Raw genomic sequence first — 104,343 nt, 5'->3', positions numbered from 1 at the left:
ATGTAGGTCAGCAGGAGATCCCTAAGAAACTTCATCACCCATAATGCCATCAGTGTCGTTCCAACGGACTGTGGTTTCCTCCACTCCGCCCCGCGTGCTGATCTGCACTGACGTGAATGGGGTGTGTTGGTAAAAAGCCTTCGTTCATCAACCATCCATGTGTTTGGTAGATCTGCGACAGAGGAAGCACTTGTCGGTACGTACGCTGACTGCACCCCCGGTGTATTTGGATGCAAAGTCAGCCTAGCAGACTGACAGCTCGCCGCTGTGGCTCGAAATGTCACTGCTTTTTGTGGAGATAAAGCCCTTTTGAAAACGACGGACCTCCGGACAGAAGGCTGAGCGGCACGGACTGAGACTCCCGGGGGCTTTTATTTTCAACTGTGGGCAAACTGGGTTACTGACCTGGATGGTCCCTGTTCTTACTCGGATGAAACCACACGCCCAAGCAAGAGACTATGTCGGTGGATGTTGCTGCCTTCAGTGTCCAGGTTAGGTTACAGTAAACGTCAAATACGTAGGCTATTTAAATAAAGTCGGAGACGGAAGACGCTAGCAGGGACTGGAAACCTACAACGTTGAACGCTCAGAATAAATAGGGTCTACTAAATTATTATTATTATTATTAATAATAATAATTATTATTGTTATTATTATTATTATTATAAAAAGGGCAGGTTTTATGATAAAGGAACCATGGAGCCAGTGTGGATCTCTTCATCGCCTTATTTTGGCTCGCGCCCTCGGATCAGAGCCACTGTAAAGCTGCATCGCCTTCATGCAAACCTTCGCTGACAACATTTTCCACCTTGTTGCCGCCGTGTGTTGGTGTGTGCCTCTCTTAAAGAAGTCGTGGATATTAAAGGAAGAAAATAAAACCTCTCTACAAGAGTATCGTTGAACCACGCGTGCTCTCGAGGCTGTAGGATAATGAGAAATGCTGGCATCTCTTTAATGTCTCCAGAGAAGAAGAGTTTCTTTTGTAATCGAGCTGGGCTCGTCATCATCTCAAATGTAGCCCAGCAGAGGCGACTGAAGCAGGCCGCTGCACATAAACGGGGGCGGGTTTGTTGTGCTGGAAGACTCGGCTGCTGGATGCTGAACATGGTGCCACTTTCCTGCTCTGTGTTGAATACCTGCCGCCCAGTCGTCGGCTCCTGTCTTTGATTCCCTCATCTGTCTTATTAAAATGGACAGGGCTTTTTTTGTGCACGGCTATTCATGGACGATCAACCGGCTCACGAGTGGCCATGCATGTAGGATTTAGCCTGGACCGGCTTGTGGGGATGTAGGGCGAATATCCAGTGGATATTTGCAAACACGCTCAGCACTACAGAGGAATCAGCCCGTGTTCAAGGAGATGGCAGGCGGGGGAGGTGCATCAACACTGGGCTGGAAGAGAAATAACGAGGACCCCTGCTCAGAGGATTTCAAACACAGACTGCGGTTTTATTGGCAGCTTAACTAGTCCATATTTCTGTCAAAATAATCCATCCTGGCTTTTATAATATCACATCATAGTGTTTCTGTATTTCTCAGAGTAAAGGCATTATTTCTGAATGGGCTGATCTATATTTATTGAGTCCAAAGATTCAAAAATATACAGTAGTCAACAATAAGCCCTGATGTAGGTTTTCTTAAATTAAGGTAATCTGCTCTTAATTGCAACACCGATGTAGGAAATCTTTTATTTCGTTACTCAGTATTTTTATTATCTGAGAGAAAAATGTCAACCAGGAACTTTTCACTCTGAAGGCATCTTTCTAAATGTGTCATCAGACCTGCTGCTTGTGAAACAATCATGCTATAGAATCGGGGCCAGCTTTCTAAAAACACAACTGTGGAAACAGTCAATTTTTATTGGGAGGGAGGCTACACTCATGGATCCATTTGACATGCTGAGCATTGTCCCTGAGTGAACCTGCCTTTGGGAATACATGTTACTTACACACTCTGTATCAATAGAACAGCAGCAACTGGTGACAGGATTTGGCACAGTCTCAAACGCGGTATGTGGTGATGGGGGGGAGCGGTCACAGCCTCCTCTGATCCCCTCTCCCCCCCTCTGCCGGTGGTCGAGGACACCTTGTCTCTGTAGATGGGCCCTGTATGGATTTTGTGCTTGAGTTGACAGAGGGCAGGCCAACAGAGTCAAACAGCAGTCAGGCTGCCATGAACCCATACGGCAGAGCAAGCAGCACAACAGCCCCCCTGTCCTGCACCAGCTGTGGGGGCTGCTGCTCCCCACCTCCTCCTTGTCTAATCCCCCTGGGGCCCCCTTCTTCTACCTCCTCCTCCATGCCCCCGAATATGACCCCTCCGCCACCGATGTTTCCGGCCCCCATCGTGCAGGTGGAGAATGGAAGCAGCTGGAACTCCACCATGTCCTCTTCAGACTCCCCAGACTCCCATCCAGGTCACCGCTGTGGGGGTAACAACCCAAATCCCTACTGGACGGCGGTGTTTGACTACGAGGCCACAGCAGATGAGGAGTTAACCCTGCGGCGCGGGGACCTTCTTGAGGTTCTCTCCAAAGACTCCAAAGTGTCTGGGGATGAGGGCTGGTGGACGGGGAAGATCCAGGACAAGGTGGGTATCTTTCCAAGCAACTATGTCACAAGAGGCGACTCTGCCAACTACCAACAGCTGACTGCAGGAGGGCTGGTGGTAGGTGGGGTGGGGGAGTGCCCCTTGGAGATAGACTTCTCAGAACTGCTCCTGGAGGAGGTGATTGGAGCTGGGGGGTTTGGGAAGGTGTACAAAGGAGTATGGCGGGGACAAGAAGTAGCGGTAAAGGCCGCCAGGCAAGACCCGGATGAAGATATTAGTGTTACAGCGGAGAGTGTTCGACAGGAGGCCCGGCTCTTCTGGATGCTCCGGCACCCCAACATAATTGCTCTACGGGGGGTCTGCCTCCAGGAGCCCAACCTGTGCTTGGTGATGGAGTACGCCAGAGGGGGGGCGCTGAACAGAGCGCTTGCTGGAAAGAAAGTTCCTCCACGTGTTCTGGTGAATTGGGCGGTGCAGATCGCCACAGGAATGGATTACCTGCACAACAAGGCCTTCGTACCCATCATCCACAGAGACCTCAAGTCCAGCAATAGTAAGTAGTGTGAATAAGTGTGACTTATCCTTAATGTAAATAATGAAGGGAATATCCTATCGCTGCCATATAGTATACCCCTGATGGTAACACTAAAGAGCTGAACTCAAGCAGAGAACTGTTAGGGGGTTAATTTAGTTTGGTCATAGTGGTTTTGACCATCAAACTAACACTCATTTTATAAAACACTTGACCTTAACTTGTTTGTTAGCTTTGGACAGAATCAGACAATGGTTGAGTAAAACAGTGTGTAATATAATGAGATTATTGGCTCAATAACAACAACAACAACAAAAAAACAGTGTCCACATGACTTTAGTTTATCTCAAAAATGGTAACGTCATCTTTGCTGTTCCCTGACTGTTTCTCTTTTCATGTGTCTGCATTTATTGCTTGTTTAGTGACCATCAGATGTACTCGTCACGCAAGTAGAACGAGATATAAAATAGTGGGTGAATTTGGACATGGACTCTATTCACAGCCTTTGTACTATGCTAAGCTAACAGTGTCAAGAATATACCATCATTTTTTGTTGCAAAAAAACCACACATACTGAAAGTTTGATGAGCTTTCTGCTATAAATTACATTTTTGATAAGTAGCACACAGATAATTCACAATGAGGGTCAATCCCATTTCTACCCCTTAGCCCTTCACCTTCGTCTACCCCTTCCCCTTGTCCCTCGAAACAGAGTGGTAAGGGGTAGGGCTGAAAATCTTCCCTTCAGAATGAGACGCTGCTTGATTGCTGTTCATCATCACACTTTGCTGATAAATAGCTGTGTCATCAGAGGTTGCAATAAAGCTTCAACCATCTAGTTCATACTATGGATCTCAGTGTTGATCTTCATGTATTTATACAGTTAATAGCCCTGGTTTACACGTGGACATACCGAAAATACAATCAACTCTCATCCCCAGTAGCTAAAGATTGAATATATGAGAAAAAACAACTGTTGTATTTTTTCTAATCATTTATAAATGCTAAAGTATTTACATGTATGCGCCTCCTTAGTAGTCCGTAGTGCCATTTCCCAAGTGAATGCAGTGCATGGTGGGAAATGTATCATTCCCCTTGATTTCAAGTATGGTCCTTAAAAATCTTAATTTCAAGGGCTATGTAGCCCTTAGCCCCCTAGCCATCGATTCAAAAGAGAATTGGGACACACTTGTTTTCCCACAATCAAAGCCCTACCCCACATTTAAGTTCTAGTTCTCACCTTTAATTGGAAATATTCCATTTTTAAGGAGACATAAAGCACTCATAGCAAAATAGAGTCTTTATCTGAGCAGCAAGAATGCTAATCAGCTAACCAGCCCTCAGTTGAGACGACAGCAGGTTACCTCACATGGTTGAAACAGCAGTCTGACACAGAAAAGTCTACATAATTTACCAATAAACAATAAAGAAGATTGCTGTTGGCAGTAGCACCCTGGCAGAGCAACGCCACCAGAAGTAAAAAAATAAAAAACAAAAAGCTACAAATATTGCTGTTTGTTAACTTATGTTTACATTAAGGGTGGGACGAAAAATCGATACACTGAAATATCGCGATACTTCCTGGCGCGATATTGTATCGATATTTTAAAATGCAGTATCGATATTTAATTAATTTGTTAATTATTCACTTTGTTGGTGCGGTAGTTTGTGGTGTAATTTCACCCCTTGACCGCTAGTTGGCGGCAGGCATCGCCAGCTGGCAGTTGACTCTTGCCTCTTCTCTCTTGAGACAACGAGATCACACGAGACTTCTGGTCTGCGTGAGCCGGTTGCTTTTACCTACCCAGCAGAGCGACTTCTGCCGCATTCATAGTGGATGTGTAGACTCACTTTGGCTTCCAAAACATTAAAGACAGCACAAACTTAGACAGGAGTTCGACAGTCGTTTGCAAGATATGCCACGCCAGAGTAAAATACTCAGACAACACGACGAATCTACAAGTTAGGCATCATCGCGTTAGCGCTACAGCTAACGGTTAACGTCAACAAACAAGCCTGTTGAAGCTACCGCTGGTCTCTACTCATGCAACCATAATCACAGTCGTATTATTTGTAAGGACCTGTCCCGTGTAGTGTCGTTAAGAATGACGGCTTTGGTAATACAAGAAAGAAATACTGGCCTGTTACGTCATGCCCTCCGCAAAACACAGTCCATCAGTCTTAAAGCTGGACGTGACGATCAGCTCGTCTCTCATAATCTCCCTCCGCAAACACATTATGTGATGACATAAAAAACTGATAAAATATGAAATATAAAGGATTGGAGTACATTCACTCTATAATAATTTATTCCCCTTTTCTTAAAAAAAATAACGGTAGCATTTTAATTCCGTGCAACAAATGGGGAAAATCCTCATCTTCAGATTGAGCAAAGATAGGTAAAATGCGAGATGATGCAGGACTATATATTTTTTAAATAGCTTGATTCTACATTGTTAAATTCGATATTAACTTAAAATTACATAATAAGTTATACATATATATACTACACACATATGTATAGACTTTATGCACTTCATATTCAGTATTTAGCTCAGTCTGTGTCAAATTCTGTGAAATTGATACTAAATTGTTGTGAATAAACTGAGAAATCCTGCACTTGACCATTTTATAACTGTTTTGTATTCTCTAGTTAGACACATTTTGTGATGTATCGTTATACACATGTGATGTGTATTTTTCCTGATATAGTCTGTAGGCATCATTATCATTCATCTTTTTCACTGGTGTTTAAAAAGCTAACAAAAGATTGCAAAAATCGGCAATATCGTAGAATCGTGATTTAAATCGAATCGGCACCTAAAAAATCGTAAAAAATCGAATCGGGAGAAAAGTGAATCGTCCCAGCCCTAGTTTACATGCTGTTGTTGACTTACATTGTGTTGGACTTGGGATGAGTATTGAAATCTGGTACTGACGTGCCAGTACCAACACTTTTGATATCCATGGGTCCAAATTACAACACAGTTATTGAATCTTCATTTCAATACCCTGCCACCCCAAAAGAAAGGCAAGAAATACATTCTGGAATTTGTGTGGTTTATTTTTTGTTACACCAGTTTCCCTTTCTTATCCCATGTTTGACTGGCATCTCATAAAGATATTTCTGCGAGTCTATTACAGTACTGTTGTAAATGGCACCGTAAAGGCACAGCATTGTATAAAAAGTATCAATTTAGTACTGGTATCAGAAAAAAAAACACATACCCAACCCTAGTTGGACTGGAAACTACTTCTAAGAAGTTATCAAACCCTTGCTTATTGATGAGAAATTCTACAGTTTTATTGAGCAAATAGCTTTAGTTCCTGCTGTCAACTGTGTCAAGCGTTGCCATTTCTTTGAGATCACCTGATCTCACGCAAGCCCTTATCAGGTGACTGCCAGCTGATTCACTCTAAGCTTCCTATTGGCTAAATGCACTCATGTCGCCTTATTTAAGCTGCCACAGCATGCCATCTCTTTGCAGCTCCCTCTGCAAGCTGCTTTTGCAACCCTCCTCCACCCCAGTTACTTCTTTATTCTGCATCTGACTCAGTCAATATCATGCTGTTGTCATTGATGACTGCCCTGCCCTGTTTTCTGCTGCTTCTTTACCTGCCTCAGGCTTTCCTTGTATGCACAGGAAACGTGTGCTTGTTTCTTTTGTTTAAAGGCCCCTGGAAGGGCAGGGTGATCCCAGAACAGCCTTACCGGCAAATATAAAGAACCTGGACCATTCTTGTGATCATGACTTCTCAAGAATGCCTTTAGATATTTTTATTAAACTTTACACAAAAGTCTACTCTGACTCAAGGATGAACTGATCAGATTTGAGAGGTCAAAGGTCAAGGTCATTGAGCCCCATGTTCTTCCCTTGCTTGTTATTTTATGCATAGTTTTACCCCCAAGCCCTTTACTAGTTCTGTAGTCCAAAGTTTGCTCTTATAACATTAAAGAGGTAAGATTTCTACCAATGACAAGGCCACAGAAAGTACCCTAGCCTATCTTTTTGACCCACCAGTCTATTTTCACTGTCCAGGGTTTGGATGCCTTTGCAGAGGTATTTTATCACCACCACGCAGTAGTTCCAGTTTTGTCAAAAATTCAGAGACTATACCGAAACATTGCAAAAAAATATCTCTTTTTTGTAAGTTAGGCAGTGTGCAGGAGTTTCCTTTGAGTTGTTTGTTGGATACCTTTGCCTCCAACGCACCTCTCGTAAGAAATAGATGTGCGAAGCAATACTTTCATTAGGACTTTAATATCAGACTGCAATAGTTGAAGAAAGGTAAATGGAGTAAAATGACAGGAGAGTATGACTAGGGAGAATGTATTTATTGTTTTTTAATTATTGTACTTTGTTGGTGACCGATGTTGACACAAGGTGGGAGTAAATAGGAATAGGTTTATCCTTTTCGTACTCTCCTTTTAAAAAAGACTGAAACATGCCATTGTGAACAGTTCTGGAAAATAAGCTTGATCTTTTTGCTACTCAGCCAGATAAAAATATATTGATTTACTGCACTACTGTATGATGCTATAGTCCAGAGCTCAGTAGCTTAGCAAGAACTTTGGATATCAGTCAAACACTGGATGGAGCCTGAGTGATGTCAGCCATTTGGTTAATAAAGAGAGATTTTAAAACCAGTCCACAGTGGCTACCATGTTGAAAACACTGTCTCAAACTAACCTAAGGTCAGCCTGGAAACAGACAGAGACACAGGAGCTAGGCCGGACATTAGGCCTTTTGACTAATACTATACTATGCAGTCTTCTAGTCATATCAGCCATGCTCCTGCAGAACTCAATATTCCCACTTAGACCAAAATAGATGAGTTATTGAAAAAAAAAATCACCCATCATACGGTGTGTGCCTATAAAGACATGAACATTTCTCAAAGGATATATATACTATATGGACAAAAGTATACAGTCACCTAAATATTACACCAACAGGGACTGTAATGCATGTACTTTAATGTGGAGTTAGCCCAGGATTTTGGTGTGTTTCTGTGAGAATTTGTGCCCATTCATTCTGTATAGCATTTTTGAGGCCAGGCAATGATGTTGGACAAGAAGGCCTGACTCACAATCTCTGTTTCAGCTCACCCCAAAGGTGCTCAGTAGGGTTGAGGTCAGGGCTCTGTGCAGACCAGTCAAGTTCTTTCACACCAAACTAATCAAACCATGTCTTTGTAGTCCTTGCTTTGTGCACTGGAGCACAGTGATGTTGGAACAGAAAAGGGCCTTCCCTAAATTGTTGCCACAAAGTTGGAAGTATAGCATTGCCCAAAATGTCTGGAGATCACTGGAGATAAGGGGCCAACTTCACAGTTGGCACAATGCAGTCAGGCAGGTAACTTTCTCCTGATATCCACCAAACCCAAATTTTTCCAGCTGACTGCCAAACAGAGAAGCATAATCGCTCCACAGAACATTTTCCACTGCTCCACAGTCCAGTTTCAGTTTGCTTTCACTATTCCATTTGACGCTTGGCACTGGATGTCGCGAATAAAGTCAAAATCTCAAGATTAAGATAGAAATATAATTTTGAGAAAAAAAAGTCCAAATTTTGAGAATGAAGTCAAACCTTATTGGATTATAACAAATAGCAAATCTTGACTGTCTCAGCAAAATGCCTTTATCGAAAACTGGATTCAACCACGAAGAGATTCTTTTCCTTTTACTTCATGAACACAGCGTGGTAGTCAGTGTTACCATGTTAAGGCTCTTGAAGCTCCTGATGCTGTCAGTCATGCCCATGACTGTTGGGCTGACTTTAGCCTCAACATTTCAACTTTAAGGCCAAAATTGTGTTTCGACAATTTTCTCATTGTTTCATCATCATTCACTGAATTATATTTCTCATCATTTCGATTTTGTACTCAAAGTGCACAGCACCTTACCAGTAATGACAGAACTGTTAGGTACCTTCCAGTTAGCCTGTTGTTGTGATATGCTGCTGCATTGATTAATTGTCCCACTTCTGATATTGACCTGTCTGCTGTCCAGATATTATGTATGCGGTCAAATGTATTACTCACTCAGACTGACCTTTGTGAAATGTACTGGCACAGATAAGTGGATAGTTTTAGATCATTATAACTATTTCACAACATTACAGGAATATGATGATAAGGATTATTACTGGATACACATAATGCAGGTTTTCCAGGAGCTGACACAGAATATGAATCTGAAATTGAACCCAGCATGGTCTCTGAGTCCTGTAGAGCTGGTCTCCTTTTTCCATCTTTTCCCTGTCATTCCTCTCTGCACCTCCTCCTGCTCTCCATCCTCCTCCTCCTCCTCTTTCCTCCCCTCCTTGAGGAGAGCAGTTCTGCTCTGCAACTCACTGTGCTATTTTTGGTCCTTTGTGCTACTTGCTGTTTAAAGACGCAGTTGCAGTTGTTAGTGCATCAAAGAAATAACACACAGCGCACATCTAAGTGCATTTTTTGTTAGAGTGTATGTGTGCATGCACTGTATACGTGCAGGTCAGACCGAGTGTGTTTATCCTAAGTGACATGAGTGATGGGGGAGGGAGTGCACAAATATGGGTGGAGTGTGCAGGATGCTGACTAAAGGCCTTTTAGTCTGGCTCTAGCACAGTCGCTGCTGATCTTCCAACATGTTTCTTAATCTTCAATCCCTCTCTTCTTCATAGCTTTCTCACTTCATCCCATCATGTCTCTCTCTTTAACATGTGCACCCACTTTCTCTCCCTCCTTCCTTGTGCGATTTCAAAGAGACGCTGAGGGATCAGACGTGTATTGGACAGCAGTGCCCTGGCAACAACGCCATGACGCCGCCTTTCCATGGTGACACGGGCTCTGCTTCTGTGTCACTGAGTCATACAGCTGCTAGCCGCTGTCAACTGCTGAGCAAAATGTCAGTCCCCCAATTTAGAGTATTGTCTGTTTGAAAAAAGCTACATAAGGCACGCAAGAATGTCATTGTTTTCTCCCTGGTTAACCAATCTTGCTGAAAATGTGTGGGTGCTAATAGTTAAGTACACGATTAGACTGTGACTCACACGCTTAGTGAGGGATGTTTGCATTAGCCTGGTGATGTCTAGAAGGAAAGAAGGCCACAAGGCAGAGGTAGTGACATAAGATTTTGGGAGAATAAGATTAAAGAAGTATTCTGATCTTTTATACAAAGATGCATCACAACAGTTTAACAATAATGCGTAAGTCCTGCAATTCAAATTTAACTGAAATCAAAGTATTCTTTGTGAAAGAACACATTTAGTGTTGTCACACTACCAGATTTTTATGCTTGGATATGATTTCAGTAACCTTGCAGAGCAGATGGATTGGCCAGACTTCGTCTGTCATCAGGCAAATCTAACTTGTGAAGCTCCAATCTACTACTTTTGTGCCAAACCTGAAAATTTTTCGGACCAATCAGCATCATTGAAAGAGAGCAAGACAGTCACTACGGGTGGGGATAAGTTTTCCTAGAAGTCAATAGCAATGGCTGCCACTGATGTAGCAGTTAGCTCAATGTAGCTATTTTATAGCAGCAGTTTTATCAGAAGTCAACCACATTCCTTAATGTAATGAGGATTTCAAAGAATCGTGATCAAATGTGACTTCATAATGGAAAAAAACCCATGGACTGACATGCGTTACAGTTGCAAAAGAAATGATAAAACAAGGAAAAGAATATAGATGAATTCTGCCTGGGATGAAGGTACAGTCTGCTCACTCTCATTGGTCGTTGTGGGTATTCTGTTGGATGCAATTACGACCTAGAAGCTTAAATGTTGAAATTTATGATTCAGTGTTTGGGAGGCTATGATACCATTTAGAACAGTAAAATAATTGTGTTGACACACTTGAAGATTATTTAGACAATAATTTGCAGCGTGCCTTCACTTTGCATACACCCTGTTTTTGCACTTCTCTCGATAGGGCTTGGCAAGGAATTTAGCCACCGACAAGCTCCACTGTTTATACGCTATGCCAGCACTAGCCTGTACTGCTCAGGTGCAATTGATATATGAATCAGCCTCTCTAGCATGTAAGGTTACAATTACAGTAAAATCTTAACAGTTTTAATTCCTTTTTATTTGCCATAGCTAGACAAAAAGCCCTGGACACCATTTCTTTGAAACTTTCTTGTTTTCAATCACCAAAAATTCAGGCAAAGTTCTACACAGTGTCTAAACTGCACAGATATGTTTGCAACATTGTGGAATTGACTAATGTTTTTTTTTCAATCACATCAGCTTTTGGCAAAATATGAATAAAGAACTACCGGTTATTTATACATTCTGTACTTTTCTATTAGTTTGAAACACATGCTATTGAAAAGCAGCAAAGCAATTTTGGCAACCTTACAAACAATACCATCAATAAACTTAACACCAAAATTGGTTTCAACTGTACAAACCCTTCAGGAGATGTAATAAGATGTAATAAAATCCCTGACCCACAGCATGTAAGCAATCTTTGGTGTCAAGATTAAGAGGATTGGAGTCTGATCTGTCCTGTACTTTTATCTAAAAAGCTCAGTCCCTCCAGGACCGGCACTAAAAAGGTGTTGCACCCCACACACCTACTGTATAGTCTTATTTATAGACCGTCTTTAGTTGGTGTTTTATCATTGTTTTAGTTAATATATGCAAATGTTATTTTGATGCAATTGCAGACAGAGCGCTTGAGTCAGCAGTTCTAGGGATATGCACAAACACCAACCAATCACATTTCTTTTCTCATAGTTTGATTATAAGACTGAATTAAAGTCAAGATGGCATTAAAGGGTCCATCACTATATTTTAGAAAATGGGGGCTGATTTTGATGTCTCTTTTTTGTTTGTGTTGACTTTGGTGCCCTTTTGGACTAAATGACTCTTTCCTAATCTCTTCCTGTACATGCATCAGTCATGTTTTCTTTCACAAAATTTCCTGATTTCTGCTAATAGTTGAATGTATTACTAATAGTGAACCTTCTGCTGAAATATTGTAAACAAAAACTGTTTTGGTGATATGCAGGTAGAGCCTTGCCCGCAGCTGCTAAAGCAAATTAGGACTATTGGTATAATAAATTTTAATTTTTTCTTGTTTTCTTTTGTATGTCATAAAAATGCATCAGTATTAGTCTAACCTGTCTAATAATTAGCCAGAAACTCCTAAGAGAAGATTAAAATGCTGCTAAGTAGTTTAATTTATAACGATATTTAATATTTCCTAAATTTTGTTCCATATATTTCCACCTAATAATGCTAAAAATGCTACAGAATTAAAAATAATTGTTTTCTACTTCTGGGAAATTAAAGCATGCAGTAGATCACAGAGAGAGGAGATACATGAAGCCAGTGAGAAGACTGATGGGAAACAGTGAGACAGGGCGAGCGTGGGGGATAAACAGCGGTTCATCTTAGTTTAGGGTTACACCTCAGCTCATTGTCCAGGTGCGCTGGTCTCAGGTGTCCTCTTCAAACCGCCGACCGCTTGGCATCAGTGTGGTTACAGAGCAGCTCAGGCCCCGGAGCCTCTGCTCTGTGTCCCATCAGCCAGCTTCTCCTGCACTCAGGAAACATATCTTCACTCTCCCACAGAGACGCTCATCAAGACAAAACGTGACACTGCTGTTAAGAGTGTGTGTGTTTGAAGCTTACTAATCTTTAACAACACTGGGTGTTTATTTTTGGATCACTCTGATGCTTTTGTCTAATTTTATCTCTGCCAAGTTAAACTTTGAAAGCGTGTGCATGTGTGAGAGTCTATTTTGTGTGCTGCTCTCCGTCAGACTCACAGTAGAGTGTTAGTTTGTGTAAAGGGGATAATCTGATTACCATGACCTCCTTAGAGTGATGTCACAGCGTGTTTGTGGGTTGGCAGGTCATTGCCCCCTGTGGTGATGCCTTACCTGTCACTCTGATCCTGGATCAGCCTCTTGTGTCCCATAGGGCACAAGTCCTTCTCTATTGGCTCGACTGGCATGCAAGATTAACGCAGAAACAATGAAAAGACTCAGAGCTCTAAATAACTATGAACCATACAGTGAAGAGTAAAACCCAGGCATGATTGAATGTGACAAGGAAAAATCAATTATGCTTGTAGAGTCATTAGTTGTTTTTGATTTAAGGTGAAATTTTGAATTTATGCACTGAAATGTCTAAGTTAATGTGAAAAATGTCAACAGCTCTGTATTTTAGTTGAGTACACGCATTATCTCAACTATTTCCAACAGAACTAGAGAAATCCTCACTTTTAAGGGTTATAACAGTCCAGTCCACGTAAACAGTACAACAGTCCATGCAGCATTTCATGTAACAGATCATGTAACAGATCAGTCAATGGAACAGTCCAAACAGTTTATGTACCAGTCCAACAGTCCATCTAACAGTCATGGAACAGACCAACAGGCCATGTAACAGTCCATGTAATAGTTCATGCAACAGACAGACGGTCCATGGAGCAGTCCAACAGTTCATGTAACAGAGCAAAAGTCAATGGAACAGTCCAAATAGTTCATGTAACAGTCCAACAATCCATCTAACAGTCCATGGAACAGTCCAGCAGTCTATGTAACCATCCATACAACAGACCAACGGTCCATGGAACAGTCCCAACAGTTCATGTAACAGAGCAAAAGTCAATGGAACAGTTCCAAGCGGTTCATGTTACAGTCCCAGTCCAGGTAACAGACAAACAGACCATGTAACAGTTAATGCAACAGACCAACCATCCATGGAACAGTCCAACAGTTCATGTAACAGTCCATAAGTTAATCCAACAGACCATGCAAAAGTCTAACAGTCCTTGGGACAGTCTAATAGTACACATTAAAGTCCAACAGACCATGTAACAGTCCAACAGCCCATGCACCAGTTCATGTAACAGACCATGCAATAGTCCAACAGTCCATGTAACAGCTGAATAATCAATGAAACAGTCTAACTGTCTGTAAAGGCGCTCTCCATGTATGCGAGCGGCCCAGGTTCGAATCTGGCCTGAGGCCCTTTACCGCATGTCTCTCCCCACTATTGACCATGTTTCCAACTCTCTCCACTGTCCTCCTCTATCTAATAAAGGCACAAAAATGCCCAAAAATAAATCTTAAAAAATAGTCTAACAGTTCATGTAACAGTCCAACTGGCCACGTAACAGTCCAACTGGCCATGTTTCAGTCCATGTAACAGACCATGGAATAGACCGTGCAATAGTCCAACAGTCCATATAACAGCTGAATAATCTATGCAACAGTCCAACTGTCCACTTAATAGTCTTACAGTCCATGTAACAGTCCAACAGTTCATGTAGTAGTCCAACTGGCCATGTAACAGTCCAACTTGCCATGTTTCAGTCCATGTAACAGACCATGCAATAGTCCAACAGTCCATGTAAGAGCTGAATAATCTATATAATAGTCCAACTGTCCACCTAATAGTCTAACAGTCCATGTTACAGTCCAGCAGTTCATGTAACAGACCAACAGTCCAACTGGCCATGTTTCAGTCCATGTAACAGTCCAGCAATCCATGTTTCAGTCCATGTAACAGTCCAACAATCCATGTAACAGTCTGGCAGTCCATGTAACAGCCCAGCAGTCCATGTTTCAGTCCATGTAACAGTCCAACAATCCATGTTACAGTCTGGCAGTCCATGTAACAGTCCAACAATCCATGTTACAGTCTGGCAGCCCATGTAACAGTCCAACAATCCATGTAACAGTCTGGCAGTCCATGTAACAGTCCAGCAGTCCATGTTTCAGTCCATGTAACAGTCCAACAATCCATGTTACAGTCTGGCAGCCCATGTAACAGTCCAACAATCCATGTTACAGTCTGGCAGCCCATGTAACAGTCCAACAATCCATGTAACAGTCTGGCAGTCCATGTAACAGTCCAGCAGTCCATGTTTCAGTCCATGTAACAGTCCAACAGCCCATACAACTGTCCAACAGTCTATGGAACAGTCCAACTCTCCACATAACAGTCAAACAATCCATTTAACAGTCCATGTTTTAGTCCATGTTACAGTCCAACTCTCCGTATTACAGTCCTACAGTCATGTAACAGTCAGTGTTAGCTAGTTCAACATTGTGATGTTTGCTGTGTGATATGATAAAGCTCCAAAAAAGATGAGTAATTGGGCACTGAGCTTTTGTGATCTGCATTGTTTCATTAGCGCTACCAGGATATGACAGTGAGTCACAGTATCTTTAAAAGGTAGATGTTTGTCACCAAGAATCATTGACACTTTACATAGAGCTCTATAGAAGCAGTGAATCAGCTGCTGGTAAGACAATAGAGGTGATCCGATCACCTGACACTACCTGCAGCAGGACACAGGTCGGGTCTTATCTGTACATGAAGTCCACTCCTACATAAATGTCATATAGGCTGACTATATCAACATGGATATTTGTGTATACAGCTCTTATTTGACTTCCTTTTGAATATTTGTTTTCAGATAAGTCCACCTCAATTCTACTCACTAATAAAACCTATATATATACGTATATGGAAATTGTACTTCAAGGCGATGTTCAAATGTGAATGCAGAAGCTATTAGCTACACACAATAAAGACAGAGATCGGTTGACATTACCTGCTGTTGGATGCGTTGCTTACACAGAAAACAATCATGTTAATGGTGTATCTAGGCAGGCCTTCAGAGTATACTGTTTGCTCTTAGAGTACTTACATTAGAAAAGCAAGAAAAAAGCAAAATAATGGATTTCATTCTTTTGGCTGTTTCTTTAGATTTTTGTTAATTTGCAAATAAAATAAGCATGAATTCAGCACTGAACGTAAATTTAATACCTAGTTAAAAGATTAGAAAGGCTTGATATGGTGGCTGTTGTTTTGAAGCATGCATCTGGCTGTGATGTGTGTGTGAAAGAGAGAGAATAAGAGTGAGTCTGTTGAGGAAAGGATTAGAGTGGTGGTCGGTGTCGGCTGCTAATCCTGCAGAGACTGAGCTGTGGAGGCCAACGCTGTGACTAACTGGACTGTGAGCTAACAAGACTGCTGGCACTGGAGAGAAAAGGCTACTATCGGGGGGTCGAGATGTTAAAGTTTCACATTGACTTGGATTTAATGAATGATATGTATGTGTGGTTCAAGTTTCAATTTTGGAATACTTTTTTCAGATGTGTACATTGCAGAAAGTTGACCGAGGTATATGAAACTGCTGTACACAGACTTAAAACTCTGCTCAAGTCAAACTAGTTTGATTTGAGACCTGGAGCCTGCAACTGTTCAACAAAATCAAACTAAGCCGCATTATTTTGTATTAACACAAAGAAATGGCATAAACGGTTGTACAATACATCTGCCAGTTGTGACTGTTTCATATGGTCCACTTTCTTCAAAGATACACTATATGGACAAAAGTTGTTAGGCACCTGACCATTACATCAACGGGAACTGAAATGGCATTGCATTCAAATACATGTACTTAAATATGGAGCTCCTGAACATTTCCTGCTGCTTTCTCACATCAGCTATGCCAGTGGAAGAGTACAATTCTGTTAATTTTATTGTAAAATATTGGCATTTTCCAAATTGGACTTCTCTTAGAAGTTCAGTTGGTGGACAGAATGATGAGACAACAAGCTCTGTTGACATTTCTTTTTCTCAGGCCACGTTTAAACGCATCTGAATATATAGGCCTGTGCACATGGAGGTCGGACAGCAGGGCATGCTCGGGCTGTGGCAGAGAACTCACCCTCCTACTATCACACACGTACACTCTGCAACAGGGCAACAATGACCCCATTCTCACACAGCAGCCCAAGACAGAGGAGCAGGAGCAGGACTCACAATGGCAGGAGTCAGTGCAGGGAGGAGGGAGGGGGGAGCGAAGGATGGGAGATAGAGGCATCGAGGGGCGACTATAGGCTGTGAATGACAGAGCGTTCAGATGGATAGAGGCAAGGCAGGATGGGAAGCGGAGTGGAGCAGGAAAGCAGCGGTAGTTGCTGTAGAGAAACCCCTGGAGGCTCGGCTGGGAAAGGGAATGGAGAGATGGATGGGGGGAGGGAGAGATGGAGAAGTAGAAGGGCAGTTTGTGAGGAGGTCAAACCATTCTTCTTTCTCTCTGTGAGCCAGATTCAGATTAAGGCTAGCAGCCTTGATGGACTGTACGCTGCAGTTACCCATCCTATCTGTGTCCTGCTGTACAATATACAGGCCATTTAACTGATATATCTAAAGGTCAAATACAACAGCAATTTAAATCTAAGGCGACCAATAGCGGGTAATTTGTTGTCTTTAATTGTCAAAACCTGCCCCACCTCCAACATCTATACATTGTCTAAATTGCACACTTTTTGGGGACTTACAAGAAACTTAAGTATTAACAATTTTTGACAACCTTACCTGTAATGATAACATTAAATTAAATTAGCTAAAACTAACATATTCAGTGCTTATCTATTATATTATGAATTATCCCCTTAAATTACTTACAGTCTACATTAGCATTCTTTTCAACCATTCTGTCAGCTACAAGTCATCCATTAAACATCTCTCTGGTTCAATCTGAAATTACTAAATGACTATCAGTCAATGATAAATCATTTGATCTTTGGTGATTCTCTGTGTGGGCTGCACGATGGTGCAGGGGTTAGCACTGTTGCCACACAGCAAGAAGGTCCCTGGTTCGCTTCCTGGCCAGGGCCTTTCTGTGTGGAGTGTGCATGTTCTCCCCGTGCACGCATGGGTTCTCTCCGGGTACTCCGGCTTCCTCCCACCACCACCAAAAACATGCTCATTAGGTTAACTGGTGACTATAAAATTGGCTGTAGGTGTGAATGTGAGCATGTCTGGTTGTCTGTCTCTATATGTTAGCCCTGTGATTGACTGGCGACCAGTCCAGGGTGTACCCCGCCTCTCACCCAATGACAGCTGGGATAGGCTTCAGCCCCCCCATGACCCCCAACAGGATAAGCGGAAAATGGATGGATAGATTCTCTGCACTTGCTTCAAGGGATAGGTATCAGTAATTGAATACCTTATACTTAAATGATCATTAATGTGACCGTCATTAATTGTGTAATGTTTCATTACTTTCTGGCTTGTCTGACTGAATATACTTGGTGAGAAATAATTAGTAGTAAGAAAATGATATGTATAACCTCGATAGACATGATCTGGCTGTATGACAGCTAAGGTAACACTCGAGAGAATCATTACTAAAAGGGCAAACAGTCCCATTAGCTCACGTCATGTTACAGAGCAGAAAGATGAGCTTGGTAATCCAACAAAATGGATTATTGGTGATATGCTCACATTACATTTTTGGAAAGGGAGGGCTTTAGAGAGTTAATGGTGTTTGTCTAGTCAGTGTAAAAGCCATTATCCGGGATAGGGCTGGGTATTTCCCACAGCCGCGCGATACAATACAGAGGCCATGTATCAGGATACACATTTATTTGATGTAATAAGCATGTCCTACGCTGAATTCACTCCAGCAGCTTGTCTTTATTGTAGAGGATAACAAAAGGTATGGTTTAAAGGTTTTTACACTTTAAACTTAAATTCAGATTTTTAGAGATCGAAGTAGATTCAAATTGTCCGTATATAATCACCTAGCTATTAATAAATGCAAATACAATATTTAACTTTTAAATAACTCTCTTGCTGTTTTTTCATACTTTTCATATAATAATGTGGATTAAAATAAATCGCTTACTACAGGCTTGAGTTTACATCATCATTCAATGCTAGTAGACATGACACAGAATAGCCCTGTGACCCTAGCTGTTGCTGCTAAATGCTAATTAGTCTGGTGTTGTGTATGGATGAAGACCAGTGTTGCTGCAGGGTTTTACCTTCTTTATTGCACAGCTTGCATGACTCATGTCCAACCTCTGAATTTTTGTTGTTTGAAGACAGAGCCGTTCTTGCTTTAAGTGGACTATGCCCCACAAGTCAATAGGGGACCCCAAAGCTGAATGTTCAGCCTCTTCTGAGAAGAATTAAAGTTACCTGTCTTTTACCCTTATATCAGTGACACTCATCTTGCGGCTCTCGAGCCGCATGTGGCTCTTTAGTGTCCAGTTGCGGCTCTTTTAAGGCTTGGTAGGCCACTGGCAGGCCCGACTGTGACCAATCTGTTTTTTAATGGTAAAATATTGACTACTCATTCATAAGGTGGTGTGACAACTTGAGTACTGAACTGACTATGAAATCCCACACTTGCTTTTAGCTCCGCTGGCATTGACAGCTGTGGTTTTAAGAGTTCAGTCTCAGCAGGAATTAGAAGGACTGTATTGATAATTGGCACACAAACCCTCATCCCCTGTAGAATGGACTTTAATAAATTTATCAGTGCCATAACTTCAACTAACAATCAGCATGTTAACATTTTAACCTGTTTAGTACTTCTTTTTGTGACCAGATATCTACAAAAGCAATAACAAAGTCCATCAGTCTTTGCGCTACCTTGTTTTTCATGCTAATGAGCAAATATTTGCTTGTTATTATCCTCAACTAAGATGGTAAACATGATAAACCTGCTAAACATCAACTTGTTAGCACAGCCATTTTGACCATAGCATGATTGCACTGGCTTAAAGCACAGCAAATGTGACTGCAGACTCCCTAAAACACTGTGTAGACTCAGAAATGCTGTGTTTGAAAAAGCAAGCCTTGGACAAAAATGCTTTGTAATATTTCCTGCTTTTATTTGTGTGATTTGTTGTATTATTTTCTTACACTGCCATAATACAACAGCTCCAGTGTTGTTCATTATTCAATAATCTCAGACTTTAAGTGTGGGTGAAAATGTGTGTCAGCTCTGTCTCACGATGAAGGACCTAATTTTAGACACATAATGTTATTCTGACAGCTGCAACAGCAGGGAGAAAAGCACACAGAAATTAAGTGCTACACTGACAGTAACTACATGATGCACACTGAGAACCACATGATTTCAGTTTTTCTTTGCATTAGTTATCTGAAGATGCAGAATGGGTTAAACTACAGGCATCTAAAGAACCTAAAACACTCAGAACATGTAGGAGTACAAGAGTGAGGATTGTTCCAAAGACTTTGGACTAGTTTCAGGTCTCTGGCACTGTGTGAACTCGGCCACACTGCTAACAGATGTTGACAGAGACAGAGAGAGAGAGACAGTCACACAACAGAGCCAAATGGTGACACCGGTCAATGGCTGCATGATTACAAATGAATTCACACGCATGCATCCACACACACAGACGTGGGAATTGTTTTCTCCACTGGTCGATAGAAAGCTGATTTAAAACCAGTTATCAGGGATGACTTGCTGCTCTCTTTTTACTGCATTGCAGCTCATAGCTCTCTGTGGACCCGTAAACATACTGACACACATTTACACATCGTAGTGTTGAACATTTTGAACTGCTGAACAACAGCTTTAGATGTGAACCAGATTTAGATCTGCAGCACAAGCAGATGATTTGATTTACTGCTTATGATCTCTAGGTGCAGAAATGACAACATAACTCAGCATACTATACTAAACAATCCACTAAGATCCTATGAGCTTTGATACAGTACAGAAAAATATATGACACAAGATTTTATTAAAATACGAAGAAATACAATGAAGTACAATATCATACTAGGTATGATCTGGTACACTATACAACAGAATATGATACACTACAACACAATGGCATCATACAGTACAGGACAATACAATATGTTGTGATATGAAATTAGTCAGTATGGTATTATGCAGATATATACAATATAAAACAATACAGTATGATACAATATGATGTGGCCTGATACAATACCGTTGTTCCGAGACGTCTGATACTGCTTAAAATGCAGGTATTGATATCAGCGAGTACACAAGTTTATGCACTGATCTGACACTGTTTGGTTTAGCTTTATATTTTGCTTCGTTTAGCCGTGCTAAATGTTAGCGCTATAAACCAGAAATCAATTCTTCTTTGCTGCCAGAAAGCACTGCATGCACAGGCTACTGTTTTTAGAGCAGCGAAGAAGAACCGACAGTTGAAATGTCTTCCAGTGCTGTCATACACAACAAGAAGTGACACAGTTTATCAAATGTTGAATAACTTTTGAACCATAAATCGTTGCCTCTTACTTGTTTTTCCCTCATGAAGCTAGCTGTTGTGCCTCCCCATTGATGCCTTTGAATCCGTTTTCAGCGTGCCTGGAACATGTGTGACTTTTTGGGAATTTAATGATTAAATCCACGCCAGTAAACCTGATGTTTAACGTCTTTTTATCCATTTTAATCAACTTACCGCTTGCTCTAAAGCTAACTCGAATGCTAACCGCCATATTTTTTGCCCTTTGTGAGGGTCTGTTGGCCGGTTGCAGGCTGTTCTGCATTCATGTCCAGAAGGAGAGAGAGATAGAGAGAGTCTCTGATGCAGCCCACTGTATTAATGTTGTTTTAATATTTAGGAGTAAAACTCAATGATCAGCAGGAAAACAACTTTAGGGTCACAGAGATGCTCTACATTATGATTCTATTTGCAGAGCCATGTTCTGAGTCAAATATAGGTCCAAAATAATTTGCTAGTCTGCACAGTCACAGTTCACGCTGGTATCAGCCGATACCCAACACCTTGGTATTGGAATCGTATCAGAAAGGAAAAATAGTATGCGAGTCCTACTGGCAGGGAAATGTGTGAGGAAAAGTTTTTTTGTTTGTTTGGTTTTTTTGTTTTGTTTTGCTTTGTTTTTACTGAATATCCATATTTGGCACAAAAGATTTATATATCATGAGTTAGAATGACTTCTCAATTAGTTTCCCTCATAAGTGATCGCTGTTAAAATGTTCATGAAGATGCCACATTTGGTCCCTGAAACTGCTTCCAGACACACATTTATGAGCAAACAACTGTGCACCAGTAAGTTATGTAACTGCAATGTATTTGCATTTACCAACAAAAGGCTGATCCTATAGCTTCTAGTGTGACATCCCTGTCTGCAGGCCTGAAGAGTATTTAATTTGCTCAGAGTCAGGAGACAAACAGTACAAACAGTCCTGTAGCAAACAGTAGTGTAGTAAACACTACCTTTTAATCCCACAGGCGGTTTCCTTTCCTTATCATCGCTTTAAATTCACCTCCGCTCCTCGGTCAGTTGGAGTGTCTCTGGAGCAGCGTCATGAGAGGTGGTTTTGATATGGAATGGAGATGACAAAGAAGAAACTCAACTGGAGTAACAGAAACAGTACACTTGTAGTCTTTTTAATTGTACTTTAGCTAGAAATAAGTTCTAGTTCTTTTGTCAAAGTTTCCTGTGGAGTAAAGACACTGTATGGCTCTGTGTGTCCCGGGTCAAGCTGTACATTAGTGATAACAGTAATGTCACACAATCCCACTTACATTGACACCTCTTAGGCTGCTGTACGTTCAGTGACTCGGCTGTTAGAGGGTCATTGTTGCTGCATAGCAGCCTGGCACGGGGAGCAGGGAGTCAGGCCAAGTAGAGAGGGCGCTGGGTGTCCCCTGAGCAGGAAAGTCCTTCACCCACTTTCAGAGTGGAGTCAACAAGAGGACACTTCAGTCTGACAACAGGCAGTTTAATGCACGTTAGGAGTCTAACAACCCAGGGAGTCAATATGCTAATGTTTTATTCAACATTTACGTTCACTCACACAGGAAAGATTACATGAGTTAACATGTTGTCATTTTGTCCTCTTGACTGGTTTCTTGAACTACCTGCTGAGAGCTCAGGTCCATCCATAACTCATGAATAATCATTTATTAAAAAAGAAAACACCGCTCAGTTTTATGGTAAATTGTGGCTCTAATCAGTTACACCCTGTGTGATTACGTTCTTTAAAAATGTAGATACTTAAGCCCCTTTTACACAGCCAGTGGAAGATGGGGCTTTATGGAAGTGAAATATCTCCATCACTGAGTTGGCTGAGGAGGTTTTAAGAGAGGCCTAACAGAGGCAAAACAGCATCTTCATATTCACTAGAGCCTGCATGACAGAACAAAACCATGTGTGTCTGTCTGAAGCCCCTTCCGCTCATGCACTCCTTTAACTGCCCTGAAAATTTTATGAAAGCCTGCATCTGAAATTGTCCCAATTTGCTCTTTTACACATGTTCCTTAAAGGAGATTGTCCCGGTCAGCCACTGTGTAAATGCCACATGTATATCTATCCACGGTATCAGTGAGTAAGTGAAAAAGAACAAACAGGCTTTCCACAAGATCTTAGAGTGTTTTTGTGGGAATCTGTGACCATTCATTCTGTAGAGCATTTATGAAGACAGGCAGTAACGTTGAACAAGAAGGCCTGGCTCAGGGTCTCTATTCCAGTTCATCCCAAACGTGCTCAGTGGGGTTTTGCTCAGTGCTCTGTGAGCACCAGTCATGTTCTTCTACACCAAACTCATCAAACCATGTCTTTATAGTCCTTGCTTTGTGCACTGAAGTGCAGTGATGTTGGGATAGAAAAGGACTTTCCCCAAACTGTTGCCACAAAGTTGTTAGCATAGCATTGTCTAAAATGTCTTGGTATGCTAGAGCATTAAGAGTGACCTTCACTGGAGATAAGGGGCCTAGCCCAAACCCTGAAAAACAGCCCCATACCATTATCCCTCCTCCACCAACCTTCACAGTTAGCATCATACAGTCAGGCACGTAACGTTCTCTGAACATCTGCCAAACCCAGATGCATCCATCCCACTGCCAAACAGAGGAGTGTGATTTGTCACTCCACAGAACATGTTTCCACTGCTGCACAGTCTGATGTGTTTTATGTTACCTTAATGTAGGCAGCATGCTGATTGTTTGCCAGGATGAGTTAAGGGGACGGGGCTTAATGATAGGTCAATGGGTGAAACTTCAAGAAGCAATCAAAGTTCAAGTCCTCCATCAGCCTCTCACCAAAATAGCTCATACTTTATCCCAAATTCTAACACTGTACCTTAAGTTTCCTCTTTTTCATATCCCACACTCACACATCCTAAAAAAGAGCTAAAGGAGAAAGCCGCCTCATTTAATACCTCCATCTTCAGAGAGAAAGTCTGCCTGGTCACACGAATCTGGCAGCTGCATTTGTGTGCAGACAAAGTGAATGGCTGCAGGGTGAAACTGTGCCACGGCTCGGCTCAGGATTAGAGCCCCGATGGCCTGTGGTGGTACACATGGAGTCGAGCCAGGGTATCAGTGACATGGGAGCAGATTCACTACAACCTTCATGGACAAGAATTGGAGATGCAGTTATGTGCTGCACATCTTGCCATCATATGCATCAGTTTTTAGCTTTAATGATAATACTATGTATGGAGATGCTCTTATTGAACCTCATATGTAACCAAACTGCTATATTTTTGCAGCTCTTAGATTCCTGAACTGAGAAATTTTGATGCAGGAACAGATTTGTCAAGCTGTAAACTCAATCCATGCAGCTGTGTTTGAATTTTTCATGCTTTCTTTGAACTAAATGCACTCAGATTTTAAGAAATGGGAGGATTTGAAGTTTATTTCTGTGTGAGTGTGTGTTTGAAGAGATGTTTTATATCTCCCAGTGCTTGAAATCTCTTGAGAGAAAAGATGTGTGAAAGCCAGGGGAAAATGGAGAGACCTATTGAGATACAAAGACATCTGGTATGTGCTGCCAGGAAAAAATGACAAAAGCTCTCCCTCCAGTCATCTCTCTTTACCTCTAGTAGCCTGCATCTTTTCATCCTCTCATTATTACCCCCTCTCTCGTACTGCTTGTTCCTTTTCTACCCTGTCTCACTCTCTTTTTTCTCCTGCGTTGACTCTTCTCTCCTTTTCAGCTGCTTCTTCCCAATATTTCACTCTCTGCTCTTGGCCTAATTTCTGCAGCTCTCCCTCTCGTGTCATTTTTAACGTCCTCTTCTTGCCTCTTTCCTTCTCATTCTCCAGCTCCCCTCCCCCATTCTTCGTCTTCAGACCTGCTTTGCCCCCACATCTTTTACCCCCACCTCTTCTTACATTATGTACACACAATCCACCTCTCAGTCACTTTGTGTTTTTTTGTGTCCGTCCACTCTTTTTGCTTTCTCTTCTCTCGTTTCTTCTCCCTGGTGTGTTGTGATCACAGCCAGGCTGGCGACAGCTGAAACAGCAGACAGTGGAGCAGTGGGCACCATCACAGAGGGAGGAACATAGACGGATGACTGATGGAGGGGGGTAACAGAGATGAAGAGACAGTCATAAGGCGGCGGGGTTAGAGGGGGAGGTTGCCTTTTTTTGTATGCAAGGTTTTGATCTTTGCAGAAACAGAGATGGAGACATCAGGGCCTGCAGGGCAGAGATGCAGGCTGCTCAGCATCCCATGGGCCTAAATCACATCTGTGTTTTTGAACCGTCGCCTCGATGCCATGTCAATCAGGCCACTGACTTTGGTGGTGTTGGGCAGAAGCTCTTGGCAGATAGATATAAGAAAGTGTGAAGGTGTTGTTCAGATGTTTTGAGGTGTGGAGAGTTACGTTAAGGTGTCAAAGGAGCAGGTGTTTGTAAGAAAGTTGAACACGTTTTGCTGACTATGCACCACAGCTGTGCCACTCTTCTGGCTACATCTTTTTTTTGCACCCTGTAGAGTAGGTTGCAAAAGAGTCTGTTGAAGGGAAAGGGAGGAGGAGCAGGGTCTGAAACAGGATAGGACAGTGGTTCCCAGACTTTATCTGTGAGACCTCCTTTGGCAGAAAAACACTTCCAAGCCACGACATAGACTTATCACAATACACACATATGCAGTATATTGATAAATGCTACAGATATAGTCATGCCTTTTGCTAACAAATTTTTGTCATACATACTCTGCTGATTATGGCTATTCACTCTCTTAAGCACTAAGCAAATCAGTTTCTGCCTCAACCTCATCTTACCAATAATCATGCACCTGTCATATTTTAAATCTGTTATTTTCTCTTTCACAGTCAGCCTGTCATTTCAGTGTGGACGCTGCAACCCTCCTCCACTCCAGAAACCTCCATTCAATTTTGCTTTCTATTTTTTGGATTGTTTCAAAAGTTGTCTACTAAATGTACAGTGACTGCAGTTCTAATCTTCTGAGTTGAGAGTGCCACTCTTGTCTCAGTTTCAATGTCCAATTTTTTCATGGATGAGGCAACAGCAAAAAAAAAAAAAAAACCTCAGACTGATTGGATGTGGCAATAGGAAGGATCTAGTTCTCTGAAGAAGATTGTATTTTCTTGCCTTTGTCATAGGTGTTAAGATGTCTTGATCACTGTTATCTCTATTTCCTTGGAAGGCTCTCTTATAAAATGTGCCACATTTTGGTAGCAGTTCTAAATGTTCTGCATGGACTTTATTTTGCCTTGCCGCATACCCCCTGCCATAACTTTGAGCCCCTGGGAATCCCAGGGAATCACTCGGATAGGGAAATATCAGGAACACGGGAGAAAAGACAGACATGGGAAAGAGAGTGGGGGTGGCATGCCGTGAGGATTGGACTCAAACGTCTGACAGACACAAGGACTTTAGCCACTGCACAAGCGTGGGCTTAATCTAGCCTCTTAACTAATCCAAGGCGTCAGTGAAGGCCTGTTATTGGGGCAGTATGGCTCTGTAGGTAGAGTTGGTTGCTTCTCATCCCCTGGCCTTTCAGTTGAGAGGTACAAATCTAGTCACATGTCGATGTGTCCTTGGGCAAGACACTCCCTCAAATTGCTTCCACTGCAGTGTCAGTGCCATGTGAATATGTATAGATGCATTTGGATGGAATTCGCTAATATTGATAGCCACTCTACATAGCAGCCTTCACATCAGTGTGAAAACGTGTTTATGCGTATGAGAGAAAGACGAGGCAGGCTTATTTACCACTGCTGATCTGTGTACATAACATGCACAAGCATGTGGATATCAGGGAATGTGTACTAGCCTATCAATGTCGTAAGGCATTGATTGTGAAGCAGCCAAAAATAAAGTACTTTTGGGTAGGGTCAGGCTCTTGTATTTGCAGGTCTGAGCGGATCCAGGTATTAAATGATGATGATTAGGGCACAAGTTTAGGCCCTGATCTCTGCAGGTTTGAGTGGATGCAAGTTTGCAAAAGTTTCCAAGTTGGAATTCCTACGTTAGGGGTCTCTGGGGACGACGTATCTGACTGGCATCTCAAAATTACTAAACTCCAAGATCAACTGGAATGCACCATTTGACCCAAAAGTCCACAGTATTAATGCTAAGTGTAGCAGGAGTCATCTGCCTTTTAGATGTTACCAAAAGGTACTATAGGGACAGTGAGACTCACATTCAAAACCAAAAGAAAATTGGAAAGTGGACATGAAATGTTTATCTACTTAATAACTTAATTCAATGTAATTCAACAACTTTAGAAATCCCTCAAGGGGCAATTGGTTTGAAGCAGCTTTTTTGAAACAGATAAAATACGGTGACACAGACAGCCACAATATGTGTAAGCTGAAATACCAAACAAGACCTAAAAACAAATGCTGGTATAAGTTGGGCTGAAAAAATTAATAAATAGACTAAAAAACAATAGCAATTACTGAAAGGATAAAATTGCTCTGTTTGGGTAAAAAGATAAAAACAAAAACTGTAAGAAATAAAAAATCATAAAACCCAAGTGGTAGTCTGATTGCAAAAGGAATGAACAATTATAAATGGGGGGTAGCTTTACAGACAGGTTAAACATAACAGAGAAAATTCACTCAGATGCATTTGACAGCATGGTCAACAGGGTTAGCATGGTTAACAAAAAGAGGAGTCAGATCACCGGCTATTGTAGCGGAGGCAGACATCTTTTCATCAATAAATCAGTGTACATGCAACCTGGGACAAAGAGAGTACATCCTTATCAAATTATAACTGTAGCTCATCTTAACTTTTCAGTAAAACATACTGAGTGATGGCACACCCATAGGTGTTAAAAAGCCCAATATTGGTCTTTGTTATATATCAAACACTACTTTAACCTAACCGCCAATTAAAACAGGCAAACTCTTCTTAGAATCATAACAGATGAGTATAAAGAAAAATCCCCCCTATAAAGTGTGAGCTGTAAGAACAGAGCTGTTGTTAGCAAAGTTGTTTGTATCAAGGCTGTAAATATATTCAGTCTGTCAAAATGCACATCTAACAAGTCTGGGACTTTTTAAGACAAGGCTAAACATGTGCTCATGTACTCCTTAACATTTTAATTAAGCCAGAGGAGAAAAGGAAAACAAAGCATACATAGGGGCATGAGGGTTTTCTTCTCCTCCCTCTCAGCATCATACTCTCACTCTGTGAACTCTGCCCTTGTTACCATGACAACACATTAATGACACAGCAGACTGAGCTGCTCCTGAGCCAGAATAAAACAAAACAACCGAGGAGAAGAAGCTTTCAGCCGCTACTACAACTACTGCTATTATTAGTTCATTCACCAGTTTCTGTGGAACAACATGAAATGTTTATGGCTCATTAAAATGTATCTGTGGATGTAGATTGATTAAATACAGTTATGATTTTGGCTTCCTGTGATCATCAAAACAAGATAGAAAAAGAAATGGTGGCATGTCTGTGCAGTTTCGACTGTGGACTAATATGAGCTTTAAACCAGTATCAGCTTCTCCCGTTCAAAACTGGTAAGACATCCTGGCACGCAAAAAAGCAAAGAGGAAAAATGAAAACTGACAGGTTGCACCTCCTGCAGCATCCTGATCAGCTGATCAGTCTGACTTAATGTCTCAGCTGATTGCTTGGATGGCCACGCCCAGCGCTGAATCAGCTGATTGGTCGCTTTCCAACTCTCAGTTTATTTAAGGCGAGGCTGCAGAGAGACAACAAGTACGGCTTGACTTTTCAGCGTTCAGATCCAGTCAGGGTAGTTTTTTAATTCAGTGTCTCATCAAAAATGTCATATATGTTGTTATTTATCACAGATTGTTTTTTCTGTAAACTTGATTGATATCTGTTGGATTTCTACAGTATGTCTACAAGTTACATTTACAAAATAGCTTATTAGAATTGTAAAAAAAAAAACCCTCACAATTAAATTAAAAATGGATACAAATGTAGACAATACAATCCATTTGAGAAACAAACATTTAGCTTTTTAACCAGTAGAGGCAGAAACTTTTTTCAAATTTTATTAGTGTCACTTTTTGATTGCAGTATTATTTACTGAAATGTAAATATATTTGTTTTTGAATGATTTCAATCCCGTGTCTTTATTGGTTTTAGTAAAGCTGTAGTAAACAAAAGAAAAGATTGATTGAAATTACACCCACACATCAGTCAATCAATAGTAGTGCGTGCAGAAAGAGTTTTTACTGGTGGTGGAGCTTTGATGTGTTTCTGTTCTGTTCAAACATACGTTTGGTCTTGGTTAGATTCACTGTCAGAGCTCTGGTATTGGAAAAACTCTGCAGAAGATCCAGGTGCTGCAGTCCTTCAACACCCGACACCATTCAGTGTATTGCAGTCACATTAAACTTTCACTATTTGTCGTCATTCTGTTTTTATCCTGATAATCTTTTCTTTAAGAGCTGACCTAATAGCTTGTTTGAGCTGCAGCTTTTCTTTGAGAGACTTGCGGGAAGTTCCCAGATTAGAGCCACCACATGCCAAACATGCTGCGTGGCTCATTGAAGGTGTTGTAAACCTGAATGTTATTGACTCTAAGTAGAAATACGGTCACTCAGAAGACCTTTGATTGCATTCCTGTGTGCTGACATATCTGATTGAGCTGTTTGCTAATTTGCCACTTACACTGACTAACCAGTCTGTGGATCATTAAAGCCTGGCTGGTCACTCCTCTATCTGTGTTTAAACACTGACTCAGTGGCATTTCTCAACACTCAGCGAGGGTCAGAGTCCAAGGATACTGAAAGATCTAGAGCAGTTTAAAGGTTGAATCAACATTTGATCCCACAGGGACTCAAAGAAAGCTGCCGCTCTCTGTGGGCTGAAAGTTTGACTCTCTGGTCAATTAGCAGGTGTTTTTGACGACACAGCAATGGTACTTGGCTGTAATGAGAGTTTCTGGATGGTGGTCTAATGGCTCCCCACAGTCCTCCAAGTCTGCACTCCATGACAAACCAGGATACACTCAGAGCATCAGTCATCATGACTCCACCTTCACAAGAAAATTCAACAGACTAGCTTTTTTCAAACACTATCCAGACATCTTTGTGGGTAGAATTCATTGAGTATAATTTGTAGAGTTTTTGTCCTGAAGTGTCTCAGTAATTCAAAAATAACCACTCAACTGTACTACTTTTTAGATCAATAAAAATTTACCCTAAATATTTCTAACAGTTCTCCTAAGCTGGTTTCTTATCATGGTATGGTGATCTTATTTCTTTGGTAATTACCCAGAGTTCATGACTATAGGTGAGGGTTTGGACGAAGATTAACCAGTAAATTGAGAGCTTTGCCTTCCAGCTCCTTCTTTACCATGACAGTACAGTACAACATCTGCAATTCTGCAGATTCTGCACCAATCAGCCTGTAGATCCCGTGGTCCCTTCTACCCTGACTCATGAACAAGACCCCGAGATACTTGAACTCCTTCACTTGGGCAAAAGAAGAGCCCTGAAAGAAGCTCTTCAAAAAAGACCACTTGGACAAGAATCAATATGATGATGGGTGACTATAACAACAAAATCTTGCTTTGACAAAAATCATTTGATGTTTATTTCAACTTTTTAGTTTGACCTATGACCTATCTGTTAATATGGAGGATATGGCTTATTCCCTACACTCTATCCAGTCAGCACTGGGAACAGGTAAATTACTTTGGCTAAACTCCCAGCCAACTGTTTGCTTTGTTCATCTGTATAAAGACAAATCCTGCAGCTGATTTGTGAAAGCTGCCATCTTGATTGACGACACAACTGCAGTGGGGCATGCAGTCTCTACTGCTGACTGTGACAGCAGTAGAGATTTTTGGATTAAAAATGTAAGACAGCCACTGATTAATTTTAACTTTATGATTTTAACTTAATTTAGATTTTACATACCACAAATCATGTCTATATGGAAGCCCATTTCTGCAAATAAAAAGAATGTGAAAGTAGGACAGTTCTTGAAAAAGAAAAAATCTTATGTCATAATTATGAGACAAAAAGTTAAAATTATGAGATAAATTTAACTTTTTATCTCATAATTATGACTTTTCATCTCGTAATTTGACTTTGTATCTCATAATTATGACTTGCATCTTAGAATTATGACTTTTTTCTCATAATTATGACTTTTTAATCACATAATTATGACTTTCATCTCATGATTTTGAGTTTCGAGTTGTAACTTCAGGGTTTTATCCAAAAATTATGACTTTTCATCTCGTTATTTGACTTTTTGTTTACAATTTCAACTTTTTATCTCATAATTTTGACTTTTTATCTCATTATTATGACTTAAGTTTCTTTTTCCTTTTTTTTAGATTGCCTAATTGCCACATTTTTCTTTTTTAAGTGGTGGAAATGGGATTCCAATATCTATTTCAGAAATTGAGAAAAGAGCATGACCTTCCGCTAGTTAGCTTAATAATTCAGATGATGAATTTAATCATGACAGTCAAGTAGTGCTGGGAAATGAATGCTAATTACATGTGTATTCTCCTTTTCTTGCTAAATCAGCTGGTCTACAATGATTACACATAGGCTCACTCTATTATGCTCACTAGAAGACTGCTAGATTCAGATTGCTTTATGAACCACCTAAGAATGAACCATAAAATACCACCCACCAATCATGCAGAGAGCCAAATAATCAATGACTTATTATCCACTTCTGAACAATTTCTCAGTCCCCTGTGTGAATCTGTATAAAATGTCCTCTCTTCACGTCTCACATCTAATGATATTACCCATGGTTCATGTGGTTAATTTGTAGTAACCACAGAAATCATCAGCTGTATTTTTCTCCTCATAATAGCATTCCTGACATTTCATTGTGTAAAAACCACATAATCTCTGAGGACTTCTTCCTCACTTTGATCGAAATGAGCTGTGATGTGTCTGACGCTCTCTGGTGTTGTTTGTGTGTGTGTGCTTCCAGCTGTACACAGACGTGTGTTTCTTTATGTTTCTTGTATGGATGAAACACTGGCTAATGAATGAAACATGCGTAGGTGGTGCCAAGAAGCTGAGAAGGATGCTCTCGAGGTGTGAAGGATGAACCCGTTAATGATTCTATAATTAAAGCAGAGAGGAGCAGGTGGACGTGTTGCTACGCTCACACGTACATGCCTCCATTCACTGTCTGTGTTTTCCTCTCGCTTTGTCGTCATTTTCTTCTTTTTCTGCCCTCTCTGTCTCCACCCCTTCTCCACCCAGCGGGCCTGATGCCCTTTTTTCCCAGTGTAGATGTTCTTCATATTCATCACATAAAGACTAAACAGGACACACCCATATTAGCATGAACACACATTTCATCCTGCCGGTCTGTATGCGTCAGACTAATCTTTGGTTTTTCAGAGACAAAGAGAGAGTTAGCCTTGAGGAGACAGCTGTCCCTTACAGAGCTGACAGAGTGACGACAGAAAGGACAACTGGAGACTGTTTTTTCCGTGTTATGTTTTTTTAAGGTGCTTTTGTGATTGTGTGGTCACTCCCTTCTGCAGGTCTCTAATAGAAGAGCTTTTAGGGCACTCACTGAAATACTTGGAAATTTTAGAACATTATTGATACCAATACCTTTTTACACTTCACTTTAATATGTCTTTCCCATTATTATGGTGAAACTCAAGGTCAATGCAGTAACCATATATGCTTCCTTGCCCGTTTATGGTTAAAAAAAATCCATAAAGTCTATACATATTAAAATGCTAATAATGGGAGCTTAAACTCATATAAAATCAAATGAGTGTTTATGTAGACTATAAACATTTATTTGAAAACAAGATATTTATACACAAGTATTTTTGAGGTGCAAGACCACCCATAAGGGGGCAAAAGGGTGAGAGCTTCCTGGGGCCCAGCCAAACTGGGGGCCAATGGAGGTCAGGAAAATCATGATTCATTGTAAAGTTAAGCTGTAAAACCATACTTTATATTTAACCTGAATAACCACTTTTTTCAAAGCAACAAAAATATTTTTATTTACGCTGTAGTACAATGAGACTTTTTCAGAATTTAAACCCCTTTCTTAGAACAGAATTACTTTTCAATTGTTATGTTAACAATGTGGATGGAAACACTTAACTAAGCCACTAGGAAAGTAATACCAGACTTGATAGTATGGCCATGATGTGCACAAACATCAAAAAATAAAGTAGAAGAAACCGAGAAAACTTTACTGGAAAAGAACTGAAAAGTTGTGAAAAGAGACAAAACAAATAGGTGAAGAGTGGCATAAATGGGTTAAGATCGGCTAAAATGAGCAAAAAGGTGGCTACAAAAAGTGTCAAAATTGGTTAAAAGTGAGAAAATTTGGGCGCTAAGTGGCCAAAATAGTGGCTACATGGGCGGTAAATACAACAAAAATGGGTTAAAATGTAAGTATAGGGAAACTGTTATACAGTCAAACTGTCTAAAATAACATATATTCATACCATTTATTTTTCATTATAATTCTTTCATAAAACCTGAAAAGTAAGATGTTTTGAATGTATAATGAATTAAGGCAGAAATTAGACTCACTGAATTAAAAATCTGGCAGAATCCACATACTGTAAGTATAATAAAACTGTTATATGGTTGTTAGACTATTTGAAATTTTTTTCCTTTGAAATTGGAAAATCAAACACCTGATCACTTTGAAACCACCACAATAGACTGGTTTCCAGACCATTTTCCCACCAATTACACTGCATTTTAACATCAAACCCAGTGATGCCAGCCCCAGGAATATAAAGCCAAAATATTGCAATCGCCCTCTAGTGGCAGCTACAGTTTAGGCAATTGGCACTGATCTCACTGCCAAAGGCAAAAATTTATTTACATTTTTGAAGGGAAAAAAAAAAGAATTATATGTTAATTGGGCCAAAATAGTTAAATTTAGTGTTTGGGCCCCTTCAGTGTCTTTCAAGTTAAAACTGTCAGCCAAAGTGACCATATATGGCCATTGCCCCATAAAGGGTTTTTTGATATATCATAGGTCAATCTTCACAGCATTTGTACTGGCTGTAAATAATGGCACAAATGTTCATATCTGCTCATACTGATATCATACTAACAATACTGTGCTCCCCTTATAAAATATAGTTAATGGTGTTTAACTTTAAATGGACTATGTTTTTGCTGACTTTGATGGGCCCCTCATAAAGGTGGGCCCCAGAGAGTTCTCCCCTTTATCCCCTCTTATGGGTGGCTTTGGCCGTGTGTGTTCATGAAGATCCTGGTCAATGATCTAATCATCATTGTCACCACTACCTGAGCGGCGTCTTCTACTGACGTCTGCTCTGGGTTTGTTTTATGTTCAGCCGTGGAGACGTGGGAGTGAAACTGGTCTGAACAGAGCAGAAAACAGAGAGGCACACCTGGATCACGTGAAAGGCTGAGTGTGTGTAAACAAAGACGCTGCTGTGTGTGCGCAGCCTCTCTCCCTCCACCTCTCTTTGCATACGCCTGTAGATAAGTGAGAGAGAGCAGCCTCCACCCACCTGTGAACTGTGTACACTCCAAACATTTCCATAAAGCAGCTCGCACACGGAAGCGAATGAGGAAGTTGAACAGAGAAACAGAGTTAAATGCTTACATTTACAAAGAATACTTTAAAAATGAGACTATAAAAATGTCTGACTGAACTGAACATAGACGCACAGAGCTTAACAAATTTATTAGACCGCCCTAACCCTAACCAAAGTAAGGTTTATGCCACAGCTGCCCTAAATTAACAGCATTGGTAATTACCAAAATCATTTTTTATGTTTCTGCAATGGTTAATACACCAATATGTAGAAGCTCTTTAACCCGAATGATATTTTTAATACTAAAATAGAATTATTATTGTTATCCATGAATTTTCAAATTTACTGATTTACAAAAAAATGAAAAAAATAGTAAAGCACATTAATATTTCTTGATTAATATGTCAAATTATAGTTATTTACTTTCATTCCTGAACAGAAAAATGAGTTTTAGTGGTTGAATGTTATGCTTGATTAATTTCTGACTTCTCAGAGAAGCCCCATGAGTCAGCTCAAATTTGGGTGAATTCAGTTTGAAATCCCTCATTCCTGTTCAAAATGGTAAAACGTGGAGAGCTCACTGAAAATGAAAGAGTCTGCATTAAAGCACTTCATGATGCTGGATGGTCTCTGAGACAAATATGGCAGCACTATGACAATATGACGGTTAAGCACTGTACATCAAACAGATGTTTCTGCTCTATAGAAAACCTGAGGAGAACACTGCTGTGGCCACACCTGTAATGTACACATGGCTGTGCTTTTGAAAATGAACACCTTTAACATTTATATCTCATGTGGAATTGTACTTTTGCATTTTTAGAGTATTTACTGTATACGCTGGACCAAAGATTAAGTTTTCACATCAGTGTATATTTATATTACGGCTGTCAATAGATTAAAATTTTCAATCACAATTAATCTCACAAATTTCATAGTTAACTCGAGATCAATTGCAAAGTAATCACACTTTATCAGTTCTAAATGTACCATACAGGATTATTTCTCAAAATTTAAATACCCTTATCAACACAAGTGGACAAAAATGCTTTCTTTATGCAAATGTTCATTCATTTCAACAACCCAAAACAACAGATAACGTCCAAAAAAATCTCTAGACTGAGCTCAAAGATGCTGAATGCTCCAAAAATCTGCTGAGAGCATAACATGGAAAACTCATGACCAACAAGGACAACAGATGGAGATACCAACCTTAATGTACCATTACTGAATAACACCACAATGTAGAGTCCAACTTTAGACTTCTAGAGCTGAACTCCTCTGTTCTCAGCAGCTGAACACAGAACAATCTAATCATCACACATGTACATAAAGAGCATGGTCAGTTAAGTTTAAATCACTCAAAGATCATTCCTGGATCCTTCACACTAAAGCAGAGAATTTCAGTCTCACATGGAGGAAATAAAGGCTCACAACAGGATGACACAAATACAGTTAAAGAATTACACTACAGATTACTGGGAGAGGGAGAGCTCAGCAGTAAGGCACAGACACATCTAATGGTGTTTAACTGTTCTGATGTGGTCAGAGGTGAGTAAGGTAGACACAGCTTCCCTACTCGTTTTTTTTTACTTTGCAGAGAAAGAAACCTCCATATGCATAAATACAAAGGTCTCAAGGGGGCCGCAAGGCTTTGTCTGCTCTGAAGCTGCCAAAATTAGGTTTGAAAATATTGACAGAAACCATGATAAAGCAGTTAAGTGGTTTATACAAACAGTTATAATCTATGTTGATATTTTGCGGCAGTTTGTCATTTTTTCTTCTCTCTTGGGTCTTGGGGGGGGGGGGTACCACTTTCCCTACGTACATGTATTGGGGAGCTCCACAGAAAAATGGTTGGTAAAACCTGCCCTAGGCTATACTTACTTGCTGCACCTATCCCTTACTCAGCCCCTAAAGGTGTGGACTTTGTATTTTTTCAACTGATTATTTTCCCATGCTCCTGGTATTATGCAAGGACATCCAGAGCACAACCAGGGTTGTGGCAATCCTCCTGCCCCCTGGATAGTGTCCCACAGGCTTACTTGCCATAGCACACCTTACTTTAGCTTCATTTTTTTGCCTGAACATGCTTAGAAGTTTTTAGTTTTAGTACAAAAAACCTACAAAAAAAGCTCATCACAGTCACCTATGCACCAAGATGAAGTTTGAAACTGCCCATATTCAATAGACTTAAGGTTCACAACCCCCAAAATATTCCATTTTGTATCATTAATGATCGAAAAACACTGAGAAGCTTTACTTGTGGGGTTACAACTATCAGAACATTTTCTATATTTAGCAGGTTTTCGAACTGTTCCTTATTTGTTACTCTCTCTTTGTGAAGTATTAGAGCATTAAAAAAATCTGAAGGATACACAAAACTTGTTTTTAAGTTGTTTCAGAATATTCTGTTTGTCACTTTGTTATACTTACTTTTACTTTTACTTACACTTTTGTTATACTTAATAATGTTCTTCTCTTTTCTTTGTGCTTCTTTTTCGTCCCTTCCTCCTCCTCTTCAGTCCTGATTCTGGAGCCAGTGGAGAGGGACGACCTGAGCGGTAAAATCCTGAAGATCACAGACTTTGGTTTGGCCAGAGAATGGCATCAGACGACCAAGATGAGTGCGGCGGGAACGTACGCCTGGATGGCTCCGGAGGTCATCAAGCTCTCCCTCTTCTCCAAGAGCAGTGATGTGTGGAGGTACGGCACCTATCTCTGAGTTTCACTTTGATCCACCTGAATTAACCATAAATAAACATCTCAGATCTGTTACTCTGTTATGGAAAGATATGAAACAGTTTGGGGAATATGATTGGATGGATTTATGTGTCAAAAAAATTATACTTTTAGTTAATATGTGTACTGTTTTTCTTTACAAGTTAATGTAAAATAGAAGAGAGGAGAAAAGATTTGAGAAACAGAGAGTCACTGATCACTTTATTAGGTACACTTTATGAGGTACTACTTATTAAAACAAATATCTAATCAGCCAATCACATGGCAGCCACCAACGCTTTTAGACATGCAGACATCGTCTAGACAAAGTGCTAAATCTGATTCTAGTGACTCATGGCCTTCAGCTGCTAGAGTAGAGCTCCTTTCAGCATTTACCTGCACTCACTGATAACAGTCACCGTCTTCATCTTAAAGTACATAAAAACATAATTTCCCTCATCTTTTGCCTCTCTCTTTCACAGTTTTGGTGTGTTGCTTTGGGAGCTGCTGACCGGTGAGGTTCCCTACAGAGAAATAGACGCTTTAGCGGTGGCTTACGGAGTCGCCATGAACAAGCTCACCCTCCCTGTCCCATCAACGTGCCCCGAACCTTTCGCTCAGCTGCTAGGAGGTAAGAGACAGAGGAATCAGAATTACTTAGAGTAAAAGTGAAGTTCTTCTCATTTTTGCTTGATGTCTTGATGTTTCTTAAAGGGACATTTACGTATTTTTAATTGGGTTGTATAAGGTATTTGGCAATAGTAGTGGTATTAGCCTCCAGAGAATTCAACTTCTGTGGCTTCAGGTTTGTCAGAAGAAACTCTTACTTATCTAAAACTACTTATTTCAGCTCAGTTTCAGGAAACAACCAACTTCAAAAATACCAAAATATCTCTTTAAGTTGCTCAATTGTGCAGAATTTCATAGTCGCATTTTGTGCTTCATAATGCACTGTACATTTTCAGTGGAAGACTGGTCGCAACTGTACTACTCAGTGTAGTACCTACTTTCTTTACTGTGAAGCCATGCTGTTGTGACTCGTGCAGAATGTAGGTTTACATTGTCTTGATGAAATAAGCAGGGATATCACTGAAAAGAGGCCGTCTGGATGAAAGTATATGTTGCTCCACAACCTGTATGTACTGTACCTCTCAGTATAAATGGTGCCTTCAAAGATTTGCAAGTTACCCATGCTTGGACACTAATACACCCCCACATTAGATAAATAGACAGATAGACAGACGGATGGACAGACAGACGGACGATAGATAGATACTTTTTTAATCCTGATGGAAATTCACAGTTGCTGGCCTTTGAACTTTGCCTTGTTAGCAATCCAGATGGTCTTTTGGCCAACGAACTTGACAACCATTATAACCTAAAACAATTTTTAATGTAGACTCATAGGAAGCAGCACTTCTAGATGTTGTTTATAAATGGCTTTGCTTTGCATTTTAACGTCTTACCTTACATTTGTAGATGCAGTGATGTACTGTGTTAACTGATGGTTTTCCATAGTATTCTATAGCACACATTGTAATAACTCTGACAGTTGTTTTTAACACAGTACCGTCTGACAAATCAAGGGTCAGGAGAATACATTGTTGGCTTTTGGCCTTGCCACTTACATGCAGGGATTTCTCCAGGTTCTCTGAATCTTTTGACACCATTATGGGCTGTGCATGGTGAAATCTAAATTCTTCACAGTTGCATGTTGAGGGGCATGGCTCATAAACTGTTGGACTATTTGCCCACGCATTCTTTTTGAGAAGCTTGTTCCATATTTGATTTTATGTCTTGCCTTTCACGAGTGCTCCTTTTACACCCCATCATGGAATTACCGCCTTTTACCAATTAACCTGCCTACCTGTGGAGTGTTCCAGGTGTTTTTCAGCATTCCACCACTTTACCAGTCTTTTCCTGCGCTGTACCAACTTTAATGGAACATGGTGCATGCATAGTATTCAGAATGTGTGAAGTTTAAACATTAGATATCCCATCTTTGTGCTGTAACCATTAGAGCTTCATAAAGCTTACACATATGTCTATTTATTTATTTAAGTTTATTAACCCATAAAACCTCAATGAGATCAATAATCTCATTTACAAGACTGTCCTGGCAAAGACAGGCACATGTACATGTACATGTACACAACGTCCTAACATTTTTGTAATTGGGGTTACATTTACTGATGACTGAAAAGTTCAGCTTTATGTGTTTTTGTGCTCTTTCTTTTGGTTTTCTGCCACATATACACCATCAAATCTGACCTATAACATGGTAGAAAAAGGCCTCTACTTGTTTATCTCCTCTGACTACAAATCAACCTGATGCTGTTTTGTTTTTCATGTTTTAGGGATACATTTTTAGACAGTTTTTTGCACATGGCAGATGGATACCTAGAATTAAAGAAGGATAGGTTCTGTGTGAACGTCTTCATTAAGTTGCTTTTTATACATCTTGGTGCAGCTTTGCTCTTTAGCTCTCCAGGGCCAGATCCTCCTTTTCACCTTGCAAATAATCCGGCAGCTCAGTGCTAACAGTGATCGAGTATTAAAGAGCTCTTGTTCCACAGTTCAGCCTGTCTCTGTTGAAACACACACCAGCCTTGTATAAAAACTTCTCCTTCCTGTGATGATGAGATGCTCAGGGTCTGCTTGAAAAAAAAAACGAAGCTGTTTCTTAACTGTCAGGCATACTGCAGTCTCCTCCCTCCTTTTCTGCTCTAAAGCTTTTCCCTCTCCTCATCCTCTTCTCTGCTCCTCTTCATCTTATCCATGTTCATCCACTAATCTCTCCCTCACCACCCTCTCTCTCTCCACACTCTGTTTACTCCTGTCATCATCTCACTTTCATCTCCACCCGCTCTAACTTCATCCACTCATTCTTTATGCTAATTTAGGGTTACCTAATAAATAAATCTTACCTGCTGTAGAGTATGAAGCAGCTCTCTGGTGGCTCTTTTACTTTCTCGTTCATGTCTCCAGAGATGTTTAGTGTATTTAGTTCAGTGTTGTAAAGGCAGCAGTGATCTGAGTGTGGCTCAGCAGATTACTGTAGGTGTTCTCCATGTTTCTGCAACACTGTCACTCAGGGTTTGGCTCATGATGGTGGCCATATGCTGGGCCAGCCTGCACGCTTCCATATCTCATTTTGGTGTCTTTACTGCCAGGAATAATTAAAAACCCTGGGTTTATGCAAACAATTTTTAATCTGCAGACTCACATTTTAAGGATATTTTTTATAGATTACTTAAATTTCAGTGTATGTCACACCTAAAGACTTTGGTTTGTTTGAATTGATCTCATTTTATGCATTTATATTATATTGATAATATTTGAAACCCCCTTACATTTTTCTTTATAAGGCATCTTGTTATCCCCTTTGTTGTCTTGCTCCCCAGGGAGTCCCATCATCACTTCAGCTGAGGTTAAATCTGGTGACATGAAAATGACATTATTATTTATACCATATAGAAAAATTGCTTATTAAAGAAAATATGGCATTGGTATTTATGGTATTTATGTTAGCTTGTAGCCTGAAAATGAACAAAATCACTTCAAATAATTTCCAGATGGTATGCTATGTAGTTAGTCTGCTGAGGTGAATGGGGGAAAACCGTCGACATCGTGGAGATGTAAAACATGTTAGAGAGGAGGAGACATTCCTGTGCCCCCTCACTCTCGCCTGCCTGCGTCACTAACTGTCAGAGTTCAGGTCAGAGATACAGACAGATATGCAGGTCTAAAGAGCACCTAAGCCATAGGCTAATCAATCCATAAGATGACAACACATCTGCATTATGAATCACATCACCCAGACTGTAGGAGTAGCATGCACTCACTGGCTTTAGCTGCTCTTCATCTGCTCAGAATGTCCAGTCAGTTAAAAATATGTGTCCAGAGTTGAAATCAGCGTTAATATTGGCAATAGATGTAGCTATAATATGATGCTTCAAGGACAGTAGGGTTATGCGAATGTAGCAGAATGTGTATAAAATGTCATGATGTGATTTAAGTTTCAATCACAATTTATCAAAGTATTTCTGTAGTAAATTGCAATTAATCACACCCTTTGAATTGCATTTTAAAATTGTGTTTGTGTGATTTTGCATTTTTCTGTCTTAAATTCAATGTAAATAACTTCCTGTTTGGATACAGACTGGCTTTTAGAGGTAGATCTAGGATTATAACATGACCTTAACCACAGAAAAACAAAGTTGTTATGGGCTGAAAGTGAACTAAGAGATGACATTTGACTTGCAGTTGTGGGTTTACTTTACATCACTGTAGCTGCAGGGAGACATGTGACTTAACCAGAATGTGTTGATAGGGGCATAAAAGCATGCGATTAATCATGATTAAAAAAAAGGGTCAACTAATCCTGATTAACTTGATTAATCTTGACAGCCCTAGTTCACATGTAACATCAAGGAAATGAAAATTCAGTTTTTGGGAGGAAAATGGAATAAATCCAGTTGTAAGACACGAAGTGTGTTTGCTTTTCTGTAATATGAAATAGAATTAAGAGATGGAATCATGACCTTTTTAACTTTTCAACTCAAAACCTACTCTTCTCACACACTTCTGTTAAAACTTCTGTGTGGTTTGTCTTTCCACCAAACAACAGAAAGTATCAATAGGGGTATTGATCAGGACTGATAAGGACCTTTGTATTGAAGTACGACTTGTATGTATGTTTTTCTTTCCAACTTTGGTACATTTCTGTCCTTTCAAACATAAAATAATGGATTATATGTTGTTTAAAGCATAATCATGATTGTTTACAGCTTATTTGAAACACTGCAGCTTATCTTTTAACTGGTTGATGTAAGCATGACCACATTTCCCCCATTTTAGCCTCTCTTCACTGGCTTCCTGTGCGTTTTAGGATTTATTTTAACATTTTGTTATTAACTTAAAAGTCTCTTAACGGGCTGGCTCCTCCCTATCTTTCTGACCTTTTAAAACCCCATATTTTATCTCGGACTCTCAGATCCTCTGACCACTGTCTTCTGACTGTCTGAGGTCAAGGCTGAAGCTCAGGGGTGACTGAGCCTTTTCAGTAGCTGCACCAAAGCTCTGGAGTGCTCTTCCTCTTCATCCTCTTTTTCCTCATTCCTCTTTTACTCACTGGCTTTCAGCTCTGCTTGAAAATTTGGCTTTTAATCCTGTCTGCTTTTATTGATCCATTTATGTCCTCCAGTTTTTACTTTAGTCCTGCATCTGTGTTTTATTTGTTTTATTGTTCTTTTAATTATTACTGTACAGCACTTTAGTCTGCATTTTGTTGTTTTTAAATGTGCTTTATAAATAAATTTTGATTGCATTTGGATTGGATATGGTATGAAAAAGTATCAAAAACTGTCTAATTTTGACATTATTGAAAAAGTGGCTTTGCTAATGCACATTTAATAAGAGTTTCATGTTTACTTTAATGTTTATACAAACTAAAAGTATTTAATCCCAGTGCTGTTTATTTATTTTACAGTGTTTTTTTTATATCAAAATTCATGAACTTATTTCAGATGATGAAAAAGTACTTTTATAGATTTTCTGCCAATTAAAACATTGATATTTTAGGTCATGGTTATCATAACATCAAATTTTAATATCACTGGATCTCTAGGTACAACAGTGTGTCTGTTTTGATATTTTCATCCTCAGTGTTAAAGATGATAAGAGTGTTAAAAACACACCAGTGAGTCACACTCACTGTCTGCTATCACAGTTACATTAAAGAGTTTTTGTAGTAACTTTTGTCAAAAAAAGACAACTTTGAGCATGATTGATATATAAAATCATTAAATGAGTAAAAATTCCAAGAGGTGATTATTTAATATAGGCAACTGTACACACATGCGTATAAGACATTTACATGGCGGTGTTTTAAAGTCTGATGGCAGTTGGAAGGAAAGATCTGCAGTAGCACCTTCTTGCAGGGTGGGTCTGATAGTGTTTGGCTCAAATTAGAATAGATTGGCTCAGCACTGAGTGGGCCAAAAAGAGGATGCTTTGGTATTTCTAAGGACTGTTGTTGACAGTGAAGAAACAGAGAAAAACAACCCTTTGATGTGCAGGAGCATCAGCTGCAACACTTAAAAAAGATTTTTGTGGGGGCTTTTTGTCTTTATGTGAGAGGACAGCTTAAGAGAGAGGGAGTATGGGGGACAGAGAGGGGGAAGGCATGCACCAAACAGTGCCAGGGCTGGCTTCGATCCTACGAACAGTACATTTAGGACTATAGCCTCTGTATTTGTGTGCCTGCTTGACCATCTGAGCTGAAGTCAACATCTGAATGGCATCTGATCAAGGCCTAAAAACATGACACTAGCAGCAGGTTAAACTTTTCTCTGTCCCTCTTGTGCCTTACCTTGCAGAGTGCTGGAGCTCAATCCCTCACAGCAGACCGTCGTTCACCAGCATCCTGAGGAGACTGCAGGCCATCGAGCAGTCGTCCATGTTTCAGATGCCTCTGGAGTCGTTTCACTCGCTGCAGGAGGACTGGAGGATGGAGATCCAGCAGATGTTCGATGAGCTGCGGGCCAAAGAGAAGGTGACCAATCAGACGAAAACACTGACACTTTATTTCTAAATTCCGGTTGCAAATGAGTTTTTGATGCGATTAGCAGAAAGGATTCATGCTGAGGGGATGAGGAATCTCAACACTTTTCTGAGGTGTTTGTGCAAACCAGATTTACCGTAGCAACACTACCTTAGCAACAGGCATGCTATCAGAGGAGGTGTGAGAGGAGGTGCTGCTGTGCTAATGCCAGCTTTCTCTCCTTCATCTCCTCCTCATCCTCTTCTCTCCTCACCTTCCTTTGCTGCTTTTTTGACCTCACCCCGCTCCTCTCCTTCTTCATCTCCTCACCTCATATCCTCTACTTTCCAACACGCCCTTATTTTCCTTCCTCTCCTCTTTATTCTCTCTACAGGAGCTTAGATCATGGGAGGAGGCGTTGGCTCGGGCGGCCGAGGAGCAGAGGGAGCAGGAGGAGCAGCTAAGGAGGCGAGAGCAGGAGCTGGCGGAGAGAGAGATCGACATTGTGGAGCGAGAGCTGAACATCATCATCCACCAGGTGTACCAGGAGAAACCCAGCGTGAAGAAGAGGAAGGGTCACTTCAAGAAGAGCCGCCTGCTGAAGCTCGGCAGAGACAGCAACTGCATTAGCCTGCCCTCTGGTGGGTGAAACAGGAATTACACCATGGTTGTTTCATCTGGAAAAAGTAGAGGTTATAGGTTAATGACACATTATATGACATCAGTTTAAAATTACATAAGTTCAAGTTAAATGACAGATAAATTAATTATCTAATTATCAAGCTGACTGAATAATTTATTAAGTCATGTTCTTTAAAGTGATTAGATCTGGAGTAATGTGAGCTTCCAAATTAGCAGCAAATAAATGTTTCAAACCACATAAATTTCACATTTTCAAATACAAGTCCCACATATTTTACAGGGTTTTGAACGTGATTAAGTTGAATTTCAATTTACCAGAAACATAAGTAGGAATACAGTAAAAATTATGTTTTTTTAACACAGCTTTTCCAAACATCCTTTTTTCATTTTGGATGTTTAATTTTTCTACATTGCACACAGAAAGAAAATCATTTCACAAAACGGAAAAATATGGAGGCAGATTTATTACATTATTACATTTTCTCACGATCTTGACAAGAGAAAACCAGTGCTTTAATCAAAAGGTAACAAGATAAATAAGATTTTCTGAAAACAACTCAAACTTACTCTTCATCACAAGACACTGGAGTAGAATTTAATAAAGGATGTACCTGTATATGTTTAGGGCTTCAGTAGAATGACCAAAAAACTAGTGCCATTTTTCTTTATGTTTATTTTTGGGTTAATGGTATGTCTTCATTTTAAAGAAATAGTAAAGCACTTACTGGAAAACAAGAGATTTAAAGCTAATAGTCTTTGCCTCAATAAATGAATGTCCTTAAAGTTAGAGGGACGCCCCATTAACGCCACCTCTTCTCTTCACCTGCAGGCTTTGAGCACAAGATCACAGTCCAGGCATCTCCTAGCGTGGACAAGAGGAAGACTCAAGGCAGCGAGAGCACCACCCCTCCTGCCAGCCCGGGTGTCATACCCCGACTCAGAGCCATCAGACGTAAGTGAAAACTTCCAAAGACTTTAACTGAGCATCCTATGTGGGAGGCATTGAGGAATCTGATGTGAGGTTTTCTCTCCGTCCTTCAGTGACCCCGAGCGATGGCAGTAAGACGTGGGGTCGCAGCGCAGTGTGTAAGAAGGAGGACCTGACGGCCAACAAGAAGAAGGGGCGCACCTGGGGGCCGAGCTCCACACATCAGAAAGAGAGAGTTGGCGGGGAGGAAAAGTATGGCTTTAGCATTTTTTACACACATTCATACAGTTTACATTTTTTCTAATAATACACAGAGATGGAGAGAGCATCTTCACAGGATAACTGTTTTATCCTTAGCATTATACTAGAGAGGGAGTGTCCACAAATAGTCAAAAATCAGTTTGTGACAGGAAGGAGCATCTTTGAACTGCCAAACTCAAAGTCTGACCTGGTTAGGAATAAGAATCAGTTAATTCCCACATTATGAGTATGTTAAATGTCTTATTTTACATTACCTTTTTTCTCCAAATAAAGTTAATTGAAATCTAGATTAAACTGCAGTATGGCCTACTGCAATTTTCAAATTGCAAAACGTGCAATATTTCTTTTACCTAAAAAAATACCAGTTTAAGAAATTTTTTTGAGGCAGTGATGTTATGCGCTACATATGCAAACATTTAAACTGTCATTTTTTCCCAGAATAGTTTGCAAAAACTCCTACTTTCCTATTTTTTCAAATGTTTGTTTTTTTTAAAATGAGAGACACAGAACCATCATTCCCTTCAATACAACATTTCATATCCAATTTGCAATGAGTCAAATTAATCACAATTAAAAATCCTGAAATAATACTAAACATATTTAAAAAGTAATTGCATATTAAATCACAATCACAAAATTAGAGAGAATGAAATTGCAGTTAGATTATTTTCCCAAATCGACCTGTCCATGAGATAACAATGTAAGAAAGTGTAGGTGTAAAGCACTTTGAGTTACATGTTATGTATGAAAAGCGCTTTATAAATAAAGTTTGATTGATTGATTGTTTGAACAATGTAAGAATAAGAAATCAAAATGATAAGAAAGGATAAAAAGAATCAAAAGAAGGTTGATGCTTTAAAATTAGACCAAAAAGATTTAAAAAGATGAGAACAATAACATGTAAATAACAATAAAGGTGTTTCTGAAAGGTTTTTTTGGTGTTTCTCTTCAAATTAAAGTACCTTAGACTGGATCATGAGGTTTGTCAGTGTGGGTCATCACAGTGATCACAGGCCAGAGGAAAACAACCTGTTCTCTTTTATTTCTGGACAGATTATTGCTCCTATCGCAAAAAGAAAAAAAAAACTTTCATCTATTTTTTCATTAGAGGCTGTGGACCTGTTGGAAACTGTGTTATCTGTTGTTGAAAGTGTTGACGTCTGTCCTCCTGCGACATTATCACTCTTATTTCTCTGAGTTTCATAACACTGACGCACTGTGTTGCTTAGTTTTACGTTGGTGTTTGTGTTTGCAGACTGAAGTCACTGGGTGAAGGGTGCAAAGTGTGGTCATCCAGCGCACCAAATCTGGGAAAGTCCCCAAAACATGCCCCCATGACCGCCGGCTTCTCCAGCCTCAATGAAATGGGTGCGTTTCAACTTTTCCATTCTGAATTTAAGTAATTACAACAACTCCTTCTAAACCCAAATCTCCTTGCTCTAACAGAGGAGTGCTGTGAGTTTGAGGAGTCCCCGGGGTCCCTGCAGCCCTCAGAGACCAGCAGTAATGGAGCCATGGATGACTCGGGGTCCCTGTGGAGCAGCCTGGGCACCAACACCTTACCTGCCATCAGTGGCTCCTATCAGAGCAGCATAGGGACTGGGGCGAGTTACCAGGACTCACTCCGACGCAGCAGCCAGAGGAAGAAGAGCGACATGTTGCTGCTGGGATGTGCCTCTCTACTAGCGTCTGTCGGCCTTGGGCAAGACCTGCTGCAACTTGGAAAACTACAGGTGAAAGCGAAAAAGGAGACAGACAATGGAGGGATTTGGTTTTTAATTGAGCTTTTGGATACAAAAAACAACTGCAAAACCCAACAGGTCTTTAGCTCTGAGTCAGTGCCACTTTTGGGTATTTGGTAGATATTTCATAGTACATAGATTAACTGGGAAATAAAAGCACAGTTCTAGAGCTTATTTTCTACTGACTTATCAAGCATACACTTCTGAAAAGGGATAAAATGAAAGGAAGGTACTGATAAGCATTACAGCTGATGTAAGCCTGAGATTTAACCTTACAAACATAAGAGGTCCTACTGAAACGGGCAAACAGGTGGAGTTAAGGTGGGCCTTAAGGCGCCTTCAAACAGCTACATACACCTACTAGTCAGTCAGATCAGCCATGCCCCTCATTATGCCCATCATAGCTCCTGGCCCTGGAAAAGCTGGAACAGATGAGTTTGAAAAATAAAACATGTAAAATTCTCATGAATAGACATGGATACTTTTTTCAATTTTTATTGACTATTATTATTATCACTGTATACAACTACAAACTTGCAAACTGAGAAGGTGGAATAACCTAATATGTGAATTTATATTATGTAAATATGTAATGTAAAATTGAAAAATTGAAATTAAGAAAAGAAAAACTTTATTTAACCAGGCTGTAAACATTGTTTTGTTTACTGGAAAAGGACAGATATACTTTATTAATCCTTTCAGAATTACTCAGTAAACATGCTACTGGCTACTGGACCAATTTCCAGACTTGGTCTGACCAGCTCTGCTTCTTAACCTTGATTTAACCCACTGGGTTAGTCTCACTGAGATCAGAGATCTGTTTTATAAGGGGGGCTGGACCAAGAACGGCAGCAATACACTGATTCAAAATCAAACACACTCAGACTCGCACAGTTCACGATAAACATAAATAAAGTGATTATAAACCATTAGCTAAAACAGTGGCATACAGACAGTTTGGTTTCAAGAGTTTCACTAAAGATTTAAAATACTTAGAGTCACCAGGTTTTGCTGTTTAAAATCAGCCTGCAGATTGTTCCAAGCAAAAGGTGCAGAGAACCTAAAAGCTTTCTTTCCCAACTCAGTTCAGAGAGGAAAGGTAGTTTGACTCAGTTTGACAAGGAGTGATTTATAGATGATGACCAGTGTCCAGGACAATGTGTACCTAAAGCAGTCCAGCTGACTTTAGAATATAAAGTACAATGGTGAATAAGAAATTCCCAATTAGTGAAAAATCTCAGCGCTCCATTAAACCCACTGTCCAACAAAATGACACCATAATCAAGGACAGGTCAAAAAGTAGACTCAACTTGTCTCCTTTTGACCATAAAGGAGAAACAGAACTTGTTTCTGTTGTAAAAACCAAGTGAAACTTTCAGCTTTTTGTAACATACTGTATGTGCTCCTTTAAAGACAAGCAACATTTCTTGACTGTCCTTTGTAACAGTTTTTCTCAGTGTTCTTTTTGCTCTTTCCTGAGGATGTAAAGAACCAGTGACCCTCTGGTTCCCTACCTGAATCCTAGTCCAAAATTTTAGATTGGTTGTTTTAACATTAGATCTTTGGCTTTTGCAGCATTCCTTAAGAAGATACTTGAAGTGCTAGTGCTAGTGTTTTTTATTTAATTTTATTTTTCAATTGACATTTTAGCCTTATTTTTTCAACACCAGAGGTTTTGGTGGCTTGATGAAAATAAGTAAAGGATACTTTGAGTGACACCAGGACTTTCTTGGTTGTGCATGCATCAATAATTATCATCTTAGTTGGCTTTCCATTAAATAATTTCTGTGTTTGAAGGTATTTATATCAAATTTAATGCTATAGAGCATCAGAAGTCTAGCACAGCTGGAAGCATGTTGTTTTTCTGGAGCCAGAAAGTTGCAAAGAGAATTTCCCTTTCCATTACAGATAAGACAAACCCTTATTGACCCCCACTGGGGGAAATTAGGTTATTAAACAGCTCAGCGGTGGAGGAAAAAGTAATCATTAGTGCAAAGAGTAAGGAATAAACAGAGTACAATTCTTAAATACAAATAACACAAAACAGCAGAATTAATGACAGTGTTCACATATTCATGTGTGTATACCTTTTCTTGTGGAAGGACCAAAACCAGTTTAGAAAAAACACACACAGTGTGTGTGGTATTGATGTGGTGAGGGACTTAATTTCCAGGTAACATCTGACAAATGATAGTAATGGCATTAATAGTTTCATGTTAAAGAGCAAAGAGCACATTTTACAAAGGTGGCTGTAACATCTTTGGGACTGTTGGAGTATGTAAGTGTTCATATACAGCTTCGTATCAGCATATACACATATCTATGTACCCTCATGTATATGAAGTGTAGGGAAATTTCACCTGATGGTGTTAAAAACTCTGGTGCTGTTGAAGGGAATGATCTGCAGTAGTGCTCCTTGCGGGTGGATGTAAAAGTCTGCCGCTGAAGGAGCTGCTCACCCCAGTGAGCCTCACAGTGTCATGCAGAGGATGAGAAGGGTTGTCCATTATGGATGTCGGCTTGGATAACATTCTCCTTTCACCCACTTCCTCCACAGAGTCCAGGGGGCAGTCAAGCACAGAACAGGCCCTCCTGAGTCTCTTTCTGCCCCTCTCTGTGCTCCACTCCTGCCCAACAGACCACTCACAAGATTTATTTCCAGGCTTTTTTACCTTTGTTTAATAGATGTAAGACATGCGATTGAGTAGAAAATAGGAGAAGGAGAGTGGGGAACGGCATGTAGGAAAAGACCCGCATGTCGGATTTGATTTCAGGCTGCTTGCTTGAAGGATTGTAGCCTTCATACATGGGCTACGACATAAAAGCAAGGCCATCTGTGCCCCTCAAACAAATTCAAACAAACTAAATCATAATTATAATGTTTATATCATACGAGATAAAACTCAGAACTGAGGGAGATATACAAAAAAGAAATAAAGGACACCGTGTAACACCATGGCACTGATCAGATGTAACATTTAAAGAGCACAGCTGTTTCTTCAGGAGACATATATAGACATGTTAAGTGGAAATACATAAGAAAATATAGGTTATACTTGTTGCATGATTTTAGTTCAGTTTAGTTAACCCTGTCAAACTACAAGTAGTGATTGTTTACAAGGTATTTACTTCATTATTAGTCTTTATTTGGACTATTTCCAGGCTTCCCAGCAACTCAAACCCCCTTTTTATTGAATTGAGTTTAACCCTGCACAAATTTTGACCACAAAGCACCGTCGTCTTGTGACGTGACTCTGATCACCTGCTCAGTGTCCAGATCTCAGACTGATGGATCACCTTCAGGATTAGATGAAACAGGATGAACAAGCTGCCAAATTATCAGCAGGAAAAGAGCGCTGCTGTCGAGTCAGCATGGTCCGAGGTCTGCATGGATGCTTTCCAGAACCTCATTAAGTCTGTGTATCAAGGGCTTCTGTCTGGTGTCAAAGCAAAGGAGGTTTATAAAAAAGGCAGATAGGATCAATGAAAGCATTGATTTGGATGTAATAATTTTCTTTATAAGGAGGGAAGAAGTGATCATCAGGGAAATGAGATAGCATTATTAAAAAGAAACTTGTTTTTAACTCATGTTGATGTTGCTTTCAGGTGCTTCAGGATGAGCAGGACCTCAAAGAGGAACAGCGGAAGAAGAAGGAGGGTATCTTCCAGCGGACAGGCCGATTCCGCCGCAGCACCTCCCCGCCCAGCAGAAACCTCTCCCTCTCTCTCTCCAGACATCACGACTCCACCCTCCCCTGCATGGACCCCTCCCCATCGGTCACACTCCTCTCCCTGTCCTCTCTGTCTGACTGCAACTCCACTAAGTCCCTGCTCCCCTCAGACCCAGACGAGTACCCCCTGACCCCCATGGCAGGGATCAAAACTCCAGTTGCTACACCAGCTCCAGCCCTTAACCCGCTCCTGGACCTGCGGGCAGAGAGTTTCAAGAAGGAACCCAACCAGTCCCTCACACCTACCCACGTGTCTGCAGCCATGGCCATGAACAGAGGGCACAGACGGACCCCTTCAGACGGAGCAATACGACCCCGAGCTCAGACTCTGGGGCACCACAGGACGCCATCAGATGGGAGCATGCCGATGCCTCCTCCACCTGGACTACACAATAGGTCCTCTAACAAAGGTACAACAAGAAACATAAACATAAACCCTTGGTCAAGCTGCTCTGATATTGACCTGGATAGTTTGCTGCTGCTCTGTTTCTTTTATTTTCTTTAGTTTGTGGTGGCTGCAAAATTTGTGCAACATTGCAGTCCAATGCAGATTAATCCAAGAGGACAATAACTTGAGTATGGTCTCCTGTCACACCTTATAGTATTGTATTTGATCAATCTTTGTTTGTATAGCACAAATTCCTAAGTTATCTCAAGACGCTCGACAAAGAGGGCAGGTCTAGACTGTACTCTCTGTTGTGGCCTATTATAATAGAGACCAGCGTTATTCACCACAAGCACAGCTCTAGCAGCATTTAGCCACATTCCAGTGATGACAAAAACCTTCCCTTGAAAGGGCAGGAGTGTTGAGCAGACTACTCATGTTGACATCCCTCTCCTGAAGCTGAGCTGGGGTTGGAAAGGGCTAGAGGTTGGGTAGGGGTGGAGAAAAGCAGGAAGAGGAGATGGACAAGAGAAACAACAAAACAACAAATGAAAAAAAAGTTGTAAAAGTTGTATCGCATTGAATCCCATAGTATCATATCACATGGTAACTATCGTACCACAGTTTGTATCGCATCATATCAGATTGTGTTGTCTTGTATCATATTACATTGCATCACATCATATCATATAGTATTGAATCATATTGTAACGTATCACATCGTGATTTATCACATTGTATCTATGGTATATAATGTTTCATATCCTAGCGTAACAGATTGTACCATGTTCTATCGTATTATCATATTGAATCAGTTTGTGTGAAATCATATTGAATCACATCGTTTGCACCATATCATATTGTAACGTATCATATCAGATGGTATCAAATCATATCCTATTGTATTGCATTGCATCTTATTACATAGTATCGTATCAGATAGTATTATCTTATATTGCATCAGATTGCGTCATAACATGTATTGTATCCTATGGTATCTTAACAGATTTTCTCATATCTCATCAAATTATAATGTATTGCTTAGTATCCTATGTCATGGCTTGATAGCATACCTTATCATGCCTACTGTATTGTATCGTAACACATCGTATTGCTATTGTATGGTACCCATATCCATTTGTTTCATATCAGATGGCATCAAGTCGTGTTTCTTGGTATCAAGTCTTGTTGTATTATACTGTATTGATTCGTATCACATCATATAGTAAAACATAGTGAGTTAATTTTTAATATCTGAACAAAGTTTAACATTATTTCATTATTTTTTACTTTTACTGACACGGTTTTCTCTCCTTTCAATCTCAGCTACACCGGACAGCATTGACTTTCCTCGTCTCCCTGACCCCTCCACCATCTTTCCGATCCCTCATCGACGTAAAGCCCCGCCTCCACCCATCCTTGACCCACATCCTCTCTGCCTCATCAGCCCTCTGGAGAGACCCAAGACTCTTGAATTTGCCCCCAGACCTAGGCCCACTCCGGCCAGGATAAGAGCCGACCCCTGGAAGCTGGGCTCTCTCTCCCGGACCCTCAGCTCGTCCCCTGGCAGCAGTTGTGACAGCCCTCTGGGTTCTGGAGACAGCAGCAGCGCTGGCACCACACGACCCAATCTGATGGACATGGACGTGGAGGGTCAGAGCTCGGACCATACTGTTCCTCTGTGTGAGCAGCGGCATCCTGCCACTCTGTGTGGACAACAGTACTCATAGTGAAATACAGCTAGTGGACATTTTTAAGTTTTTGCAGTGAAACCTGATGAGGACATACAAGTTTGGGCTGAAAAGGAAGTGTAGTATTCACACAGCAGCTTTTATCCTCTGACTTTGAGAACAGAGTAGGAAGTTCAAAAGCTCTTTTAATGTTAATTTTATTCCAGTTTGTTAGTCATACATAGACCCATGTGTCATAGTGAAAATCCTGAGGGGAAATCTGGCCTTATTTCAAAGTAAAATAGAGAAATTTGGTAACCCATTTGTTAACTTTAGTCAAAAGCTAATGTAAGCCTTCAAGCACCACAGTCACATTTTGCTATTCTATATTAGAAGTGCACTGGCTAGTTTTCAGTTGCAGATACAAATGAATGCCTTTTCTTTATATGGTGATCCAGCAATAAATAGTTTATGTTGCAAACCAGCACTATGTTAGCAACAAAAAAAAAAGACTTTTTGATAAAATAGTTTAAAACTAGCAAAAAGTAATATTAGCTTTAAAGTCACTTTAAGCTAAAGATAATCCGTTTGTAAGTTGCGGAAAGCTAAAAATAGCTTTTGTCACTAATCTTTTTTTTCTTTCAAATATGGTGTTTTAAAATAAAACTTGACATCATGTACATTCAATAGCAAATCCTGAAGAGAAAGTAAAAACCACAAGTCAAATAAAAAAAGCTAATACTAGCATTCAAACTTTTCTAAGTTAACATTTTACTAACAATTTGTTAGCTACAAAGAACATTTGCTAGTTTTATTCTTTCTAAGCAAATTTAAAGTAGGAGAATTATAGCCTTTATTAAAGATAAAACTAAATAAATATATGGCCATATTTAAGAGTATAAAACATTTTGACCACTTATTAGTTACTTTGAGTCAAATAAAAGCTAAAGTATAAAACATTTTGACCACTTATTAGTTACTTTGAGTCAAATAAAAGCTAAAGCTAGCATTCAGGCTCTCCCAAATGAACATTTTACTAACACTTTGTTAGCTACGAAGAACATTAGCTGCTAATGTGCAAGCTGATGTCAAGTCAGACATGATTAAAAGCCTTAATTTAATAACGCTACCTATGATGACATTTTCTACCCAACACTAACACTTTCTAGGAAGTTACTGGATGCTAACATTAGCTTTTGTAGCCTATGTGTATTTGTTGTTGCTAATAGTTCATCAAATATGTTGGTTTATTATTTTTTTGGCCTGTTATCACCTATATTTAAAGTGAGTATGCTGAGGGGGAAATATCGCCATATTTAAAAGAAAAAAACCCTCATATTAGCTACCCTTAGACAGGCCAATACTAGCATTAAAGCACTTGTTAAATCACATAGCTAACACTACATTAGCCAGAAAGAGCATTTGTTCTTTTTTTTTTGTTCCAAACTAACCTAGGAAATAAAAAACTTCTCTGTAATTCTGTAAAGCAACAAATGGATAATGGTGGTATTTTTTGTCATTCCCTTGCTAAGTGGCTAGATGTTTACATTAGCTTTTCCCCAGTTTTACTGAATCCGTTATCAAATAGGATGCTTTACTTTTGGACTTAACATAATTTTCCCTCATTTTTTAAGTGTTTGTTGGCTTCTCAGTTGCTTATAATTTAAAAGTAGTAGATTGATAAAATCTAGGATGCAGCCCAACCTGTCTCTCATATTAAAAGAGCATTTGAGCTGCCAGCCTGAATGTGGCCTCAGAGGAAAATATCTGCTGTGTAAATACGACCAATGCCTACTGACATCTGAGCCGAGCAAAGTGCACTCACTTAAAATCTGCAAAAACCTCCACCCCTTGTGTTTGAGGGTGCTAAACGAAGCTGTTTATCTCATGTGTCCTAATAATAAGGAGGGAAACCTTCCAGCTAGCATCTCCCCTCTAGTGCTCTCTAACCCGCAACACACAGAGGCTCCTCAAGGCCTTTTATAACCTCCTTTACCCAGCACTTCGTTCCCTCCATAGAAGCCATCTTTACCTGCTTGTCAGTGCCCCCATGACCAGGTTGCATTTCCTAAAAGACCTTCAAAAGCCATTCAAGTACTTTAAAAAGCCACTTTGACTTTGCTAACTGTTCATTTCACCTGCTTGTGCTTTTGCCCGTCTGCTTTCTGCTTGCACTTACGAAAAAGTTGCACTTCACCTAAACGTCCATCACTTCAGGGGTGTTTCCTTAAAAGAAGAACTGGTTGTTTGACATTGAGTCTTTGTTTGGTATTTTGCACACTGTTTCTTGAGCTGATGCCCAAACATCTCCCATAAATCCTCTGCCTTCATCCTCGTGTGTCATCTCTCTGCATGAGGGTCATCCTCCTCCTTTCAAGGCTGAGACAGGAAAAAATCTTTTCTAACAGCACTGCTGGGTTGTTTATTTTCTCAAGGCTTGCACCTTCCCTGCGGCAACCTGTTAGCAAAAATGTTTTTCTATTGGTTTGGCAGACAGAGGTGTGTTTCTTTCTGTGTGAGTGTGTATATATTCCTGTACATGTGTGAAAGAACAAAACTGGGCTCTTTTTTTTAATTTGCGTGCTGGTGCTTTTTTAGTGCATGTTGTTTTACGTGTGAATGCTGTTTCAACTCTTTCATCAGTTCGTCCAGACGAAAACATTCCTCACTAGCATTCAGTAGCACTCTGTTTGGATGCCGTTTATGCCACTGAAATGGACACAAAAGGAGGAGACTCAGAGGGGAATTTCATGTAAGACTGCTCGGACACTTCATATTCCCCTCTGACCTGTTGTGTTTGACCTCTGTGGCGCTTTTGAAGCCATGTTGTGCAAGTAAACAGTCTTTCTGTTGACTCTATTCACAGCTGACAAATCAACTTTTTTTCTGCAAAGTTGTTTTTGCACAGTGGACAGTGGTATTTACTTGACTGTGCAAATTTCTTTAGGTGAGTGTGTATGTGAGTAAGAGTCTGAATATGTGTGTTTGTTATTTGTATGGGATGGTGACATCCCATCAGTTAAAGAGTGAGCCCAAACTCATTCTCCTCTTGTGGTTAAGAACACTGAGTATTTATTAAATCTATTGTTATTATTGGAAAGGATTAATTATTACTATTATTATTATTATTATTATTATTACAATGCTCTTCCTGGGATATCTGTATATATTTGTTAATATAACAGGAGAAAAAAAACAAGGAAAACCTACAAAACTGAAACATCCATGTTGTCTCCAGTCTCAACCTGTGACATTTCTGGGTTCAGTGAGGAAAAAGTGTGAAATGTGATGAGTGAGAGACGAATAAAAAAGAAAGAAAGATGATTCCGATGCTTTTTTAGCCCTTATTTGATCAGTTTGAGAGGTGTATGCATTGATCAGTTTAACGTCTAATTCAGCAAGGTTATAATAGTTTTAGATTTTTCATTCATTTTTATTTCTATTTCATTTTCCCTTTCTATGTTCAATTTCAGTTTAGTTTTAATTAGTCCTTACAGCTGGTTTGTTAGTTTAGTTTTTACTTTTTTTCAAATGCTTTGTTTTAGTTTAGTTTTTGTTAGTTTTAGTGTTAGTTTAGGGGTTTTTTTCGGATAGATGTCTGGGCTGAGTAAACATACATTTTTGAAAACATAATCAAACAAGCTTATCTTCACTTATCATTTTATTTACCTAAAGATGATGTTTGAATATATCTCCAGTCATAAAACTATCTCTGTGTAAAATCTTAACCAATCAATTCAGGCCGTTTTACACTCCCCAGACTTGCGTGCCAGTCAGTATGGTTGTGTCAAAGATTAAAACTAAGGATATTTTGTCTTAGTTTATTTTAGTTAACTGTCTTTTTTTCCAGTTCTAGTTATTTAGTTAGTTTTAGTTAACTATAATAGCCTTGTAAGTCTGTGGATCTCAACCTTTTTCCCCTCGAGCCAACCTGAGGTTGTCCAGGACCCATAAGTGTCAAAAAAGTGCCATATTAACTGCAAATGTTTATTTAAACAAAATATCCCCTCTCAAAGGTTATGTTACCTGTTGCCCTTTGCATGAACTATCCGTAAGTGTTTTATCATTATTTTAGTTAGGATGAGTAAAACTTATTTTGACTACCGCAAAGCAGACCGAGCTTCTCACCCTCCTGAAACCTCTGGCTCTCCCCAAGGGGGTCCCCAGGTTGGGAAGCAGTGTTGATTTTGTCGACTAAAACTATGACTAAAAATGTTAATCAACAGCCTTTTTCCATGACAAAAACTAGACCAGGACCAACCAAGAGTAGCTCTGTGATGACTAAAACCAACAAAAAGTAAGTTTATTTTTTGTCAAGATGACTAAAACTAGACTAAAATGTAATTTAGTTTTTGTTGGACATTTAAAATCTGAGATATTTCTCCACTAGAATGTGAGGACTTTTTATGGACTAAAACTAGGCTCAAACTATAAAGGGTAGAAATGACTAAAATGTGACTAAAATTAAAAGACATGAAATCAAAAGATTAAGACTAAAATTAAAAGCTGTCAAAATTAAAACTGTTGGAAATCATTGATCTAAATAATGATTTAAGGAGTAACCTATCTTATTTAAAAGCGCAGTAATAAGAAAGTTCCACCAGGGGGCTCTCAATCAAAACAATAACAAAACATGTACAGCTCCATCTACCTATGCTGCTTTACTCTTATTCTGAAGTTTCTACTCAACAAATGCAGCACTCCATACTTACTAAACATCAACCTGACATTTTTGTTTCATGAATAAATTTCACATAATGAGGGAGAAAAGCTGTTAAAAGTGGACTTCCCGGTGCACACTATGAAAGCATTCCGGGATCACTAACATTGACCACCAGGAAGATCACGTAACAGCTTTTCACCCTCATGACGTGACATGGTGACCAGCATTGTTTGGTTTTCTAGACAGCTAGAAATGTACAACAAGAGGGCCTGCTTTGTTATTGATACAGGAATGAAATAATGTCCCAAGAAAACAAGAAAAATTAACATATTGTGAAAGATAAACCACACTGTTATTCAGAGACGGACAGAAAACAAAGTTGGCACATTGAGGACAAAAATGGAAATGAGCTTTTATCACAGGAAAATGGAGTAAACTAAATGTACGGTTGCATGTCTACTTGGGGCATCCATTGTTCTCAACTCCTAAGATTTATGACTGTATTTCCTTGAGCTTCAAACACTGACATCAAATATTTAATGGACAGACTCCAGACTTTACTGAAAGTTAAAGTCCAGATATGTTGGAGATGACTTTACATAATCTTATTGAATGTTGTTTGTTTAAAAGGTGGAGTTAAATAGAACAATATGTTGCTTAAAAATTAGAGGATTAGAGGCAGAAGAAGAAAAACACAGCACCCTATAAAGTACATCAGCTCTTAATTTAATGCAGCTTTGGTGGTATTTTACATGTTTCCATCAAACAAAGGAGAGTGCAGTGACTGGAAAAATCCTCCAGGTGGCACCGCTGTGCCCTATGATGTCATAACATCTCCTGTTCTGCTGTTTTTCTTCTTGCTATGAATTCCTCCGGTCCGGTCGCTCTCTGACTCTGCAGTGACCATGAAGAACCAGCGCTCATGTTTAAGACATTAAAACACAGATTTGAGGGTTAAACTACAGGATTATACGAGCAGGATTAAACGTGTTTGGAGAAATGTTTAAAATGTGATCTAAAATGTGATATGTCATGATATTAAAGATAAATCCAGATGTGTGTAGATCATACAAAGACACACTGCACTGTTGTGTCTGCCAGTGTGACCGCCAATCAGCAACCCTTTTCCAGACGCCAGCCAGTTACCTAGCAACCTCTCCTCACTTCCATGGTGATGCTATTAAAAGCAACAACAAAGAAAAGGAGAAAAAAAAAGGATGATGGGCCTGAATATGAAGAGAGAGAGAGAGAGGTGTTAAAGAGCCAGCCCGGTGTTTTGTCTGCTATAAGACACTGTGTGCTTTCTCTGTTTTGCTCAATAGCAGCAGTTATCCTCTCACGTTCATCACCTTCTCTGTCTTCTCCTTACATGCTTTTTGCTTTTGTTTACTCGCAGCTTTTATCCTTTCTTTCTCCCTTATTTGTCATATTTCAGAGATGGCAAGATTCAGGTGTCTGTAGAGCTGTTGGCTTTCCAGGAAAAGAGCAGATGTAAGAGGAGAGTTGGATGAAGAGGAGGGATACAAATGTACGTGTTTGGTGTTAAGTTTTGAAGTGAACCAACCAGCTAACCAGATTGCCTGCCAGTTGGTGTGTCCTCAGATCTGCACAAGATATTCATCGTTCTCTTCGCTTAAATCTCTTGGATAAGTTAGAGCTAAAGGTTTTATTTTTTCCTCTGTGCCAGTGATAGCTGAGGCTGAAGGCATTCTGATTTTGAATACTCTTTCTGTCCACTTGTCATCATGATATCTCAAGATCGTAAATGACTGGATTTTTTTAGGTCCAAAGGCAATAGGCCTTGATTTTAAGAGGTCCTCTTCTTTTACCTTCCAGTAATCTTAAACCTTATGGAGACATTTAACCACCAGACAGTAGTTCTAGTTTTTACTGGTGTGAGATAATGAAGTCCAGAAACGTTTTATGGTGCCGCTATGATCAAGCTGATAAGAGGCAGAAAGGACAGGATGTTCTGAGGGAGGATTCCTGGCATACAGGCCCGAACTAAAACAGCTACTGGTTTCATGTTATGATTGGTTGGAGTTTCACCCATGCTAAAGGACACAGTGTCTGAATACAGTCATTTGCACCCCTGGAATTTTTCCAGAAATGCACCATTTCTCCCAGAAATTGTTGAAATTACAAATGTTTGGTATACACATGTTTATTTGCATCACGTGCATTGGAACAACACAAAAAATCTGAAGAAAAAAGACAAAATTGACATAATTTTACACAAAACTCAAAAAGTGGGCTGGACAAAATTATTGGCACCCTTTTAAAACTGTGGGTAAATCATTTTATTTCAAGCATGTGATGCTCATTTAAACTCACCTGTGGCAGTAACAGGTGCTGGCAATATAGAAATCACACCTGAAGTCAGTTAGAATGCATAAAAATTGACTCAGCCTTTGTGTTGTGTGCCTGTGTGTGTCACACCAAGCATGGAGAAGAGAAAGAAGAGCCCAGAATTGTCTGAGGCAGGCAAAATTCTGGAAAAATATGAACAATTTCAAGGTTTTAAGACCATCTCCAGAGATCTTGAAATTCCTTTGTCCATGGTGCGTCCACATCCTCAGTCAACTTCCACACAAATTCAGGCTGTCCTGCAGACTCAGGGTGCAAAAGTGTCGGCTCAGACCATACGTCATCATCTGAATGAGATGAAGCGCTATGGTAGGAGACCGAGGAGAACCCCACTGCTGACAAAGAGACATGTAAAAGCCAGAGTGGAGTTTGCAAAAATGTACCTGATTAAGCCTCAATCCTTCTGGGAGAACATTTTGTGGACAGATGAGACTAAGGTAGAGCTTTTTGGAAAAGCACGTCATTCTACTGTTTACAGAAAACAGAATGAGGCCTACAAAGAAAAGAACACAGTACCTACAGTCAAACATGGTGGAGGTTCAAGGATGTTTAGGGGTTGTTTTGCTGCCTCTGGCACTGAGTGCCTTGACTGTGTGCAAGGAATCATGAAATCTGGAGACTATCAAAAGATTTTGGGCCGCAATGTAGGGCCTAATGTCAGAAAGCTGGGTCTGCATCAGAGGTCATGGGTGTTCCAGCAGGAAGATGACCCCAAACATACCTCAAAAGCACGAAGAAATGGTTGGAGACAAAGCACTGGAGAGTTCTGAAGTGGCCAGCAATGAGTCCGGATCTAAATACCATTGGACACCTATGAAGAGATCTCAAAACTGCTGTTGCAAGAAGCACCCTTCAAATCTGAGAGACCTGGAGCAGTTTGTAAAAGAAGAGTGGTCCAAAATCCCAGTTGAGAGGTATAAGAAGCTTGTTGATGGTTATAGGAAGCAATTGTTTTCAGTTATTTGTGTGCAACCAAATATTAAGTTGAGGGTGCCAATAATTTTGTCCAGCCCATTTTTTGAGTTTTGTGTAAAATTATGTCAATTTTGTCTTTTTTCTTCAGATTTTTTGTGTTGTTCCAATTCACATAAAGGCAGTAAACACATGTATACCCAAAACATTTATTGATTGCAACAATTTCTGGGAGAAATTATGTTTTTTCTGGAAAAATTCCATGGGTGCCAATATATTCGTCAATGACTGTATGTGAACCTTTGGCACTTGAATTTAGATCTTTAAAGAGAAGGGCAAAAAAAGGGGGCAAAATGGGCAGAAAAAGATGGTGAAAAGTGGTTAAAAAGTGGCAAAAATGGGCTAAACATGGCAAAAAAGGCAAAAGAGACACAAATATGTTAAAAGAAATGAATGGGATAGCCACAAAAATGGGGCAAGCAAGGCAAAAATGGACAGGAAAAATGGTGAAAACTGGTACAAAAGTGGCAAAAATGGGCAAAAAGTGGCAAAAAGGAAATTAAGTGGCTTAGAGGAAAATCCCAGTCTGCAGAGAGGTTTTATGTTTGTTCAGCTGACTAATTCTAGAACATTTCTCTATTTTTTCCGCTTCTTGAGAAACTTTCCATGCTTCATTAAAGTCCTCCTCACTGGGACTAACACGTTTTAAGTTAGGAGCTCTTTGAAGGGCAAAGATATTTTGTGAGTAACTTTTATCTTCACAAGGATCTAACTTAAAGAGAAAATTCTTGGGTAAATTTATGACTTGAAGACATTTCTTAAAACTGTCACCAAAAGCAACATTTTGTACTTGTTAGCTTTGTGAATACAGCAACATAATGCAACAGACACGAGTTAATCTTGGACTACACATTCCCACATTCATCTTCTTTATGTAGATGTATTATTTTGGGCTGTTATTCCTTTTATTGGAGAGACAGGACAGTGGATAGAGATGTAAACTTAGGACTGAAGCTCTCTTGAGCTTTACTCAACTTTTGTTTGAAAACACAACATGATTCCTCTTTGTTTGAAACTTTATTCATAATCTTCATTTACCAATCAATAGTGCATTCCCGGGCTAGCAGTTCAGTAAAACCAGTGATGGAGGCCTGTGATGTTTGGATGTTGAATGGAAAGAAGCCTCACCAAGAGCGAGGCGGGACAAAAACGCAGTCATAGCTTTGACGTCCCCAGCTTCATGTCTGTTTTTTGTGTTTGTTTCTCTCCATGAAAGCTGGATGGAGATCTGTGGCTGTGAGGAGCAGCTCTGCGCTCTCTAGTACGAGTTCCTCAGAGTTTTCATCCACTCCTGCATATAACTGCGCAGAAACAGATGAGCCGGTTCTTGATCCCCTTTGACGAAAAAGGGACATCAATAGAAATACCAACAAATACAGACAGTACAGTCACAAAGCAGCTCTGTGGAGGAGCTTTAGTAAAATTCTCTTTTCTATCTCTTGCTTTTCTTTTCTGTTGATAAAGTAATTCAGTAAAGTAAAGCTTTTCACAACCATTAAACCTTTCATTTTTGATATTTTTTTGTACATTTGTTTCATATATTCACAAAAACTACTCCGACATTTGACAAACATTTACCTCAAATGACATCAAAGCAAAAAGAGCAAAATAACACAGTCAGTTTGACTCTTCTGTCTCTTTTTTGTGCTTTTTGTTGTTTGTTTTCAAAGCTACACTGATGGAGAGATCTGATGTCTCACAGACAGCATGTTTTCAGCTCTGTCGTTAACAGGAGCCTTTAAGCCTGAAATGAACCTGTTTTTTTTTTTTTTTTTAATGTGCAGCTTCTTTTCCCCTAGACGGCCATAGCACATGCTAAGCTAGAATGACTTAGCTCAACGAGACAAAAACAAGATGGCAGACTGGTGCCGTGGAGAGACAACCACGGGAGGAGACCGATCCCCGAGGGGCCCGTGGGTGAGTAGACTCAGCCCAGGCAGCCATGGAGACCGAGCCTGCAGGTGCCGTTCCTCACTGCTGTTTTGTTGATTTATTTCCTCTGGGACACCAGAGGAAGAGAAGAAGAAGAGGAGAGGCACAGTGAGAGTGAGGAAGGATTTTGCTTCCGATGTTTTCTGATGAGTGGTGCTGATGAAATGTGTCTGAATCATTTATCCTTAAATTACACCATGGTTTGGTTTCTACACTTGTGATTTATTCACTGAGAACTTATTAGTAATGATGATTTGTCATGACAATCGGCATCAATTTTGGTTAATTTAAGAAGAACTATGAAGACCTGAACTATTTATGTGGACATTTTAGAACAAAGAAATAAACTGCATTAATTACTGAACTTCAGATGTTAAAGTAGAGGATTTATTCTACTTTTAGACAGGGCTAGGCTAACTGTTTCCACATGTGTCTCTGGACTAAGCTAAGCTAACACATTGCTAGCTGTAGATTCATAAAGCCTAGAGACATGAGAGTGGTACAGGCCTATTTTAACCTCATTAGAGAAGAAAAGTTTTTTACCTTATTAAAAATATGAATGTTTTTAGATGAACAGAAATGTTCCCACACATACAGTGCTTAACAAATTCATTAGACCACCACCCAAAGTAAGGTTTATGTCACAGCTGCCCTAAATTAACAGCAATGGTAATTACCAAAATCATTTTTTATCTTTCTGCAATGGTTAATACACCAATATGTAGAAGCTATTGTGTAGAAGATATTTTAATGCTAAAATATAAATATTGTTGTTATCCCAGACTTTTCAAATTTACTGCTTTATTAAAAAAACTGAAAAAATAGTAAAGCACTTTATTATTTCTTGATTAAATGATAAGTTGATAGTTATTTACTTGCATTCCTGAACAGAAAAATGAGTTTTAGTGGTTAAATGTTATGCTTGATTAATTTCTGACTTCTCAGAGAAGCCCAGTGAGCCGGCTCAAATTTGGGTCTAAAAAGGTGAATTCAGTTTGAAATTCCTCATTCCTGTTCAAAATGGTAAAATGTGGAGAGCTCACTGAAAATGAAAGAGTCCGCATTAAAGCACTTCATGATACTGGATGGTCTCTGAGACAAATATGACAGGTGGTCTAATAAATTTTTTAAGCACTGTATTTCTTCAGTTTTCCCATGACAGAAAATTTCAGTTGTTTCCTTAAGATCTGGGCTATTTTCATTGTTATCTTAGCATCACACTGGTTTTCCCTTCATAGTGAGTTGATTTCAGTCCTTTTCTAAGTATCTCAAGAAATAAATTTGCTACCATTGGAAAACCAGTGTTGTTTAGATAAAAAGATAAATTAGTCAAGATCAAAAGACAACCAAAACTTAATTTTCATAAGGAAACTATAAAATAACATATGGATGTGTGCTGGATTAGGGCTTACATATTTGCATGCAGGCGACATTTTATAGACAATGTGTGCTTTTTGGTGTGACAAATGTCCGCTATTTTGAGTTTGAGATATTCAGAAACTAAACTTAGCATAAAAAGTAAGGACATTAGTGTTTGGTAGATTATTTCTTTGTTGTAACGATGCTTCTTGGCAATGAATCTTACACTGCTGGAAGTCCTGTTTATATCCCTTTTAAATGGTGCCACATTTGTAAGGAACATGTATTTGTGTGATGAGCAGCAGAGCTGAATATGTTGGTCACATCCATGAAAAATTTGCAAAATCTTCTCTGCCAATGCCAAACAACTGTTGCTATTGACTCTTGTTCTGAGCTTGTTAGCCCAAGGTGCTGATGATCAAGTGCCTTGACTGATCTGGAAAGGGCAGCTACAAGCTGGTGTCCTGCAAAACTAAGTTGTGTAATTATTTGGAGTGAACCCTAGTACCATCTCCAAACTCTAGGCCAAGTTCCTTATAATGAGGGATGTCAGAGACAGGCCGCGAAGTGAACGTCCCAAGAAGACAACACACCAGAAGAGTGTTTCCTCACCCTGTCAGCACTTAGAAACCGTGGGCTGTCTTCGACAGATTTGCTGTCAAGGTTTTCAGGATGATATGGCCAACAGCTCTCTACCTAGACAATTCTGAACTGACTGTACACAGGCTTGGTGTGCTGCTCATTCCAGAGTGACCAACACAACCACGTTGGCTGACTAGCAACAAATGCTGGTTGAAGAATGAGATGCCATCCAACAGCAGTGTGTGACCAGGCTGTTGTGGCTGTGTCTGTTTCTTTCACATGCTTCTGAGTCTCCTGTTTGCTGAATGAATGAATTGTTACATTGCCAATATGTCTTGTTTCTTCAGTCTTCGATCATCCAATCCACCGAACCACATCAAACAAGAGTCAGTAGAAGAATAAGGGGCATGACACACACACTCAGCTCTGCTGCTCATCCCACAAAATGTGGCCTCATTTAAAAGGGAAATAAACAGGCTTTCACCTGTGTAAGATTTATTGCCAAGAAGTATTGTTGCAATAAAGAAACACAAATTTCCTGACTTTTTGTGCTAAATTTATATCTGGTAGGTCAACACTCCTTGCTCTATAGTTTTCTGTTTATCTTGCGTCTCTCTCTCTCTCTCTGCTGCTGAAGTGACTTGGAGCTGCAGCTGCTGCTGCTGGCCTACTTCTCCCTCCACTGGAGCCTCTCTGTATCATGCCGGTCTCCTCAACGCATGGTGCTGTCTCTCCAGAGTCCCATTGACACACTTAGGTACCTATTTACCTCCTCGCAGGTCATTGGAAAAAAAATTGAGGAGGGGAAATCTAAAGCACAGTTCTTTAATTTCCTCTTCAGTCCTTTTTGTTTCTTAAGCAGCAAAATCCTGTCTTATCTCTCACCTTTGCTGGGGCAAAGTGACCCTAAAGACTTCTTATTTCTAGATTGATTTGCTACTTCTTCTGTTGCTGCGATTGCAGGCTGTCACCACTTTCTGTGTTTATAAAGGGCAGAATGATAACATAGAGGCATGAGCAAACAGCGTGGCGGCATGCCATGATAGAAAGCAATAGAGCAGATATAATCCCTGTCCCATACATCTGAAGTAACTCTCTACAGCCACACGTCACATGCAGGAGGGGAAACAGTTTCATGGCATCAGAGAGAAGGCAAATTTAGGTCATGCTATCACAAATTGTCAATCCAACCTTCTGCAGAACAGCCCATGGTAACGCTATCATAGAAGCGAAGTTGGCATTAAAAATGATTTGGCTTCACAAGTCACAAGAGAGGCAGCGGCAAATTATTTATGTTTCTTTTGACAGCTGGCCATGTAAATCCACAGACCGTGTCCTCGGAGTATCTAATGCTAATGCTGTCCTAACATTGCGTTGATAGGTTGGGAAGAATTTTCAAACAAAAATGCAGAGAGGAAATCTCAAATGGCACACTCTTCTTAAAGAGCACTAAAACTGAGTGCTAAAACATGGCGGTGTAGACTGCCAGGGTCCAGGACAGACGTGTGTGATTGTTTTCCCTGCACTAATGCTGCTGCCCAGAGACTCGTCGGTGTGTTATCGATGTCTGGGAAACCTTCGGCATTAGCGATAAAAGGATGGAAATCATAAAGCGTTTTAAAGTGGATTTCCATCCAGCCAAGAGCGGTTGATGGAACTCTGATACCATTGGCTATTTTCCGTTGTGACATCATTAAGAGGAGAAAAGAGAGGAGGAGAGGGAAGGGCTTCAATAGTCTAAACAACATTAACGACGACACACGACTCAGGAGGGGCAACAGATTGAAGACACTGAAGTTTCCACATTATCACACCTGAAAATGGCAAGAACCGCTGGAGGATTGTGTCTGTTTGCTGCACGCACAGATGCTATGAACAACTGATCAAGTACAACAAAGAACCATGAACACTGAGAGCAAAGTAAAAAACCCTAAAAACAGATAAACAATTGAAATAGCCCTTGATTTGAAAAGAAATAAAGCAGTCCAGAATCTAGAAACAGGAAAAAAAGTGACAGGACAGAGCATTGAATTAAGCCTAGAGGTGTTTTCTCTACTTGATGAAGGATTTCTAGTGCTAGTCTGTCCCAAAGTCTGGGGTAAGGGGTCAGAGTGAGCCCTGTCGGAGAAGGATGTACAATCAAATTGGGCTATGGTCTTGATATGTGTCACACACACCCCTCACTGCTGCCCGCCTTCCTCCTGGTGTGGTCAAGCCTCCCGCTGCCCCGATAATCTCCTCAAGAGTCCCAAATAAGACGGAGAGAAGGCAGAGAGAAAGAGAGAGCAGGAAAGCAGAAACAAAATGCATCTTATGTCTTTAAAACATGAACTAAATTATGCAAACGTCCATTATTCATATGTATGTTTTGAAGCTCCTTTGTCATTCCACCACATTGACTGTTTCGTATGAGTATAATACAGCATTTTCCTTGTTTTTGTTGTTTTTTTTTATGTTTGCTTGACTGTCTGCATCTAGGGAGAGGAAACACAGCACCTGAGGGAGGAAGAAGGAGAAGAAGAGGAAAGAGAAGGAAAAAGGATGTCGGTTTGCAGACGGAGTTTTGATTTGTCTCCACGGCTGGGTCTGTCTCGTCGGGCTGTGCTGCTGTCAGGAGTCGGTAGAGGAAGTGGAGGGAGAGAGAGGGAGGGTCATGTAGGGATCTGCTAGTGGGGTCAGAGGTTAAGGGGCCGTAGGGGTGGAAAGGTGGAGGGTCAGCCTTCGGTCTCTTTGTTGCCCTCTCGTTCTCTCTGTCCACTCTTGCTCATTTTCATCTCCGTCAGCTGAATGTACCTCAGCACGTTGGTGTCTGTGATGGAGACAGAAAAAGGATGTGAAGAGGAAAGGCTGAAGTAAAAGTGGTATTTATATCTTCACTTCAGTAAATATATTACTCTTTTATATACAGTTCAAAACAGTCTCCTCTTATGTCAGAAAAATGAAAGTACAACAATGACTTTGAGCTTAAAAATAGACTAAAAATTGAGTTAGAAGTATAATAGGTGCAGAAAAACTAGCAAAACTCTAAGGGCCCAAGACAGAAAGGGTTCGAAAAGGGCCAAAAACTCACTGACTATTACTCCTCTGTCCCCAAAAGTCTCTCCTCATTCTGGACAGAATGTGACTTTTATAGATGTATCTTATTTTTTGGAATGAGGAAAAAGAAAGGCACCAAATGTGTCGTTTTCAGCAGCTAATCATCTACCAGTCCCATAAAGCCCCGTAGGCAAAACCTGCAGAGGAAAATTACTTGGATGGGCCAACACACTCTTTGATATTTGTTTTGGCTATCTAAACTGCCTAGCTTGTTGACTCTGGTGCACGTCTAATTAGTGAACAGATTAACTGTGCTACTTTCCCCTGTGTTGGTGCAACCTGTTCCACCAGGTACTTCATCTCCAGTGTTAACGAGAGAAATGCAGCAGCGCATTAACAAAGGCAGTGAAGCAAAAGAAGCAAAACAACTGCCTTAAAACAAATGTTTAAAGGGGATGGGAAAGGTATCAGCAGATTAATGACGATGTCTCTGGGCTATGTACAGTGTCTTTTTTTAATTTATATTGATATAAACATACACTATATGGACATAAGTATTTGGCCACACCTGTTAATTATTGCATTCTGGTGTTTCAATCTGACCCACTGCCACAGGTGTATAATATTGAGCACCTACACATGCAGTCTCCATTTGTAAACATATGTCGTTCTGAAGAGCTCAGCGACTTCAGGCACAGAACGGATGGATGCCACCTTTGCAAAAAGATGATATGGGAAATTTCATCCCTGCTGGACACTCCCCTGTCAACTGTGATATTATTAAAAAATGGAAGCATTTAGGAACAGCAACACAGCCACAAGGTGGAAGGCCACATAAAATAACAGAGTTCCACTGGCATTAATGTATGCACAAAATTCTTGAGAGTTTTAGTCTAGATTTAGACTAAGTTTTAAAACCATTTTAGTCCAGTCCCATCTAGTGTTACCGATATTATGCACAGTGGAAAAATATCAGAAATTTTGAATTTCCCACAGTCCCACAAGAACAAGGTTACTTGACGAAAAACTAAACGTTGTTTTTGTTAATTTATTGTCAAAGATCTATTTTTAGCTATTCTTAGTTTCCTCTCCCTCATGAGAAAAAGTTAGCTGACAAACAATTTTAGTCAGTGGACAAAAACAAACACTGCATAGTACATAGAAAGGCTCCAAATGTATTTTCAGTTTCTGTCAGTTTTGGGGACCCTTGTGGACAAAGCCGCACCTTGGATCTCTTAGCTGGCTTGTCCTGTTTACATGCCTTTGTAGACAGAACTTTTAACACAGATGACATCCTGCTATTATTTTGACAGTCAAATAACTTACTCATTGAAAGTCTTTGTGGTAAAAAAAAATATATATATATAAAGAAGAGCTACTTCAGCAGTGTGTAACTATTCACATTAGCCTTCACCTACTCTGCAGCAGTGATTTTAGGAATTGATAATAACTTTATAGTACGTTTCTGAAGGCCTTTTATTTGTGGTTCATTTAGAGGCATCAGTATTAACTACAGTCTATATAACATTTACTTTGAGATCATCAACAACTACATGTAGTTTGATAGCCTGTTAAGCTTTAGAGCCTTGGTTCTCAACAGGTGAGTCAGGACCCAAAAGTGGGCTGTGAAGTCATTTTCTGTGGATCCCGGTGTGTCTGGAAAAATAAAATATTTATAACTAAAAGGGTCAAAAATATGTTGACTATGACCATTCAGTGTTAAATTATTTGAGAACTACAACATTTTTTTCATTCCTTGAACAGTGGTGATTTTGGAGATAAGAGGTTTTGTACCAATGCCAGCAACACGTGGCAGTCGATGACTGTCATGCTTTTATTTTGAAGGGTATGTCTCCATCTTGCATTTAGTTAAAATTGAAAAATAGAAGAAATTTGTTGTTTAAGAGGCATTGTTGGGTTCTGATGCTGGACCATTTAAGAAACAATTCTTCATGGAACAATGATCTAAGAGAGAAAAATTAAAACAAGTTGAATAAAAAAAACCTCAGATGTTAGCTGAACACAATTATTCTGCAGAAAAAAACAATCAGTGAATAAAGAAGCCCTCAGGTGCCTATGCAACACATCATTTCTTTTCAGCATTTATTCTCACCTGTGGGTTCGCGATTTTTGGCGTCACGCAAGTAGCGCAGGGCACATTCGTAGTCACCCAGGTGATAGAAGGCGATGCCGGCTCGGTACATGGCCTTAAAGTGGTCTCTCTGGTGGCTCAGCACCTTCAGACAATACTCCTTCACCCGCTCGTAGTTCACCAGCTCTGACTGCAGCAGGCACGCTGCGGAGGGGAAGACAAAGAACATGTTCATTTAAAATAATTAAAAATATACAATAATGGTTATAATGATTTGTCTGCTCAAACACCTTGAGCAAGTCTCATGAGCCTAAAACAAAGACGGGGATAATTTTTGCTGACATCTCACTCTGTGCCTTTTAATAGAGCCACAGTGAAATTTAGCCTCCACAGTACTTCCTCTGGATAGCAGTGGGCTGACTATAAATAGCCATTACTAATGTCTCACAGTGTGCAGAAGACACAAAAAAATCGTGCAAGCAGTTTGAGCCCCAGGGCAGGAGAGTAATGTCTCTACATGCAAAACAGGAGAAAAGGAGAAAATTCAGCCTGAGAATGATGGACTGCACACTGCAAGGATGCTTAAGTCTTAGTCCCCTGACTTGGCAGATGTGATGTAAGTAAGAAAAGAAAACAGTAAGAGGATGCAGAGATAGAGCGAACGGCAGATACAAGCGCTGAGAGATCTAAACATAAACAGAGTGATACTAGAAACGGCCGTAAAGTGCCAAAAAATTGTGTTTAATTGTAGCGATCAATCCTATCGATGTGTCCTGCAGCAGCACTTTGCAAAGGTTGGTATAACTTCATTAGTAAAGACACACAAACACAATCACACAAGCAGCTTTTAGTCGACCAAAGCTTTTAAAAGCCTGCCCATGGATCAGATATCTGATCACTCAAACTATATTCCTCTGTTGATCACAAGCACTCCAGGTTTTTCGTCACCTCTCCCTTCATTTCTCTTTGTCATCACTTCTTCCCTCCCTGCAGTGTCTTAATCTATCAGAGGATTTATCAAAAATGTTTTCTTTTATCCCACCTTGTACTTCTAGTGCCCTTTCCTCCCTGTTCAGACTCCTTTTTTAACCCTCCCTTCTTCCTCCCTCTCTCTCCTCTGAGTCTGCCCTTGTTACACAGACAGCTCTGTGAATAACATGAGTCAGGCGCTATTAGCCGAGAGGCAGGGTGAGTCAGGAGTGAGAGACAGAGGGAGAGAGAGGGGGTTGAGGGGCACAGCTGCAGCAGAGGGAGGGGGGAGGAGAAGGTTTTCTATAAGGTGAGACCTGGAGGAGTCTATAGGGTGAGAAGGGTGAGGAGTGTGTGAAAAGCAGTTAAGGGTCCTTTAGGTGTCATCTCACCCTGAACCGCTTAGACAAACTGTAGATGGTCTGGCCTTGCACGTCAACAAGCCAAGTGCAAAACACTAAATAATTCATGGTGGACTGTAGGGGACGGAGCGATTCAATAACAATCAATGTGTTTTGGTGTTCAGTGGCTGAAGTTGCGTGTGTGTCTGGTAGAAGCAGGCAGCAGAGTTTGTTTGAGTCACTGCCTCCAGCCTCACAGCTGTACACATGAACTTTAATCTCAAATAGGCAATTAAAATAGGGGGGATGGTTCTCTGGAGACGCCATTTTATTATGAGCACTATTACATCATACTATTTTTATTACACTGTCTTCACCTTAAACTATCCTGATCCAAAAATACTTCTCTTATTTGAGATTAAGCACATCTATAATGTATAATTACACTTAATATTCTCATGAGACACCTGGCCTTTTATCCCTTTAATCCTCATGACATTCTTAAATCTATACTAAATACAGAATGAAAATTCAATGTTGATTTCCCCCTTGTATGTATTTATAACTCCACTGAGTGAAAGCCTTTTACAAATACTTTCTACTTCTTATAGTAGAAAAACCCGGTGTTTTAAATACATTAATGATGGAAAATGATAGCTTCTATGCAAATGGGCCTGTAAGCCAGGGTAAATGATTACATGTGTATGATTTTTGTGTGTTTAATCCCTGTTATGAAAGGGTTCATGGTGTCTAATACTCCTGAGATACCTCGATACATTAGCAGGAATGCTCTGGTAGAAACTTGTGGCCCGTTTTACCAGCGGTGTTTAAGTTCACCAAGTCAGTTTGTTACTCAAGTTATGTCATTGTTTGGTTGCAGCACTGGGACTTTAGGATTATCCAGTAGAACGTAATGTCCAAACAAATAAAATAATACAGCAGAAATGACACTCCACTTAATCTTACCAATCAGTGAAAAGCTTGTTTTTACTGTAGTGTGTTGGTTCCAGGTAGGCCACATCCCATGTAAGCCTGTGACCCGGGTGTTCAAGTCCAGCCTGAGGCTCCTTACCCGCATGTTGTTCCCATTTCTCTGATCCCTGTCTCTGACTCTGTCAATAAAAAGTAATAAAGCCCAAAAATAAGTCTTTTAAAAATCCTCTGCAGCTCCTCATCTTCCAAGTTACCTTCCTTTTCAAAATGATACACTATTGGGGTACATCTGTGTCCTGAGTCTCTGGTTTAAGGCTTCTCCTTGGGTCTTAGCCCCTTCCACTAGAGACTCATGTAGAGACTTTTTGAATCAAAGCAAAGGATGGAGGACAGAGGACCGATGTTTTAAGAAACATGAGAGTGTCATGTGAAGCAGTGTCAGTTTGTGAGGCCAGCTGATCATCAACCAGCTGTGAGGCGGCTTAAACAGCTGACTGTTTCTGTATTTATCCTGATAAAAGATTCACATTAACAGTGCTTGGTCTCAGTATGTGTGTGATCACAAACACCTGAACATGAAGAGAAATCTGCAGTCAAATAATACTAAAAAAAACATACAGACTATTTACCAACTTTATCAGGGTATAAAATTACTTAGCCTGTGTAGGCTACTTTAATTTCATCAGGTTGTAATCTGTTTTTATTAATACTAATATTTTAGAGTGCCATCAACAATATAAAATGGACCATCTATCTGGTGTAACTTAAGGAAAATATTTAAATCATAAACAAGGATCATTAAAGATCAGACTGATATAAAATTAATTGACCCCCATGATGGATGTTAAATGTGTTTCTTACTGTCAAAACAGTATTTCCGTAAATTAATGTAAAGTTTCACTCACTGTGCTGCAGCATCCAATCAGTGAGTGATATTCAATAAGGGGGCGTGTCTTTCAGTAAGAAGAGTATCAGGAAACATGCTCTCGTGGATTTACTCACTGATCCCCAGATCACAGTCCTTGGTCCACAATCCTCAGTCCTCCCACCAGTAGAAAAGCTTGGAACAGTCTTTATGACAGGTCAGAAACTACTTCTGATTTGACTGAAGACAGAGGACCAAATACTGATGAAATAAGTGATTTAGGATAAGGCTCATGACAACCATGTTAATATGTAGGACACATTTAACCTTCTGGGGTTAAGGGTCTAATCTTTTTTTTTTTTTTTGACTAAATTTGATTTTACCTTTATATTTCCCCTTAAAACTGTTTACCTTGCCTTGTTTGGTATCATTTTTTCAGCACAACCTCACATGTGTGATTTTACAGTTATGTTTTTTTATTTTGACATACTGTATTGACAAATTGGACCTAAAATCACACAAAAAAATAAAATCTGGGGAGGAAAAAGGCTGATTTTTTAATGTGAAAATCACAAACATGTTTAATGAACCACTTTTATAACTTAGACTGCAAGCATAAATTGTAAATTCAAAAAAACATATGTACAAATTTAGCAAACAACAAAGTTATGGAGAGCATTGCATGGCGTATATTATTTGTTATGAGTCTGGTTTTACTTGGCCTATCAGCACAATTTAAAAACTTACATACAGTTTGAAATCTGCACTTTCAACACAAGTTAAATGGAGAGTCGTCTATAATCAGTCACGTGACTTGGACATGCTTGCACATCCGACTTGGTAGTTGACCTAGCTGTAAGATTTAAGTTTAACAACACCTTTAATGCTGAAAGTGTAAATTTAAGAAATGAGTGACTGCAGGCTCAAACCAGGCAATGTTCGAACTTGCATAGCTGGTTCAATCCAGTGCAGGTTAGCATGCAAACACTAAATTCATTTTATTTTATTCTTTTTTTTTTCCGAGCATTTGCACCTTTATTTAGATAGGATAGCTGAAGAGAGAGTTGGGGGAATATATATCACAAATAGCACTGAGACCAGGAATCAATCCAGTGTGTTCTACCCACTGAGCTAAACCGGCACCATTATTTTTCATGTTTTTAGGACCATGTTTAACTCAAATGTCAAGGTCAATAGTCAACAAATAATAAATGCAAAATTATCCTCACATGAACGCAAAAATGCACAAAAAGACCTAGTTTGGTGATATTTGTTCCCTATCTCTGCCTTTACATCCAAAAGATACCCGAAACAGGAAGTGGCTATGAGCATTAAATCCTCCAACATTTGTCTGCATACTTGCTCCAACAATAAAATGTGTTTAAAAAGTCAAACTTTTTCAGAAGCATTTTTGTCCCAAATAGTATAGGCTTTTGATTTTGTATATCAGTATCAAACTTAAAAGTTGTCTTTCTTGTGTTAAAATTTGTTTGATTAAAAAAATGTTGTAAATACAATCCTTTAATTTTCCACTCATGACTCAGCTCACAGCGGAGCAGCAAGCTCAAACTGCTTCCCGTCTTCGGCCTCCAGTATAGCAGGAATCACCTCAGATAGCCTCCACCTCTCTGTACACCTCTCTACACGCTCTCCGCTCCTCTATTTGTTTTCACAACCGTCCAGCTACGATCTGACTACTCTCATCCTGCCGCACGCCCATCAGTCTTTGCCCTGCAGCAGCAGACCTGAGCGGAGCTTTCAGAGGATTCAGTTACAGTCCGTAATGGCTTAATGGCTGACGCAGTTAGAGAGTTCACTGGCACTCACACACACACAAACACACAACGGCCTGGAATTACACACACAACAACAACAGTGCAGCAGATACAGAGTTACCATGAACAGTAGGAACTCTAAATCCACAGTAATGCATGAAGGAAAACGAACAGCTGGGCGTAGACACAGGATGGATAAAACTTGACAAAAGACTCACAGAATAACAAAAGCATGACTTTGAATGGATTGTTTGATGCAACAGTGGTGAAAAAGATTCATGACTGTACAAATACACACTTGCACAAACACAAAAGCAGTGTGCACAAGTGATGACTGGCCGGCCGCACCCCTTCTGGCCCATTAGGCAGATGGATGGTGTGCCAGAGGAAATGTAGTGTGTGGTGAGATGCATTAAGGGTGTGATAATGACAGGATCATGGGAGCAGGCGGGGCAGGGACTCAGACAGACAGACAGACAGATAGGGGCCGGACAAAAAAAGAAGCCCAACAATTTCTCTGGAGCTGAAGTGTCCAAAACACTGAGAGGCTGACACACGTCTGGGTTTTGAAGTGGTGCTCCCTTCTGTTATCTGGTCTAGTTTGAGGATGTGGTGGTTTACATGTAGCATGTAGTATGCATTTCTCTGTGGAAAGAAGCTTAAAAGTTTAAACCAACGATTTCAAAGTATTTAGAGATGTTAAGACAAGATTTCACAAGGAAATCAGCTTCCGTTGCAAGACTCATCACACATTCAATTGGACTTCCTGCATGAAAGCCCTATGCCCTTGGCCACCAGTCACTGACATTTCTCTGACATTCCTCTTCATGTCAGGTGCTAAACAACTACATCAGCTCCCAGGAGTCTTTCAGATCTTGTAGTCAGAGCTGTATAGTCAAAGTGCTTGCTCATATGCAGTCTCTTTTTTTCTCTTACTGTGGAAAATGTTTAATGCTTCCCTCTCTCTGATATCTCTAAGCCTTGTAGTTAACATCACAAGACCCACAGTGAGCTGTGTTTATGTTTTATACATGAAAAATAAGTTAAATCTAAAGTTAAATCTTCATGAAGGCCAGATTTCACCCACCACTGAAATGTGCTTATGTAGAAACATAAAAATGTTTTCACACTTTGCAGGTAAACTGAGTTATCTCAGAACAGAGGATCAAATTAAGTTTCTCTCTTATTTTACTTTTCCTCTATAGAACAAACACCTTCCTCTTCCCCCTTCCTCTGTGATATAATCATCTAAAACTATTACCAAAGGATCTGGGAATGTGAAGTAATTTTCGGAGTAAAGATGGGTCTTAAACATGATTTATTTCCCCTGCGCATCAATGGCAAGCTCCATCCAGCCACAGGCTCACTTTACAGGAAACTTATAAAAGTTACAGACTACGCTACCACCTAAAATAACCAACAAGCACCGATTAAGTTAATCTAAATTTCTCAAAAAAAGGGAAAAAGACAAGTTTAAACATTTTTTAAATCTTTGCAGAGTATGTCACGCAGCAGCGGAGAACAACTGTGGGGAGTGGGGGGGGGGGGCTGTTTCACAACTATGCCAAGCATTCAAAGTGCAAAAACAGACATTCTTAATTTTTATGCCAATTTTGTGTTTCTTAAGTAGTGAAAAATTCAGGCAATAAAGTAAAAAAACAAAACAAAACAAAACAAAACAAAAAAAAAAAAAACAGTGAAACAACGACTGGCAGGAATTGAAAAAGCCTCCATAAAGCCTGGGTGAGCGGTGTTACACTGTTTGGTTCAGTACTGTTTGTCAGGGTGCAGCACATTAAATCCTGATCTTGCCCATGTTTCCTCAGTTGATGTCTGTCCACTCTCGTGTGTTATGATGGGAAACCCGTTTTTTTAAGAGATCCAGATCATTTGGCTTGGCTCAGTGGTGCGGGTTGTTTGGCTCCTAAACAGCTCTTCATTTTTGGGTTTTTAAATGTGGATTAAATAATGACAAAGGATGAAGGAAAGGAAACTTGCACTCAAACAAGAGCTAGCTACCGTGGCTCATATAAAGGAGCCTTTCCGTAGAACAGGCTTGTTCATGAATGGTACACCATCACTCAGTCACTTACCCCCAGGTTTATTCGGTTGAAAGTATATCACTGTTTCAATTAAAAAAATGATTCTGACAAAATGAGTATTTCATATATGTTAAAAAGGCTCAGCGAGCCATTTAGTACAAGAATCCTCAAGACTTTTGTTTCTCTATATTTGGATAGATGACGAGAAGGTCTGCAGGACTGAGTGACTTGTGATATTTACTTCCAGGCTAGGTAAACTGGTTAGGTTAACTGCTAGAAAAACATTTTTTGGTAAAATTTCTGATGATAATTGCAGCATACAGGACCATTTAGAGCTTTAAAGTTCCCTGTTCCATTCATTCCTCATGGCTGTCCCCCACTGCCTGACATTCGGAATCTGTGATTGCAAATAACCTATGAGATAAAAACAGCAAGAAATGAATTTTGTAGAATTGGCAAATATTCACCAGCCACAAGACATGGATGTTGTGATGAAAAGAAACAAACTTTCTCTAACTGTGTCTCAAGTAAAACCCAGATGAATTATTTAGCTCTGTGCTTGTTTATTAACAAAACAGTCTGCGGAAAACTTCAGTTCTGGATAATTTGCAAGTAGTGCCTCCTGATGCTCAACACCTCCTTGTTTCAGTTTTTCTAACATGGGGATTTTCTGCTTTTACATAATCTGAATAATTTAGGTTTTTCAGCGATGTTTGGATAAAACAAGCAATTTGAAAAATGGCACCTTGGGCTCCGTAGAATAGTCCTGATACTTTTTCATATAATACAGGCAGAATAATAAAGCAATTACTCAGGAAAATAATTGCAGACATAGTCGCAGGACTAATAAAAAGGGGAAAGACAGTTATTAAGGACACAGTCTGTCATATCAATGCTGCATCAGTGTCCATGACCAAAATCCTTAAACCTTGCTAGCTCCATGCCTGCATGGCTAAACTCTGACTCAAGGTTTTATAAAAGCGATTCTTCTACTCATATTAAAAGGAAATGGGATACGTCTCACTGATTTTTGATTTGATTAAAATGTTCCCACAGCTTTTTATCGGTGCGTGTTAAGATGAAAGAGGAGGAATAATGGGATGTGACTGAACAAAGGAAATTAGTGGTGCAGACAAAATAGATTTGTTTTAATGAGGGGCTTGACAGGGACAGAAGAATGAGCTGAGAATAGGACACTGCGCAGCTTTGTGTGGGCCAATTCAGTGTCAAAGTCATGAGGTTTAGTATCTCTTTCTCTTTCTGAGGGACCGCTGTCTCTCTGCCAGAATAAAAAGAGAAGAGAAGAAGAGAAAACACAGGGTTACGGCACAGAAGATGTATTTAAAAATGTATTAGGGATGCTTAACCCAGAAAAAAAACCAACAGGTGCAAAGCTGCTGCTTGTGTTTCCATTGCTTGTATGTTGAAGGAGAGGTGCAATGAGTGGGCGTGGTTAACACATGCTAAGGAACCCCACTGGTTTGCCTGAAGCATCATGTCGGAAAAAACACAGCCTGCACATAGACTCGCTTTCATTTGGCTGACAAGGCGCCAGAGCCTGGGAGGAATAAAAGAAAGAGAGATTTGAGAGACAGAGAGAGAAAAAAAGGCAGGGAGCTGAAACAACACAAGAGAGACAGGGAGGGGGCAAGAGAGGACACAGAGAGAGACTGAAAAACCAGAGCCCAGACACAGCTAAAGGAAAACAAAGACACAGTATCTGTGTGGAAGGTATATGATCTTTAAAGGCAGATGTTTTTGACTCTCTTTCTGTGTCTACATCACCTCATCTTCCCTGTGGACCTGCATCCCCCCTCCCCTCCCTTTCTCTCTCTCCTGTCCCTCTTCATCACACCAGACGCGACACCACGATCTGGCTAATTTAAAGCCACTCGTGGCCCCGGTGATTAGTCTGCTGTCCATCACCTTGTAATTAGTTCTGCAGGAAGATAATGGCAGATGGAGGGACCCATCACTCTAACTGGTACTCTTACACAGACACACAATCCCTCATACATGCCTCCATCTTTGACCCTAGTCCTTCACTGCTCCTCCATTGCCCCTCTCACCTGTCACTGCCTCTCCTTCACAAACAGATTTAAAACATTGCAATGATTTTACAGATATATTTGCAGCGGCAAATAAAGCGTGCATCATCATCCACATGAAAGTGCCTCTGACAAACATTTCTGATCCCACACGCTGACGTCACAGCTCCCGGACAGTGTGGCTGCTCTCTCCAGGCCCACTAAGAATAGCTCCACCCAAAGCATTTTCTCTGTTATTAAGAGGGACAGGGCTTGACTGCACTGACATGACACAGCATTTACTCCACCTTAACCTGCCATCAGCTGCTCTCTCTTTCTCTTTTGTTCTTATGTCTCCATCTGTGAATGCTTTTCTTAATCATGAATACCTCATTTTGTAGCTGTTAAAGGGATTTTTATACCCAATGCTGATTAAAGGAAGCTGTCTCTGCCATAATGAAGCAAATGATTGCTTTAATGTGTCTTTTATCACTCAAAATGTGACACAAGGAATACAAAATAGGCTCTTCTTGTCCTTAGAGGAAATCTACATAATAGCTGCTGTGATTTATTAATACACAGACTGGATGAAAGCTCATTTTGTGACTTCATAATTGATCGCTCTTGTTTGACTGTGAGCGTCTTGGAGGCCTCCACAGGCTCCTATGGGATAGTTAGAAATGTAAAGTGAAGGGACCAGCCTCGCATATGAGTCACTCAGTATTTTCAGAGAGCTTGACTCCTCTGGTGTACTGCAGTATTACAGTGAAAGGATAGTAAAACTGAGAAGTGTACATTTACATTTTGGGGGTTAGGAAAGGGAACATAATGACTTAAGATGATGTGGTTCTCAACTGCTGGGTCAGGACCCAAAAAGAAAAGAAAACTGTGCCAGAAAATCTATGATGTACGGAAGCCCCAAGTGACACACATCCATATATTTTGCTTAACTCCATTTTTCTGTGATAAGTACTTTTTGGGTTTTTTTTTTTTTCAAATTTGACTTACTGGTCTTGTCATCTTTGGACAGCTTGCAAAGCTTGTTTTAGATGTCTAGAAAACAACCAAAATTTCCAAGTTATCATAGGAAATGGAGGAAAATAAAATTTAGGCATGCATGTCCTCTCAGGGCCTCCAGGGCTTGAACATGTCTCTTTGTTCAGTCATACGTTTAGTTTCCATCAAATGCCACATTTCTCATGTAACAAATACGACTAGTCAACAACTTATGTAAATTTGGGCTGTGATTTCTAATTAAGATGGTGGTGATGGTCAGTCCTGAGGCTGGACCAGTTAAAACCATTTATATAAATAACTTAACAAACAGAGTTCAGTGACAAATGATAAAAGTGTATTAAGTATTGTGCATAAGTTTAATGCATGTTTGGGTCAAACATTAAGGCTGAAGTAATACAAAACAATACAATAACTTTATTAGTCCCTGAAAGGAAATTCATTTGTCTGGAGTCTCATCTGTTTATGGTAGAATTATATAGTCTTATTGCTGATGGTATGAAAGATCTTCTATATCTTTCCATCCTGCAACGAAGAGAGAGGAGTCGTCCACCACTCTTGTTTTTTTGGTCATTTAAGGGAGATATAAAGTGGATGATCCATGTTCCCCAGAAGGGCCTCCACCTTCTTCATTGTGCATCTCTCTACCTCATCCACCAATGAGTTTAACTTGATTCCGACCACAGAGCCAGCTTTTTCACCAGTTTGTTCAGACGCCTTGCATCCTTGTGTTTTACACTGCCTCCCCAGCAACTGTAGCATAAAACAGAACACTTGCCACCACAGACTGATAAAACATCTGCAGCATCTTACTGCACATGTCTATTGATCAGTCTTCTCAGGCAAAAGAGGTGGCTCTGCCCCTTTTTGTAGATGAAGTCTACGTTTTTAGACCAGTCCAACTTATTATCTAGGTGTACACCTAAATATTTATACGATGTCACCACCTCGATGTCCACGCCACAAGTGTTCACTGGTTGAAGAGGTGGTTTGGATCTGCAGAAATCTATGATCATTTCCTTTGTCTTTGTCTAAGTGAGGCATTGATGTGGTGAGTAACCTGGGAAGGGGGATTGACACAACCCAGGTTATGCTCTGGATGTCCTCGCATGGGGCATAGAAAAGTCTGTGAAAATATAACAAAGTCCAGACCTCTAAGGTGGAGTAAGAGGTGGACGTGGCAAGCAGGTATGGCTTAGACTACAGTCTGGGTAGGGTTGCCAAGAGCCCCTGGTTGTGCTGTAGATGTCCCAAGGGCTGAAGACTGCCAGCAATCTCCAGGCACATTACCAGGTATGGAAAGGCCCAGACAAAAGAAATGCTGTTGGGGAGCAGGTGGCCTAGTGGTTAAAGGCGCTTCCCATGTACGCGGGCGGCCCAGGTTCTAATTTGGCCTGAGGCCCTTTACCGCATGTCTCTCCCCCACTCTTGACCCTGTTTCCGATTCTATCCACTGTCCTCCTCTATCTAATAAAGGCACTAAAATGCCCAAAAATAAATCTTAAAAAACAAAAAAACAAAAAAGAAATGCTGTTGAGTTTGACCTTAGCTGCAAAGCAACACATGTGTGTAGACATGTGTTGAGTTTGACTCTGGCTGCCCTGTTGTGGCACATCAGGTCCTGTGACGGCAAAAGCTCAAATCATATAAATGTATAGTTGTGGGTCAAAAATATGTAATTAAATTAATATTAGTCACATTCATTTTACAGATGTTTGTGAAAATAAATTTATTGGCCATCAAATGTTACTATTTTGTGACTCTGTAATGTAGCCTGACATGCTAGGCTGTTTAACCTAACTATTGAATGGGATATATATACTATAGATTCATCTATGCAACAAGTTATACAGTGTTTGGGAAAGGCAGAACCTTTAAAAAAAAAAGGTGACTTTATGAACTTCCTGTCTGTGACATTCATAAAGCTCAACACTAAAATGAATTAGGAGGTATGACGACTCTAAGGAGCAACCTACATAACATAAGCTCAGTTGGTAAATCAAACTCTTGTCTAAGCCAGTTGGAAGAAGTGCAAAAACATATTTTCTATCAAGATAAGCTACAGCTGCATCCTGCTTCACTGGCAGTCTTTGTTTACTGTACAACTAAACCATGTCAGTAGCTACTGCCTCATTCTCCTCAAATGATCACTACCGGTCCATTCATTCTCTGACTGGGAACAACCATTTCAGATTGAAGCTTTGCAAAATGGATCTGATGACAGGCATGGAATCTGGCTTTGCAAGGTTAATTGTAATGATGTACTAACTAATCTAAATAGTGGAAGCAGAAGTACAACTCCCTGCAAACCTCTATTAGTAGAAAGATCATGGGCAACAAATCTATGAGTTATTAAGCACAGTCACCATTTCTGACAATGATGTTCAAATGACATATTCTACCTACAGATTTAGAGAAAAATTTACAAACAACACTGTCATGATTAACTAATTGATGTATGTTATTATTAACAGGGTATTATTACCCCATTCTGATGCTAATTTTAGGTTGGAAAAGGATTTTTGGATTGTTCACTTACACCACATACTGACAATAGAGCACTGTATTTGTGTTTGTTTCATTTTTGAATAATGTGACCGTGAGGTTAATAAACTGTCAATCTGTCTATTATGTAGCTTAATATTCAGCAGACAAGCATGTAAGAAGTGGGATCAACTCTCCAATCCAACCATTCTTAAGACAGAATAAGAATATTTCCTAAAATGTCAACACATTTTAAAACATAACCATTTTTTTCTGCCTCCTTCCAAATACCATCTTGTTGCTATGTTGACCCCCAGGCTGTCATGCATGAACACTGATGGTACATTAAACATATTTGCATGGATTACCCACAGTGAACCACTGGTCCTGGGAGTGGAGGGAGATAAAGTAGCTAGATTAAGTTCTTTGAGGTCACAGGAAGTAAAGGGCGGATAGAGCTTTCTTACAGGATCTGCTCCACCCCCCTTACCGTTAGTTGTACTATCTGTTGGGTGGGTTGTTGGTATGGGGGAGGGGGGCAGGTTTTTAATTTAATTCGTACAGTCAGGACAGGACATTAGTCTCTCACTCCAGTTGTCAACTTACTACACGTCTCGTGTTTCATCTTCTACCTTACTCCCTCGTTCATTGTACTGCTCTCCTAAAATAGTCGCTGACTCAGGATTAATGCTCATCTCCTTAAATATTTATAAAAGTGAGGAAACTATCATCTCTATGACTTCACCAGAGATGAAATCATTTAATGCTCTCCATTGCACATCGCTGTATCCAGGACTTAAGCTGTACTATAAGTCCGTGGTACTCATGGTGAGGGGCCGTTGGGGGGTTTCTTGATGCCACCAAAGTGAATGAAGAGCTGCTTTGGCACTTTTGACTTGATATCAACTCATTACAGCTTGTATTCTTTTTCAGATCCTTTTGTGTCTGAAGGCCAGGAAGGCTCCAGGACTTTCTTGGTCATTTTTTTTGTCTTGTGAGAAAAAACAGGCACTCAAATAGCAGATAAGTGCAGTTTAATAAGACACTTTTATTGAGGTTATATCCGTTGTTGAACTCCTTGACATAGACATAATTTTGTTGTGCCCTTGGTTGAGTTTTAATCTGATTGGTAATGTCATCTTTGGACACTGAGCAGATTTTTGCCTTCAGCTTTGCTGCTGTTTGTCTGTTAACTTTTTCAATCATATCTTACAAAACGGGAACTGGAAAATTCACAAAGAAAAATAAGCTAGATATTATACATACTGTGTTTTTTGATCATTTGTCTGCAGTATAGCTGTGAGAAACATGCTCTGTGCATTAAACTGGTTATAAGACGAATGAGAGGGTCTCTGAAGAGGTCAACAGAGAAAGTGCCAAATGGTTTGGCTCAGACTCTTATAGAGTCAGCCGTTATTTGCAAGGTAGTAAACCTTTCTTATGAGTACTTGGAGAAATTTAATGGCTGAAGCATGAGCTTTCTTAATTTACAGAAATGATATAGCCTTATGTTGGCAGGCTGTTGTCTTTAAAAAGTAGTCACAGCTTCAAAAAAAAAAAAAAAAAAAAAAGTACAGGGACCATTAAGGGGTGGACGATACCAATCAGAGGTGACTCCAACAATCAATGAATTTCTGACCAGCTGAGGTGGTGAAAACAAGAGATGTACTGGTTGTAAAAATCAGAGTGAATACTGAGGTTTAAAAAAACAATTTAACTGATTGGTGATACTGATGCCAACACCGATGTTTTTGGCTGACCGCTGAGGTCAACCCTACACATGGCAATGTCCGTGTCTGAGTAAGTAAGTAAGTAACTGACTGAGTGACACTAATTTATAAGCTTTACAATACAGAGTAGCGTTTGCTTGTACTGAATGCTGTCGGTCATGGCTGCCTCCACTGTGTTGACTACAGCCATACATACAGAGTTGTGCTATGGGCGGGGTTAACTTATGCTGAAAGCACTCTAATGGCTGCCTCCACTGCTCTAAATACTCAAATATAGCTTTAGCCTCTGTTTGACCAGAACTAGGCCACATTTCTGTATGACAAAGAAAAAAACAACCATATAAGCTTTTCATGTTGGGAAAGATGTTTTCACTCCTCTGCTGACCTCTGGTTTGGCATGATTACATCATAGTTGAGGGGGAAAAGGTAACTTCTTGTGTGAATGCTAATGTATGCTGGCTGCTCGTGTAGCGATTAGCTCTGACTAAGTCACAGCAGCACTTAGTAAAAACTGGACATTTCTTGATAAAAAAACAAGCAAAGACAGCAACACTAAAAGCTCTGTAACAGAAAGGGTGTTTTTGCTCTTCTGCCAAACTGCTTCAGCATGAGTGTGTGAAAGTTAAAGGGGGGAAGGTTTACTTGTTGTGCTTGTATACGATAGCTGCTAGCCGAACGTTAGCTTGGCCTTAGCCAGACCAACACATTTCTTCTTTACAGTTAGTGCTGAGAGCAACACGGAAAGCTTTCTGCGACAGAAAACGATATTGTCACTCTTCTGTCGCCCCACTTTGGCATGACTATGTGATAGTTACGGGGAAAGGGTTAGTTGTTGTATACAGCTAATGATTCCATTAGCAGGCCTGTCATGAGCTGGGAGTGAACCGCACTTCTGTCTGAACCAGACATCGTGTCTCATCCAAACAAGCGCAGAGAGCAACACTGAAAGCTTTCTGTGACAGAAAAAAATGTTATCGCTCTACTCCCGATCTGTTTCTGCATGGGTTTATGGGTTTACGGGTTTACGATCATGGCGGTGGGCTTGTCCTGCATTGTCCAGCATTAGCTGTTAGCTTGGATGTTGCTGTAGGACCACTGCTGTTTACTCCAAACTGGACCGCTGTTCTTGTACTTGATTTGGACTCATGATTTGGGACACCTGTACAACCTTTGTTTTTTAATTTTTCCAACATGCTTTCCTGTCCCCCGTCACTCTTTCTTCTATCGTCTCTTTCTCTTTGACTGTTCGTGCATCTTTAACACAGCAGCGTCGGCTGCTCTCCTCTGGTAACAATGACACACAAACGCGACGCTCATGCACACACCTACACTGAAACGCATGCTAACATGTTGGTAGTGTAGACTTCAGGCTTCTATCTGTTGAGGGAAAAAGTTTCAGAATACTGGAGGATAAACAGCAGAACTTTCTCCTCTTAAAGCTCCTCTCTGACCACGGAGGATCACAGGTCAGTGCTGTGTGTGTGCGCTCCGGCTGTGTGTGTCTGTGTCACCAGCGTGAGGCAGGGGTGTGCGCTATGTTAAAAAATATTTGGTAAATATTCCCTTAAAACTAAATTTTTATGGAGAACAAATAAATGTTAAAATCTCCACATTTGCGTTGTTAAGAGAACGTTACATAAACATTCGGCACGTTTCCATTTGCAGGGAATATGATAAATGTGCTGTTTTTTGATAATTAATGGATAAAAAAAGGATAGGAATGCTAAAGCAGACATTCAGCTTAATTTTACACATATAAAGACCCTTACACACCTGTCTGAGGAGAATTAGAAATGTTCATGAAACCTGCTGCAGTTTTATTATTTTAGAATAAACTGCTCATTAACTGTTAGTATTTTATTGTTAGTATAAACTTACTACCATTAAAGACTTATTTCTGCCAAAAAACATTTAATCTCCAGTGACACTGTCTGTCTCTATCAGTGAAGTCTGACACGTCTCTGTAGTGTTTCATATGTACACAGAGAAGAGCTTTATCGAGAGGGGAGACAGAGAGAGAGAGGACAGCATGTAGCTATGTGCATTGAAGAAGCCACAATAAATTTGACTCAAAAAATAACAAAAAATGACAAAATCACTCTGCCAGTCAGGCATTTCAGCTGGTATCCCAGACAGTTGCGGTCAGCCATATACTAGGTTTATACCTAGTCTTGTTTAATGACATCTTTTGGTGTTAAGATTTCCACAATACCAACATGTTCTCTTGTTTCACAAGGAGAACATATCAGAATTCGTCTAACAGGTTGCTGCTTCTGACCAATGATAAATCTCTTCTCTGAATCAGCTGATGGTAAGCTGATTGCTGAGTGAAGGTAGTGTCTTTGAAAACTTGAAATCTCACGTAATTCCACATCCAATTAGAATATTTGTTGTAGAAAAAAAAAAGTTGTTTCAATCATGTTTCCCATCACTGACCTTGTGGCAGTGGTTCCAGGCATAAAATATGTAAAAACAGCCTTGCTTTATGCTTATGATCCTGTTTGCTTTTGGAGCTCATAATGAGCAGCAATATTAATTTCAGTCTATTTCATAACCAGATTAATAGTCCTCTCAGTCCCTTTAAGTTCATTCTATCCTCTTGTTTCACAAATAAAGAAACACTTTTAAAGAGTTGATTTAGGAGGAAAGGTTATAAAAAATCTTCATAAACATGAGCACTGTTGCAAAAGACTAAAACAGAAGCAGGAAAAAGCTTTTGTAGAACTTCCATGAATAAATACAACATTGAATACACATATATGCAATATTTCCATAATGTTTTCCCTATGGTGTTAGACAGTTTAGGATTTGACAGTTGCTCTTGTCAGTACAGCCTTATGTTTTCTGCAGAGATTTAATAAAATCCTGCTGGAGCACCATGGCTGCCAGTCTTTATTTACTGTAGATGAACATCTGCAGATTATTAATGGATGCAAACATGTGTCAGTTTGTACTTTGGGTATTTTGGTTACAATCTGTGCTCCTTTTAGATGAAATCTGTTGTAAGAGTGCAATGATTATTGTCATCACTACAGTTGACTCACTTCACGTGCAAGGAGCCATTGGATTCGTTGTTAATATGATATATTTTTGAAGGAGATTAACAACACAGCAAGTTGTCTATAATTGAATTATAGATAAGACAAAATTGCTGTTAAAGTACTGGTAAACCTGTCCCACCGAGGATTGCCCTCAGCGCTGGATCAGCAGAACAGGCTCAACACAACCTTTCCATTTCAGTGCTGCTGACAATTTTCAATGTCAACCCCCAGCAGAGTATGTAATGAAGCGTTCAGTGTCAGGCTGAAGCAGGCTGCGTGAGGAGAGCTCAGATAGTGACCAGCATGGTTCTTCATCAGCGTGGAGCTCTGTGGATAAATATAAACAGCCAATTGGTTTACTCTGCAGTGTCCACGGAGCCCAGGGTGTTAGATATGCTTATACAGCTTCAGCAAATTCTCATTACTGATGGCTTACAGAGGATGAATATTCTGCTTTTCTCCATCTAGCCTCCACACGCTCTCTCTCGCTCTCTCTGAGGGTGTCAGAAAAGGGCATCTGTTTCAGCTTCCTTTCAGCTGATGCCATGACTTTCAACTAAGAGCTAAAAAAAGCTTTGAGAGAAACTTTTCTTTAAGCACTCGGTCTAGATCATACAAAAATAATCAAGTGACACACATCCTTCATAAAAGCAAAGCAAATATTACAGAATAAAAAAGCATCAATACTTAGCTAAACTTTTTAGATGTGCCACTGAACAGATTAAACTTCACATGGAACCATTTTCCACATAATTTCTGAAAATAATATGAACTGTAATAAACAACATTGGTTCTGCTTATCACCAGGAGCTTATTATTGTTTTTAAGCTTGATGACGTGAGCATTGATTTCTATTTTGACACTCTGTTTGTTCTTCACAGTGTTGCATACTTGTGGGATCACTGTGTTTAGTTTTCTCTTATGCTGGCTTAATTTTGTTGAATACTGAAATTGTACCAACTTGGTGGACACAAACAGAGCTTCTGTTTAAAAATAGATGTGACAAAAAGCAGAATGAAAATATTTGCCCACTGCCTTCATGTCCTCTTTCTCTCTGTCTCTCTCCGTCTCTCCCCCTGAGTCCTCGCCTGTCCACTCTCTTTCCTTTTCTTCCAGACGACTGACAGATGACTGAATCTTATTTACTCTTGTGACAGGAGTCATTGGGGCCTGTCAGGGCTCTGATATCAATCAGTTTGGTCTGGATTGGATTTCTGGGCAACTTTCTCCTCAGAGTGAATAAAAAACTCTAAAGACTGTCCCTTTGCTACGTAGAGGTCATGGAGGCAAGCATTTTTCTCCTCTTCTTCTCCATTTGCCACTCTCCTTTACAGTCGCTCACTCCCTACTCTGTTGTATAATCCTTTCATATTTAAGAGTTCTGTCCAGTTGGAGCTCCCTTGGTTTAACCCCCATCCCCCATTTTACCCACTGCATCTTTTCTACTGACTCACCCCTTCCCCCATCCTACCAAATCTCTCTCCCTCTCTCTCATCTGCGAGCTAACACAGAGAGAAGAGTACAGTGCGAGTGGTACAGTAGAGGGAGTGCCAGTCGAACACATGACAGCAATGCCACGCCATCTGCAGCCCTGGCACACACCGCTCCGACAACTCTCGTTCTGCTCCGTCCACTCCTCTGATGGCAGACACACAGGGAGAAAAAAACACCAACCATAACCCCCCATCCCCCTTCTCACCCTTGCATGGCATCTCTTTCCCTCCTCCATCCTCCTACGAGTACACTGCACAGTGTACTGTGCACAGCTTCTGTCCTTTTCCTCTACCTACCCTGCTTTGTTCTCGTTTTAACCCCTTATATCTTACATTTCTTCTCGTCTTTCCTTTCATCCTCCATCTCTACTTCTGTCTTTATTTCACGCACTCCACCACATCCCCTGCTGACGGAGCTGGAAGGAGATGAAAGCGAGGAGTTTTCTGCTTTGCTTTTGTAAGCAGGCCTTGACTGTTAACTAGCAGCAGGTTACAGTGGACCACTGAAATCAACCCGTTACACGGCACTGACATTATTCAAATATAGCCTTGACATCCTACATCTGAAGCAAGGTTGGGTGTAGAAGCTGTGATGTGGTGAGTCTTCAGAGCTGTTTGAAGAGAGTGCAGAGAGATCACTCCAGCTCTATGTGCTGTGATTTATGAGGGAGGCAGAGCTTTTATTTTCTGGTCAGGCAAGGAGCAGATGTTGATGCCACCAACAGGCTCATTAAATCTTTGGTGTAGGGCCTGTAATTGCATGTCATGGTTCAAAAGTTCATTGATGGCCTTAGTGAAATGTTCCTGAGGCCCTGAGTACAGCAAAAATGATGGGAAACATGTTTCAACCTGGTGTAAACAATGATCTGTGCCTTAGTATGACACCTGACTAACAAGCAGGAACTGAAAGGTTTTCAGTTTTGCAGAAATGTTGCTTTGTTGGTGAAAATACTCTGCGCACATCTGCATCTAAAATGAATAGGAATTCTCATATATCAAGTTGCTGCACAAAGATGTAAATTATGGCTTAGTATTACATATTTTGGGGTTTTCCATGCTTTCAGAATAGGATTAATTTAGGACTTTGACATAGAAACGATGTTCCTTACTGGTATAGAAATGGAACGTCCTCAAACTGCAAAACTAAGCCAGGTTAAACCAACCTTTGTACTGAAGCCTCTGGAAATTTGCTTCAAATTGTAAAAATGCATGTCTGAGAGCAACATTTAGTTTGAGTGCCACAAAAACGACAAGAAAACCTGCTTTTAATACCAGTGCTTCCAGCTAATTAGACCATTTCTCAAGACTTTGTATTTGTGGAAAAGAATGATTTAACTGACATCTCCTTTTGTTTTGCTTTGCATTTGCCAGGCTCTAAACACAGCAGTAGTGCATGTGACAAATAGAAATGAGCAACCATTTGTGTTTTAGGCGTCTGAGTCAGAATAAGAAAAGGATGCAGAAGCCCTGTCATCAGAAAATTATTCATTTCAAATGGTCCCTGAACGAAGACTTAGTAACGCTTTTTTTCTATAAAACATTTACCAGTTTGCATGCATGTCCAATGTTAGCTATAGGATGCACGCATGTTTTAAAGGCTATGCAATAGTAAAGGATGATAACTGATTTGATACAAATATATACGTACTGTAAAATTCTAATTTTAGAGGACTATATCTGCTTTTGTCTTCTCTTGTTTAAAAAAGGCAAACATGGTGAGAGTAATTGAAGATTCTGAGGTTTTAAAGACACCTTTTATCAAAATAGGAGTCTAAGTGCAAGATGAGCAATGAGGTGATGCAGAGGACTGATGAATGAAAAAAATAGCACAACCAACACGATGCCTCACGCACAGCTGTGAATCATATCAGTTTATGAATTTCGTGTCTTTAAGAAAAGCAGAAAATTGTGAGAAATTGTGTCATGAACCCTGTGAATCCTGAGTCGAGTGTATTGTTTTATTTATTTATTTGTTTGTACATATGTTGCAAATTAATCATTTCAATAAATTCAGCAACTGAAATGAGATATTTCAGTTTTGGATTGAAACTAATTTCTTCTACTTTTACAGATGCTCACTATTATACTACTGTACTTTTTTATTCTTCATTATTTCAGTGCCTATTTACCTTGTATTTATTCTTCTGCTGCTTTACCTGTTTGATAACCGGCTGCTGTAACACCCTCATTTTCCAGATTGGAATTAATGACGCACATCTATTTATCTATCTTTCTCAAACCCAAATCTGCATTGCTATTGTGGGCAATTGCAGATTTGAGTTTTCAAGGATTTTTACAATAAATCCGTTGTAAGGAAGGTAGGGTAATTCAAATGGGATTATTAAGAATAGCAGGAACTTAATTATTACATTAGATTAGATATACTTTACTGTCCCCAGCAGGGAAATTAGCCTTGGACCAAAGTGCGGGGAAAACACAGCTGTGTGCAACTTACAAACAATAAAAATAAACATAACAGAAGATGGGTAACCATGAAATCACATCCAGATACAAATAAAATACACAAGAACAGGTTATCATATGCACCAATTAAAAAAGTAAACCTCAAATACATACAAAATTAAGACCAGGGGCTAAAAGAATCTAAAGACATGAAAACCACAGTACAATACTGTGCCAAGGCTGGAGCAGTAGGGTTTAGGTTTAGCTGTTTGCTTTTTCAGCAGTGTGACTGATGTTGGAAGGAAAACAGTTATTCCTTCACATACAGGCTCAATAACGTCCGCCTGAAGGTACAGCAACATCTCATACTCGGGGAAAAGAGTGTGTGAAGAGTCACTGATGATCTTCTAAGCTTTTCTCACAACCATAAAATGTTCAGAAATGGACTCCATAACAATCTTTTCATTGCTGTTTGTATCCCATTGTTAATTTCAGATTTGAACTTAGATGAAAGTTGAAATGTAACCCATGATGAAACTTCATAGAAGTGCAGTATAAAATTATCAGTATACCCACACAGGCTCTCAATTTGATCAAGCATTTTAGCATACAGTACCGTGAAAAAGTGTTTGCCCCCTTTCTGATTCCTGATGTTTTTGCATATTTATCACACTTAAATGTTTTGGATCATCAAACCAATTTTTATATTTCACAAAGACAACCCAAGTAAATAAAAAAATGCAGTGTCTGAATGATTATTTAATTTTTTTAAGGGGGGGTCCAAACCTATCTGGCCCTGTGTGAAAAAGTAATTGCCCCCCTTGTTAAATCATGAGTTAACTGTGATTAACCACAGTTTTTGGAAAGCTGAGTTCAATTTCAATGACCACACCCAGGGCCTGATTACTGCCAGATTTGTTGAATCAAGAAATCCAAAAAGAAACGCATCATGCCACGATCCAAATAAATTCAAGAACAAAAGGGAAACTAAGTGATTGAAATCTATCAGTCTAGAAAAGGTTACAAAGCCATTTCCAAGGCTTTGGGACTCCAGCAAACCACGGCAAGAGCCATTATCCACAAATGGAGAAAACTGGGAACAGTGGTGAACCTTCCCAGGAGTGGTCAGACAACCAAAATGACTCCAAGAGTGCAACAACAACTCATCCAGGAGGTCACAAGAGAACCTAGAATGACATCCAAAGACCTGCAGGCCTCATTGGCCTCAGTTAAGGTCAGAGTTCATGACTCAACCATAAGAAAGACACTGGGCAAAAATGGCAACATGGGAGAGTTCCAAGGCCAAAACCACTGCTGACAAAAAACAAAGACAACACAAAGGCTCGTCTCACATTTTCCAAGAAACATCTTGATGATCCCCAAGACTTTTGGATATTCTGTGGACTGACGAGACAAAAAGTTGAAATTCTTGAAAGGTGTGTGGCCTGTTACATCTGGCATAAAAATAACAGCATTTGATATAAAGAACATCATGCCAACAGTCAAACATGGTGGTGTCAGTGTGATGGTCTGGGGCTGCTTTGCTGCTTCAGGACCTGGACCACTTGCTGTGATTGATGGAACAATGAATTCTGCTGTCTACCAGAAAATCCTGAAGGTGAACGTCCGGCCATCAGTTCATGACCTCAAGCTCAAGTGCTCTTAGGTTATGCAGCAGGACAACGACCCAGAATATATCAGCAAGTCCACCTCAGAATGGCTCAAAAAAAAAAGAAAAAAAGAAAAAAAAAAAAGGTTTTGGAGTGGCCAAGTCAAAGTCCGGACTCCAATCCAATTGAGATGCAGTAGTGTAACCTTAAACGGCAGTTCATGCTGGAAAACCCTCCAGTATGGCTGAGTTAAAGCAATTCTGCGAAGAAGAGTGGGCCAAAATTCCTCCACAGTGATGAGAAAGACTCATCACCAGTTATCACAAATGCTTGATTTCAGTTTTTGCTGCCAAGGGTGGCACAACAAGTTATTAGGTTCAGGGGGCAATTACTTTTTCACACAGGGCCAGATAGGTTTGGATTTTTTTCCCCCCTTAAAAAATTTAACAATCATTCAGACACTGCATTTTCTATTTACTTGGGTTGTCTCTGTGAAATATTAAAATTAGTTTGATGATCCGAAACATAATAGTGTGATATGCAAAAAAATCAGGAATCAGAAAGGGGGCAAATATGTTTTCACGGCGCTGTATCTAAGGTGAAAACCTTGGATTTTTGGCCTGTAAACCCAGAAAGAAGACAGCTGAGGCCATATTTACCATATTCTATTTCCATGTAAACTGATGAACAACAGATTAGTTTAGATACATTTCTCCTAATACAAAAGAACACTGTGTCCCCAGAAGTAACAATGTTTGTGTACTGATAGCTTGAGGAAATGTCTTTCACAGACATACTTGTTTCTCAGTATTAGTAAAATGAAACTTGTGACAAATTAACTAGCTGTGAACATTTTGAAAGCCAAGTGTGACTTGTGTGTCTGCAGAAGACAAATATTTGCATTTTTTTTCTTCATATTTTTTAAATGTGATGGTTGGGAGAAAATTGCTGTATCATCATTATGACAAGCAGCTGAATAAAAGGTAGCTGATGTTACAAAACAAACAATTTCACTCATCCCCTCCTGCTGTGTCTCTCCTAAAGCAGTGACTTATGACTCATTCACAGAGTGAGCTGGTCAGGAAGAACAAAAGGAGATTTTAGAGAGAAATCAGAGCAAGCAGGAGTTAAAATAAGAGTCAGATTGATCGCTCTCACCAAAAGACTTCTTTGAATGCTTTCTAATGTCCGTTTGAAGTGAATAAAACCTATTATAGCTTCTAAGATGACACCTACAAGTCAGTCTGTGTGCTGTTTAAAGAAACTTCTTCTCTGCCTCTTCATGATCAATATCAGGAAAGAGAGCAATCAAAGTACAGTCACATCTGTTATTTCTGTATATGCTGGCCTCTCAGTGCATTTGTGGTGGGTGGATGGATGACTGAGCTGAACAGGCAGGAAGTCCGCCCGTGGCCAACATGTTGCAGCACTGTGAACTGCGACAGACATGGAGAGTGGTGGTGCTGGTGTAACCTATTTAGACACAGACTCAGCCCAAAAGGGACTCACTGGCTGGGGATGTCTTCTTAAGAAGGCCACCAAACAAGAAATTCATCACCCATCGCCTTTCTGTTTGACAGAATGAGGTAGTTTATTGTTGGTGCTGAGATGTATTACTTTGTTTTACTTCTGTTTTGCCATATTTACTTCATAAGGCACCTAAAAAAAACCAACTTTGTCTGTTGGCAGCATCTCTTCAACAATAACTATCTAGTTTGTTCCTAAAGGATGTCCCTTAAGGCTCGTTCTCCTCTTCTCTTCTCCTAGCACTTTTTTCTACACATAAATCTTCCTATTTTGCTTTGTGCCACTTAACTGAGCAGGTGGAACGGTTACTCAGCACTCAGTGAAAACTTCTTACTCACTGACATTTTTAAAAGTTGCTGACAAATAAACAAAAGCTGCTTGCTCCACATGCTTGGTTTGAGTTCGAGCTTAACATACTTTTACATTTAAATGATAGCTAGCTTGTGATTTATGTGTTTCTAATACCAAGCGTCTTATCAGGGAGGTACAGCATATAGCTTTAATAAGCATCTACATAGTCACACGTACCTTAAGGTAGGTAGAGTATCAACAGTTCCGGCTCAGTGACAGTAAACTAGCGGTATTAATGCAACACAGAAGAACAGACTTGTTGATTGGCCACTGGTCTAATAAGCTTACATTTATACTAGCTATCTTATGAACCATCCAGTTTTAAAAAATGTTTGGATCACAGTTACTTAACTTCAGCTTTTGACTGCATTCAACCACAGTAAAACGCTAATTCATGGCATATGCTATTTCTCAAGCTGCTTTACAAAAAGAACAGGTCAAGACTGTGCTCTTTTTTTACTATTTACAGGGGCCAAACATTAAACCACCACAAACAGAGCTCTTGGCAACATTTGGCAGGTAACAGAAGCAAGGAAAAAATCTTGAGCAGAACCTGGCTCAGGCAACCAGCTGTCTACTGAGACTGTGTAAGGCAACAACCTGTTTGTAAAGTTACTCATTTGATTTCAAATGCTACTTAAGTCAACGTTCATTCATATTATCTGCCAAATGAAGTTTAGCGTTAGTTTATGAAGTCATATGCCCAGCTGATGGCCAGCTTATCCCAATTACTGCCTCCCAGCTCCCACAGCCAATTACAGCTCTTTCTATCAACTCAGTGGCAAATCTAAATATGACTTCCCTCTCACTCATCTCTGCTTGCATTAATGCTGATGCACCACGCTGCTGCAGCTGCTGGCAAAGTTTCACCTCCACCACCCCAGCCACCTCGTTCATAGCATTAAGCTTGTTGCACCCTCACATTCAGATCCATGCTACTACAGATGACTTGCTTTTGACTTAATTTTATTGTATTCAATACACATTTTCCAATGTATCTAAATTATCTGGGGGGGGGGGGTCTAGCTTTGTGCTCCCTGGAAAGTCAAAGCATGCTGTTTGACTAACCCAGGAAACATCTTTTGAGAAGAGCCTTCTACAGTAAGTAAAACTGTATCCATGTTCCTGACTGAAATATGATTTTTTTTTTCAGTACTGATTGGTACTAATTGATTGGTTGACATTTTCTGTTTGAGCAACAGCTGTGATTGTCCTTCTGAAAATAAAAAAATTTCTCAAGCCAAAGGTGGGCCTTTACATGCTGCTTTTTGTTCTACTGGTAGTCCAAAACTTCGATCAATCTAATTTATGACTACTGAATATGAGGGAAAAGGGAAAATCTTCAGAAATAATACACAAAAAAACAGGTAATACTTAATGCAGTGCTTCTCAACTGGTGGATCACAGATTTTTAGTGGATTGCAGATATGAGCCTGGAAAAAATTTGGCAAAGAGTCTGCGACGTACAAACATTATATGATACATTATGTTTCTACTCAAATCTGCCAACTTATCTCCTTTTCTTGGGATAACAACACTTGTTTTAACATAATAATGTGTGTATTACAAGAGATATCGAGAAAACAACAAACATTTACATAAAACAAAGAAAAATAAGAGATTCAAATTCAAAATTCAAATGTATGCACACATGTCCTCCAAGGGCTTCTGTAAAAAAACGTTTGTTTTGTTGTGTCTTTTTACAGTCATGTTGTGTTCCATCTATGGTCCAAGCTGTGGGTTGTATTTTCTCAGAAGGTAGTGGGTCTTGATGTTAGAAAAGTTGAGAACCACTGGTTTAAAGGATTGTTATATAACCTGATAATCTAATACAGATTGGATCTTTTATAGCCATCTTTAAGAGATATTTGTGTGCATACGCCAAATGTATTATCATAAACCTGCAAACAAAGCTTACTGTGAATCTACTTTTGGCAACATGATTCCTTTTAAAGCATTTCATGTTGATGACTTATGTAACTGCTTTCTTTAGAGGTGATACAAATTGATGTGTGAGAAGATATTTCACTTTGAAATACTGGCTAATGGAAATGCAGAGCTGTTCAAAATGGAAATTCTCAAGTGAAGCACAAGTCCTCATCAGTACTCAACAGTACTTGGTTGACTGTTTGAGTTCTCCATATATGCATTGGGGGGAAGCTTGCCCTCATCACAACAAAGTCAAGACACTGAAAAATACATACACACATCAACTCACAAGTTAACAAACACACACACAATACACTCCACTTTAACTAAATCAGCAGAGTCAGCAGAGGGTACAGAGAGAGAGAACGACAGGACGAGCAATGCTGAAAGCACTCCACATCCCCTTAGCTGCTGTGAATCCTGAGACAACCACAGCAGCGTCCATCCGACACATAAACACATGCAGTCACACTCACACATGTGGGACTAGTGTGGCTGCTTGTCTCCTGTCATGCGTCATAGCCAAAGACAACCGACCAATCAGATAGCGGCGACTCACTAATAACCATGACCGGCGTTTGCCCAGTGGGACTCTAGGTAACCAGGTGGAGGCGTACAACAAACACTTGCAGCTGGATTACTACAGTGTGCACTTCAATGAGTCACTGCTTAATTTGAGTCAGTGCCACAGATGGTTTTCACTCTGCTTTACAGAGACACCCTTTCATCTCTTTTTCTAAATTAACTCCCTTTTAGTCGCATTCATGATACAAAACAGGGTCAACAATGACCGTAAATCCCCTATATTTACAGGGGACTATTTTCCTCTAAGATAATGCCCAGGATGGTAATTTCAAAATGCAGTATAATGATAATGATCTGCTTCTAGGTTATCTCAGTTTAAATATAATTATTGGATCATCACTTCTCAAATGACTCACCTTAATTCCATATGGTTTGGGTGAGACTTAAAAACAGGAAAGTAAGCACTCGGCCACTTCTGACTAAATCAGAATCCGCTTTACTGGAAGACATGTCTGCACATTCTAGGCAAATGATTACCAAATGCTAATTATACATGTATTTACCTGACATGTCTTAAGTTTAGCACATGTATTTCTTGAACCAACTTTATACTGCAATGGTTAAAAAAAAACAAACAAACAAAAAAAAAAACTTCACTTCATATTGGTGTGAACTTGGTTTACAGAGTGTAGCTAATGTTAGCAGTGCTGGAAACGTCAGCAGTGGCCTTAGATCCTCTTTGCAGGAAAACTTCTACATTCCTTTGCCAAATATCATCACTCAGTGCTCCAGTTATATGTGAGTATAACCTGACACAGCCTCTGGGCAACATCATCCCCATTTTCTAGATCAAAATAAGCTAAACCATGCTGTTCCCACAAGATGCTATCGATGCTATCAGTTAGCAGTTGTTTCCCTCAGATTAACGAGCACTGTGGAACATGGCAGTAGTTATTGCAGTCTAGTCAGAGCGTTTGACCAGGATTATGGGCCTGAAATTACTCAAAACTGTGAAGAATTAATTTAACCAACTCATAATTTTGGTAACCTTCACACATTCATCTGGAAAACCTCTCAGACACAGCGTTTGGGAAAGGGCAGAGCCTTTGAAAAAAACTCGAAGGGTGATTGGATGAACGTTCTTTCTGTCACATCTTTACGGGCCAATCAGAGCAACAAAACACGTGACGTCATTGTCCCAAACCGAGGTGTGCTGCTATGAGAACTCCATAGAGAGCTGCATAACGCGAAACATAGCGACTATAGACATGTCAGTACACGACTTTTGTCGTTTTTGAAAAGTAAACATCTTAGTGCTGTTCTTTGTTCTTCTTTTAACAAAGAAATGTCGTCAAGTTCTGATAAAAACTTACGCTTTAGCAGCATCCACGCTAATGTCTTCCGCCATAACTGCACTGGCCTCTTCTTGTTGCTTGCATCAGTCATCACTCCTCCGCACCTGGAAGTACTGCCCTTTGATGCTGATTGGTCCTGTCACTTTCTAACCAGGCCCAAATGGTTTAGATGGGAGCTTTGCAAGATGGATTTGCCAGTAAGAAACATGGAAACAGGCAAATCCATCAGCTTTGCAAGGTTACAATTCTACAAAATGATCTGACTTTAACTGTTTAGCTAGCTCATCTCAAACACATTTAAGGAATCAACAATCTAACTTTGGTCTTGATGTACAAGCATTAAAATAAAACTATGAAACTAATACATAAAAGCTTATAAGGCAATTTTCATGATTAATGTATGGGCCTTTGTACATTTATTATATAGAATCACAGAGGATAGAGTGAGAACCAGGGACTAGAGAGTAGAGAATGACATAACAGTGATCATAAACTGGTGGTCTGGAGGCCATATTAGGCCCACCATAGCTCCCATCCGGCCCCCAAAGTATTACTACATTCAGAATATGTGCAGAGGATAAAAAGATTTGGTGGTTTAAAGGATATTGTTTGACTTTAAATCAACCCCATCAAACAACAAAATTCCTGTTTTTTTTTAAGCAAAAATAACTCAACATTTGATCCGTTTTCCGGAAATCCACCAGTCAGCCATTATTTGGAAATACAATGTATGATAAAGACATACTCAGCAATCCAGACGTGATTAAATCTGCAGTTATCCGTGTCAGCTTTTCGATTAAAATGCATTTCTTTCCTGCAAGAAAATCAAAATAAAAGATCTGCTTCCTGCATGTGTTTTAACCAGTCATGGCAAAGGATATTAGTATCAAACCCAGTAAAATACAACATGACAGCCCACAGATACGTGGCTGTTATTGCATAAATTTACAAACACAAATTACACACACAAGTTTAGTTGAAAGTCCAACCCCTGCATTGTCTGTCGTGGCGAAAGCTGGGCCTTGAACAAATGCAGTTGATAACTCCTGATTTATAATATAGAAGGCACAGGTTGGACTTGAACCCAGACTGCCCACACACATAGGGTGTGACCTAACCGCTAGGTGATCTGTCTCTCATTAAGGCAATATTAGCAGGAATTTGGCTAAATGCTCTCAATAGTGTGATGTTAACAATGTAATTTTACTCAAAACACAGCCCATTTTCCTAGGCTGTACTTTCCAGTGTATATTTTTTTGCAGATTGTTCGATTTGCTAATATGAAACACATCAGTATAAAATATTTACAGCTTTTCTGCTTTTAGCTTACCAGCCCTAGGAGTGACGTCAGAGGATGAGTCCCTCCCTAACGTTCTCATTGGAAAGTTGATAATGAATTTATAATGGCAGAATTTGACTCTGAACCCCTGGGGTCAGTCATCATTAAAATAGGTTTAAATGTCCTTGTATGTTAATAGTTGGTTGGGAGCTTTAAACAACATCACTATGTCAGAGTAAATAATTTCTGCATTAGTTATAGTTATATTAGTTATAGACAGTGAAAGTTATTGCAGAGAGCTTTTTTTTTTAAAATTAATCAAAACAGCCGGTCACAGGTTTAACAAAAATACATGTTGGTTTAAGTTTAAAAATATCTGGCATAACATAAAGAAGAATTCTTCAGCCATAAAGCAATTGTGTGTACAAGGAGGAATTCAAAGCTAAATGCAAATAATGGGGCTTTTGATATAAAATAATCTTGGTTGAAGTGAGGTTTCTTTATGTGAGTGCGCATGAGCACACACTCTGCTGTTGAAAGCAGAGGCAGTGAGAGGAGGGTGCAAGTCATATTAATACAGCCACAGGGAAAAGGCCTGGTGATGGTTGCCATGGTAAATATGGCACCCTGTCGCGTCCTACCAGTCCCTTCCTCCCCTTATTCCCCCCTTTTTGTTCATTGTTTGCTACTATTTCTCCCCATGTCTGATTTTTCTCTCGTACACAAATCTACCTGGATACTTCTATCATTTCCAACATATCTATTGCTTTGTCTTCCTCACATCTGCAAATTTGCCTTCCTTTTTCACCCTCCCCCCATCCTTTTTTCACGCCACAGTGGTGTCCTTACAGGCTCCAACCAGGCCCTGAACGCTGTTTTGAACAAGGCAACCTTCAACGCATCATGGCAGGTTGATTGGGTATAGCACCTTGGACAGCAACGAGACATAACGGCCCCAGCATCCCCTCCCCTCGTCATATAGCACTAATGGCACAACGTCCCAACGCTCACATATGAAATGATGTCTCACACATGCTGTAATTATGTGAGGTAACTACTGTCGTGTTTGGGTGCACCATTTATTATCTCCTCCTGGATGTTAACATTCATCAAGATCTTGCATTTACCCTGCATGTATACTGTAGGCATAATTGCTTTGTAAGAGGAATCTATGAATTACAATCAGAATAATATCTTTTATTGTATCGCTGTTACCATAACATGATCGCTTATTCACACAGGAAATCATGATTGACACTATTAAGTGTCATATTTTTTTTTGAATACTCTCTCAAAATCATGCTTTAGCAGTATGAGGTGATGACTAGAATCTATAGATGAGAGCTCAATCACAATTCAAATTTTGAAGAAATTACAAAATAAAGTAAACAACTGAGATTTTCAACCTACTTTGAATAACAATTTTATACCATGATAACCTGAGCATGATATATTGATATCTTAATAGTGTTAAAGGTGCAGAGTGTAAATTGGGGAATATAAAGAACATAAAACAGTCAGACTCTAGATTCTGATGCTCACTGTTTTAAAGGATGAGTTTCTGTGCTCCTCTCTGTGGTACCATAGCAACGTGAAAATTGCAAAAATCCAAGATTGCTCACTCCATGGACCCTCCCAATGTAGGAATAAAAAGGCATATTCTAAGTAAATAAAAATAAAACAACTTTATATAGTCAGGTGATTAAATACTAATTTAGATAGTCACATTAACTCATTATTGTTAAATTTAACAAATTTGTTCCATAACTACACTATAAAAAAAAACATGTAAAATTTACAGTAAAATACCGGCAGCTGTGGTTGCCAGAAATAGGCTATACTGTAAAAAAAATAAGGTGGGAATGTATAATAAAAAAAAAAGTGTTTTCATATTGCAACTGTAAATATTACAGCACAAACTTTTTTTTACTGTAAATTCTGTAGAAAAAAATTGCAATATTGTAAATTTTTATACAGAGACTTGCTGTTAAAACAACAGTTCCGCTGTAACTATATTTACGGTAATTTGCTGTAAAACTTACTGTTATTTGATGTGAAAATTACAGCTCTATTATAACACTTTCTACAGGGATTAGCAGTAAAAATAACGCTAATGAAATAAAGCAACAGAAATCCTGTAAACCTAAACACAATCTATCTCTGCAATAAAAACGCTACATCTGTATGATGTTTTACACAATTTTTTTATTGTGGTTGCCAGAAATTAACCTTAAAAATACAGTACAAATGAGAAATTACAGTTGATTTGCTCAGTTTTTACTGACAGGTTTTTACTGCATTTTTAACCTCTTGCCTCTGCTAAAATTATAGTATGTGATTGCAATTTATTTTTACAGATTTTTCTGTGAATTTAAATGTGCATGAGAGCAAAGTCTGTAATTTTAACCAAATACTGCCATAATCTCCTTAAAGATTACAGTATTTTTCCTTTAATTTCACAATCAACTTTCATTTTAACAGTACAATTTAGTAATTATTACATACTGTAATTGTAAAAATCAATGTTTAGTACCATTGCTTTATTTACAGTAATTCTGTGTATTTTATACAGTAATATGTATTTTGTTTTACGGTCTTTTACTGTTGCTTTTTGACAGTCTTTCACCATATTTTCTACAGACATTTTTTACAGTGTAAATATTACACATTGCACCTTTAATAGATTAGTGCAATAGGCCTATTTCTTGATAAACTGAACCTCAAATAGGTCTGTCTACATAAGAATTAAGTAAGCTTCTAATTGTAGTAGTGTACAGTCAGTGTAAATCATGTAAATACGACAGTGATTGGAGAGTAATGAGTTAAGCTTTTCTCAGTTAACCCTGTAGTAAAGTCACTGCAAAGTGGTACCACTATAGAGGCTTACATCATCTAATGGATGATTCAGAGGACGTTTTCTCACCTCAGACCTACTTTTAAAATGTTGATGTTACAATACAGCAGCTTGCAGAACTTGTCTGATACATAAACATGACAACATGTATGCCATGCTGTTTGCCTTCACATCTTATTGTCTTTTGTTTTCTTTAATAAGGAGTGATGACATGCCGTACAAAACCAATAAGCATGGCAAAAGTGAATGGAGCAATGGAGTAGCACTTGATAGGATGAGTAAATCTGATGTGACACTGGTCTAATTAATAGCTAATTTAGTTTAAGGTGTTACAAATCCCACCATGTTCTCCATTAAAAGAGCACCATGTACTTTAACACCATGTTTTCCGGCATTCACTTATGCTAACAGCAGTGTTATTTCACCTGCAGTAATAACTACAGCTTACAAGCTAGCTTGGATAAACCCGATGAACCGGAACGAACAATGGTGTCAGCAGTACTACTTGAAGGCTACAGAGGACTGGGTGTTATGTGGGGATGTACCGGGTGCTGCTCACCTGTCAGGCTGTCATAGCACTCGATCTCGGTGCTCTCCACGGCTCTCCGCTGCTCCTCGGTCAGCTTGGCAGCCGCTTGGTTCAGCAGGTTGACCTCGGATCCCGTCGTCCCGTCGACAACATGCACCCCTTTGAGTTGCAGCAGCGCCCGGTGGTACTTGCCAATCGCCTCCCGAAATTTCTTCTCCTTGTAGCAGCGGTGACCCTCCGCCTTGAAGTCGATGGCTTTCTGGATCTTCGCTTCCATCTCTGTTTCAGCAGAGCCGGCTCGATACCCACCACCACCGCCGCTGTCTACTCCGGCGGCCGCTGCCAGGCTCCGGCCACCAGTCTCCGGGTAGCTTTTAAGGCTCTTTATCTGGTGCTGTTTGGCTTCCATGTCTCTTAGTGAAAGCGGCTGGAGCGGGCCATTGTGCTCGGACACGAACGGGTGTTTTGTTGGGGAGGACCGGAGCAGCGTGCTGTGCATAAAGGATGCGTTATGGAGCGGCAAAAACGGCTGAGCAGGCGGTGGCACCAGAGAGACGGTTAGCCTCGAAAAAAAAAGCCAAGAAAACGGTGTCAGAAACGTCTCTATTTGTTAACTTGTGATTGAAAGATGTGCCAGTTGACTGTCAAAGATATTTTCAGTTATACAGAGTTAAATAACGCTAAAGAAGCCGGCTGAGGCATCATGAATTTCCCAACCGTCGAAAAAAGCGGAGTCGTCGCTCTGGTCCTCTCGCGCAAGGATGCTTGTGTGGATTTCTATGGTAGCAACCTCCGAGGCACGCGCAGCTTCAGCACCACAAACAGCGCACGCACACGACAACCCCTCCCGCACGGCATTATGGGTAAAAAGAGAGAAGTCGTGAGGCGTTGCTGCAGTCCAGATTTTACATGAATAAAAAAATACGGAAAAACCTGCAGATATACTCACACCAAAACGTTGATTTACTTCGGTATCACTTAAAATTAAATGTATGAATAACCAAATACTACTTAGATTAGGCCATTAATAAC

At 39.9% G+C, this 104,343-nt stretch overlaps 2 protein-coding genes across 2 annotated transcripts; one reads left to right on the top strand and one right to left on the bottom strand.

Moving 5' to 3' along the window:
- The first annotated feature begins 273 nt into the window (after positions 1 to 273).
- On the top strand, positions 274 to 56,556 carry map3k10 (mitogen-activated protein kinase kinase kinase 10). The gene is made up of 11 exons (XM_041814135.1): positions 274 to 3,103; positions 37,134 to 37,314; positions 37,812 to 37,960; positions 43,710 to 43,885; positions 44,268 to 44,514; positions 45,345 to 45,467; positions 45,557 to 45,695; positions 46,960 to 47,072; positions 47,151 to 47,437; positions 51,053 to 51,587; positions 52,889 to 56,556. Exons 1-11 carry the CDS (start codon positions 2,110 to 2,112, stop codon positions 53,290 to 53,292), a joined length of 3,348 nt encoding a protein of 1,115 aa, XP_041670069.1. The 5' UTR covers positions 274 to 2,109; the 3' UTR covers positions 53,293 to 56,556.
- A 9,048-nt stretch (positions 56,557 to 65,604) lies between these two features.
- Positions 65,605 to 104,083, bottom strand: ttc9b (tetratricopeptide repeat domain 9B). The gene is made up of 3 exons (XM_041809727.1): positions 103,342 to 104,083; positions 70,257 to 70,439; positions 65,605 to 67,916 (listed from the first exon to the last, which is right to left on the bottom strand). The coding sequence occupies exons 1-3, from the start codon at positions 103,808 to 103,810 to the stop codon at positions 67,822 to 67,824; spliced, it is 747 nt and encodes a 248-aa protein (XP_041665661.1). The 5' UTR covers positions 103,811 to 104,083; the 3' UTR covers positions 65,605 to 67,821.
- Positions 104,084 to 104,343: the final 260 nt, after the last annotated feature.

This window comes from Cheilinus undulatus, linkage group 2 (assembly GCF_018320785.1).
Source record: "Cheilinus undulatus linkage group 2, ASM1832078v1, whole genome shotgun sequence".
Taxonomy (NCBI): Eukaryota; Metazoa; Chordata; class Actinopteri; order Labriformes; family Labridae; genus Cheilinus; species Cheilinus undulatus.
This window is presented reverse-complemented; position numbering and strand designations above follow the sequence as displayed.

Bases quoted from the DNA above. Each gene is read 5' to 3' on its own strand.
- map3k10 (XM_041814135.1), top strand. From the start codon at position 2,110: ATGGATTTTGTGCTTGAGTTGACAGAGGGCAGGCCAACAGAGTCAAAC. The intron at 37,961-43,709 runs GTAAGAGACAGA...CTTACCTTGCAG, and splicing joins TTTCGCTCAGCTGCTAGGAG to AGTGCTGGAGCTCAATCCCT. The intron at 47,073-47,150 runs GTGCGTTTCAAC...TTGCTCTAACAG, and splicing joins CTCCAGCCTCAATGAAATGG to AGGAGTGCTGTGAGTTTGAG.
- ttc9b (XM_041809727.1), bottom strand. From the start codon at position 103,810: ATGCACAGCACGCTGCTCCGGTCCTCCCCAACAAAACACCCGTTCGTG. The intron at 70,440-103,341 runs GTGAGCAGCACC...TCCCCTCCGCAG, and splicing joins GTGCTATGACAGCCTGACAG to CGTGCCTGCTGCAGTCAGAG. The intron at 67,917-70,256 runs GTGAGAATAAAT...TCTCCATCACAG, and splicing joins CAAAAATCGCGAACCCACAG to ACACCAACGTGCTGAGGTAC.